General features: G+C 38.9%; 8 protein-coding genes across 10 annotated transcripts; 4 read left to right on the top strand and 4 right to left on the bottom strand.

Annotated features, from left to right (window-relative positions):
• Positions 1–19938: 19938 nt before the first annotated feature.
• On the bottom strand, positions 19939–33090 carry tbc1d10ab (TBC1 domain family, member 10Ab). The gene is made up of 9 exons (XM_079448891.1): positions 32297–33090; positions 27392–27488; positions 26853–26960; positions 26647–26753; positions 26449–26563; positions 25839–25904; positions 24578–24767; positions 22356–22510; positions 19939–21881 (listed from the first exon to the last, which is right to left on the bottom strand). Exons 1-9 carry the CDS (start codon positions 32482–32484, stop codon positions 21453–21455), a joined length of 1455 nt encoding a protein of 484 aa, XP_079305017.1. The 5' UTR covers positions 32485–33090; the 3' UTR covers positions 19939–21452.
• Positions 33091–35054: 1964 nt separating this feature from the next.
• On the bottom strand, positions 35055–45695 carry pptc7b (protein phosphatase targeting COQ7 b). Its single transcript, XM_079449024.1, has 6 exons — positions 45125–45695; positions 41584–41763; positions 40173–40371; positions 38648–38771; positions 37749–37878; positions 35055–37644 (listed from the first exon to the last, which is right to left on the bottom strand). Exons 1-6 carry the CDS (start codon positions 45324–45326, stop codon positions 37586–37588), a joined length of 894 nt encoding a protein of 297 aa, XP_079305150.1. The 5' UTR covers positions 45327–45695; the 3' UTR covers positions 35055–37585.
• Positions 45696–46054: 359 nt separating this feature from the next.
• On the top strand, positions 46055–51923 carry tctn1 (tectonic family member 1). The gene is made up of 14 exons (XM_079449023.1): positions 46055–46411; positions 46497–46614; positions 46726–46859; positions 47374–47522; positions 48794–48896; positions 48996–49108; positions 49184–49204; positions 49288–49425; positions 49496–49621; positions 49711–49799; positions 50521–50658; positions 50781–50934; positions 51120–51251; positions 51385–51923. The coding sequence occupies exons 1-14, from the start codon at positions 46093–46095 to the stop codon at positions 51529–51531; spliced, it is 1881 nt and encodes a 626-aa protein (XP_079305149.1). The 5' UTR covers positions 46055–46092; the 3' UTR covers positions 51532–51923.
• hvcn1 (hydrogen voltage-gated channel 1) lies at positions 51251–54576 on the bottom strand. Of its 2 annotated transcripts, none has more exons than XM_079449025.1 (6): positions 54425–54576; positions 53235–53458; positions 53045–53149; positions 52653–52884; positions 52453–52565; positions 51251–52378 (listed from the first exon to the last, which is right to left on the bottom strand). In XM_079449025.1, the coding sequence occupies exons 2-6, from the start codon at positions 53412–53414 to the stop codon at positions 52322–52324; spliced, it is 687 nt and encodes a 228-aa protein (XP_079305151.1). In that variant the 5' UTR covers positions 53415–53458; positions 54425–54576; the 3' UTR covers positions 51251–52321. The 2 variants fall into 2 exon arrangements, with proteins under 2 accessions (XP_079305151.1, XP_079305152.1); XM_079449026.1 differs by having other exon boundaries at positions 51636–52378; positions 53235–53483; positions 54425–54566.
• A 9893-nt stretch (positions 54577–64469) lies between these two features.
• Positions 64470–80717, top strand: csgalnact1a (chondroitin sulfate N-acetylgalactosaminyltransferase 1a). The gene is made up of 7 exons (XM_079449488.1): positions 64470–65849; positions 69707–69923; positions 71972–72073; positions 77615–77793; positions 78343–78431; positions 78640–78721; positions 79870–80717. The coding sequence occupies exons 1-7, from the start codon at positions 65081–65083 to the stop codon at positions 80157–80159; spliced, it is 1728 nt and encodes a 575-aa protein (XP_079305614.1). The 5' UTR covers positions 64470–65080; the 3' UTR covers positions 80160–80717.
• A 4765-nt stretch (positions 80718–85482) lies between these two features.
• On the top strand, positions 85483–98125 carry plpp1a (phospholipid phosphatase 1a). 2 transcript variants are annotated; one of them, XM_079449426.1, is made up of 6 exons: positions 85483–85957; positions 88871–89025; positions 93581–93861; positions 95337–95394; positions 96956–97132; positions 97619–98125. In XM_079449426.1, exons 1-6 carry the CDS (start codon positions 85900–85902, stop codon positions 97736–97738), a joined length of 849 nt encoding a protein of 282 aa, XP_079305552.1. In that variant the 5' UTR covers positions 85483–85899; the 3' UTR covers positions 97739–98125. The 2 variants fall into 2 exon arrangements, with proteins under 2 accessions (XP_079305552.1, XP_079305553.1); XM_079449427.1 differs by lacking the exon at positions 88871–89025 and adding an exon at positions 91384–91535 and having other exon boundaries at positions 85531–85957.
• Positions 97995–120010, bottom strand: mtrex (Mtr4 exosome RNA helicase). The gene is made up of 27 exons (XM_079449425.1): positions 119845–120010; positions 119224–119358; positions 118237–118303; positions 118061–118123; positions 117871–117983; positions 117593–117767; positions 116908–116998; positions 116711–116835; positions 116511–116609; positions 116147–116264; positions 115156–115287; positions 112869–112948; positions 111091–111201; positions 110865–110966; positions 109335–109460; positions 107238–107388; positions 106990–107162; positions 106195–106263; positions 105987–106115; positions 105109–105219; positions 104554–104742; positions 102336–102499; positions 101857–101962; positions 100715–100771; positions 99784–99946; positions 98656–98760; positions 97995–98255 (listed from the first exon to the last, which is right to left on the bottom strand). Exons 1-27 carry the CDS (start codon positions 119940–119942, stop codon positions 98203–98205), a joined length of 3105 nt encoding a protein of 1034 aa, XP_079305551.1. The 5' UTR covers positions 119943–120010; the 3' UTR covers positions 97995–98202.
• A 970-nt stretch (positions 120011–120980) lies between these two features.
• Positions 120981–131475, top strand: dhx29 (DEAH (Asp-Glu-Ala-His) box polypeptide 29). Its single transcript, XM_079448101.1, has 27 exons — positions 120981–121298; positions 121554–121627; positions 121765–121878; positions 121992–122121; positions 122416–122558; positions 122777–122917; positions 123001–123127; positions 123792–123953; positions 124058–124226; positions 124311–124431; positions 124505–125113; positions 125594–125737; positions 125948–126124; positions 126237–126377; positions 126609–126753; positions 127294–127414; positions 127507–127591; positions 127900–127988; positions 128103–128231; positions 128527–128602; positions 128806–129030; positions 129267–129403; positions 129501–129591; positions 130371–130688; positions 130799–130930; positions 131097–131193; positions 131304–131475. Exons 1-27 carry the CDS (start codon positions 121133–121135, stop codon positions 131357–131359), a joined length of 4119 nt encoding a protein of 1372 aa, XP_079304227.1. The 5' UTR covers positions 120981–121132; the 3' UTR covers positions 131360–131475.
• Positions 131476–133435: the final 1960 nt, after the last annotated feature.

Below are 133435 nucleotides of genomic sequence, written 5' to 3'. Positions count from 1 at the left end.
GCGTTTTTATAGTCTATATTTTATACTGTTACAATTCTTAAGACCCAATAAAAGCTGTCGTGGCAAGTCAGGACCTGTATGTTTTGCCCCATACAGATAAATTGATATTGTAATGGACGGATGTGAAAGTGCGAACAACTGTCTATTAGTTGGACGATTCAAGCGCTTTCATTTCCATCCCAATGCACCGAGATGCTGCGCTCGCGGACTTGCCCGAGCAAGACCCCAGATGATCTGGAAAAGGACACAGCACCAGCAAAACTTCTTGTCATAAAACGTGTTTTTGTGTTCAAGACTATTCTTCAGCTCCTTATAGTTTCCTGTTTCAAGAGTCTGGAAGTCGCCCGCATGTGCAGTAAAACTTATTTTTGACGGACTGCAGGAAAAAGACTATTTGAATAAACACGTTCAAATGAATTTCCAGAAAATGTGTAAAATTACAAATTCATTTTTGCGAGGATATAATGCAAATGTCATAAGCATAAAAGATCAACCATTCCTGGTGTGCATGGAATAGAGTTATCACGTTGAAAAATACATTTCAAACGAATCGGAATAAAATAGCCTACAATAAAAATATTGCTGCTTCTAGATTTTATAAGAATGAAATTGAGTTTATAATTATCTTAAGTTGGCTGTAACTTGATAAAAGTAAAACAGTGCAACGTTTTTTTACAGTGCAACAAACAAACAATAATTAAAATAAATAGCCTAATATATGTGCAGGGTACACAAAAACTATACGTTTTCAAACCTTTGGTTGGCTTTTCATTTTTTATTTTGGCATTGTTGCACGTGTTCAAATGCATACTTGTCTGTAAATGATTTAGCTGTTTTTAAATATGTTTAAATATTCAATTGATATACTTCATCCAATGTTTCTATTTTTGTCCTTTCTAAATGTAAAGTCTCCTGAATAGATCATTTCTATTGCCTTAGACTTAAAAACTCCAACCTCACACACTATAGAGGATAAATCTTAGTAGAGATATTCTTTATGTCTTCTTTAAGTCTGATTGTGTGATACAGCCCAAATATTACATTATGGGGTTTAAAAGCGCACAAGAGCTGAAAGGTAAATAGTAGGAGTTATTCAAATATGCTGCAAATAAAAGTAGGGTTTACTTTTGGCATGCTGTATGGAACAAGGCCAAATTGCAAAAACAAAAGGAGTGGGGTTGATTCCAGAGAGGAACTCTTACAGTAAGATCCCACTGTAAATGGCACATGTCATTAGAGCATTTGCTGCAGTATGAGCAGCAGTAGGACTGTATCAGAGTCAAGCAGACGGGAGGTTTCACTCGGCACCCGACTCCGTCTCTCAGCAATGAGGCGTCAGTGGCGCCGGAGACCTGACCCGCTCAGACACAACTATTCCTCCCTGACTCAGTCCCCCCCCCCACACACACATGCGCTGGCCAGGCCAGTTCAGCTTTTCGGAAGTTCAAGTGTGACATCATTGAAAAGCTTTAACAGTGTTTTGAGTTCAAATTATTTAAATGGCCCAAACTCTCTTTATCCATTAGCTCAGATCCGATGTTTATTTTAAATTATTTTAATACTAGCTTGTGCTGAAACTCATGTCGTGTTATCTCAAGCTAAATCACCTACATCACAGGTGGCACTAAACGTATCTCGACTGGCTCTTAACTGGATATGATAACAGAACAAATGGTTAAGACAGATATGCAAATGAGTGAAGCATTGGGGGTCCGACAACTGCCAAATTGTTTATTTCTCGGCAATTAAATCAAATTCCGTAAGGTCTCATGCGACCCCTATCCAAAATAAAGTATCTTATGTCCGTCTCTAAATGTGCTGTTTAAATCTGAATTGATGGGACTGAATTGCTGTAAGACACATGGCAGGGATTTGTATTCATGAATCGTACATGGAATGAATGGTAACCATATAGTGTTAGACCACACACACACACACACACATTGGAAAAGATGGAGGGAGAAAGAGTCAGGTTGACAGACCTCTCCGAGCAGCTGGAATCAGCAGTAACACTTTGATCCGTTGCTGCTTAACCTTGAATAAGTGATAAATAATCCGACTGATTCAAACGCTGCAGCGATTAAAGAAAAAGTTCATCCAAAAATGAAAATTCTTGCATCATTGACTTAACCTCAAGTCGTTCCAAGCCTGTATGACTTTCTTTCTTCTCCAAAGCACAAAAGAAGATATTTTGAAGAACGTCGGTAACCAAAGAACATTAATCTCCATTGACTTCTATACGGACTTTGTATGGGTTTTTGGGTGAATCTCTTTAAAAACAACAGATCTATATAAAGGCTTAGTGTGAGAGCCGCAGATATAGATGTGCAGAAGGTGTGTTGGACACCTGAGAAAACACACAGACACACACACACATCACCTGACAGAAGAGAACACTTGTGCTTATTTACTTTTGAACCAAATTGAATTTTCGCTATTAACCAGCAGTTGCCGACTACTGTTGTTATGTTGTATTTTAGTATAGAAAACAGGAACATTATCATTAATGCACTTGCATTGAGATGGACCAAAGCATAATATATGAGGTTAAAGGGATAGTTCACCCCAAAATGAAATTTCTGTCATCATTTACTCACCCTCTTGTCATCTCAAATCTGAATGACTTACTTTCTTCAGCAAAACACAAAATTGTTCGGTTCCAACATTAGTCAGATGTAATTTGTGTTCTGCAGAAAAAAAGAAAACTGAACAGTTTCTGGCTTTATATGAAAATATGTTATAGACAAAAGTGTTAACAATGAGTTATGTTTCGAGTAAAATACACAATAAGAATTTCCGTAGAAATTAGTGGCAGCAATTTGCCAGTAATTTACCATAGACTTACATTGATGTTATTTACTGGCAACAGTTTGTTCAAAGATAAATGATCATTTAAAACTAACAAATCTTTATCGTTACAGAAAAAATTATAAATAACAGCCTCATGCAAAGCATTCTGGGAATCAAAATTTGAAAAAAAAAGAAAACGGTTTATAAATGTTTGGTTCCCAGAATGCTTTGCATGAGGCTGTTATTTTATCGTTTTTTTCTGTAAAGATAAAGATTTGTTAATGTTGAATGTTCATTTATCTTTGAACAGACTGTTGCCAATAAATGAAATAAATCTACAGTAAGTTACAGGCAACTAGCTGCATAACTACAGCAAACACGTTTACAGTGTATTTATCAGCTAAAAGATTGAAACTAGATAACTAAATTACTTTTGACATATTCTGAGATTCAAAACTAGCATTCCTTTGTCCGAAACTTTACATTCAAACAGTTTTGCTGACTTGTTTAGCAACTAATTTGTAAAAATGTGATGTTGAAAGATGTGCCCTCATCTCCGGTGTTAATGTACACAAAAGTTTTTAATTAAACTTTTGATCTGAAGGTGTATGCTTAAACGACTGAAGTTAGTTTAGTAGACAAACATATAATTTTGCAAACATACATGTTTGTCCATGACTAAACCAACATTTCATTTAAAAGAAAATGTGTTTGAAATGGGTGACTTTGACTGAAAAAGGAAATAAGAACAGCCAATAGATGTGAACTCCTCCAGTATTGTTAAAGAAGCCGCCTGATAAAAAGTCAAGATAACATTTACACAAATTCTAGTTTAAACTGAAGATAATCATGTTTACATTTGTATTATTTTTAGCTACAACATAATTCCCATAGTTTCTTTGTTTTATTTCATAATGTGAACACATAAGTGAGAAGGTGTCCCAACACTTTTGACCGGTAGTATATTTTTTCACGGTCTCCATTTACCAGACAACTAGCACGGTAAAAGAGTGTGTGAGGGTTTTTTCCAGACTGTTTGATGTGTGAGTGTCACACACTCCACGTCCCCCTGTCCCAAGTGACAACTGCATCTCTCGGGTGTTGATATTCTCTGGCCGGCATGGCTGCCATGACCTGAAAACCTGTGAAGAACAATGAGAGCCTAATTGATTCTGCTGTTGATTCTGGATCTTAAAAGTTGGCTGATACCACATAGACGCATTTGTTAATGCATAATCTTTTCCTCCTCGCTTGGAAAGGTGTGTCAACCTTCTGAGGCTTTTATGGCACCCCACCCGTGCTTCATTGACTGATTCTAACAAGAGTTTCCGACTCATTGACACCAGGCCGTTGAGCATCAGGGCCGGGGCAATGAACGAGTTCACACCTTTGAGTTATCGCCTGGCTCTCGGTTCGCCAGCGTATTGAAGGTGTGGATGTTTGTTTTAAATAAGTTTCAGCTAGAGCGAGCTAGAGAGCAGCTTCTAGTATAAAACTGTAATACGCCGAGGTGTGATTAAGCGCAGACCGTGAGCGTTTAAAAACAGGATTGTGGGATCAACAGCGTGGACAACATCCTAAAGGTCTTCCTGACGGCATGCAAACTAATTACATAAACATCCCGGGTAACTCCAAACACCTTCCTGTCTCTCTTGACCCAAAACATTGATCCTTAGGGGACGACCCTGTCGGTTTATCTGTTTATCTGTTTTTAATAGTGTCAACAAAAGCAAAAATGCTACTCCTGTAACAAAAATCCATTTAAGTGCCCACCAAAGCATTATTCATATGTTGATGTTAGTTATACTACTAGTATCTGATTTTTCAGATGGTTTGTTTAATATACAAATGGCGATATTGTGTACAGGAATATGATCTGGTACCAACATGGACACTTGGAACCCAGCAATATTATGCTTTGTTGTTCTGGTTGGTGTGATAACTAAGAAAAAAGTAACATTGAATTGAACAGTGCGTCGTTGTTCCCAAAGCAGATTTTTTGAAGCTCTCGGTGACCAAAAAACCACAGAGAGCACCCAATGCTGAGGGTGCAATAAACATTCACTGCCTTGCCAGCTGATGCTGCAGTCCATCAAAATCCATCAGTCCAATTGCAAACAACTGAAAAAATACGCTGGCCTAAAATATGCTTCAAATTAGAACTGCAAGTCTATCCCGATGAAAATGTCAGCTAGTTTATAAGGACAGAACATGCTGAACACGTTCACCATCCAATTCACACAAATCAATCTGACCCTAAATACAACCATGCACTTTATATAATGTTGTTTTATTTTCAACCAAGTGTTGGGTCAAAAAGGGACGAACCCAACCGCTGGTTTAAGTTAACTCAGAAACTGGTTATATTTGACCCAACAATGGGCTCAAACAACCTCAGTAAATTGAGCTGAAGCAACCAAACATAGATTAATTTATAACCCAACAGTTGGGTTTGTCTTTTGTGGCCCAACTTTGGGTGGAAAATAACCCAGCGTGGGAAAAATGATACAAAATGATTTTCAGGTTTTCTGAATTTACTTTTTGTAGGTGTATGTGTTGAAGTGAAATGTAAAAGTAAACATTTTATTTCATTCTGTGAACTGTTGAGAACATTTCTCCCAAATTCAAAATAACAACATTGGTCAAAACTGGTCAACATAAAAAGATGCAGTGTTTGCTGATCTGGAATACTCCATAGAAAACATGTTAATGTTCATTTCTTTAATATAACAATACTAATGTTTTAACTTGTATTTCAGGTACAGTTAATGAACAACCTTCATGGGGATGTTTTTGTTGAAATTCAACAGATGATTTTTGCTGGTTTAAATTGGTTTGGTTGGTCTCGTAGCTGTTTTGCTGGTTTTAGACTGATGCAAACACATTTCAGCTGCCCAGTTAACCATCAAGCTGTTTTTTCAGCAGGGTTTAACTACATTTCAAAGAGTTCCCCGATGTCCCCAGGGAGCTTGAGGTCCTCATCATATTCTCTTTTGAGGAGAGCTCCCTATCGGCACCCGGTGAGAGTTTCCCCACCAAGCTCCAGGTTGAATATCTAGATAAACATTTGCCCCTCTGCTCTGCACGTTTCTATTTAATGACCTGTTGAAAACATCGGATGCTAATCAAGCAGGCGCAACCCCAACACGCTTTAGCTTCCGCTAACTTGTTTCAGGCAGCCGGCGCTTTGTTTTTTCTCCGGTAGTGCTGATTTACAAACCAGCCTGAACAGACTATAGTCTTGGCCCAATTACACGAGCTGAAAGATGGGCTCCGTATGGGTGCCGCTGTTGTTGTTAGCAATTAGCTAGCGGTTAGTAACTGGCTCTGTTTATTTTACTATGTCTTATCTCATGCCCCCAGAGAATGCAACTGTCATGGAGCTCTTAAGAAAGCTGAGTGTGCCTTTTTTTACTCCGTAGTGTATCTTCATGGTTTCCTTTCTCACTTTATAGCATTCAATGAGCAAAAGCGACGGCCTGCACAAAAGTGCGAACAGGATACGAGCACTCAGTCGGTACCCTTGAGCTTTGGTTGAATCACAGGGATTTTTTTTTACAGTAGACATATGCATGGAAATGGGTCCAAGTGTTTGGCGCCTAATATGTGTCGAATTAAAAGTCTGCAGGTTTTGTATTCTCTTTTTCCACAGATGGGCAAAACACACGCTTTGACAGGAAAGGCTATCTTGAGTACATGTGGCGCCCTTGCTGATGTAAATGTGTTCGGATGGTGTTAGCGGCCGACTCCTATTTAGGTCATTTGACCTGAGGAATCACTTGTGTTGGTCTTTTGTGATGGCCATTGTTTGGGAAAGGAGCGGCTGCTTCTGATGTAAATATTTGGCACATATCTGGAGGTATCAGGAGGGATGTCCATTGTTGCTGAGTTTGAGGGTCCTCCTTAATATGTAATTATAATACATATAACAATTCATAGCACACAAAAACATTGGGTAAAGTATTTTTATCCTATTTTTTATTTAAATGCTATTGTTTAAAATAACCCTTTCCAAGGACGTAAGTTTGATTTTGACATTGGTGGGGACATAAAATTGGTCTGCAGAACCGCATTGTCAATAAAGTTAAGCGCCGTTTACTCGACTTACTTGAACAATAAAAGGATTTAACAATGCTTACATTTTTTTTTTAAATAGTTTTCTACACTGTGTTTTATTGTTGCACTGTCTCTGTCTCTTGCTTATTAAAAATAATTCTTTTATCTAATAAAGGCATATGAAACAGTTGATTGTCATGATATTTAACTAACGTTATATTTAGTTATCCTTAAATAAAATGTTAATAAATACAGACACACACTAACGTTTAAGTTTGCAACTCATCCGGCTAATAGAGCTTGTCAATCGGCGTCATGGCACATTGCATGCTGGGGCGGCGCCGCCATCTTCGGAGGTTGTTTTTAGCGATTGTTTGGTTTTACTACGGCTCTTACCTTGCTTTTGCCAACAGTGGTGTGAAGAGGATTAGATTGGTGGAAAATTTGAAAAAATCTAATCAAATGGAACAAAAGTGAATTGAAGTACCTAGCAGAAAAGAGCTAAAACCACCTACAAATTTGGCCGTGACACCCATTATGCAACACGGCGTGACATCAGTGCCACATTCTCTACAGAACTTGGCAATCGCTGTCACGGCGCGTTGCATGCTGGCGCGGCGACGCCATCTTAGGAGGTTGTTTACTAGCAATTGATACATGATACATGATCCTCGATGTGATTTCTAAAAGTCGGAAAACTAAAAATTCTTATTCAGTTGTCTAGTTTCTGTCCTATATGACAATTGCAGTTTATACATAGCACAACCGACCCACCATGTTTATGTTTTCTCAGTCAAATGGAACAACATTGAAATGAACTCACTAGCAGAAAAGAGCCGCTACCACCTTCAAATATGGTTGCGGCACCCAGCATGCAACATAGCGTGACGTCAGCGGCGCATTCTCTTTAGGGGATTGTCATGCAATGGGGAAAACACTGTTCCCGTATCCATATGTGACGCAACTTGTTCGGAATTTTTTGTCGATAAACTCTTGGAATGTTTTCTTACCCGTTACTGTTAACCGGCATAATGTCATGCTCATCGCGCCTTGTTGACAGAGCTTTGGCGCTTACAACCGAACAGAATCGTGTGTCACACAACCGAACAGAATGTCACACGATAGCGAGAGAAGTCAAACCCAATCATAAAGTGACGTTAGCAACGTGAGCTACGGAGGCGTGACTCATTGCAGAGAACGAAACTTTACCATTTGTGTGAACCATAAACTGCATTATTTGAGCATTGCATAAACAACGCAAGGTTGTGGGTTGGATCCCAGGGGATTGGAGATACCTATGTAAAATCTATATGATAATGCAATGTAAGTCGCTTTGGATAAAAGAGTCTGCCAAATGCCTAAATGTAAATATAAATATATATGAACTGTTTGGTTGACATTATTGGTAGGGACAATTTAGTGTTCCCTGAATATTGGGGACCACCATTCCTACCAAAATCGACACCCTTGACCCTTTCATGCACAGATCATTACAGTGGACAGATACACGTATAAAATGCTATTATATAAAACTGTAAAGGTGTGTGAGGTAAAATTACATGTTGTTCATGTCTTTTTACATCTTGTTTTGCACTACATGTGCAGGCTAGTTCTGTGATATGACATTTCAGAAATAGAAAAAAAATCTGTTAAAACAAATTGACAAAAATTACATTGCAAAAATTACACCTTTTACGGTGTACAGTTTACCTTCAAACAAAAACCAAATTCTCCCCACTATGAAAATTGCTTGGAAGATATGTGTAAAAACCTTGTGTTACCACACACAGACACACAAATTATGACTGAGTTTGTTGCATGAAAGGGTTAAAGGACATTTGTTTCTGAAAGGTTATTGTTGTTGTTGTGTTTACTTAGTATTTTATTCAAAGAGATTGCAGCTAAACTTTCCATTTTCTTTCAAATCCTTTTTAAGCACGTCACACCCTAAGTTTCGGGTCATAATTACCATAGATATTGAGGGCCCCCTCCCCCAAATCCAGATAAGTGGTAATGTATGGGTTTTCAACGGCCAATTCTTACACTGTTACCCCCAAGTTTAATTATGGGGTTAGAGCCCTTCATATTCCACCATTATGGATGTGACATTTTCAGTAAAAACTTGAAAATTAAGTTCTCGTAGAATGTATTTATTGTATTACCACTATATTGAATCATCTGTTTATATTTTATATTTGAGTCCAGACATCAGAAAAATATCAGTCTATGACCGAGTAGTCTGTTTTAAAAAAGAGTAAACTCCATGTGTTATGGATGTGACAAAAAAGGACAGCTTCTAAAAAGGACAACATCGTTTGTAGAATTTCTGTGAATTAAAATGCACAGACCAGCCCTGAAATAGTAATTTTATTTTAATCTTCATGTGCCCATTTATGAAGACTACGGACTGTTATGGATGTGACAATTGTATTACCTGACTATGGAAAACTTCACATAGGTATTTGAATCACCAAAGATTGACATCTGACCTATCAGTATAGTGAAGACCTTTAGTAAAGTTTGACCTTTGCATGAAATTGTCCATTTACTCAAAACTTCAAGTCCTACATTATCATTGACACAGACTATTTGGACTATTTAACCTATATTTATGTGATTTTAATGAAGGTAACGTTTATTTTGGTAGAAATAATGGTGGTATTTTAAATGTTAATTGCTATTATAAATACAGATACAGTGAAAGCAAACACTTTCATGTATGTTCTTGAATGTGTTTTGCACACACATACAGCGCACACTATTTCCGGAGAATGGTCCTTAAAATAACTCTTGCTAACACTTGGTGCAAACACCAAGCACAATGTTGGATACACAGAAAATAAACACAGGGACAGAAATTTCCAATCCAGTTAACCTTATTTAGACACTGCACATCACAATGGCTCCCAAGATACTTATGGAATAAATCTAACCAGGGTGGTTATGCTGCCAATAAGAGAGGCACAGAGTCACAGTGAATTATGGGATATCACAGGAAAGAGTCTGCCTGGCAGGATGTGCCTTCCATTTGTGTTGCTCCGCTGAGACGTGAAGATGGTCGTGTTTGGTAAACCAGAGCTGTGAGTCCTCAGATTATTGATAAAGCCCTTCCTGAACCAATAAATTTGGAAGGCAGAAATAAGCCGATGTGACACACTGGAAAAAGAGGGAAGAAAACAGAAAGCTGGGATCTTGGCACATTACTATATTATAAAAATGATGTGACCCTGGATCACAAAACGTCTTAAGTAGCACTGGAAAAAAATAAAAGGCAAAAATACATTGTGTGGGTCAAAATGATAGATTTTTCTTTTATGCCAAAAAACATTTTGAATAAAATAAGAAATAAGTACAAAACACAAGACACACACGGACATCAGTAGTTATATAAATAAAGAAATAATGTTGGTATTTTAAATGTAAATTATAAATACATAAACAGTGAAAGCAAACACTTTCATGTATGTTCTTGAATGCGTGTGTCATTGTGTGTTTTGCGCACAGATACAGCGCACACTATTTCCGGAGAATGGCCCTTATAATAACTCTGGCAAACAACTAATGTTGTGCTTGGATACACATAAAACAGATACAAAAAATAAACACAGGGACAGAAGTTTCCAACCCAGTTAACCTTATTTAGACACTGTCATTAGTCACAATGACCCCAAGACACTTACGGAATACATCTAACCAGGGTGAGTTATGCTGCCATATATTTGTAATAAAATTAAGATTCCAGAGTTTTAAACTGTTGGACCTCCGCCATATATTGTCCTATCCTTACAAAAGATACATCAATAATCATTCAGCTTTCGGATGATTTAAAAATCTCAACCCATAAGACTGATTTTGTTGTCCAGGGTCACATATACTGTAGATAGCAACTCAATTGCTTTTATTTATACTTTTCTATGTTTGGATGAATTTTATTTACAGTTAATACATTTAAACTCTGACTTCCAGTGACCATCCAGTTCATCTTTATTGAGCAAAATACAAATCACATCATACACACCCGTGCACATATGCTGTATATAGTTTATATAATGAAGGTGGGGCTCGCAGCATCAGAGGAGCACAATAATGCGTAGTTCTGAAAAAATCTGAGCTCTTGCTTGCCATATGGTTTTGTGATCAATCTACACGAACATGTGCACTTAAGTGCCGACCTATTGTACACAACATCAGAGTCGACTCATCCATCCTACTCACTGTCAGAACACACACACACACGCAGCCTCTGAATGTCTGGACACACAGATGTATGACGTCATGAACTCATTGTTCACATCTAAACTCTGGAGGCACATGCAGAGTGCAGGGCTTTTCATTTTCAAAACAATAACAAAAATGATGTTACTAAGGAATCATTAAAGGAAATGTTAAAGCAGACTTCATGTTCTTTAAACCTGCATGCTTTTGTTAATTCTATTCAGTTTCTATATGCCTTCAAGAACAGTCTAAGAGCTTGGTTTGACCGTCAGACTACAACTGATGTCTTAACTTATTGACAACCCTTGCAAATGCTGTACTATTTTACAATGAAAACTAGAGCACATTTAAACAACCTAGGTGGACCGAGGGGCTTAACAAGGTATAAACAAACAAAATAAAACAGACAGATAAGAAAGTAAGCATAATAAAAACAAACAACAAATCATCATTCAGATGAATCAGTGAGCCCTAGCGTACTAAACAGTATACTTTTATGCAAAAAAATAAGAAAGTGTACCTTTAGTCTACTTTTTATGTACTTCTCAAAATTACATTTAAGAAAACTTATACTGACAGAAAAGTCTAAGTAAATTGAGCCTATACTTGCACACAATGATATTCAAATGTATTTCGATCAAAAGTATTCGAAGTGTACTTGCCTTAGTTTACGCTTTTGCTTTTTTCACAGCTCGAAGTAGTTGACAGAGAGTATACTTCAAAGGGTATTTTCATAAACTTAACAATGTGTATACCAAAAAAAATAAGTAGTCTCACTTTAAGCTTAATGTTGTGTAGTGTAGATGCAGTACAAACAAAAAACCTTTCGTGCACTTGAAATTTACTTTTCTTACACCTAAAGTATACTTAATGTCTAATGTCATAAATTAAATACTGTCAAAAATTATTTAGTCCCAAATAGTATTGAAATAATAATAAAATTATACACTTTACTAGTACATTGATATCAGTATTTGAAGAGTTTGGTTCCAAAATGAGATAACATAACATTTTCAAAAATCTTGTTTTTTATTATGTTATGTTTTTATTGTGTTTTATTGGATTAGTTAGCTGTATTTTTTACTTATTATGGCTTAAACAAAACAAACCCACTGCAAAAGAAATGTAAATGGGGTTTTGGAACCAAACTCTTCATTTGCACTACATTATGTGTGAATCTAAAATGATACTTGAACTTTGCTTGAGTACTAGAATAGAATCGAATAGAATATAATTTGATTGATTGACCCATACCCAGAACTGACAAATGCTGTGATGATAGAGCTGGACGAAGGACGTGGCGACTCTACAAAACTTCAGCCGCTATTAGATTATTAATGATAATCCTAAATCTAATCATTTTTTTATTTTTGCCTTGTTGTGCACGCACTGTCGAGCTTGTGCAGAGGCTGAAGCTTTTTCCAGAGGGGAACTGGAATCCCCTGGTTAGGCCTGGTTTTTTTTTCTCCTCCAATGGAGTTTTGGGTTCCTCGCCACCGTTTGCATACTGTTTTGCACTTTTTGCCTGGCCGGGGGGCTGCTAGAATTTTATAGTCTTAAATAATTAACACTGCATATAGGAATTTATAGTGTGTCTGATATTTGACCTGTATTTTGACTAGCATAACCTTTTATGGTTTGCTTATAGTCAATGGTTTCTTGTACAGCCGCTTTGTATCGATGAAAATTGAAAAAAGCGCTATATAAATTAAGATGACTTGACATAGAATGTGATTCTATAGCACTTAAAGTGGTTCCCTAACAAGCCAAGAACCACTTTAGGTGCTATATAGAATATGTTAGGACAGGACAGAATAAAAAATGAATAGGATAGGATTCTTTATTGTCATTGAACAGCGGTATAATAAAATGTATAGCGTTCTCCTTAGCAGTGCCCATGCACAAGCAGTATCGCTCGGAGGAGATCCCTCAATAAACAATCCCACAGTCTCACATACATCTCTATTAACTAACTGAACCTTGTCAATAAAGAGGAAACACCAACACTGAATCGGATCTCACGGGAGCTGCTCACTGAAACTGTCATAGACCCGCCTGTGTCCTCCTCCTTTTATCTGCAGTCCCTGTGTGTGAAGCGGTTTCTTAGCTTTCTCATGTCTTTCAGTACACCTTCACGCAGTTAAACATCATGTCTTACTCCAGACACCCGTCTTACCCCCGCCGATGAGTGTGTGTGTGTGTATCCTGTATCTGCAGCCTTGGTTTCCTCACTAAGGAGAAGGTCTCAGGGACGGGAAGATAGGAGACAGTGGAGACGTGGAGCAACAATGGCAGGAAGACAGTCAAGATCAAATAGTGATAAAGGTAAAGAAAACATTCCTCAAATAAACCCAAAACACACTCTTCTGGCACATTCGAATAGATGCGATGCACGCTGCTTCATGACGGACCTTTTGAGACTGAAAGCCAATTGAGCAAAGAGTGAGAAAGCATAAAAATGTACAATTAAAGAGAACAGTCAGTATATTTCTTATGTTTTTTTAAGGTTGTGACTGTTTTCACACAGATCTCCTAGACAAGCTTTATCTTCAACATAAACAGCTTTGTAGTCTAGTTTATTCTTTTGCTTTCTCATTTAATACTGTAAGTTGATCATCTGCAAAATGAGTCAATGTAAAAATGTCTTTCACTGGTCCAACCTAAACATATTTCTCCTACAAGCTTCAAAGTTGCTGCACAAACAAACAAAAAACATCACCGAGCTAAAAGAAAAGAACAGATTTTCATGAAAATCAACCTAAAACTGGCTCACCTATATTTGTCCATCATTATTTTAAAGGGGACATGCAATGGTGTTTCATGCATTCTGATTCATTTACAATGTTAAACGTGCAGGCTTCTCATGCTTTACGTGGTCAACCTGTTGGACGGATGACGTAGTCTTCCAGAGATACACTCTCCCAGCATTCCAACTTGTTTCTGAGCGTTTTTTATAAGACTGGATTCCTGTTTCATAACAGGGATCCTATTCCTTTCATTGGGCATAAGAAAGAGCCCTCCCACGCGCCAACCGAGACCCGCTTGTCGTCAAGATTGGCTGCGCCGTGGACCTGCAGATGCAGCTGGTTACTCTCGCGATAGTGAAGTTTAGATGTGTCTGCTTGTTCATGGCATTTCAGTGGTGATGGATGCTATGAACGGTGGATATAAAGCTGGATTTGGAGATCCAAATCGCGTGGTCCCAGCGCTAAAAGATGCCAGGCATGAACAGCATGCCGTTAGTGAAACTTAATCGTATCAGTGTATTGTTGGCAATCGGTGCGTACGTGTATAATGAAAAAACATGAATCAAATTTATCCAAGTGCAAAAAATGCGGACACAAAACCACTGCATTATTTTGGCAAACAAAATCACGGCGTCTACCGTCTCACGCCCAAAGATGTACGCGCGAAGGCGTAAACAATAAACACAGAGCGCTGAGGTCAACTGTGAAAGGTTGTTGATCACCAAGTCATCCTGCACCAGAAGTAAACAACCAAATTCCTCTTCCTGTCTTCTGTGCACAGTAAAAGCATCTGTTTGACATCTGACCCTGACCCGACAGAACCGATATCCTGACCCACACGCGCTCATACCCACTACTGGAGTTTTCCCTGACGGTGACACAGTTATACACTTTAACACACAAACCCAAAGTGATACATAAGAAGAGATGCAACGTAAAATATGTCATTTTAGGCTATTATATGATTTTTTTCATCCAGTTTGTTTATAAATTCTATAATGTGTCACTACTTTTATGTATTTTGACACTTTTAGTCGCCTTTAAGCTCTTGGCAATGTGACAAATTCACTTGTGTTTTTTATGAAAATACGTTCATGACAAAAATGTTGAAAATGCTGTTTTAAATATGTTGTCGATCGTTTATTGTTTTAGATGAACCATTAGCGTGTCACGCAAGCAGGATGTTCCTGTCACTGCTGTGAACTATAACATCATGTCTTACAAACTTATGACACATGTGACAAAATTGAGTTTGAAGCTCTTTGTTTATCAAATTTATACGTATTAGAGATGTCTCGTGGCTGTAAACATGATGTCTCTCATTGTGAACTTTATCAAAATAGCTCTGAGTGGCCGTGGGATTGCAGCTCCAGTCTTACGTTTTTTTTCTTAAAGTCTGGGGGAGGTGGGGGTTCTTAGAGGTCAAAGACCCCTGTCACTAAAGCGGTTCAGACAACTGTATTAGCTCATTACTTCAGGTTTAATCCGAGACGTCTTTCCATGTGTCTATAGTGGGATTATGCGTAAGAAAACAACATACATAAAAACACAGCTCGGGATATAAACACTTCTGTTGAACTGTATTCTGTGACACTTGTGTAAATCACAGTCGTTCAGCTTGTTCCGGTATGGGGCGTATAGCCGCCCTTTGTCTGGGTATTTCAGGTCTGGATGGGTGCTGTCCGGGTCACCTGTCTCAGATTTAATGCTGTCCAGTTACTGTACTTAAATTACTGAAGAATTGCAGTTTGAGGACGCAGGAACTAAAGGAAGAGATACTGCAAGGTGAATAGGATTTATGGATTTAACAGGATAGTTCACCCTAAAATAAAAAAAAATCTGGAAAAAAACAGAGCTTTGTATAGATTGGTAGGATATAAGAGACCTGTTTTATTGCACTTAGGCTTTTTGCTGTCCTTACTGCATGTTGTTCCAATTGCTTCCATTGTTCTCCTCATTTCTAAGTCGCTTTGGATAAAAGCGTCTGCTAAAGGACTACATTTTACATTTACATTTATTCATTTGGCAGACGCTTTTATCCAACATGACTAAATGTAAATGTAATGTTATTCACTGCCACGCTGTGCCAAAGCCATGTTATTTTTATACACAAGCGTATATTTCATGTTTAAAAAGGATTTCGGTGTGATTTCAAACCTTATGCATTTATGCTGGACTGTTTCTTTAAGATGACTTCTCACAGTGGTTTCTCGTAAAATGACAATAAGCATGACAGGAAATGAGTGTCACTAAATGGGAGAAGACGAGAAGAAAAATGTAAACTGCAGACAAAAGGGGGAAGAAATGAGAAAGCCGCACAGTTGTGCCGTACAATCTGTCTTCCGCAACACCTCACGCAGGATGGCCCATTTTTGTCTTCAGCTGCAATAAATAATGGATGTGTTTCCTACTCTATGGTTTATGAGCTTTCCCCACTGCACTATGTCATAATATCCCATTTCACTGCTAGATTATCATTGACCGAAAACTTCACCATAACAATATGATTGCAATATCTATTGAAATAAGACAATGCTATCGGTAAAATGTTTCTTTATTTAATTTTATTTAGTTTTCTCTCTTTTTTCAAATCTGAGTGTAGAGAGTTGGAGATAGGTGTCAACTGTTTCTGAGTTTCAAATACTGGCACTGAATTATGTATCGTATGGTGTATAAACATAATATCAATAATCAGTTATGAATACCATTATTATTGGCAATACCTGTATATTTTGACACCCCTAGAAAACATCTTGTTGGTGGCCGTCACACCTGTGTGTGTGTGTGTGTGTGTGTGTGTGTGTGTGTGTGTGTGTGTGTGTGTGTGCGTGCGTGCGTGCATGCGTGTGTGTGCACCTGTGATGTAAAGGGGGGTAAGTGTAATGGGTTAGTGGATGCCACACCTAAATATCTTACTGACTTAACATAGAGCTCTTTTAAGTGTCAGTAAGCAACCCCCTAACAACCATGCAAACTACCCTAGCAGCAACATAGCACTTGGTTATGTGCCCACACGAAAAGAATAATGTAGTATACCTAAATATGTCCACAATCCACATGTGTTTTGTGGATTTGGAGAAGGCATTCGACTGTGTCCCTCGTGGCATCCTGTGGAGGGTGCTTCGGGAGTATGGGGTCTGTGGTCCTTTACTAAGGGCTGTCAGGTCCCTGTACGGCCGAAGCAGGAGCTTGGTTCGCATTGCCGGCAGTAAGTCGGACTTGTTCCCAGTGCATGTCGGACTCCGGCAGGGCTGCCCTTTGTCACGGGTGTCAGGTTTGGGGACGACACGATCTCGTCTCTGCTATTTGCGGATGATGTTGTCGTGTTGGCCCCTTCAAACCAGGACCTTCAGCATGCACTGGGACGGTTTACAGCAGAGTGTGAAGCGGCTGGAATGAAAATCAGTACCTCCAAATCCGAGGCCATGGTCCTCAGTCGGAAAAGGGTGGCTTGCCCACTTCAGGTCGGTGGAGAGTTCCTTCCTCAAGGGGAGGAGTTTAAGTATCTTGGGGTCTTGTTCACGAGTGAGGGAAGGATGGAACGGGAGATTGACAGACGGATCGGTGCAGCTTCTGCAGTAATGCGGTCGATGTACCGGTCTGTCGTGGTGAAGAAAGAGCTGAGCCGCAAGGCGAAGCTCTCAATTTACCGGTCAATCTACGTTCCTACTCTCACCTATGGTCATGAGCTTTGGGTCATGACCGAAAGGACAAGATCCCGGATACAGGCGGCTGAAATGAGCTTCCTCCGCAGGGTGGCTGGGCGATCCCTTAGAGATAGGGTGAGAAGCTCGGTCACCCGGGAGGAGCTCGGAGTAGAGCCGCTGCTCCTCCACATCGAGAGGGGTCAGCTGAGGTGGCTTGGGCATCTGTTACGGATGCCTACTGGACGCCTTCCCCGGAAGGTGCTCCGGGCCCGTCCGACCGGGAGGAGACCCGGGGAAGACCTAGGACACGCTGGTGGGACTATGTCTCCCGGCTGGCCTGGGAACGCCTCGGTGTCCCCCCGGAAGAGCTGGAGGAAGTGTCTAGGGTGAGGGATGTCTGGGCATCTCTGCTTAGACTGCTGCCCCCGCGACCCGGCCCCGGATAAGCGGTAGAAAATGAATGAATGAAAATATGTATTATTGTAAACTGTATAAAATTGTAGTTTACTCAAATAAACTATAGTAATCGCTACACTTTCTTAATATATACTGTACTACTGTGGCATAGTGTTCACGACAGTCTGTTTTATACTTTAATCATTACTAGTGAACTGTAGGAAATTATAGTGAGCTGAAGTGTAGTATAATAATTACTAGACTTTGTTAAAGTACTGTATACTGTATTCTGAAGTTTTGAATATGGTAAAGTGATAAAGAGTAGTAAATACTGTTTTATACTTTAATATGTATTTACTGTAGTAAACTGTAGAAAGTTTTGGTATACTGTGGTATACTTTAATAATGACTGCACTTTGTTTGTAGTATTTTGTAGTATTTTAGCTACAAAGGGTAGTAAATACCAGTAAACTTATAGTGAACTGTATGAAATTGTGGTACACTGTAGTATATTATAAAAATAACTACACTTTGATAAAGTGTCCTCTAGTATTAACTATAGTGAAGGGATAAATGGTAGTAAATAGGCTACTGGTATACTTTAACAGTATGAAATTGTAGTAGACTGTGGTATATTGTAACAACTACTAGAAAACGGGAAAAGTATACTAGAGTATTGTGTAAGTATTAACTATAGTTAAGTGATAAATTGTAATAAAAACCAGGAATCTTTAATATTTACTAGTAAACTGTGGGAAATTGTTGTGTAATGTAGTATAGTAATAACCACACTTGGTTCATGTATACTACTGTGTAAATTATAATAAACTGTACTGAAGAATACCTACAGTAATTTTGTGCTAACTTTAAAAAAACATAAATAATTGTACCTACAGTTTGCTACGATAAATACTAACGTATACTTCACGTGCTTTAACAAGTCTGAATGGGGGAAAAAACATGATTTTGAAGACCAGATTCTTCATGGAAAAATCTAGCAACGTTGTTTTAGTACTGAGAGAATTTAATTTAGTTTGGTGAAATCATCATTTTGAAGAAGCTCAGAACTGTGGAATGATAAAAATCGAGACTTCTCGCACGTTCTTGCAGTAATTGACTTGATTTAGTGGTTCGACTAACACACTTTTCATTATACAGGGATCACTGCAACATCCGCTGGCAGGAGGGGTGGATGGGGTGGGGTGGAGGGATGTGAGGGGGTACTGGGGGGCGATGGGTCGTGATGAGGAGAGTGGAGCGCGCCAGCATCTTTGACAAATCTCTGCATTGAGCTGAAGCGGAGAGGACAACAGGTGTCCAGTCCACACGTGAGGACCACAGTGCTCTCATTCACCTCTCCTCCTCATCCTACATTCAATCTCTCTCTTCCCTTTATTCCCACCGTACCCGGCCTGACTTATAATCACACGGTTAAAGAATCAGGAGACAAACAACAGACGCTGAAATTCAGAGAGTATCAAATTTTAACATTTTTATTTTTTGTTATCAATGTAGGAGGATGCTTGGGTACAAGAGGATGGTCACTTTGGAGAAATACAAAACAACTTCAGTTCTTTTGAAAGCAACATTGATGTTTTGGCACGAAGGTTATATTAAAATAAATTCGTTGACAAATTCAATGCAAGTGTGTTAATCTTTTTACAGTGATTTACAGAAGTAAATACAATTATTACAGCGCTGCTTCAGAACTGAATCTAATCTTACAATACATTACAGTTCAGTTCATTTAAAAAAGTACGGATTGTATACAATACGAATAAATATAATCATTTATTCCCGTTGTTTCTTATTGCAAGTAAAAGATGATGCCAGATGTTAATTGGGTTAACATCTGGAAAACAGTGGACAGAGCGCACTTCCAGCTTAGAAAATCATCACATCCTCCCAAAATCCCCTATAACAACGGAAAAAGCAGACTTCATCATAAGGTCATCCCATTAAAGCAAACATCTTATAAATATACCTTTATTCATAATACCAGTACTTAAAAGAAGTCACAGCAAGAGAAGAAAATGTCTCTTTGCAACACAAAAATTGTGTTAAAATGATCTCGGATATGCCACAGAAATGATTAAAAATATATTTTCCTACAAAAGACAGCATCCCTTCAGTTTTCCCAAACAGAAAATTTGAAAGAAATGTCCAAAGGAATCTTTTGGTCAAAAACTGAAGGTGAAAATCATACATCACATATAACTCCCACATTAAATCACATTGGAGATACAAAACACGTGTCATGATAACTGGAACACACACATATGGAATGTATACAGCGGATAAATTGATATCCAACATTTTACCTTCACAAAATCTACTTTAATAAGGTAAGCCTGTAGTGTTTGCGTAATGACAATTTTGGCACGAAGTATAAATAACGTTTTTAATGTGGAAACAAATTGTTTAATTTTTAACTTTTTAAAGTAATAGTCATAGTCATAGTCAAAAACACACATTTTTGCATACGTGTTTTTGAGAAGCAAGAAAAGTGAAGGATATCAGAAATCATAAACCTGTGAAATAAGACGAAAGCAATTGATAGTCATGTGATATATTAACTGATCACTGCTCGAGCTCCCAAATCTGTGTAGTACAGCTCTACAGAGCCCCCTATTGGTCACAAAGTGAAGTGCAATTGAGTTTAAACAGGCTACAGATCTGTCAAGCATAGATGCATCTCAACTTTTACTTTCAAACTTCACACACTTAGTAATTTCCCCCCAAAACACTAAACATCCGTCATTATTGAATGAACCCCATATGAAAATTGGATGGTTGACCGGCGAGCTCCTAAAAACTTTATTAAGCCTTAATACAGATATATGATCGCTTACGGTCCACGTTTTTTAATTCCTTACAGCTCTCAGATCTCATCTGTGGCAGCTTCTTTTAATGTAACCCCGAGAAACAAATAGCATTTGGTGTCCACCTGCTGTCAAACCCGAGATATACAGATATCCATAAGCAGAGATACATCAAACGGAGATTTAAAGCTTTAGCAAACATTTCAGCTTGTTTCTCACACAAATCGTAGAGCATCTGAATCGTGATTTAACTCCGATAACCTCCTTTTCTGTTCTACAGAACACAAGATCACAGGATCAGAATGATGTGAAGGTTTTTTTTATTTTTGGGTGAACTATTCCAGTCAGGTATCAGATCAAAAAGGAATTCTTTAGAGAGACGGCTGGATGAAATGTTCTTGCATCTCACCGAATCATTAAAAGGAATCGTGAAGCATAAGAATCATTTAGATGCAATAATCACACAGTGATATTTATATTCTAAACTTGGACCCATATGACTGAACTGAAGGTCAGTCTTGGCATTCATCCTTCACTTCATTTCCACGTAAACACACCTGACAACCTCATGTTTTCTTCTGGGTGTCCTAGGTTTATTTGCTGCCGCACATATTTTGGGATAAATTATTTGGTCCGTTAATGTTACATGTGTGTGCAAAATCCTGAGACTGGGGAGGTGGGAATGACGGTTAGTAAACATTCAACAGTCTGCACAAGCACCGTCAGTCATGACTCCTGGAATCATGGTTCATCCTCCCAGGATCTTCTCCTGCGACGGGTCACAGGTAAGTGTCGTGCTCTGTGCTACTGAGACTCTGATTGGAGCCCTGCAGAACCACGTCTTTCTGCAGGTGATGACCTTCGCCAGGTGACAGGTCGTCGCTCTGTATCGGTGGTTGGCCAGGGATCGAGTATGGATTGAGGGGTGGTGATGTGTCTGTTGTCTCTTTCTTCTTTTCCCCCTTGCTCTTTTTTGTCTTCCTCTCTTTTTCCACCTGGCCGTCTGTGGCCTGTGGTACCTGGACGATGATTGTAGGGTTCTGTTTGAGGTCCTGGCGGCTGGGCGGCTCGGCGGACATGATGGCTTTGGCGCCGTGCATTCTGGGTGGTGATTTACAGTGCAGCTCACCGTGGGTCTCTTTCCAACGTCGGAGCTGAGAGAGGTGCTCTTTCTCTATGTCTTGCTCGGACACGGCCAATTCAATGACCTGAGAGAGAGGTAATATGCATTTGACTCTTCATTTTATTATACAAAGCTACCATCAGAGTTGTAATAAAATTTAATTATGCAACCAATTCTCTTATTGACAGGAAATAGATTAGTCCTAGTGCATTGATGTTACATGGCTCATATAATGCTTGTAAATAGAATTAAAGTACAACAAATGAGATGCTGTATACACACGATTATAAAAATCACTCAAAGTCCACTATACTATTTTTACATACACTTTTTAGGCAAATTTAGTGCTTGTAAAAGTTTGGATGTGCCTATTGACTTTGATGAACCAGCAGAGGGAGACATCCTACAGAGGCTGGTGTAAAGACCTCAACAGACTGTGATGTCAGTTACGCTTGGGTTAATTTCTTAAAATGCACTCACAAATAGTACACAGTCTTAAGAAGACTTAAAACTGAAGGTAAAGTCATAGAGAATAGCTGCATATGTACATGTGTGATACCTCTTGAACCAGGAAAACCTCCTGCATGTATCGTGGCTCAATGGATCTCAACAGCTCCATGGTCTCATATTGGCCCTGAAACGCCTTGAGTTTCTCCTGAGATCCCAGCATGCACTTCAGCAGCACCAGACCCACCCGGAAGATGATCTTCACTCCTGCATTACACAGAGATATGCATCTTAATGCAACTTTCTCTTCTCTAACTTTAGCGCAACATCATAATAACCATCAGTTGTCTGATGACTTTGAATATATTTAATAACCGCTTTCTGAGAAATGAATAAGCATTTTTTCGTAAACTAGAATACTAATGTAATGTCTGTTAAGATTTCCTGAGCACTCTTGCATCTTTGCCCAAACACATGCAGCGACCCACAGCATTGGCAGAGAGCTACCTATAAACATCCCGATTGGCTGACAGGTAACTGAGTTTTTGGTCATTGTAAACAGAGCCTTGGTCTGTTACCGTTTTGATTTTTAAGAAATTCAAAGAAATCCGTCAAGACTGTTGCATATTCTATGTGGGGTAAATAAGAATGTGTTGTATTCTCTCCCGCTAACCCCCCAACATAAATAAATAAGAGCGGCTTTTAATTGAAAGTATAAATTATGACATACAGTAGTGCCCAAAAGTGATATCCAACTTTGGAAAATTGACATATTCGCTCTTTATTCAAATATTTTATTAAAGATGCATTAAAAAGGTTTCCATCCTAGTAGCATTGGTGTGTTTGGAATATAAACTGAAGCTCGGCTTTGAAAAGAATTTAAGCAGGCTTGAAAATAAAATACACAAAATTATACTTTTTAATTATAAATTATAAAAGCATTCAAAGTTGGACAAAACAAACCCCAAGTCGATGAATACAATAAATTCAAAGTATTTTAATAAAATATAATTTTTTATTTTTAGGCAAAGCTATTTGGCAAAACCACACTTAAAAAGTTTTGTGTTTTATCTATTTTACCATACATCGTTCTTATTTTTTGCATGGTTAAATCGGATCTGTCATTAAAAGCAAATATTGTGCAGATGAGCATTTCCGTGAAGGTCAATCTTACTATGAATAAATAAACCAAAGGTTTTAATATGGTAACAGCACAGATATCCACATTTGACAACATTTCAAATACCCATGTGAGTTCTCTCTTCAAATTTGTAAAGCATTAGTTTTATTTTTAGTGCAAGAATTTTCATAAGTCATAAGTAAGTGCCATTTTCAGGATTGTCACATCCATATCGGTACAAATTCCTCATAAATGGACACATGAAATTAAAAATAACGTAACTATTTTATGTTCTATAAAGAGGAATTCCTTCTCCATTCATTGTGTATTATTTCTTCAGGATTGTGCAATTTATTTCAAAGAAATCCTACAAAGTTTGCCGTCTCCCAAAAAATGTGTCCTTTTATTGGTCAAATCCATAACACATGTTTATTTCCCTTTTTTAAAATAGAAAATGTGTTCATAGACTGGCATTTTTTTAAGTCAAATATAAACATATTCGTAACAAATGCATTCTCTGAGCATTTTTATGTCACAGCCATAACAAAATGTCAAGTCCATAACGCTGGAATTGCCCAAATATATTCACTGGACATACATTTTTCCCCAAACTATATATACAAAACACAAAGAACAAAAGTAATACAGTTAAATGTACTATAGACGGTTTCATCTTAACAACATAAACAAACATTACTGCACAAGAACACCTTTATGACCCCAACTGAACTTCCGGTGCACATTCACAAACAATAGAGCGCCTGTAATTATTTCTGACTACAAGCAAAAGAAACCGAGAAGTACTGTAACTTGGCTAAACTTGTCTCTCCAATATTTTTGTTTAGACTCCGATACCAAACTCACCACTAGAGGTCAATTTGCCATACGGTTTCATTAAATGCGACTAAACTACAGGACCCATTCAACAAATAGTTTATAGAATAAAATGAACATACAACAAAATTCAACAAATCGTTTATTTAATACAATTGTAATACAAAATAATAACACAAATTAATATGAACATAAATTAAATTAAATATAAATAGTTATATTATTAGACGCTAGCCAAACACAAACGGTCAACAAGTAATGTTTCTCTGCAAGTTTCGCATAACCTTTTTCCTCAAGCGAACTGTTAAAACTGATGCTGATCTGCAAAGGGGTCAAACAGCACTCAAAGCACATGCGGTATTTGAGATAGCAAGACTCACCCTCACAGAAGAACATGTCCCACACGCGCAGGACAGAGGCCCAGGGCAGCGTTCTGGAGAAGGCACACATGAACCATTCTGTCATGTAGAGAATGGGGTCGATTTTATACTTCTTCAGGTGCCTGTGAGCCACCAGAGACACGCGCTTGAGAAGAGCAAACAGGATCTCACCATCTAACTGAATGGCTTCCTGTGTAAAGACAGAGATACAAGATAATGTCCAAGCAAAAAATGATTTCATCATCACTTTAGATTGCCAGACAGATTATAACACTTTCTATAGATAAACTGGCACGTCATATTGGTCAGGAATGTATTTGAAAATGTGTTTACTGTAGACTGTGTTAAAGCGGATGTGCTATATTTATATAGAGACTCGTAACATGTGTTGAATGAACGTTTCTGTGGATATGTCCTACAAGATGTGACGCTGTTGTGTATTCAACATCATTTACATATTAAACAAATTTTGAGATGGAGATGATTTACACATTCTAAAAGGAACACGGCGAGAGGAAACGCCCCAGGCTGAAGTGAGACAAAAAGAGATAGAGAGCACATGATCCTTTTGTGGGTTTAATCTAATTCTCTCTTTATCTGATGGTTGTGGCCCTGTCGCCCTATCGCTACTCCGGGGTATTTGACTGTTTGCCCCTGAAGGTCGTACTCAAAAGATCTTGCATAACGCTGACCAATAGAATCCAGTCTGGACACAGCTAATAAATAATAAAGCTTCAATTTCTTAAAGGGTTTTCATTTGATAAAAACCTCATTCTGAGCCGTAATCATTGAATGGGTAGCCCCGCCCACAATAAAATCTCATTGGTCCAAAATGTTTGCCGTTACGTGACTCTGTTTGCGTTCTACATAGTTTTTACTTTCTCCGACGCCTAGCGTAAGAGACTGTGGCATTTTCTATTTAAACAGACTAGAGGAGGCTGTTTGTCTAAATCTTATCGTGCTACACAGGTTTTTTCGGAAAGCTGTTGGTTAAGATGCAGTTTAACAAACTGTACTCTGTAAATCAACAGGTCCGGTGGGTTAAAAAGACTATGAAGCGTTGAAGAGAAGCAACCTTTGAACCCTGATCGGTCTAAAGGAGAACATCAGCATTCCCTCAGCAGAATTTTTTTTGTGATTACAAACTAGCCAGACATAGCAAAACAACACAAGAACGTCTGTGTGTTGTAAACGCTGGATGAGTGCGTTTGGGTGATCTGAATGTGCTGTTGATATCAAACAGTGTGCCGTGTGCTCTTACCAGGCCTGCGCTGTAATATCCGGGCAGATACTTCTCACAGATCTGGACCAGACCCCAGAATGCATCCTAACAGATCATGACCATAAAAGAACACAAGACATTAGTTAAGTGTGAGGCCTGACATGAGACACGTGACATACTGTTCTGTTCTGGATTCAGTTGAAAATTAAACTAATTTATTACATGACTGATTCTAACAGACCAATCGCAGGATGACTGCTGAACAGTATAACAGAAAATTGGTCAAGGTAACTGCGGTAGTGGGCTCTAGTATTAAAATTTCCAAACTCAAAACAATTCAATGTTGCTTTGTCTATAACTTTATTCATTTATTAAGTAGATCATTCGTACATTTTCTTTTACACAAAACAAACTTAAGATTTATGCTGCCACAAGCAGATGAAAAGGTTTGTAATGTTAAAAGAAACATTTCACGTTACACTGCATATATGTAATAACACTGATGACAGGTAGGCTAATGTTATGCTAACATAAAAAACACTATATAGATTATTAGAAACATAATCTGACATTGACCCTGATATGCTTTTTGACAGTTAGTAAATACATATGACCGGGAGGAGCAGAGCCGTGATGACGGATGACTGACCTCAGCCGGCATGTGCATCAGCAGAACAGCGGCTATAGGAGCTTGAGCCTGACAGTAACCCTCCTCTGGCCTGTGCAGTGTGTACGCTTTCAGCACCCGAAACAGATCCTTCTGCCTGCACAACACAGGGTTCATATAAAGAGGTCTGTCAGGTGAGGTGAGGTGAGGTCTGTGACGTGAGGTGTGGGGAATACTCACCCGTGGCCTCCTCGAGCTACGAACATCTCATGAAATGGAAACTGTCTATGGAGGTCTTTCTCTATCACATCCAGCCATTTTGGATCTCCAGCTTGTTGGTCCAACTCCTGACACACAAACACATAAATTGCATCTATGATGCCCTAAAATGTTACCTATCTAGTCTGCGGTTTTATAGAGCGCTCAAAGGTTGAAGATGTCCTCACCTGAAACTTTCCCTGATTCTGCTCTTTCTTCACTTTTCCACCGGAGAGATAAAGCCACGCGCGTCCTCGGAGCGATGGAGGGATGCCTTTCTGACAGCGCAACCTCACCTTTAAAAAAAGCAAAAAAAACAACTATGTACAGTATTTACGTATTTATCAGACGGGATACTCATTAGAGTGGAATTCAGTACCAAAAAAGAACACTTTGTTCTTCGTCAAAGTGCAAAAACCTCATGAGCGTCATGATTTTTACGTGTTACGTTTGCGTGAATATCTCATTTAGTTTTTAACTGCATTACATTTACATGTCAAAAGCTAAAGATAAAATGTGTCCGTACAGCGTTGCATAACCAACATTTTTATCTGATCAAGCACTTTGTAACTTAGCAAGCACACAGTGGTGAAATGCGCAGTCAAATTCCCAAGATACCATCATTTGGCAATGACTGTTTTGGTTGTGGGTCAAATTAATGTTATGCTAATCTCTTAAGAATCTGAGTTTTTAAAAGCAGCAAACAAAGAGATAAACTCAGACCAACCTTCTTGTGTTTTTTGGCCATCCACTTGTCCCAGCTGTTGAGCATATCTAGCCACTTAGCTTCTCTCTGCCGGAGCACCTCTGGGGGAATGTCATCACTGCATCAAGAGGACAAAGAGAGATTAGAGCATATATCAGATAACATGCATGCAAGCACAGCTACATGAACTAATGCACGCATGCATTTATGGAGCTGAGAAGTCAATTACTCATAAAAGTCATTCAAAAACAAGTTGAAATTTTTACAAAATTTCACGTATTCCCAGATAGCATGTAGTATCTGCCCGGCACCCTCGGCATCGGCGTGTACGCTCCATGCATCCCGCACCTTTGTGTTTTGTTATGACGTATAGCACTGGCCCAATTCTTGCTCAGTGGAACTGGTGTGGATTTGGCTGTAGAGCCTGGGTCAGCTTATTACTGCCGGACCGCTTCCTGCCTGTTTACAGCAGCGTTGGGAATGTACCGGCTGCTGCTGCTGGGCCGATTGATTAGGGCCGAATCCGGGTAGTGAGCATTCAGGCATCCGGTGCGATTACAGCAAATGGAGGCTTGCCGAAGGGTAAGCAGGCAGGAATATAAACGGAACCCGCCCGAATGTCTTTTGCTAAGTGGGATTAGCACAAAACTACTTGTGGGACTTGCAAAGCTATTTAGCAAAGTTTATGGCCAATGAAAGATCATATGTAAAGAAAACAAACAGACGATACTGCATACAAGACTTGTATTGTCAACATTAACTGGCACACAGAATAAGCAGTATAGTCCAATTCATGAACTAATGTTTTCTTAAGGATCGGCCAAAAATAATCCATCGTTCTCCACTAGGGATAGCACAGATGTTTCTGTGACGATTCATCTTGAAAACGATGATCATTTGGGTCTAAAATCCATTTTTTTTAGAAATAATTATTTTCTTTCCTTCTGATTGGTTATGCTTGTATTTCGGGAGGTACACTAAGATTTGATTGGTTGCATTGCGAGAGGCAGACAGTAGTGAGACCACTTCTATCAGACAGACAAGTCAGACGAGCATTAGAGATTTTACCATCAGACAGACAGAAATGCGACAGGGCAGAGGGACTCTTCACCCGACGCTGATATTCCTTTTAAATGTTTACTGACTTATCATTTTTAACACTCTTGTAGTCCTGTTAAGATGAATTTTCACATCAGTCTGATAAATCTTGTCATTATCACCATGACGTTCATGTGAAACGGGTATCAATATTTGAAGTGTAGTATTGAGACATTGTATGGTAAGACATTTGGTCTATGTATCGTCACACCCGTTTTAAATAGTTTATACGAGGAGTAAAAACTTTGCTTATACGGGCAGAGAGAGCACTATGTGATTTTAATTTGGGATGGGTGTTTATAAGAACATTCTTCCTGCATGAATGCAGAGAAACACTGGACAGTCAAAGCGGGTGTGTGGGAGATCTATGGGTTAGGAGCGGTCTGGTTCTGATCTCTAACTTAAAACTGGGGGAAGACTCGTTTCTGGAAATCATTCTGTAGTTTGTTTTCTGTCTGTGCGTGTGACTCCTGAACATCTGCTTGAAAGGGTTATTATTACATCCATATGACAAACACACCTTTAATATAAAACAATGTAGACAACAAAAAGATTTGCTGCTATGGGATTTCTTTGCAAATTTAAGAATGTTTCATACACTCGGACATAAAAGTATTTGGCTTTTATAATCGACTTATATAAATGAATGATCTCAGACTGTACTTTTGGTTTTATTTATATAATAACAATTACAAAGCTGAACATTTGTCAAGTTTAAGAACGTTTTCTTCAAATAATTTTTTTAAATGCCGATTTGTCTAATAGCTTTAGGGAGAAAATTACATTTTACATCTTTTTTTTGCTTGCAGGACAAGACAATCTGCATAGTAACCCAGACAAAAGGTTAAACACAGATTATGTGGTTACTCAATGCCTGAAGAATATACAAATGACTGCAGTTAGAGGAACATACTGTATTAAAAGACTTTATGAAAGTCCAAAAGAGGTCCTTTAACACGTTAAAAAGAGTTTGCTGGATAAGCAGCAAAACCCAGGATGACACGAGCATGCATAGTCTTTAAAAGAAAAGCAAATACACATGCGCACAGCACGCACAATACACACAGTACACACAGTACACAGATTACGTGGGCTAGGTTAGATTATTTCCAGCGATCAGATTACAGGTGTCTGCTTTAGATCTATAAAACAGATGCATTCGCAGTCTTTGTGTGTTTGCCTTTCCCCTTTACACGTCAAGCTAATTGTATTACGCTGAACAGCACACAATGTAAGCTGAAAAGAGGTAGAATGGCTTTATGATGAGTGGAGTGGCTTTATGGAAAGGGCAGAGTAATCGCCCTTCACCCTTCAAGTGCCATAAAAGAACCCTGGCCTAGATGAGGAAGGACTGTCCTTCCGTGTCTAAAACAACAGTCCGGAGAAGCTTTCCAACAGGCTAAAGAACTTCTACCAGATAGAGAAAAAGAGGGAAATAAATAAATCACACACAAGACACTAACTAAAATGCATAGAAAAAAGTTTCTATAGCAAAAAAGAAAAAGTATGTTTGTTCTCCATAATCTGAGAACCACTGAAGCTCTGTTATGAGTTTGCCGTGCATGCGCTGGTGCACTGCAGAGATCCCCAGGGGCTTGGCGCTCATGTTCATCCCCATGACAGTAGTAAACAATTGGAGGGAAACAAAAGCATAACAGTGAAATCTCATAACTGAGTCAATGACTGGCTTCTGTATTCTCCATGGGGAAGCACAACTGTCATTCCCCCTGCGGTCCTTGTAACATAAGTAAAGCCTTCATTCTCTAACAGGCTTTAATGAAATCGAGTACTGTATAAATGACGTTTCTGTGCCATGATGGAGAAATCCCAGAACCCTCAAAGACCCCCAACAATGGACTGAGAAAGAGCAAGACTAGATTCCATTAACAAACATCCATAGCAACTGCTCAGAAGCATTAAAGCCTAAAATATTTCCCGGAAACAAAGACACGGCCGAATGAAATTTATGGATTTTCAGCGTGAACTGAAATAAAATATACAATTAGCGATGCACCAATATGTCAATTACGTACGATAATCGATATATCGGCTGATAGCATATTAATAATATACATTTTTCGGAGACAAAAGGCAAAAAGTGGACAACTGCTTTTATTTTCAAACACTGACAAGAAAACAAGGTAACATGTACCAAGCCCTTTACACTAGTTAACGATTCTTTAACTTTTTGAATTTTTAAATATAATTCCCTATTTAAAATATGTTAAATATGTCATTCCAGTGCAACCCAGAAAAATGATCTCAATAGTCACACATCTAACAGGTCTCAAGACAGAATCATTCAGACAGCTCTCTGAATACAGAATGCTTTTGTTTCAATAATTTACAAATTCATAAATATCCACATTCGGCACCTAGTGCATCAACAATGTTTGGTTAATAGCGACAAGTGAAAATAAATCATTTCTCTGAGGAACTTTATATCATTTATCGGCTTAATATATACCTGATCTAATTATTGGGCCGATACCAGTAACATTAAAAATGTACCATATATCGGCCGTAATATGCCCTTGCAAGACAAGTTCCTGTAGTACACATGATAGGTCACGGGTTTGATAAAACACAACTGATAAACTTAAAACGCTTAGGGTAAAAACATCTGCTCGACACACAAGTGCAATATATACCGGACCTGCATATACCCATCACTAACAGAGAACAAAACAGATTGAAATGTTTAGACAATAACCATCTGAGATTTTACCTTTTCAGCTATTTTAAGGACATTTGCTGACACGTTTGTTTTTCACACTGCTGCCGGCAGGAAGACCTGAATGAGTCACTAAATAGTTTAGATCAAAAGAGAAAACACTGCCAAAATAAATGAATGAGCAACTCCAAGTGCTGAAGGGACGGAGTTTATGGTAAGAGGGGAAAAGTCTTCCACGTGTCTACAGGAGAGTTCAGAAAGAAACATTCTGTTATAAAGGGAATAAGGGAAATTCTGCATGAACTGTACAGGACAGATGCGCCTCTCTGCCTTTAATTTGATCAGCATGGTTGCTTTAAACAGCTCTAACAGAACCCCATTGTCCCGTGCCATTAGAGACACTCTGACCAGTCAATGTGAAACAGACAAGTGCTGTAATACTGGATCACCCAATGGAAAAATCCAAATATGCGGTGGACACTGGTTTGTACAATAGTTTCCTATGACTTCAATGAAGTTTCACTGCATTAGTACAGACTTCTGTATGTGAGAAGCAAGTGATACCAAAGCAGATGCTTAAAGCTTATAACATTATATAACATCATCCGTTCAGTCTAGATGGACGTTAGCTGACCGAGCACTTCTCCAAGCTGTCGGCTTACATGAACTCGGCAGGAACAGAATCACTTGAGACCTAAGTCATGTGTTATAGACCCATCAGCTCATGGTCCACTTAGGAAAGCCAATAGATTCACATAGTCAGAAACAAATGTAAAGTACATTGCAATGTAGATCGCTTTGGATGAAAGCGTCTGCCAAATGCATGAAGGCAAATGTAAGGAGGAAAAATGAATGAGTGGAATACGAACAAGTAACACTTAAAATGAACAAAAAGAAGATATTTTGAAGAATGTTGATAACCAAACAACACTGTTGACTTCCATTGTATGGACACAAAACCACCGAGACGTTTCTCAAAATATCTTCTTTTGTGTTCCACAGAAGAAAGAGTCACGAACATGTTTTGAACAACATTTCATTTTGTGATCTTATGCTGTTGCCATCTGCATGGTATGAAAGATTAACGTGTGGATCCAAACAAATTTAGAAGTTAAGAAGTAACTCATGTTTAAACCCATAAAAGCAAACCTTACTTTTCTCCTTGATACTGCTGAGCTCCTCCTATGAATCCATATTTGTCAGCCTGGATCTCAGTGTTGGTAGAGCCGTTAAGCTCAGTATCCGAACCCCGAGAAGAGCTCTCGTGCTCGGCTAGACTTTCCACCGTCCCCCGTTGACTGTCTGTCCATTGAACTCCATTACCCGCTTGAAGCTTAGCCATCCTAGAAATGAGCTCAAAGCCCAATATAGTGTTTTGCGTGCGGCTCAAGCGAGAATAAAGTCTGTTCTGAGACAGATAATGGACTTCCTCCAGTCAAGCGCTTCAACTGTCAACAGACTGAGATTTAAGCCACAGCCTCCAGTCAAACTAACGATACGCCATACCTGATGACAGACACGCCAAACTAAACTTAACCCGACACTAACAAGACATCATTTCTATCAACGAAAACCATAACGTCTTACTAAGACCGAATGCGTCGAATTAGCTTAGCGTTAGCCATGTTAGTTAAATAAGACAATATGATAACACGTGACGTTCCGTGCATGTTTTTGTGACGTGTTGTAGGTGAAACAAGCCACATTTGAAGAGTTATAAGCTAGCTAACAGGCTAGCCTGAAATAAAACCTGACGCTAGTGTCCCCTTTATACAAAGAATTACAAATCAGACTCACTGCGTTTTAAAGCCACCGCTAGTATAACTTTATAAAACGGTCATGTTCATATTTTTCGTTTAATATGCGCGTATGAGCATTTCGACGTAACTGTCGTGCTCGCGATAAACTCGCAGCATCCCGCTTTAAGGAGGCGTGGCCGAATATGCGCAGTGCATGCTGTATTATTTACTTCCCATTCGTGGCCGAGTGCGCAGACTAATCGCCGTATGACGTCAAAGTACCGCGAGAGCAGGTTTGCTGCTTATGTTTTAAGTCGATCTCGCGATTCGATGTTATGCAATGTGCGCAGCTCGCCATGAAGTCGAGCGCGCCCATTTATATAATGTAAACCACACTGAAATAACTATATATATTACAACGAAGAGTTAATCATAATTAAAACATTTCTAGAAATAAAGACCTGAAAAGTTTTTAGGAATATATTTTTTCATGAACCTCAGACAGATGCAAGCCGTCACATTTTTATTTAATTTCATATGTTGTAATAAATGATGCACTCGTTAATTAAATTGTAATTCTTTATTTTTTAGCCGTCCGAGTACACTATTATGTGCGACCTGGCAGTGGCCCTCGTGGTCCATAATGATTAACTATGTCCTGCACAGACCGATGCATTTTGTTATGGCAGCGGCACGGGTAATAATCCCTCACATGACTTTCTAATGATCGTAATAAAAGTCTCGAGGAAGTCTTTACGTGTGCGCAGTTATGGATACGTATTCACTTCTCGTGCACGAGCATACACATTTTTGATGCGCTGTGTTTCCGAGATGCAGAGCCAAAACAAGCTTGGGCTGCCCTCCTGTGGCCGACTCACACATTCACTTTTTGATTACCTTTATGAAAATAAACTTTTCTATGTGGGGCAAATGGTGAACATGCTATGTTTTAACTCATGCATAATTTAAAGATAACATTTCTGTTCAGCTTGATGTGCCTGAATCTCATTGCATGCATAACAAGTATTAAGCAAAAGAAAAGCATAACTAACTACATAATCAGGTCTCAAGTGACAGATGGGTTTCACAAATTCAGAGAGAAAACAAAGGAAAATCCACATTTAAACCAAGCAAACTTTTATTAATTTTCCTCTGTGTCATTCCCTCTCAAATATCTCCTCTGCTTTTGTGTGAAGGGAAGCGTACATTACATCACTACATCACATTTTGTAGTCAGTGAGGGTGAGCATCACACCTGGGTCACCTGGTCACGTGACACCCCCACCAGCCCACGGACTACTGCTGCCAGACATCCACTCACATGTTTGTGTGTTAGGGCAGAAATGATTTAATCTAAACACAAATGAATGCCGTGTGCATGGGTCAGATTAAGTTCAGTCCTATGTGTGTGTGTGTGTGTGTGTGAAGAGAGTGATGTTCGGCAGGCTCGCCATCTTTTCTCATCTTCTGTAAGAAAAGCATTAGATAAAAGATGTTGAGGTTTATTCAAGTACTGGTTGAATTCAAAGATTTGGTTTCTATATGCGCAACATTTTGTGCAAGTTCAATTATGGGCATTGTTGATGCTTTCATTTCAAAAATGAAATTCTTTTAAACCGTTTCATCCATGCCAAATCATACCCCATTTCAACCCTCAAGCTTTTTTTCACATTGTGTGTGTTAAAAATAATACATTTAAAATGATTTAGTAATCTTTGTTTCAATCCCTTTGCTGCTCTTACTTCCTTTCCAGTGGTTTGCACCCTCCGACCACAAGAGAAGATAGCACCTTCATGCATTTTTACAAATCACTGCCAACCTTTAAATTACATTATGAGATTTACTCAAAAGCTTATCTAAAGCTGTACTGAATGTGCGATATTCTCGGTGTGCTTTCTTTTATTCTAATCCTGGAGCAAAATACTGAACCAGCATCGCTGCACTTGACAAGTTGAGTTCAAATGCAGGTCATCACACTGCGCTTTTGCTTTAAAGGTAAAGCGTGTCATTTTTTGTAAAACACTTCATCTCAGTGTAATATGCAGACCACGTTGCAGGAAAGTTTCTGCTGTATATAGTACATATACAGTATTCAGTGTAACCATAGTTATGGTTAACTAATATTTAATCTTCATGGTGTGGTGGCACAACAACACAGTCCACATCACATCTTAGTATAAATACCATATTTTTATTTAAATACTTTACAACTTGGAAAACATATTTACAGGAACTGTTGCATTGTTACACTGTACACACAAAAAGTATAGTTCTCATTCAAACATTGTCTGCTTTAGAGACGGTTTTTAGACACTCGTACAGACTGCAGAAGCACCATAGAAACCATCCAGAGGAACAGACAAAACATGCCGTAAGCGACACCCAGACGAGACACGCAAGCTTTGCCACACGAAGGCCTCTTCAAGGGACACTATGAGATTTTAAGGCGTTCATGGTGCGTTTCTGTGGATAACCATTCAGTCATTATGAGCCCATGGGAGGCAGATGCTATGAAATGATAAAAATGTAGTTTGATAGTTTTTGTTCTGAATGTGATTCGGGTAGGCAGTAACAACAGGGAACATGTGTTTTGTGTGCGACAGCGGAAAAACTCAACATACAAAACTAGTTCAGTCACGATCATATCATGCAATGTTAAAGGTGAAGCAAGTCATTTCTGCACCACCAAACAATACTGTTTTACCGAACTCACATTATTGGTTGAGCCAACATTGTTTTGTCCATTTACCCATACATGTGGTACAGAAATATAGCAGTTCATCTTTAATATATGACAGCTTAAAAAAGATTGACATAATAATATGATGATTAGTTGAATCATACAACAAGAACACAACAGTAACTCCATCACAAACTCTCGACATTTAAGGATTTGATTGCAGTCTGATAGGGCGAGACGCTCGATGAGAATAACTTGGTCATGCCGGACTTATGGCTTTCCTGCTTTGGTTTTCTTCACTCATTACACAATGTGGATCGAGACAGTGACGTCAATATGACCACAATCCACAAGACGTTACATGTGACGGGGTCGAATTATGATGCAGGCACAAACTATAGCCTGAGGTTCTGTCTACTTAGACCTAGAAGCATGGATTTATGTACAACAAAACCTTTCATCCCTCTAAAATTGAGTTCCATGTACGGTACGAGAGTTAAGGGTCGAGCAAAACAACATATTTCCAAAAATCACAGTTTTGGGCTTTTTGAAATGAAGTCTCAAAACTCTCTGGTAGCTCTTCATTAATGCCTAGTCAAGAACTGGACCAACGAGTTAACCTCACTAAGCAACTAGTTGGTAGTTAAGATTACTATTCGTGTCAATAATCCCATTTCTAGGTTCAGTAGTATACGCAATCTGAAAACCTATAAGCCATTTTTATCAATCGAATGCATGTTCGACTACGGTTTGCCATCCCGTGCATGCACAATATATACGGTAACATATGTTTTAGAAAATTCCAAGTTAAAAAAAAAGCCGTGGACAAAAACATGAGAATAGGTCCAAAAATGTAAATGGTTTACATAATTTGTGCAGCGTTATATCCATTTAACCCATTAGAAATGTGCCCATTTATTAACATTGTGGGCCGAAACCGAATATTTTGGATGTACTTGGCCGAAAACCGCTACTGAAAATTACTTGAATTTTTTTATATTTAATTGTATTGATTACAAACACTAAAACCCCCAAATGAAAGATACATTTTTTTAAGACAATACAAAATATAGAAATTTTCCTTGTTCTTTGCAACACTCAAATTTAGCTTTTTTGACCTATCATCTAAACATTGTAGTTTTAGTTTGGGAATTCTTATATGCATAACAGTAGTCAAGTTATAGTCAAACTCTGCAGCTCTTGTTATATTTATAAGATCTGCCTTTGTTATGGCGCGCTTCCACAATCGTCCTTTGACTGAAGGGTGAGGCACGGGCGCTGGATATTTCCGTTTTTCTTTCTGCCTTTTTATTTGAGCTAAAACCGATAATGCCATTTTCAGCAGCCGAAAATTCGGTGCATCACTAACACGATCACGAAAATAAAGCTCACCCATAATTATTGTACAGGTAAAACCTTCATATAAATAATGTCGTCACTCACACATTTATAATTTACAAAATCAAAGCAGCACATGAACGTGAAAGTGTTCCCTAGAACCATTCTAAAGGAACACTGAAAATAATATCGTTACATACCTTAACAAAACAAGCCACAGTCGACCCGTAAAGACCAACATTCCCAAACATCTGTATCTTTTAAATCTCGTTCAATAAAACCGAAATATTTATAAAAAAATAAAACATTTATTTATACACCTGAACTTTCATTGTCATGAAAAGCATTGCCAGATGCTAAGCCATTTGTGCATGTAGACTTCCCTGCTCAACTGTCGAGGGTGATGTTATGCAAGACAACCCACCAAATACCAAAACATACTTCATTTTCATTTGTGATAGCATATCAAACAACACAGGTTGAATAATTCCCACAATCCTTGTGGGCACAAGAGAGGTCCTCGACTGGACTGTTTGTACCCCTTGCATCACCAACCACACTCACGGCGGAAGAAACGGAAGAATGGAAAGGCTGATGGCTGCTGGGAGATCTGAGACAGGGAGCAGTGCAATATAAGAGGGGTGGAAGACACAGCGAGTAAGAGGAGCGAGCTACAACAAGCGTGCTCAGTCTGTGTATTCTGCCACAATGGACAGCAGCACTGTGATGTCATCAGGCTTCCCCCCTGGAAAGGAAACAGACCGTGACATGGTCAGTCTTGCGAATTGTAAATATGTGAAGAGGTCACAGAGATTGCGGAAACTCCTCCAGATGTTTTTGAAGACTCACCTCTTACATTCAGCCCATTGTCACAGGCAAACTGGGCGAAAGGGGACATGTAGTTGGGGTCGTAGGCCAACTCTTGAGCTTGTTCAGCGATGCTGCGAGCAGTCTGCTGGATGCTATCATAGTTGGCGTTCTGAGACGAAACACATTTGAATTAGAGTTAGAAAATAAATGAAATAGAAACAATGGCGATTCCATGTTGAAAAAGTGCACTATGATACACTTAAAGGGACAGTTCACATAAAAATGAAAATATTTTCTCACCTTCCTGTTATGGATCCAACCTACCTGTGTCACTTCTTCTACAAAACACAAAAGATATTTAGAAAAATGTTGGTATCCAAAAACCGTTTGTATGGACACAAAACCAATGCAACAGGGAGCAGCGGTTTTTGGTTTCTAACATTTTTCTAAATATCTTCTATTGCGTTCTGCAGAAGAAAGAAAGCCATACAGGTTTGAAACGACAAGAGGGCATGTAAATAATGGCTGAATTTTCATTTTTGGGTGAACTATTCCTTTATATGTACCCTTTAAATGCTTTTCTAGCACTACTTGTGTACTAATACACCTTAAAAATTAGTACTTAAGAGAAACTTCTAAAAAAATCGAACTGTTCTTAACTGTACTATTTAAAGACACCAATACATTTTTTTGTATATTAAGTAAGAAATTTATGTGTGATAACAGAGCAATTTAAGTGTACTTTTTCTACTTGGGATGTCTGGCCAGTTTGTGACTGTTGGAACTGGTCGATTAACTGGTCTAACAAAAGTGTTGCGTCAGGTACAAAATCTAACAAAAACAATTCCTTTAAAAGATTTTGGACATGAAGTGGTTGTTGGTACCAGTGATGTTTTCGAGATATCACTTTCACATTAAAAAAGCTCAAGAGTGTGTACCTTAAGTTTCTTGAGCTCTTGCAGGATCATGTAGTCTGGCATGTTGTCAAAGAGGCCGTCAGTTGCGGTCAGGATTATGTCCCCTAACTGGACATCAAAAGAGGAGCTATCCGCAGCGTCAGGACTGACAGAGATAGACAGAGAGACAGATATACAGTCAGTCCTCACCACCACAGTTAAACCAAATATAAGACTTATATATCATGCAAAAGTAATCAGATTATATGTCACACTGTATATTTTTTTTAAATCTACACTAAACAAAGAATCGTATGATTACTGTTTTGTAACCCGGATATTGTATTTCTACTGTCCACAGTCTAGTTATTGGGGAAAAGAAAAAGCTCTAGTCCATCGAATTAGAACAGGACACTAGATCAGGACCGAAACTCAATGAGAGGCATGACGTTCGACCAGGCAGAGTTCAGCACAACCTAAACCGGGAGGGTAACAGACACCCGGGGTTAAAAGAACTCCAGACCCAACACAACCTCTGGATCGAATTCAATAAGTCGGGTTTCCTTCCTGGAAACGGGACTGGGCCCTTTGGCTCCAAATCTCTTGAGACCGAATTTTGGTTTAATCGGCTTTAGTGAATTGGGTAAGTATTGGAGGACAAGGAGAGGTCAGGGAGGATAAATAAAAGGTCAGAAGTGAACTGACATTGTTGGATAGCAATGGAAATGTTTACAAATGCAGAGGACTTTAGGACGACACACTGTGTGAAGAAATCAACCAGATATCACCCAGTGCTCAGGTCAAAATTAGTTTGGATTCCCTGTCGCATGATGAAAATGAGATCAACATCTTTCCTATCATGCTCCGGACGGAAGAAAAATCTAAAGGTCCTGCGTAAATTTAGCAGCACACGATGAGCGGAAAATAATTACACCCCTTTACAGGGACTTGGGAAAAAGTGTTAACAAGTGTTTAGTACAATGCTGATTGGCTGAGGGGAAGTCGTCCTCTCTGCCACCCTCCGACTGTGATTGGAGTCTTAAGGGTATTTCTGTTTGTATGTTTGGCTGAACGCCCCTGGCAGAACTGTGACGGTGAGCAGCTAGAATCACGCGGCTCTCACAACACACACAGCGCAAAGACTTTTGCTGATCTCAGTTTAATAGGGTTCTATTTAATCAACAAATTATTAACCAGAGATTTGAACAAACCCCTGACATAGAGTATCACAGTAAAGGGATTTGTTCACCATCATGTCATTCAAAACGTGTCTGTGACTCTCTGTTCAGTGGAACACAAAAAAATACTTTTGGAGAAATCTAAACAAAATTGTTCATGGAAGTCAATGAGGGCCAAAAATATTTGGTAATCAATGTACTCCAAAATATCTTCTTTTGTGTTCTGCAGAAGAAAGGCTGCCATGACAATGTGACAAAATAATAAAATAATTCTATAAACTACTGGTAACTGGTCTCAGCGCAGACATCTGTGATGCCGATGTGTGACGTGCAGACATCTGTGACAACGGAGTGACTATATCCAGTATCAGCGAGCATGACTGACCCACCTGTCACTCAACACGACGCCCTCCGACCCCGGCGGGGCAATGGACAGCTGGAAGGGTGTGTTAAAGTAATGCTGCTGCTCGTCTGACCGATGGACGACCTCTCCGCCGCGGACAACCAAGAAGCCTGAGTCTCCCAGGTTACAGGTGTGTATCCTGTGACTCCGACGGTCCAGTACGACTATACAAGCTGTGCTACTTCCTATAGAAAAGGAAAATAAAATCGTGCATGATATAAAGGGCCAACATTGTTTGTATCTTTGTTTATTTTGCTGATGTGACACGATGTGTCACTAATCTAATAAGTACACATTTTTAAGGTGTATTAGTACACAAGTAGTGCTAGAAAAGCATTTAAAGGGTACATATAAAGGAATAGTTCACCCAAAAATGAAAATTCTGCCATTATTTACATGCCCTCTTGTGTTTTCAAACCTGTGTGGCTTTCTTTTTATTTTTGGTTGCACTGTCCCTTTAAGAAGCATTGTGAGCCGCATGAGGCCACATAAAATGTGAATTTGTAACATGTAAAGTATGTTAAGAGGTCAAACAGTCGCCTCCTGATCTGTTCCTCACCCAAAGCTATCGGATGGCTTTAGAATGTAGAATATAGCATACAAGTCATATACACTTTGCTTTATAGTCCACTGTTGTTTCATGCAGACTCATTTGAAATTCACCGTCTGTGTGCAATGAAAATAAGCAATAATTTATCACTTAACTCGTATTTATAATTTGAGAGTTACATTATATTGTATTATACTGTAGGTGAATAAATAATAACAATCTTTATTTGAGCACAATGGGGCAACTGTTAATTTGCTCTTCTTCCTGCTCTTGATTGGGGTGGGCCTTGCGGTCCAAATGACCTTGTCTTGGAACGGTCACTCAAAGACCTTTATCACATGGCATGCCATCCCAAAATAAAAGTGTGCCACTTTTAAGAGGCAAACAACTAAGACGAAGAGCACAGAGTGACATTTCTGACAGCCCTTGATGTTAAGACGAGCTCCTGCATGCCTGGTAATCCAACACTTGGTAACTACCACGGTCTCAGCATTTATATCGGTAAAAACTGCATCCAGGCTATAAGTTCACATCAAAGTCTCCTTAATAAACAACAACTTAGAATTTGCTGACTGACTAGGCTTCTAGATAAAATGTTACATAAGAAGAAACAAAAATGGAATGGAAGTTAATGGGGACCAATGTGGTTTGGTTACCACATATTTCAAAATATGTTTTTTGTTCTGCCGAAGAAAGAAAGTCCTACATGTTTGAAATGACATGAGGGTGAAATAAATGATACTCGGCCTTTTACATAATTACACAGCTGGACCACGTTTCCTTGACATCATGTTTGAGGGAAAATCTCGCCACGCGGGTCAGTATGCGCGTATGTATAAATTCTTACCCAACAGTGGCACTTTGTTCTGCAAGAGTTCATAGTAGCCGGTCGTGAGGATGCCCACGGGGTTGCTGGGAGTGAATCGGCCCTCTTTCACGAGCCGTTCACACGTCCTCATCAGAGTAGCGGAGAACTGGGACGGGTCCACGCCGTAATCCCTCCAGCCCCCAACACCGTCCGCAACACCTTATAGAAGACAGATATGATCATTAGGCGTGAAACCACTTGGTTTCATGTCTGCTTCCTTAACCCCGAGAGTGTTAACACCTAATTTTTGCACAGTAACATGAGAAGGAAGAGACAGCGGTTTTTGATGACGCAGAGTCAGATAGCAGCTGTCACAAACACCCTTCCTGACCTGCTGACTGACTGAGCATTGTGATGGTAATATAGAACTGCCTTCTGGTAGGTCAAGCCAGGTGCTTCTGTTCGACAAAGCAGCTGCCCGATATCGTTGTATGAACCCCCTGAACCGTGGCTAGTAAGTGACTGATAGTTCAAACTGGACAGGTAACCTAACAACTCTTAGCACCTCACCGAAATGTTGAAATAAGTATGCAAATATTTGGAGAAAATAATGTAATTATACAAAATAGAAAAATTTCTGGCATTTCATTAAAATTTTTGCACAATATTGTCAAGGAAATACAAAGTCATATGATGCATATGACTCCGTGTCTCAACTCCTTATTCCAAAAACGTCATATCCAGTTTTAGGCTCAAGCCAATAATCTGACACAACCACAGTTAATGCGATTAATCGCACCAGGATAAAAGTTTGTGTTTACATAATATATGTCTGTGTACTGTGCATATTTGTTTTGTATTTATAAACAGTTCCATGTACCTGTATATATTGAGAAAATACCTGCATCTATACATTTATATACAATTAGATGTAAACATTTATTCATATTTATATTCTTCTTAATTATATACACGTGTATTTATAAATACAAAAAAATATGCACGGTACACAGACATACATTTATTCAAACAGTTTTTATTCTGGATGCGATAAATGGTTTAACAGCCCTACTAACGTTTAACTTACATCTTAAGTGTGTGCACAAAGTACATTTCTTTGCCACTTTATTTGATTTATTGTTATTTTACCAACATAGTCCCATCGAGATGTAAATCTCTTCTTTCAGGGAGTCCTGGAAGAACCTCCTATGCCTGCAATTCATGTCGCATTTAAAAACAAGAATTTTGAAGCACAGTCACTCAAAGGTATAAAAGTGTCACTCATATGTAGGGTTGGGAATCGCAAAACAATTCCAATTTGGAATAGTTACATATATTTATATTTTTTTAAACAAGTCAATAAGCAGGCTAAATGACCATACAGGTTGATATCTAAATGTTTTACTTCAACTGTGGAATCGATAAGAATAAGTAGAATCGGAATTGATAAGATTCTTTCGATTCCCAAACCTACTCATATGCAATATTCTAAATTCAATAAAACAGCAACTCCACTCCACACAATCCAACCACCAAGCATGCAGACATTTTTGGTAAGACAACACATAGACTTAAGTCTACTGTTTATTAAAAAGTGCTACATAAAACAAATGGGAGGTGAGATATGTGCAGCTCTCCAGCTCAAATAACAGTTCCTGGTTGTGATCGAGCACATCTCTGAGAAAACTCCAAGAAATGTGTTTCACTGAACAACTCTCATCCAACTGTTAATGTGATTTCAATGGTTCACACCTCCTTGTCAATTACACGCAAGCCGTTGATAAACTGTGCTACTGCAGTTATAAGGATCATGATCTCGGTACCAAATGAATCCCAGCCGTTTTATCCTATTTCCCAAGGCTACATCATTAAGTTAATTGGACTGGAAAGCAGAAATCGTCTACTGACCTTAGTTTAAGGTGTGTGATACCAAATGTACACAGTTGTGCGGGCAGACACACATTTGCCAACAGTCATTACCTTATTTGTCAAATACTAAGTACAATGTAATGTCCAATCTAGAGTACATTATTTATTTTTTTGCGGTACAAAATATGTCCAAGTTTATTTTGCGATAATGAACTGCTGACTGTACATGTTCTATTATGATAATGGCTGTATTGCTGTACATTACTGTGTTTATTACATATGGAAACTAGAAGCGAGGCTAAATCAATTATCATTCATACAAATATAAATGGAACATCATTTAATGTTAAAAATAGTCTTTATAACAATACAAATTGAGATGTTTTAACTTCTTTTCATTGGACAGATCGCACGTGGGAGCAGACAAAGAACTTTTACACGCAGTTAAAAATTGAATGTTTATTAATTCGATTTAGAAAAATGTATATAAATTAATGTAATGTTTTTGTTAATGTCTACTTATTTGTCATTTTAAAACTATTGACTCCATCCAATAAACAACCACACAAACATCAGAGCATAAAAAAGACACTAGCATCCGCTTGGAGCCAAATTAAGTCAAGCACTGCTTATTTTTTAAATCTGGTTTATTACAGTTCAACAATAGCACAGGAGCTTCTTGTTGAACAACTGGCCTCCAAAACACGTGTTCAGCAGATCCGACACTCTCAACAAGCGCCGGTGGACCATTATCGAAGTTCTTGAATATACGCTGAAGTGGTGTTTTACTTAAATGTACTTTTTAATGAAAATAAATAATAAAACAAAATGTAGACAAATTCATTTTCGAACAGCTCTCCTTTATAGATGTTTTTGAAAGCGAAGGTGATACATATTTCTTCTGTGGGTCATACGGAGGACAGGACAATGAGAACGCCTGTGCGTGTCGCTGAAGCGCGTGGTTGTGAATAAACAACATGGCTGCCTCCATGCTCAACCACTCTGACCTTTAAAAAGAATCCATGCAAAATGTACTTGTGTTAAACTAAACCCCATGCATGCTGGGATCGAGTCGAACTAAATATATGACACGCATCGAGATTCCGACTGAGCGCTTATAGTTCCTTCAACATATCGATTTGCTTATACAACAGCGATACGACTGCGTAAATCTACACGATCGAGGCAATGCGCTGTATATTAAAGAGATCTATCGATATTCACCACGTTTGATTTAAACATTTTATTCATATCCATGTTTTTATGAGTTACATTGAAATGATTCTCCATCCTGCCACTAGTCGCCTTTGGGGGGGTTCAGCCTCGCATCTTTCTGGGTGAAAGGTCAACCGGGATTTGCAAGGTACTTTCAGCAATAAATGTAAGTTTGTGTAAGTGAAATGATAAATATGTTTATGGTTGATAGCCTGTGCAGCAGTTATTGAATGAGTTTAAACGAAAATCCTTTATATTTCATAATAGGGAGGTTATTTCAGGTGAAGCCTTGAGTAATCCTCTCTCACACCCCATCGTAAAATTAGAGCTGTCGTTTCCATAGTTGGAAGTCCCAAACAAGCAGGCAATGCATATTTAGAGCTGAATCAAATACAAAGAATCTAATATAATATAGGATATCTAATATGTCGAAAAATGGGATGTAGAAGGAAGTACACAATTCATGTTGGAGTCGGGTACGTGATCACTCACTCACCCAGTACATCTGCAGACTTGTGCCGGGCTATGAAGCAGGCATCGTCCCCGTAACACATCCCTTTCTTCAGGATCCCCTTGCGAAAGTCCTTTCCGAAGCCGCAGCTCGCCGTGATCAGGCTATAGTCTCTGCCGTCAGTTTGCGAGAGTCCGCCCAGGACAGCCCTGGCAACGATCCTGCCATAGGAAAGTACCGATAACATCCCCTTAAGGTATACGGCAACCGTCTACCTGCGGAGCCCGTCTCCCGTCTCTATACGCTCCGAGCCTGTGCAAAGCTTGCGCTTCTATTCACCTACATTCGGCTTCTCTCGCCAGAGGTGAACCGCACGAACCGAACCAACCCGATTTAAAAAGCGTATAAAGAGTTCGTTCTCCTTTACTGAATAGCGATCAGGTGGAATATGAGTCTCTTTTATGTTTTGGCGGAATTAATAGACAAAGTTCCACCAGCAAGCTCCATCCTATCTGACATCCTTCCCTGCACTTACATTCTCGGTCACAAGCGCCCGTGTTCCGGACTCCAGAGACGACAACATACGGGACACCGGGTCACGTGACGTCAGAGCGTAGAAGAAACCCAAGGGCGTTTCTAAGAAAGCACAAGATTACAAGCGTGACATTATTGGCTCAAAGTAACACCCGCATGGTCTTGGTTTAATTTACAAATATATAAATACAAATATATTTCTTATTATGGCATTAATAAAAAGTTTGTCAGATCGTAAACACTTTATTATAAAGTTATTATAAAGGCAAAAATAGGTCCCAAGAGTTTTCTATTTATTTTGTATAATTGTGGCGTAATATACCGTCATATAGAGAATTTTTGTGAAACGCTTGGATTGAATAATCAAAAAAATAAAGTAGATAGATAGATAGATAGATAGATCGATCCGAAGTTTTTACTCACAATCCCACAATGCATTTCACTTCCTGGATACCACTGACAACGGCATGTAACCAAGCATGGCGGCGTTGTGTTGTCTTCTTATTTTGGCATTTTCAAAAACCGATCTGTGCGTTGAACTCGCGAATACTACCGAAAGCATTAATATCACACTTCATACGAACGACACATTTTCTGACCGGGAAGACTCGCTAAATTTCACGGAGTTGGGAATCACTCCCACTCCGTCTTCTTTCCCAGATTCATCCGAATATGTGACTGCATTTCCCGATCAAACCGAGTCCGCAGACAAGTCGTTCCCCAACACGACCCCCGATGTACCGCGATTAGCACTGCCCCTGCCCGTCTCTCGTGTCCTCCCTATTCCAGTAACTGAAGGTAAGATCGCGGTTAGCAGGATATCTCTCTGAACAAAAATGTTGGTGTGTTTATTCGATTTTATTTCTATTTCCGTTTTCCTCAGTCGTCAAATTGTGTCCATGCAACTTACAAACTGGTCAGTGTGACATTAACTGTTGCTGTGATCCAGACTGCACAGAGGAAGTGTCCCTATTCACAGACTGTTCAATAAAGACAATCAGGTTAGCACTTTATAAACTAATGACACATGTGGGTTTGTGTGCTTAAAGCAAGTATGCCACAGAATACAGCATGACTTACTATATGTATTTACACCTGCTTTCTCATTACAGTAGTGACCCCAGACTGTGCCAAAAGGATACAGTTGTCTTTTCCATCAATACCACAGCAGATGGTTTGTCTCGTGTCCAGTCGTCTGTTCAGCAGGAGGTCAACCCTGATGTCTTCTGCATTCAATCTGCTAACTGTGCGTACACGTATCTTTATTTAAAAGGACAGTGTGCTGTTTGAAATACTGTTATTTTATACTTTGATGCCATGTGTTTCAAGTGGTTATGTTTCATATCGTGTTTTGTAAATAACAGCATAGGTTTGGAATTGTATGGGAGTGAGAAAATAACTACATACATTTTACTGTACTATTTCCTTAAAATAATTGATCTGTATGAGGTATCTTGAATTAAAAGTATAGTGTTGTTGTAAATGTTCATCATTTACTCACCCTCATGTCATTCCACCTGTTTGACTTTCTTCTGCAGAAAACAAAAGAAGATATTTTAAACCATGTTGGTAACCCAACAACATGAACCCCCATCGATTTCCAATGCATTGACCCAAAACCACAGAGACATTTCTCAAAATATCTTTTGTGTTTTACAAAAATAATTTGGGGTGACCTATCCCTTTAATGTTGCTTTAAACACTTGTATTGTTTTTAATAATACATTGAATAGAAACTTTTATTCTTGCTTCCCTTTAAGATGAAGAAGGAATGTCATTTGGCACTCCTGAAATTCCCACTGAGGAAACTTTTGACTCCCTTTTTGGTCAATTTGTGGGATTTTTCTTTGGCCAGACCAGGGACACCAGTGCACAGAGCTCTGCAATAGGAAATGTTCCAGGATATCTGGTAAATTGTTCTTTTTTTTAACTCACAGATATTCATATCCAATTGTAGAACTCACAGGTATTCATATCCAATTGTAGAACTCACAGATATTCATATCCAGTTGTAGAACTCACAGATATTCATATCCAATTGTAGAACTCACAGATATTCATATCCAATTGTAGAACTCACAGATACTCATATCCAATTGTAGAACTCACAGATATTCATATCCAATTGTAGAACTCACAGATATTCATATCCAGTTGTAGAACTCACAGATATTCATATCCAATTGTAGAACTCACAGATATTCATATCCAATTGTAGAACTCACAGATATTCATATCCAATTGTAGAACTCACAGATATTCATATCCAATTGTAGAACTCACAGATATTCATATCCAATTGTAGTCCTTACCTCGAACACCACAGTCAACCAGTGCTCGAATTGAATCAAGTCTTATGGGGGGTCCCCACCATAAGATTTTTTAGTGTGGGAACGGGAGTTTGTGTCGAAAATATTACATTTATTCAAAATACACAATATATTTGATCATAATATGCATAACTATATTTATTCAAAACAGGCTTACATAAAAGAACAGGCTTTTACTGTATTTTGGATCATATCAATACAGGCTTTGTGAACAGAAATGACATTTAAACGGTTGTTTGGTGTTTCAAATTTAAAGTCACATGACAACTAGCCCATAAACAAACTTAATATCAATTATTGTAAATAATTAATTCACAGAATTTACCAAATCCATTGAATGAATTTAATCACATTTGTCAATATCATTTTTACTCAAATAAAAATATCTGAGGGACCCCCCTAAGTCTATTTTTTACTTGTTGTGGGATCCCGGATCCCCGCAGCCCCCCTTCAATTCGAGCAATGCAGTCAACATTAGCATTAGGATTGAACCAGACTTAATATGGTTGCAATAAATCGATGCTTGTAATGAAATTATCCCCCCCCCTCTCTCTCTCTCTCTCTCTCTCTCTCTCTCTCTCTGTCTCTCTCTCTCTCTCTCTCTCTCTCTCTCTCTGTCTCTCTCTCTCTCTCTCTCATAACATATGGATTTCTTTTATGTCAAGATAGTTGATTTTTACATAAGTGGAAAGCATTACTTGTTTTTTTTCTTCTGTAAAAATGGACTAGAATTGGATTAGATCCTTTGTCTCTTTCCAATTGTAGTTTGTATAAATGTTCTTCACAAAATATACAATTTGAATTAATTTACTACATTTAAACAAAATTTTTATCTCTTATCCACCAACAGTATGGCGATGTCATTCAAACAGTGAATGAGGCCGGTGAGCAGGAGTCTTTCCCCTTTCCTGCCTCTGCGGGTACAACTCACTGCTTAGATGCAAACCCTGCAGGTAGGACAGAGCGAAAACTAACCTGCGATTTAAAACCGAATCTTGTGGTCAATTCGTTTGCATTGAACCTCTTACATAAACACAGATTACCTTTCACAGCTTTTCTCAAAGACCAGACGAGCAGATGTATGAGAAGCTTTGATTTGGCACAAGATTGCTCATCACTCGAGGCTATAGACCTCAGAGCCTATACCACTTTCATGATCCGTACTGTGAGTCCCGTTTTGCCTTTTAGTCTACGAAAAAGATTGGACCTTTTATGTAACAATCTCTCGTTTGCTTTTCAGGGAAAGAACAAAGAAGCTAAAGTAAGCCGTTCAACTTTTTAAACTACTGAGTATTATTCTTTATAAGAATTTAAAGTTTTCAAATGTTCCGCATCTGATTTTAGGTTATAGGCGTGGAAGTGTCAGCCATCACCCTGGAGTCTTTGGAAGGCACATGGACGTCTGTGGACCCAGCTGGAAGTGGCGTCTATTTCCCTGTGCTCCTGGAGTCTGGTGATGTCTGCAACAATGTTGTAAAACAGGTGTGTACTGTACATAACTGTATCAGAGGATTAGGGAAAGCTTGGTGATAACTACTGTCATGTTCTTTAGGTGAAATACATATTTAGGTACAGTGAAGCTGGTGAAATTCTTAGTGTAATGGCATCATTTTTACTGGGAGCCATTGAAAGCGTGATGGTGCCCATACAACAAGAGTTTAAGATTACATTCCTGCAGGTACCACACTATCCTTATCATAATGTCTTAAAAATAGTAAATTATAATATTTATTCAGTGCAGCAGGTACATTTTGTATTCTTTAACAGGAGATAACAAGCACAGCAGGGATGAGATTCAGTGGCAATCCTGGTTATGTGGTGGGACTGCCTCTTGTGGCAGGAACGAGAACAGCAGAATATCCTTTACTACAAAATTCTATATTGATTATGCATGAAGAAAATGTTGGCACTCTGTGATCTGAAATGTTTCCGTAACATGGTCCAAAAAAGGAAGGTTAATTTTTTGTTTGTGGGAAATTCCTACTGGAAATATGACATTTTCAGCACTTTATACTTGTATTTTTAAATTGCAGATCTACAATTTAGCTATCTTTATTTAAATTCAGGAATGAAACTAGAACTGGGAAAATTCTATTCATATTTATTTCTATAGCACATTTCACAATTCTGGATATTTGCCAAGTATACAGTAGCTAAGAGACCATTCCCAATGACCGTTGTACCTATACACATACCTATAAGTAGTATATTTTCTTGATTTTGAAATGGTCTCTTAATTTTTTCCTCGGCTGTATATCGAATATAACAAAAATATAGAAAACAATGCATGCTATAATAAAACATTTTAAATTCTAAACATCACAAAACTCGGTTGCACAGGAGTTTCCCTGAAGTTTCAGGGAAAAACCAGTGATACTGGTAAATACTTATCATTAGTATAAAAGTATAATTATTTTTGATCCACATAAAACAAAAACCAGGGCAGTAATCAGTGTATATCAGGTGTGGACTAGTGTTTGCATTTGCAAAAAGGGTTTGATAAATAAATACAAATTTAAAGTATACCCTGTATCGCAAAACCCATATTTGTGGTATACTCCTTGACTGCTGTTTTACTGGAATTGTTCAGAGCACTGACCCAAAAGGATCACTAACTATCCTCCAGAACTCTGGAGAGCAGGATTGTTTGCTCAGCTCATCCCGGCGGGCCCCTGTCCTATTCGGGATAGACATGGTATCGGGCTGCACTTTCAGGTAAAAGGCTAGTATAATAATGATTTGTTATTATGTACTAAATTTACTAAACTGACATTCTGTACGTGAAATTTATTACCATTATTATGGTGTCTAATGATTCTTGTACATTTGTTTCATAGGCTTTCTGATGCAGTCAATTGTTCCTTGCTATCTGAAGTAATTTTGTCAGTGCTGAAAGGACAGAACTTCCCTGACCGTGTGGCCTCCTTTGGAAATTCCCTGCCTCAAAACCCTCTGGACTGGGTGCCAATACAGATTCAAACCATAACATCGGTACCTAGCATTCTACTTGCTTCCTGCATATGTTAAGTTATGATAACTGGTGCTAGATTTCTCTTTCTGTGAAGTGTTTACATGTAAACTTGCTTGCTGGTTACCATCATGATGCAAAGCTGATTTGTAAACCACTGTTTACATTCACAACTAACGTTTGGGTTCACCGTTTATGGTTAACCAAGGGCCCGCAAACATGCAGCATCCCACAGTCTTACCAACTTGAAGTAAAGTGGACCAAGTATGGAACCTTGGTGAATCCCCAGGCTCAGATTGTAAGCGTCAAGGAAACAGTCCTTACTAATACCAGTAGTTTGGTAAGTTAATCCCATCCTTCAATTTATTTAGCAACATGAAGCAGCATGGTGAACATGGTACGACTCACGAGAAGTTAGCACATACTGGCTAGCAATATTGTCTTTACATCCGCTTGTATCTTTGTTTCTTTAGGCCCTGCTTACCAGTGCTGGTGCCCTTCTGTCTGTCACAACCTCTGTGAGCTTTGTTGACGTGTCTGCGTCAGCCAGTCAAGGATTTAAAGTTCCTCCTACGATTGATGCTAAATTACCCTTTGACTTCTTTTTTCCCTTTGTATGATTTCAAATCAAGGCATTTATCAAGCACATTTCAGTATCTGCTGACAAACAATTGAAAAGACAACCACTGGTTTTGAAACCATGTTTCAAGACATTTCAGCCTCTAGTTGTTGATGCGTTTTATGTTATTTTTAAAACAGCCATGTTAATAGCTTGAATGTATATTATTGTACAGTATATAATGAATATTTCTTGTTTTGTAATGAGTTTTGTATATAATGCAGTCATCTCATTCAGTTTTCTAAATAAAGAATACTTCTATACTGTTGTTTTTAATGGCTGATAGTAAAGCCTAAACAATAGAGAATGACAATAACAAATTTACATATGTATATGGCATATGTGACATAGCCTACACAAACCTAACTTGAGTTAAATAAATGCTTATTTCACAAAAAAAAACATGTGCTTAGTTAAATACTCACCCTAAGCCAATCATTTAAAAACAGATAACCAGTCCATCACAACTTCCTACTTTTTTGTTTTCATGTAGTGCTTACTGTATAGCCTTCATTTGGTCAACAGCTAAATATTTCAGATCAAAACTATTAAGAATAAAAATCAATCACATTTTAAACTTTTGATCTTAAAATTACACTTCATATAATAGCTTACAGAATTACCTTTTTTTGCACATGACTATATGTACACTTTTAGTAACATACCCAATGCACTGCATCATGCATTTCTTCACATTTCACATGGAATGACGTGACTCATCTTCAGCACGGTCTCAAGTTAACAGTAACAAGTTGTGTGTTTTAATGAGCATTCTGCCAGGCACAAGGGCATCAAAACTCAATGCTGTGCTGCTTTAATAGGGTCCGAAGCCTGCCGTTTTCTTGGTCCTGTTAAAATATTATAACACATTATATCAAACTAAATGGACTGTGATAGACCCTTCCAAAGAGATACTACTTACCATTTTTGTGTTCTGCTCTTTAAGTTCATTGACTTGATGAACGAGGTCTGCATTGATTGACTTTAGTTTAAGAACTTTGTGATGGGCACGATTTTTCACTGACACCATGATACCTTTGGAAGAGCAAACAAAAACAGTAAAATATATATATATATATATATATATGCATATATAGTGATCAATGATTAAAAATCATATACCATTTATGATCCTGGCCACTCTCCAAAGCCTGAGCAGGATCAGAAGGCCCATGGCGTCAAATGCATCTTCTTTTGACACATATACAATATCCAGGATGAAGGACACCGTCACCACAATCCCGTCAAACACCTCAAACTTATGCCGGAAGAACTCCAGGCGGAAGGCGAAGATTTTTCCAGACAACTCCACCATGAAAAACGTCAGAAGGGAAAGGCTGAGATAGTGGAATATCTGAAATGAATGTAGGATCAGTTGGATGAGGGATTTAACACGGAATAATCACTGACAGTGTTGTATTTATGTTGACACAAAACACATCTCATCCGTGGCGTGTTGTAAAATACGCTCTCCTGGTAATGCACAGTAGAGACTGCCTCTGAACTGAACTCACCTGCGGGGCAATTCTGTGATGATCCGCTTCAATGATAGACAAGTCAATAAGCAACTCGCACAGGACAAAAATGGCATCCAGAACAACCAGGCACACAACAACAATCTAATAAACACAAGAAAGAAACAACAGTCTTGTACTACCTGCGTGTATATATAAGGTGGGCAGCTTTGGGGGTGTTATGGTTTACCTGAAACCTCTCTGATTTGTAGAGGCGGCATAATGAGTCTCTGAAGCTGACCTGACCCAGTTCCAGACCAGTTGAAACTTCAAAGTCATCGCTTGCATGCTGCAGGTCCTCGTCCTGCCACTGCTCGGCGGTGTTTTGCACATCACCCACAGTAGTGAAATGCCTCAGAAAACGGGACATTTTGCCCGGCTAGGGGGTACATCGGGTGGGGCTGAACCCTAAACCTTGTGCATCAGAGTGAATGTGTTCCTGTAAATGTTTTTTTTATAACAAAAGCCTCACTATTAAGATAGCCCTTTCGAACAGTGGATTCTTGACCGTTTGTATAACTTGTCTCTCATGCTTTTAACTACCCCTATGACATGCTACAGTTTGTGATCTTTCATAACAATACATTTTAATCTATTGCCAAAAACAGCAGAACTCCACACATTTGCCCAAACTCTGCAATAACCAGTTCTCCTTTCTTGACGTTTTATTAATGTTCAACACAGATCAAACAAAGTTTAAAGAAGTTTCACTTTAAGGTATAACTTGTGAATCACACGTACTTGTGTGTACGTAATTTTTTCTCAAATAAAAAACAACAATTTCCAATTGTATCAATTCTATAGCCTAACTGCCCAGTTGTTACAAATACCATTGGGAATCATGAGCATTCTTAAAGATGTCCTATGCCATGTTCCAGAATGGTGTAATGCTCTCAAACCCAACCTGTTAACTATTACAATAATTCAACTAGATTATAATTCTGTGATGTTTTACATGTTTTTTCAGCAGGATAAACTAAACGTGCTTGCACATTTTAACCCATTTATGAGGACATCAAATAAAAGACAACGCATGCAAAGTTATTAAAACAGACAACAACTAAACGAGTCTTGTAGAATATGTTTTACACGCACAACCATTTTCGAAGAAGCACCTTCACGTCATAAATTACCGCTTCATAATAAAACACGGACGTTTCAGCTTAACTCGTGATATGCTGCGGGATTTTGGACCGTCAGCAGAACGGATTTACACCCACCTTGATTTGTGAATAAAATGGGAATGTAAAACAGGAATAGATTCAGATTTTCATTAGTTTGAAAGTTATGCAAAGTCGTTTGCCTGCGAGAGTTTGTGCTGTGCGCGAGTTCAAAGAGAGCGAAACGTTACAATGCAAAACGTTACAAAAAGCTGTTTACCTCTTGTGTTGATAGAAGTGTTACTAACGCAGCGTTTGGTCGTAGTTTTCTGAAAAATAAACATCCAAAGTTGACCCTCAACTCCGACACTGAAGTACGTGACTGCGGTGGAGAATGTGATCCTCTCGACAGGACGCGGTCCAGAGGAAGTGACATAAGAAGATCCCAAAATCTGGGTATACATTTTACATCATCGTGTGTTAATGGTAGATATATGATATAAGTTGTCATGGGAAGTATTTTAGCAAGTTAATTTTTATTAGAAACTATTTTATAATTCACCCCCTTTTTTCCCAATTTTTTTTAAAAGTCTTGTGTAAAAACATAGAATATTTCCCCAGGAGATTCAATAGTCCACTGAAAACATGCAAATAGCTTGTAATGTTTAATACATGATATATTTAAAAAAAACAATTAACATGCAGACATTACATCATGAAATGTTCACATTGAGAAATACACAGTTCAGATCAGGCTGTCCTAAATGTGTAATTGTGAGAGAACTGAGGACAGCAGGACAACCCGGGTCCAAGTTGAAAATGTTGTCTGTGCTCATTTTAACTAACGTTTCTCTGTTCCTGGCAGATCAGAATTGTATTCTTGTCATTTTTTCACGGTAACTAACGTCTCATGTTAAACTGTAAACCGGTTTCATTCAGATCTGGTCTTTTCACTGTGTCGCTCTGCGTCTAAGCATGCCTGTTACCAGTGGCGGCCGGCCAATAGAGGGCGCTAGGGCGCCGCCCCCCTTAAGCCACAAAAAAAAAAAAAATTAAAACAATTAAAACAAAAATAGTAATAATAATGAGAAAAACATCAGTATGTCAATATTTGTGTGTTTTAAATATGGAATGCACCTAGTAATACATGTAAAATATGATACAAAATCATATTTGCAACCTTTCCTCTGCCTGTCTGACCGCTTCATCAGCTCTGGGGCGATAGAGAAAGCGCCCCAAGGAGGCGGGTCTATGTAGCAGTTAAGCCAATTGCTAATTTAAGATATGAATGTATGACATAAAATTTAGCCAATCAGCGTTCTTAAATAGAATCCAAGAAGGGCGATCATTTTATCGCCCCAAGCCCTGATAAAATAAGGACTGGGCTCTAGGGGCGCCATTTTTACTAAACGACAATGGCGAGCGCGGACGTTACTCCTCCAAGACCCAACCCTAACTCGGTGAAATCTCTCCTCCAAGATCCGTTTGAGTGGAGAACTTTGTCGGAGAAAGTTCGGGTGAAAGAGCTGGGCCCAGATCAACCTGACCTCTCAATCAAACAGCAGGCTAGCGAAAAAGGGAAGCAGTATATGCGCGGCTTCTCCCGTAGCTTCACACACACACACGTTTCTTTGTATATAGTTGACCTTAGCATAAAAATCATTCAGTTATATATGGTACTCTAAAAAATTTTAATAGTGTGTTTGCTAATATTACTGTATATATGTTTTGTATCAATTAATTGTTGCAGTTCTGGAGCACATTAACAATTAGTTACATTTAGTTTGATCATAAAATACTTTATGCTATTCTTCCAGTCAAAGGTTTGAGTTCAGCCACTTGATATCCATTTCTATATTATACATCCTTTATACAGTGTAAGAATTCCTATAAACTTTATAATAATTTAATGTTATTGTCCACTTTCCACTCTGTTCTGACAGCATGCATATTGTGTTGCCTATTTACTACCAATGGCACCAACAGCCTTTCCAAAAGATGTTACTTATATGTAGAAATAGTCAATTGTTTACAAGTTCAGTTTAAATGCAAATAAAAGGCTTGTGTTTGTGCATCATGATGTTTATGTTTTTGTGTACGAATGCCTCAACTTTTTAATATTGGCATTAAATAATTACTGACTATTTCACTGAGCACTGCTGTCCTGCAGTTTGTGTTAAATTTTATTGCGATGGTTACGGAAACAAAAAAGTATGGCACAGCCCCACCGAGAATATTTTTCACCAGCCGCCACTGCCTGTTACCCAGCGACAGTCCTTAGAATTTATCCACCAAGTTCCCCAAAATGCCAAAGCTCATATATCTCACGTTTTGTAGCAATCACACTGGCTGTAGATCAAGTAACATAAATTAGCCAATCCTGTGGCTGACCTTTGAAACCCTTTACAGTCCGTCAGCATTTTATTCCGCTTTACTACGTGTAGTTCTCTCAGCTGTGAAATTCTTTGTGAAGTTAAACCGTACACCTTAATAGAGTATATTTAGAGGTGATAAACATCACACTTTTTACTCCAGAGAAAATATTTCACAGATTATTGTTGAAAGACATTTTTGCCTCCTTCCTAAAAAATAGATGTGTTTAACTCATTGATCTTTTGTGACAACCTGTTGTCACAGTAGGAACCTTTTCAGTAGGGCATATAGGCTTCTCAGCTCAATGTAATCTGCAAAATTGTGAAAACATGAACAATTCGTTAAACAACACAGACAAAAGCATAACATTGCAAAAAGCAAAAAAGTGTAACTACTTAATTATGTAAAATATATGACAGTATATTAAAAACTAAGTTTCACCAGTCAGTCTGAGATTTATGATCTACCTTCATTATATAGCCTGGATTTTGTCTTTTTGGGTTGATTGTTAATGAACAATTATTTAAAAATGATGTTGATATTGACATCTTAGATTACAGTAAAACAATACGGTGTGACCTTTGATGGCCAATAGGAGGCGATATTTATCTATTGCTGCTTTGCAACTTGAAAACGTTTTGTATGAAAGAACTTTTCATTGCTGTGCTGCACATTGTTTCCAGTTTACCATGAGAGGCAAAGACCAAACACAATTCCTATAAAGTTTGCTACGACCGTTTTGCTTTCATACCTATAGAGCTGCTCGAGGAAACTTTACAGTCGATCCGAATAGGGTAAAACCCAAAATATTCATGCCAACGCTTTGGGATGAATGGGGTCAACTGTTCGTTAACCGGTATGAATGGGGGGCATAGAGACCAACTCAGGGACCCCTAGACGTGATGAACTTAATGAATGTGCCACTGTGTAGTCCAGTGAAAATAAGGATGCCCCAATAACGGTCCACACTTTGTTGGGCATTCTTAAGATAACAGAAAAAGAGTGGCTGCACGCAATTCGTTTTAGGAGCGAAAGCAACGTAGAAACTGTCAAGGACGCGTGCGAGGTGATAAATTCTCTTCGGATAAAGCTTGAGGTTTGTTCGCGTGCGCGGAGACTGGCTCGTGTCCGCTTTGGCTACAGGTAACAACGCATCCTTTATGCGCGATCTGGAGGCGGAGGCGGAGGCAGTTTGGGGTGGGGTGGACCAGAAGATCCGGTTTCGCCGGGGAAGACACACGCACTCTCTCCACCGCATGCGCTCCCATCACAGTCGCGCTCTCATCATCACTCTCAACCGCTGTGCTGGAGGACACAGTTCGTCTACAGTACGCAGGTAAGATGCTATTGAAACTGTGCTTGTTCTCATAGATGTTTAGGGATCGAAAACATAGGGGTATTAAATCATGTTTACAGTCATTATTATTTACAGTTATAAACGGTCTAATTGTTAAACGTTGGCTATTTGGCTGGTTGTCACACGGGAAGTTGTCGTAACCACTTTATCTCACAAACTCAAATGTTTTTGAGTTTGAAATGAGAGTTGAAGTTCTTTTCTTTTGCAATTATTTGGCATCCAGCTTTCCAGGTTTCAGTCTTGGAATATTTGCGAGTCCTCCAAATATCATTACTGATATACATCAAACTGCTTTTACAAAGGGTGAACTGGACGAAAATACATTTATTGGGACAAGTTGTCACATAGCTGTTGTCCTTTTGTACAGTTTATTAGTTGCTATTTATTTTAACCAAAGCAATGATTTGATGTTTATGTCAATAATATAGTTTTGTGTCTAGAAAAACCTTTTATTGTACCTTCTATTGTGACAACTTCCACTTTATAGTGTGACAATATGTTCCCATTCTTTATCTGTGGCCAATAATGGTGTCAAACATATTTATACAAAATAGATATTTAAAAGTATGCCAACTATCATTGGTCTAGCCTACTATATACCTGTCCATTTCTTATTTATTTACTCAATGGCAGATGCATGTTTGGAAGCATGAAAAGGCACCGTGACAAGACGTTTGTTTGTGAACTTATAGATGAATCCGTGTTTGTGCAATACGTTTTTGAAGTTGTTGTACCATTTCAAGAAGCTTGTAACTTCTTGGCACTTCGGTTCAGATATAATTTCAGATATTCCAGGAACTAACCTTAGTGAAGTATGTACAAAGTGGCACAGTCTGTTTGCTTCAGATGGAAAGAATTCAGTTTGAGCGTTTGGGTGCCCAACTGTACAAGGCAGATTGATCATATTACAAAGTTGAGTTTTGATAATTTCATGAGTAGGATGCAACTTCTGCATCCTAGTTAAAATAGGGCTTAAATGATTAATAGACACAAGATAATGTAGCTGCGTATAACACATCTAATTTATAACTAAAGATTAAACTTTGGCTTTCGGATACTTTCATTCTTTGGCTGGCTGATGCCCTTTCTCCTCTCTCTCTCTCTCTCTCTCTCTCTCTCTCTCTCTCTCTCTCTCTCTCTCTCTCTCTGACATGAGTCCCAATGAGTCGCTGTGCATTCAGGTTTAAATCCCCACCGGGATATAAAAACAAGGACTCACACACACACGCACACAGTTTGGCTAATTTCGATAAATTACAGTTTCCTGGGGTGGAATTATCTGGAGTATCTGGGAATATCTTTAAGTAATTATTAAAAGGGTACACTTCCCTATTCCCTTAATTCCCTATGCACAATTCTGGCATTCAGTTTCAAAAGGCTTATCTAAATCTGCAAAATCTAAAGAATGGGGAACAAACATTGTTACTGCAATGAACTCCTGTATTGAGTATATCTAAAGCAGAAGTTTATTGATCCTAAACATATATATATATATATATATATATATATATATATGTATACTATGCATGTACTTATAAGTATTTAAAAGTATGTTTAGGGTTTATTGATCAGTGTCTACAGGATAGATATATATATATATACATACACACACACACACACACACACACACACACACACACACACACACACATATATATAGCTGGAGGTCATTGATCATAGACATATACTCTATATTCAGAAGTCCTCCACATGCTATCATTTCACAGAAACTGGTATCCATTTAATGTCGGACTGTCACTTTAGCTCTACCATCCTGCTGATGAAGATTGCTATGGTGACTAGGTGATCTCAATGGCAATGAGCGACCCGCTGATTTGGTTTGAAAGACACATTTGGACTCGAAGCTTTTATACAAAGAAAAATATCAAAAAAGCTTTTGCGTTGTACTGCACAGCTCATAAATATTCAATGTGGTTTAGACTCATAGCTTTTTAATGTGATAGCTTTGATGCATATTTTTAACGTTACATTGCGGCTGCACAGTATATATACTGCTTACTATTATAAGTACGTGAAACAGCATACGGTGTGCGTGTCAGGCAAAAACGCTACATTATGGTCACATAACCTCAAAATATTGCGTACTTAATTCGGCAAATATGGTAGTTTTGCACACCCATGCTAAATAATACGAGTAGCGTATTATGCTTTCCCTAACAACAGCCATTGTATGTGCTGTGGAGTGGGTCGTGGAATCCAATCCATAGGAACTGTCCTCTCGCTGAATTATGAACCACTTGTTGGACAAATAGACTGCATGTTCTCTATCCTACAGCTCCTGTTTAAACCCCATTTTAGGGTAAAGCACATTTTTATGGTTTGGAAGGTGTACACATACCCTCGAATTATGGCACAAATGTGGAAAACGTAGTGTGCGGTAAATAGTAAATCAGGACCTGTCAACAGTAATGCTAGAGCGTGTATTACTCCCTGGTCCCAATGAATCTTTCCACACACTGAATTAAAGATGCTGTTTGAAGCTTTAAAGGCATGTGGATGCCTATTATATGCTGTATTGTAACACTTGTGGCTTGTTTGGAGAGAATTTGAGAGTAACAGATTCGTCAACTGAATTAAAGTTTAGCTTTTTAAGTGAGGCTGACACTCTTGATTTAAAAGGGAAATGGGTGTTAGGAACATTAAGATGTAGGAGGTGCAGATAGTTTGACAGAGGGAGAGTCAGTGGTGTATTTCTAAGTGCTGAGTTAATCCAAGGCGTGTTTTCTTGTGTTGGTTACATTACTATGAAGAAATGTGTGTTGCAGCCTGATCTCATGGCAATTCATAACTATTTTAAATTTACAAAATGACCAAGTTATGCAAATTTGTGCTATGTTACATATTAAAGGAACAGTCTGCCCAAAAATAAAATTCTGTCTTCATTTACTCACCTGCAGTTCCAAATCAACAATTTCCAATAATGTCTTTGTTCTGATTGAACCTTGTAACCAAACACTTCCACCATTGACTACCATAGTCGGAAGAATTTCATTATACTGTAAAGGTCTTTGTTCTGTTGAACACAAAAGAAGATATTTTGAAGAATGTAGGAAAGCAAAAAGTTCTGGGGCACTTGTGACTTTTCTTATATGGTAGTCAATGAGGTTCAGTGTTGTTTGGAAGTATCCTTCCCAATATCTTTCTCTGTGTTCATCAAAACAAAGAAACAAATTCAGATAAATTCAGTAAGTAGATTACTTCAATGTACTGTCTGGCGAAAAAAGGCACGAACAAAAGAAAATACCAATGAGATTTCATTCAGATGAATAGCCACCTCGTAAACTAGTCACGAATTGCCATGAGATTGTGTTGTATCCCACAAAAGAAAGTCATAGGTGGGTGAGATTTTCATTTTTCGGTTAAACTAACGTTTTAATGACGGCCCAGATGGATGGAAGTACGATCTACGTCGGGTTCGGAGAGAACCGACTTAATTAAGGGGATTGAGAATCACCTGAGGCCCAGAAGGACATCAAAGAGCTCTTTCTCCTCCACGTTCCCTGTTTTTCCCGTCATTTTCCTTCCATCCCCTCGAACTCTCTCCCCCCGGTGTTTTCTGTGAATTGAACATGAGGAACACCTGGTATTGCTTTCTCTGCTGTGCTCCTCTAATGCAGTAGTAAAGCAGCAGGGCTTGACTTGGCTTGTGCTCTTGTGGACTCTCTCTCTTTCTATGCTCATCCGGACATCCCACCTTGTTAATTTGGACGGTTCAGGCAGTTCCTCTTCAAGGCGTCTCTCAAAACCTCAAGGGTAAGATGATGTCTTCTTTCAGCGGTGAAGAATAGGAAGACCGATACAAGAATGATGTGCGGAATAAAGATCCTGCAGTGTTGCTGGGTTACGCAATCACAACGTTGAGCATCTATTATTTAATATGCATTGACAGTTGAAAGAAAAGTGGTGGTTCTGGATTACAGATCATTCATTTATGAGCAAAAAATGTGAAGGCTTTTCTTGTTCCTCGCCAGTTTCTGTATCAGACGCGGCTTTGATGATGCAAGCTGTATTTTTACGGAGACGTGAACATGCAGCTGGTACTGTCTAAATTAGTGAGGGCCAGACAGGAAGCTATGTGCCCTGTGGACACAGGAAGTGATTTCATTAAGAGCAAAGTTGGAGAGAAAGCGTTAAGAACATATTCAGTCTTTCTGTCAGGCAGTTGAGACCCTTTAAAGTGATAGTTCACCCCAAAATACAAACTTTTATGAGATTTAAATCTTTTACTCACCCTCTCATCATTTTAAACCTGCATGACTTTCTGTCTTACGCAGAACACAAAAGAAGATATTTAGAAAAACCCCATTGGGTTTGGAGTCCATACAATAAAAGGGAATTGGGTCCAGTGCTATTTGGTTACCAACTTTCTTCAAAATTTCTTCTTTTGTGTTCACCGGAACAAAGAATTCATAAAGGTTTCAAATGACAAGAGGGTAAATAATGACAGAATTAAAATTTTAGGGTGAACCATCACTTTAAGCACACATTAGCAAAGACGTGTTTAAATGAGCATTTATTCTTATAAGCATCATATTATTATAATACTTCATAAGTCTCTCTATTAAATACTGTACACATTAACATAAAACATAAATGTTTTTTACTGTCGCCAGGCACAAGGGTCAGCAGAAGCCGCTGAAAGTGAAAACTGCAAAAGGAGGGAAACACACATAATTTCCTGACTGCACAGCCGAGCCAGATAGTATAAATGCAGCTGAGTCTGCAGATCAGAGCTCGTGAAAGTAATTGAACTAATGCAAATTTGCTTGGTTTGCAAACCGGACGATTCTTGTACACACGCAGGAGCTTTTAAACTGATTTGAGACTGTTGAGCAGGTTGACAGGAGGTAAAAGGAAGAAGGCAACCTCAACACATTACGTCATTTAGTCTTTTGGCAATCTTACTGTAACAGTTTACCCGACTGAAAATGACAAACGGTTTGATATCCACATGGTGCTTTTTGTACAACATGGCAAATTCCATGTAGGGGGACCCGCGGTGTATGCAGATAGTAATAAAAACATAACGCTTCATTATATAATACACATCTGAAGACATAGTTAAGTATTTTATATCTATATTATAGTCTGTCAATAGGTCCTTCATGAAATTCACATTGGACCTTCATAATTTCAGTTTTATTGAAACAGAATATTCCTCAAGTTCTTAAGCAAGTCCAAGCTAAAAGACAGCACACCAATGCAGCAGCGAGAGCTTAAAGCTTTTCATTCACATCAGGTCCCTACACAGACTTTCCCCACGTTCAGCCATGCGTTTGGTTCCGTGGTCTTGGCTCTTGTGTTGTATGGAACGGGCACAGCAGGCTGAATGAATTGCTGGCAGACGTGCACTGTGGTCGTCCTGGCGGCTGTGTGAGAGAGCTAGTACGGCGTAACATGGTGTGAGGCGTCTTTTCCCCACTCGTGTTTTAGCTAGATGAGAGAAGACATTTTTTATTTATCTATTTTTATTAAGTTGTATTTATGACCACTCTGAAAAAGTGATTCGTTTTATCTTATATTTAAAGCTGATTTCCAGAACAGTTTCAGTTGTTGTTGAGCCAAAGAGTTACTGCATCAGGACTTTAGATTTAATCATCTGATTCAGTGAGCGAGTGATTTAATAAACGGGTTTACGATTGGGTTAATGAGTAAATAAGTGTGCAATGAAATAGGTAACACTGATGGAATGAATGTTTAAATAAAAGTAAAAGTGGGGGGGGATGACTACATGAGTGAGTTAAAAAATTTACAAGTGAGTGATTGAATATGCATAAATTAGTGTGTGTGCATGTGTGTGTGTGTTTGTGTACGTATGCACGTTAAATAGAGATTCTCCTCCCACTGGACTGTGGCCAGCTTTCCTAGATACAGTCCTGTATTCACCACTAACATAATTAATCTTTTCATCAAACTAATCCTCCCACTAACCTATAAAAGAGCTAATTGTGTGCTAAGTCAACCCACAAGCACTTACACATATACACATATATCCTACCTCTCTCTATCTCCACAACATCTTTCCAATCTCCTAAAAGTGTTCCTGTGTCCCCCTGTGATCACATGTGTTTCTGACTGTTTGCATATGTGCGCCTTCGCGTACGCGCGTCCATGAATGCTCTGCTCTTGCGTGTTTGCTCAGACTTACAGTGAGCCTGTGTGAGTAGAAAGGCGCGTTCCCATGAGTCCGCTTTTAACACACATCTCTTATTTTCACACATCAGTGACAGCACTGTTCCCTTGCGCTGGAGCCTCCCCAGAATGCTTTGCCTGGCCATGCAGGTCTTGAATTTAGCCCTTTAGGTCACTTTAAAATAAACACGGCGTGTTTACGGACTCGATAGACTGACTTGAACCATGTCCCCTTTTCTCTACTCATCATTATGACGTATTTCACGTCATCTCGATTATGTATATTTAGTGTTTTAATGTCAAGCTATTAAATGTTACGATGTGCCGTACCTTCAAACACAATAGCTGATTAACATACAGGTGATCTTCTGATAACTTTATCTTTGACGTTCTGGTTTTGAAAACGCAATCAATCTAATCGTCTTTTCCCTGTTTTTTATAGATGTATGGTGAAGATCAGAGGCTGGAGAAGCATGCAAAAGAATCGGAATAGATTGGGAACAGAATGGCTAAACACTCAATAGCTGATAACACAAATGTGCTAATATGTGTCTTGTTGAAAAAATGAATAACAAATAAACTGCCTCCAACTGTTGGACCACGGCTATGCAGATCTAATGGCTAAACTTGATTCAATGAGTAGTAGGACATCTGGGATACTGTAGAATGGAGCATCCATTTCAGACATTCTCTCAAGGGTCTGTCACGCTACCTGCAATTATCGCCAGACTGAGATATGTGCGTGTTGCTGCTGAACTGGTCCGATGGTTCATTTGACTAGACGGAGAACTAATAGCTTCTCGAAGAGGAGGAAGTGGCCGTAACTTGACCCAGAAACAAGTATGTGAATGAGAAGCCAGGCTGCAGTTTGAAAAAAGGGCAATTTGGGAATAGACAGTAGCTCCGAACAGATGTTGCTTTGTACGACGCTGCTGGGCTATACGATACTTTAACCAACAGACTAGACGCAAACAGTTCTTTGATTTTACAGAGTTCAACTAAAGTGATCAGGCGTACAGATATCTCCTGGCTGATCTTTCGGTCTCCGTTTTAATGAGTCGCAAAGATGCCCCAACTCTTTTGAACTACGTCATCCTACCCACTTTGTTGTTGAGGTTGCCGGCTGTGATGCTGCGAAGGGGTCTGCTGGCCTGGCTCTCACGTGTGGGCATTTTGTTAGTGGTTGTGTGCTCCTGCCTTTCTCTCCTCTATGTCATCACCTGCACTCCCCACGTGGATGAACCCTTGGTGGGGCAACCCCTTCCAAGAGGTGGAGGATTGGGGATGGTGGGTGGTCCGAGCAGACCAGGTGGAGTAGGAGGTGCCCCCATTGGTCCTGTCGGACGAGAAGGGTTCCAGGCCCTACTACAAGAGCGAGAAGAACAACACCGGCAGCATATTGACAGCCTAAAGAAGCAAATCGCTCAACTCAAAGAAGCCCTCCAAGAACGTAGCGAACAGCTTAAGGGCATGCAGAACTCATTGGAGAAGACAGGCGGCAGGGTCGACGTGGTGGAAGACAACAGTCGCAGTGACCTGCAGGATTTCCTGCGTAGTCAGCTGAACCGGGCTGAGGCTCACACCGGTGTACGACTTCCGAGCGAGTACGCTGTGGTGCCCTTTGAGAGCTTTACCCTGCAGCGAGTCTACCAGCTCGAGATGGGGTTGACAAGACACCCAGAGGAGAAGGCCGTGCGAAAGGACCGCAGGGACGAGCTGGCGGAGGTGGTGGAAAGCGCGCTACATACTCTTAATGCACCAAGTGGTGCAGGAGACAAAGTAAAAGCGACCAAAGTCTATACACCGTCTGACTTTATCGAAGGTAAGAGAAGAATTGACACACTCAATGTTTTTTATCGAAAAATGTATTCCTATAAGTAGATTATGACTTTGCACCATTTTTTTTTAATTCTGGCTTATTTCAACACATGATTGGATAAAATACAGACAATTCCTAATGTTGGGTTTAAATTATCCCACAAAATGGCTAAATTTGACCCAACGATGGGTTAAAACAACCCAACACATGTTAATGTAAACCCAACGTTTGGGTTTGTGCATGTTTTGCCCAACCACTGGTTGAAACAACCCAAAATTTGATCGTGTGGACTTTTCAAAGAGTCCTTTTTAGTTTGAGTAGTAGCTCCAACTGAATCAATGCAGTATGTTTAGGGAAGTACTGCCTGTCCAAACAACGGACAAGGTTGGTCGGAGGTGTTGTGCAACCTGTTGGCAAGCGTTAAAATCTTTTGTAACTCCATTTGATGCCTAAAGGGTCGCTTAGCATATTCACCTTTTCAAAAGGCAGATTCATCTTCACGTTTAAATCGTTGCCTATGTATTAAAAAGAAAATATCTGGGCCATCAAATATAGTGTAGAGCTTGCAGTCATTCCTGTTTCGTGGAAAAACATAGTTTCAGAGCAATGTGAGTTTTTCTCACCACATCTAACATGCTCATGACCATGAGTGAAACAATAGACCATCCTGTAGCAGCATGCTAACGAGCTAAGGCCAGGATATCCTGTGATGATGGTCTTTGAGCTATGATGACTCGAGGAAATAAACACAGCTGTTTTACATTAAGAGCTGTGTCATCTCTTCCTCTAGAGAACAAGTGACGCATCTTGGTGGCTATAGACTTTACAGGAAATGTATTATTCATGTTGCTATGCATCTCGTAAAAAAGCTGTCTTCTCTGCACTTAAAATCCAGTTATGAGCAGTAAGGGTAATGGTGCAGTTTGCATAGATGCAGACTTTCAAAAGCGCATCCCGGTAGAAGAGATAAGCTAGCTGAACTGAAAACAGAAGGCCTAATTTACTCTCATTGTATTACATAACAAATTATTTAAAGCCATGCTCACCTGGCACTGTGTTTGCATGTTAAAGGAACACTTTGTAGTTTATCGACCCTTAAAATAATGTTTCTAAAAGTATTTCAGTGGCAGAACAACTCTTAACCAGACCAATTCTACTGCCCCTGCTTCCTGCGCAGGTTCATAGCAGTTCCACTCTCCATCAGTTCTGTGTTCGGGGCTGGTACACACAGCCCCGGTCATTCCCTGTCTGCGGAAGAGTGCCTCATGGTTTCCAAACAACGTTTCTGAATTCGCCTGTTCCATCAGCTGAGTAAAGAAAAATTAATGTCTATTTCACTGCCCAGGGGGAAGCTTATACAGCAAAATTATTTACAACACTGGTAACGCTTATCAACCACATTGAGGAACCGAGAGAAAAAGCTACATATTGTTGCTTTAAAGCAACATATTCCATTTAATTGAATCTCCATTGACTTTAAAAGGAAACTAATAGTTGTCTAGGACTTTTTACGAACACCTAAAGGTTTGTTTGTTTTCTGTTACATAGAGGTGCATAAAAGATGAACATAATCAATAGCTTCCAGACATAAAAGTTTAATAAAAATTTAAATTATTCAAGATTTACTCACCTTCAAATTGTTCCAAATCTGGATAATTGATAAGTGCATGTAGGAAGATATTCGGAAGAAGTTTAGAAATTTTCAGTTCTGGGACATCATTGACTATCATAGAATTACAATGGTAGTCAAAGGTCCCCTAGAACTGTTTGTTTTCCTAAATTCTATAAAATATATCATATTATGTTCAACAGAACAAAAAAATAAACATTAATTTATTCTCTACTAAAATACAATTTTTCCAAATATCTTTCTTTGTGCTCATCAGAACTAAGAAATGTATACGACTCGAGTGTGATTGTCATTTTTGGGGGAACTGTTCCAATAACTGCATGTCTGATCTGTCCAAGCAGTGTCTCAATATGCCCAGCCGTCTCACTAACACAGAGCAACACTAGATAATGAATAATGTTGTTCAGCCTTCTTAAAGATCTGATCTGGAAAAAACACAGGAAACTTACCCGTCAGTAGCAAGAATGTTTACAGAATATCTCTCCCACAAAATAATTTGTCCACCCCCATCTCTTGGAAGGTAGTTGTATCTCTCTCTCTCTCTTACATTCCTGGGCCTGTTATCTGTGTTGGATAACTGCATGTATTTCCCTTATACCCAGAACAATTTAGTTGTGCCGCCGTCTCATTTAGAGAAGGAGTGAATATGCGTCTTTATGCGTATAGGGCAAGTCTAAAATGAGCTAATGAAATTGATATTGATGTGCCTCTTATTTGTCTTAGTTTTTTTCTTGTTTTCAATGTGATGGACTCTATACAACATATTACATGGATAGATACACTATCAAAAAATTAAAAAGATATTTATGCACGTCATATAAAATACAAATTTGAGCATTGGTGTTAACTTCTTGATCTTCTTTATCTTCAGCCTAACATTTATTATTGTTCACAACATATATGATGTACAAGTAAACTCAGTACTAGCATTAGCACCGTTCACTGAGTGAAGGAACCCACAGTATGAGCTCTCCCAATAACATAAGCACAAGCAACACTCTACACAACGATGGTGACCCCGAAACTCAAAAATACAAACAGAATATCTTCTAAATCTCGAAAACAACGGAACAATAAACACTATCAAGTCTTTCATTTTATTGTAAATCACATAAAATAGCTCTTTTTCACAAAAATGACTATCCTAATGCTGTCGCATGCAACGCATGCTGGGAACTCTACATTCACTGCTCAGTTAAGTGAAATTAACTAAATTAAATAATGTAGTCCCACCACAAAATAAGTAAAGATCCTCTATACAAGTTTAAGTAGGTTCAACATGATAATATCATGGCGAATTCACTCAATACTTTGTGGATTTAGAATTCCAAATATATTTTCTGTAATTTTAACAAAAATGTTGGTTAAAAAAACAAGAACACAATCGTATTAAGTAGGTTTTCTCAATTAATTTCAGAAAATCTACTTCGATACAGAATCATTTCTACAGTGTAGATGGGTGCGAACATTTCGTGAGCTTGTTTTTCTCCATAAACGAAAGTCATTGTGCTTTTTTATAGCTCCATCAAAAGCAAAACACTGAAACGGATCTAGAACAATAGAACATTTGATGGCGTTCACATCTCTTTGATTTGATTCACTTTGTGAACGTTTCGCAGAAGCGTGAAAGTATTCGGTGAAATGCTCTCCATGCGTGACCACCTTCCAGATGTTTCATGGCCCAGTAGCTGTTAGCAGACATGTGAGCATTATCCCAGATGCCCTGCAGATGCCCCTGTTATCTCAAAATCTTAGGATTGAAGCTCAGGTGCCTTTAGGGAGATGTCAGTTGATGGTTGTGATGTTTTCTTATGTTGCATGCTTCAGATATAGACTTAATCGCTGATGTTTCCGTATCTTAATTCTGCATCTTAGCATAGCTCGAGGAGATGTGATTTGTGTTTTCTTAGGGGAAAAGTCTGAGACAGGAGATCTGAGAATCTTATTTTTCTCTTTGTTTAAGCTGATTCGTCAAACAGAGAAATAAATCAATTAAACATGACGTTTGCCAGTGTATGAACATCCCTGTTTTACTGTTAGATGATACTATCAGTGTTAACCCAAATATAGTTTAAAGACCAACAAGTTTAGATTCTATTTATGTTCCTATTAAAAAAATATGTTTTTAGTGTACTCATCCTTTTCAGTTTGTCCTTGAGCTTTAGTTTTCTTTTCTTTTTAAAAATTCTTTATTTTCTTCCCTCTTCTCAATCTTGTTTTATGGCTTCAGGGATCGCACGCACAGAGAAAGACAAGGGCACGCTGTATGAACTGACCTTCCGCGCTGAACAGAAGCAAGAGTTTCGTCGGCTGGTTCTGTTCCGGCCATTCGGCCCACTCATGAAAGTGAAGAGTGAGCTCGTGGAGACGTCAAACATGCCAATTAACATCGTGCTGCCTTTGTCCCAGAGAGCCGACAAATTCAGACAGTTTATGCACAACTTCAGGTAGCGGCTTCACCTTTTCATTCAATTCTTTATCACGCTGCGTACACTATTTTGCTTTTTGTTTTTCACCATCACAATGTACATCTTTCTGTATCTTTTCATCAAAACGGTACAAAAAAGGAATTTCTTACTAAGCATTTTTGTCTTGTTTTCGAGTATCTAAAGATTCTTAAATCAAGATATATTTACTTGACGAGGAAAGTGACCCAAGATATTTAATCTTGTTGTATTAAAGGAAATAAAAAAGTAAGTACGTTTTTGTTTAAAACAAGCAAGAAAACTATAGTCTCAATTTACAGATTGTTTTGCTTGTTTTAAACATAAACTTATTTAATTCTTATATTTTTTTAGATATGTTAACAAAACAAGAATACATTTTTCACAGTGTACAACTTCGTTTGTTTCAGAATGAATGACACAAACCCTGATTTTTATTAAAAGTGATGGTTTAGATTACGATATATCTAACATTTAAACATGAAATGTCAAAAAGTATTTAAGTATTATTAATATTATATATAACTTTTTTAAGCACTTAAAAGAACAATATGTATCCGTGCATATTTGAAAAGTAACTGCATGTCTAGGAATTTATTTATGTTTAGACACTTTCAAAATTTGGGTAGCAGACAAATATTGTATTCCATATAAACTGTATACAACATAAAATAAATAGAAAATATATTGATTCTGACTTCCTCAGGTTTGGGCTTACCTGCTTTTGACCTCTTAAAATCAGTTTTTAATGTTAAGTGCCTTCTTATTCTCTCTTTGACCTCTTAAAGTGTCATTCTTTCTTTCTTATTTCTAACCTTTAAATGAATGCCTTCAAGCAGTGTTTACACTTAATGATATTAGCCCTTGAGTGAATGTTTTGACCTCATCCATATTTCAGGACAGGAGACGGGAGACGAAAGCTAGGAAATTTTGGGATATGTTTAACTCTATACAAATTCGCAGTATTGGTTGAGCCAGCGTTTTATGCATTGCAAACAAATTGAATTGAATCTGCGGATTGTCCCTAGTGGATCAGAAATGAACTCTTCCTTTTTACGTTTGTGCTTTTGTCTCTCGGTCATGAAATGCAAGTATAAAGTGTTTAAGAACCATGGCCTAATGGTTTTCAAAAATCCTCTTTTCTGCCAGTATATTAAAAAACAGCTGTAAAAAAGATTTCATATTAAAATAATATACTGTGCCTTGTTTTACAGATTGTTGTTACCAAAAAAACACAGACAATTTGGCCCACATTGAACCTGCTTCTGTTATCTCTCCATATTAAAAAAACCATATGCCCCAAAATACCCTCCTTGTTTAATGGTCTTGTTGACAGGTCATGTCTGGGATGCGCTAAGCAGAATTCCCAATGTCTCTTTAAAATCAAAAAGTATTGGAGATAAAACACAAATCATCATTGGGCATACTGTCCGTGCTACATCTGAAACTTCACAGTAGATCTTCAGTCTCAGTGTGTTACGTTCACTTTGTGTCGTCTGAGGTGATGTTGGCTTGCAATAGTGTCATCGTCAGCGTACACTTCTCTCAAAGCTCAGATTCAGTAGTTCTGTTTAAAAACGTTGACGCCTCTTTGTAATGAAGCAAATGTATACGATATATATATATATATATATATATATATACAGTATATAATGTATTATGCAACATAGAATTTGGAACAGCCTTAATGTTTTTGAGAGTCCTTTCATGATCTAACTTATTGTGCAGGTCATTAGTTTTAAATCAGACTTTATACTGTTTGCTCTACCCATAATGCTTTGCGAGTTTTTCTGTGGTGATGCTAAATATATTATTCTTCATTCCCGGCTACTTATGATAAACTAATTGGCTTTAACGAGAAAGCAAATCTTTTGGGATAATACATTCATTATGCAATGCACTGACTGCATATTTGCCTCCCTGGTTTCCTTGTAGACAGTATTAAGTCGACAAAGATACTTCACAAATGTCCCTGTTGTGTTGGTGCAGCTGGATATGAGTGCTGACCTCAGTGTTTGTGTTTATGTGTCTGTTACTGTGTGTTTCCACAGGGAGGTGTGTGTGAAGCAGGACGGGCGCGTGCACCTTACCGTGGTTTACTTTGGAAAGGACCAGATAAATGAAGTCAAGGGGACTTTGGAGAACACATCGAGGTACAGCATCTTTGTGTGTGTGTCTGCAGAACGGAGCAGAAAGATCTAAGAGATGGGGTTGAGGTTAGCGCTGTGAAATTTACAACAGCAACAGGAACAGCAGAGAGGAACTAGAAAGGTGTCTTAACTTCCCTCCATTAATCTCCCCCCTGTTGCATTGTGGGTATTGTTTGAAATGGGCGGTCTTCAGATTCAAGATCAAGGGAGGCATGCAACTCATTAACAGGATCAGCCTCTGCTATCTGAATGTCTGTAAACACTTTGATGCATAAAGAATTCCTTTAATTTATAAACAAGCCGATGCTTGAAAGTTCATGAATATATTAAAATGCAGAACTGGTATTTTAATAAAAGATGAGGATATAGTGAGCAATAACTGGGATCCAAAGGGTCAGTACTCTGTTTTTAAACTTCTTCAATTTCTATCGAACTAAATTTGCATTTCATTTCATCATTTATTCACTGGTGTGTATGTAACACAACATACGTTGATAACCAAACAACATTGGCCCCATTGACTTTCATTGTATGGAAAAAATAACTGAGACATTTCTCAAAATATCTGTGTTCCACAAAAGAAAGCGTCACATCGTTTTTGAACCACGTGGGATGAAAAAATTATGACAGAATCATTATTTTTGGTTTAACTATCCCTTTTGCGAGAATAGCTGGATGTACTTTGTCCCACTTATTACAGCTTGCCACGCGAGGAAATATTGATACAAAACTGATACGGATAAACACAAAATATAGATTTTTTGTATTTTATTTAAAATTGTATCAGCTCATTTGTAGAAAGTGACTATACGTTACATTAGATTATATATTATGTTATATTATTAGCACTCAGGACCTAATCATATAAATACAAACTGGAGCTCAGAGAATCTCTATTATTGGACTCTGATGAGTCCGGTTACAGTTCTTTGACCTCCAGTCGGTGTGAAAGTAGCAGGTCAGTACGGACGGATGCAGCTCAGAGGTAGATGAAATCAACGGAGCAGTAGATTGCCTGGACTTCAGCCAGACTCATGCCGGAGAGCTCCCTGCATTGCAGTGGAAATATCAGATAGGCCTGTTTGTCAACTGGCAGGGATAAAATACAGCATCTGTGCCATGTTGAGCAGGAGAACAGCTTTTTGAGGGGATTTTTCGACAAAGAGAGAAGCAATCGTGGCTTTTCTACCGTTGCAGACGGGGAGGGTTGATAATCATGGCCGTTCTAGTTGCTTCCGTGGGAATTCATTCATTAGCTTCTCTGTTTTATAGAAATCAATGGAGCTTAGTTCCTTTCTGTACTTCATGCTTAGTGGATTCTCCACAGTTTCCGGTTTATTCATTCCTTCGGGAAGTCTAGAGGTAATTGTTTGTGATTCCCAGCAGTCTTGAAAGTTTGTGGATTTCATTAAGACGGTAGTAGATCTGTCTGACTGAAGTTCGAGTTGGAAACCCAGTTTTTGCGTTCAGACTGATGAATGTCACTTCAGATATCACTTTAGCCATCGTCATGGTTACGCAGGCCCTTTATCGCTCTTTCATGACTCACAAAACGGTGTGTGATGTGATTTGATGCAACAAAACTATAGCAATTCATAATCAAACCGCATGTTATTTGTCTACCAAAACATCATGCCTTCTGCAAAATATGTTTTATATAAACATTTCAATATAAATCAGTACATTGGGTCAGATGATAATGTTATGCCAGGACCCTCTTTTAGTCTTGCAAGTTCAGATAAAACATTATTTCCTGACGATAAATTGTTTGATTTATCCAACCATTCTTTTTGTTTGTTCGCTTTTTATCGATTGTCTTTTTTGTCTCTTCGTTGCCTTGTGCTCCGGGGCTGGGTCAGGAGTCGTTCCAGGCTAGCAGCAGCACACAGAGAGCACAGAGAACGTACAGTACGTTCAATACAACAGTGAGGGGGACGGATCGGGTCACTATGGGGGTCATGTCCCCCCCGTCCTTGATGGATCGCTCGCTTTGGTGTTTAGAAACTTCATATAGCTGGAGTTAACTTTAAGAATATCTGCCAGTCAATATGATTCACATGATTCAATTCTATACCTTTGATGTCTTCCCATGTCAGCAGACTTCCCATCATCCGGCACTTTCCTAAGTCTCATGACATTACATTAAATGATGCTACATACAGTACATGAAGCGCAGCCTTCTGTTGTTTTACTGTGTAACAAAGATCAGATGCCTGAGTCCTCAGTCCTAAAGTATGTTGATGTGGCACTGGATATGTGTTTGCAGGGTGAAGTGAATCGATCCACATGAATAATTTGTGCTCATTTTAGATGGGGATGAGTGTGGGTAACGCTGCATTAGCTCCAGGACAGCTGGTTGAATATTGATGCTCTGTACATACTCATAATAATATAACCACCATTACATTTCAGACAGAAACACAATGTGGTGTTTTATCACGTGTTTCTGTTCCATAAAGTGGTTCAGGAGGTTTATATTGCTTTAATTGTCATTGTTATGGAAGCTGTAAATTCGAGAGCTTGTTGGTTTTTGAAACCACTGCTCCAGGGTCAGTGAAGCTAGAGTAAATGGCATTGATGAATTGATAATACCGCTGCTGTCCTTTTTAAACAATGTACTTCCATATTTTGTTGTTTAGAGGATTTTTAAACTGGTGTTTTCCCAATGAAGGAGTTTCAGAGAGTCTATGTAAAAGTCTAGAATAAATAGCAATTTAAAAAACGAAATAATATGCCATCACAAATAAATAAATAATATAAATAAATAAGATTCAAATACAAAATGTCAAAAAAAAAAAGTGAAATAGTTAGTTGTAAATATATTAAATAGATTCCATTTAATTAAAGTAAATAATAAAAAAATGATTAATATAGAAAAAGTTACATTCATTTTAAATAAAACCATAAGGAAATATAATACATTTAGCAGTACATTACAATAATGAACTATTTTTAGTTTATAATATAACATTTTCACTGTATAAATCATGTGTAGATGCCTTTTTAAATTTTAGGATGGGGGTCCCACTCCCACGTGGTGATACCTGGGGGTCTGTGCCATGTCAAAGATTAAAAACCCAAATTGTGAGGACATTTTAGATGGTCGTAACTAAAAAGGCACCTTACTCAGTCTCATCACGTTTAGCTTTAAAGCTACTGTTAGTTCATTAGCCTGGAATGAAAACAATCGAAATCTAATACGGTAATAGCGTGTGTTTGAAATTGCACGTTGGCCCAAAGCTAAAGATAAGTGAAAAAATGCAATGACTCAACGGATGGAATGGAGATTATCCTAAACAAACCGTTATCACGAACATATTTGGAGGTCTTTTCACGGTGGAAAATGAACATGCGCAAGCCAGCGCACAGAAACGGTTCAAGTTTAATTCCAAATCAAATTGTTTGATCTTGTTTGCTTATTTGTTTTAAATTTGTTCAGACAAGCAACATATTTTACCTCTTGAGTTGATGAATTACTGGTGTAGAAGGTTCAATGTGAAACAACTTTTTTTGTGCAATGCTATTAATAAGAGAGAATGCTATTTTGTCTTGGTCAGACACCCTGGCTTATATTTTGCATACGATTTTATCGTATTTTGTAAGTGTGTGTGCTTCACAAACTCAATACAGGGAAACATGTTCTTGTTGTTGCTTCTATTGATGTGTACCATTTTATATGACTTTCTGTGTCCTTATTAAAAATTAAATAACACTGAAGTCAATATAAACTGAGGTAAATTAGGTTTCAGAGCAGTGAGCGTGAAATGCTTGTGACCTTTATCTTTTAAATGGGCTATAAACAACATTCCCTCTCAACCACCTGGAACACAAAGGCAACTTGATAGAAAAGAGCAAAAACACTCAGCAACCAGATAGAAGGCCGTACAATTGCACAATTTTCAAATCTAGATTCTTTTCAAACCTAGCAATTCTTTAAAAAAATGAATTGGCTCTTTCATAAAGAGGTGTGGTTAACACCTTGTTCCCAAATGATTCGTGATTCAGTAAGTTGCTCCCGTAATAGCAGGTATTATCTGCACATTTGTCTGTATGCTTTGGGCACTTCTACATCCTCTTGGCTCAAGCCCAGGACATGAGCTTTAGATCATCTATATATATGAGTCTCTCTTATTGTATTCACAGTCACACACCCTGCGGATGTCAGTCGTTCCCTCTATCCATGAGAATTGATGCGGGTCACGCTATGAAATCCGCACCTGCTATCAATCACAGCACATCCTCCTACCCTGTCATAAACAAGTCAATTTTTGTGCAAAAATCAGACGGCAAAACACAACACATCACCGCTGAGAAAGTGAAATCGTCATGAGATTTCCTTTGTGTGACATCTGTGCTATAACTTCATTATCACATGCATAACCCCAAAATACACCAGAGACAGATCTCTACAAAATTTGTTTTATTAAGAAACTAGTTTAAGGAAAAGGATACGTGTTAATATAAATCCGACTGCTTTATTCTTCAAGAAGAAAGTCATATTCACTTAAGATGCCTTGAGGGTGAGAAAAACATGGGGAAATTGTGATTCGTGTCTGAAGTATCACTTTAAGACACAGGGATGGGAACAACCGGGTACTATTCTATTCAATTTAACCGGCCTGAGATTGAAGGGCACATCTTATGTGTTTTTGGAGGAAGCACGTTTATTCCGCATGACAGATTCTTTTTTTTATGGTGAATTCATGCACATATTGTGATTTCGTGACAGTTCGGGCTTTGGGGAGGACCTTGGCCTCCTGTCTTCTCTTTATAGTGTTTATTGATAAAAAATGGACAATAAATAAATTGTAAAAGCAATGTCTGTCTCGTGGCCTTGAAGTTACTGCATGTCCCTCTGGGTTGCCAGATCTGCATACCAATACCATCCGAATGGCAAATAAACATTAGCACAACAACCCCTGCCTGAAAAACTAAACTCCAATTCAATATCAACACACATTTAGTTGAATTCATAACTAATAAATGAGGGGGTGTTTGAATTAGTACAATCTTATTTGTACGTTTTGGTAGGATTTGCTTTCGCACCGGTGATGTTAGGTTGATGTTAGGCCTTCTGTCTTCTCTTTGAGTGTTTGCTAGTAAAAATGGAGGATAAATAAATAAACAAAACTCCAATTCTATACCAACTCACAACACAGTTTTTAAGGGAAACTATTTTATGAACTATTTATTTAATTTGTATGAATTTGTACAATATGTTTTGTACATTTTAACCTGGGAGATCAGGTTGTCTGTTCCTACAATTTACATTTTCACAATCATTCTTATGCATTGCACACAATTTCTTCGGTTTTCATTCATAAGTGCTACAAAAACCAGAAGTCCATTAAATAAAAGTGACCTGCGGCAACACTTTAAAATTTTGGCAACCCTGATGTGCCTGGTACATTGTGCTGTGGCGCTCATTTCTCCTAAATGTTCACCGCTCTCCGACAAAAGACCAAAACATATGAATGATTCGTTTTTACTTTCCACCAGTGGTGACTAGTACATATTGTAATTTTCTAGTTTGTGTTTTTGCAGGGAGCTGAACTTCCGTAACTTCACGCTGATTCAGCTGAACGAGGAGTTTTCAAGAGGTCGAGGTCTGGACGTGGGAGCCCGAGCTTGGAAGGGAGGCAATGTCCTTCTCTTCTTCTGTGATGTGGACATTTTCTTCACAGCCGACTTCCTCAACACATGTCGTCTGAATGCCCAACCTGGTGAGTGAAACCAGTAGAACCTTCAGAGAACTTCGGCTAACGTTCTCTAAACGTTTCTTTCTTGCCGTAACGTTAGAACTTACTTTACCAACAATTGATGTCATTTCTTAACGTTCCAAAAACATTATTCTTACATCCTCATTGAAATTTTCAAGACAAAAAAAGAATAATAATAATGCTTTCATAACATTTGTTAGAAAAATGTTCCTACAACGCATTTTGTTAGTTGGGCTTATTCTGCAAACATAAACATGGAGAACACAAGTCATAAAAAGTATATGTACAGTATATGCATAACTAAAAGTTTTACTTTACTCGCTATTATGGGATTTTATTTCTTCCACAAAGTATATATAAAATAAAAGATCTTAAAATTTGACAAAAGTTTACCTAGAAAGCAGCACGAATGTTGCCTTAAAATACTAAAACGTGTACCTTAAGCTTTTAGAAAAGAAGTTTGGGAGAAATGTTGGTCGTTGTTTGTTTAAATGAAGAACTGTTATACACTGAACTGTTTTGTATCAAACTGCTTTTATTACTCTGTCATAGGAAAGAAAGTGTTTTATCCTGTTCTCTTCAGTCAATACAATCCAGCTGTAATCTACGGCAGCCACATTCCCCCTGTGGAACAGCAGCTGGTAATGAAAGTCATTTTCATAAAGAGATTAAAATGGTTCATCAAGTTTGATGTGATTAATTGCTGTATTGTGATGGAAACACAGTCATTACAAACACTTGCCATTGATATTCCGACCGTGTACAGATCGTGATAGAGTGAGCTGATAACACTTCAGACATTAGGTCGACATCTATTGTGTTTAACTCTTTTGTTTATTTTTCTTGCAGATTATCAAGAAAGACACTGGCTTTTGGAGGGACTTTGGCTTTGGGATGACCTGTCAATACAGATCAGACTTTATCAATATAGGTAAACTTTCTCTAAACATTTACACGCTTGATCAAATGAATGCACATTATGAAATCAATGCATTATTTTAGAGTGTAACTACATAATGTGTGTATAAAAATAAATAAACACTTCAAATGCATGTTGCCGCATGCAAAAAAATATTATGAATCATAAAAACACACACAGTTTCTACCTGTGGGAATCAGTTAGTTCCCACGACTTAATCTATTTCCTGTCTGGACATGTATAACAACAGTTGATACAACAACAAGGGCAGATCTTGATTCGACAGAAGTGTTTATAGTATATTATGCATTCCAGAAATACATGCAATGCAGACAGATATCAAAAAACCCTTATGCTGCATGCGGCGAGGAAAGTCAAAACATTATATTTTTACACACAGAAAAAGTACATAAGCCGTGTCATGCTATATAGATGCTGTACAATCCACAAGGAAACTGTTACAATGAAGTTCCAGAATAAACAGACAAATATACAGAAACTGCACACATATGATATATAAAGTATATATGTTTTAGACCACCTCTCATTATAAAAAGAAAACTATAAAGTTTTAGATTTTCTGTAGATTTTAAACTTGCCTGTAAAATTGTATTTAAAAGTATTTATTTAGTTTATAAGACCACCGCCCAAATGTACGGCTGTACCACAGCTGCCCGAAACTAACAGTATTGGCGTTTACCAAAATTATTCTTTATGAAAATAAAACACATTATTATTTTTTATTTAGATATACTTTTTATTCAATAGAAAACAAGTTTAATGGTAAAGATTACGCATGATTAACTTTTGAAAGAAGTTGAAAGTGCCGGCTCAAATTTTGGATTAAAAGGGTGAATAAAGAATATTAGTTTTGTATTATTTAACTAAAACATGAAAATAAAACTTTGAGTTTGAAAGATTCTTAAAATATTTGTGTTTTATGACATAATGAAATGATTTTGTTAAGCAGGTCTCTGTGAAGCTGTGAAACAAGCCGTTTAAATAAGACTTTAAATTCTTAATAACTATTATTTTAATTTTCCTGAGAAAGGCTGGAACACTATGCGGACCTGCTCCAGGCTTTATTCACCATTTGCCGTTCTGTGAAAATTTGTGTCACACCCGCTTTTGACCCTTTTGAATATCTCGTGTTCCTACAGGTGGTTTTGATGTGGACATTAAAGGCTGGGGCGGTGAGGACGTCCACCTGTACAGGAAATACCTCCACAGTAATCTACTGGTAGTGCGCGCACCATCGCGCGGCCTCTTCCATCTGTGGCACGAGAAGAGATGTGCCGATGAGTTGCCTCCAGACCAGTACAAGATGTGCATGCAGTCGAAAGCAATGAACGAGGCCTCGCATGGACAGCTCGGCATGCTGCTGTTCCGGCATGAGATCGAGGCGCACCTCCGAAGACAGAAACAGCAAAGCGGAGCCAAAAAACCTTGAAGCATGTTACCTCTCATGTTTTATTTGTAAAACACAAACTCACAGTTATGGGAAGAGTTCACCCAGAAAACCAACTTTTGCCATGGTAAACTCCCTATACTTCAGAGTAACTTTTTCACAAGCTGTACATTTCCTGGGCACGGTTTTCCGTGTTATGAACACATAGTTCTTGAAAGAATAAGAATTCTTTCATTATGAATTCACACTCGTGTCATTCAAAACCTGTATATGACTTATTGTTTAATTTTGGGGAATGTCTCTGTGGTTTTGTGTCCATACAATGGAAGTCAATGGGGACCACGATATTTCAAAATGTGTTTTGCAGAGGAAAGAAGGTCATACAGGTTTTTATAGGTGAAATGTACCTTTACATTTTTTATTTCCAAGCACAAAGCATCGGGTGAATTTAGAAAACTTGGTTTGTAAGTGCACAATTCATGCAGGCCAATATTTTGACACTTTTTTTGCCCTTTTAATCATTTTGGACTCCCCGTTCACTTTCATTCATTCAGAAATAGTGCAAATGCATCTTAAAATAAAAAAAGTCTTTAGTTTGTGATCCATGTGAGAACATAAGTGATGCAGGTTCGCTATAAGGATAAATAATGAGTAAATAATAATAGGATTTTCATTTTGGGCGAAATGTCCCTCATAGTTTTAGCATGACTGCACAAAGGCACACACGCATGCGAACCCAAATACTGCGATAATTCACAGGAACAGAGCAACAGACTAGACATTGCCTGTAGACAACATAGTCAAGCGTGGGCGTGCAGAAAATGACCTTCAAGTCTTCATAGTGTCTTTGAGTGTTTATTAAATGATCCGCAGTATTATCCAGATACAGCACATGATGTTATTCACTTGTGCTCTTCAAAGAGAAATCTCACAATGTCAGCAATGTTTTATGCTCCTAATCTATGATACATTACCGTTGGAAATGGAATGTAGGAGAGACTTGAGACGAGAGCGTTGTAACATTTAGTTTCAACAGTTTTATCTTAGTCATTTAAATTTACCTAAACATTGTTTTATTGTAATAATTTACACATGCTACCTCCCCTTTTCTTCTAAAAAATTTTAATAAAATATTTTTATTTACTACAGATTTAGCCAATAAAATTAGAAACAACAAATGCAAAAATCATAGGCAAGACCAGACTGTGTGTGTGTGTGTCACACTCATTATTGTATTGTTTACACATTTAGTTTTTTAAGTGTTACAAAACCCTGGTCTCGTCCTTTCTCAGGCTAAAATTGTGTTTTTTTCTAAAGTCCAATTATATCATGTTGGTGTGTCTTATGCTTTATACGTTTATACAGTAGCAGGTAAACATTTCCTTTACGTTTTTGGTCAAGTAACATTAAATGTGGGATTTATACATTTGGGGTGGAAAGTGCATTAGTCAAAGCGATATATATATATATATATATATATATATAAAATGGCTGATTTCTTATTGTCATGTAGCCTTATAGTTGGTTTATAGGCCTAAGTGTTTATTGATAGACCAGTGAGACATACTTAAAGGCATGAAGTGTGTATTTAGATGTGATCTAAACAGTTAATATGACGAATGGTTCGAAGAACTATTGATGATGTGGCGCCACCTAGTGGTTACATTTATTATTACAATCCTTTGTGGCCGTACGGTCTTCCAGGGACATTGAACTTAATTATAAAGTAATAATACAGTATTACTATAAAACAACACAATGTATAACTGGTTCATACATTTTTTAAACAGCCAATAACATATGTTTAATTTATTTTGTATAAACAGTTTGAATGACAAAGATACTTGTAATAGAGGTTATTTCGACTACACTTGTAAACACTCCTTTGTTCATAACATACACTCCAAATGGATCTTTTAAGGCGACCAAACACTTGAAATGCTTTCTGGTACAAGCCTGCTGTCAGATCATTCAAGCAAACACTGTTTTTCACCCTAGATCAATGTTATTGGGGTACACTTTAAGGTGTGACCTTTTTCACGCCCCAAACGTCAAGGATCTGTCTATTCATATTCCGATTAAATCATTTCAGGCAATTTAGCTTTGGTTTATTGTACATTTTAAGAATTTTGAGGATGAACAAAATAAAGTGAAACAAAAGTGTGACACTGGTGCTTGCAAGTCTGTTTATTTCCAGTGTTTAAATTGAAACTTGTTCTGTCCCTTATTCACCTGTAGATGGCAGTAATTCATCATCATTTTGTGAGGCCTCAAACGCTCATCGCATCACCAGATTCGCTCAATAAGAAGTTGTTACAATCCCCCTATTTCAGTTGAATAGCCCAATAACGTTAAAGATGTCATCTTTTTGTCTGAAAGGAAATCATTGAAATACTCTGTAATTGGTCTGTAAATAAATGAATGAAAGGAAAATCTGAATCAGTTCAACATAATGAGGTTAAGAAGTTTGGCCTCCAACCACTATTAAACAGTTGCCTATCAACAACAGGGACCCGTTTCAGAAAGCAGGGTAAGTGCAAACTCAGAGTAAGTTAACCCCAGAAAACGGGATACTCTGGGTTTTCAGTTTCAGAACGCGAGGTATATCAAACCCGTGACCGCGGGGTAAGTCAAGCCCGTTTCAGAAATCAAGGTATATTATACTTAGAGTGAGTAACCATAGTAACCTACTCTGTGAACCTAACCTGGTCGGGAGCAGGTTTTATTTCACTAACCCGAGGTTTGTTACAATCTCCGCCCCTTTTAGAAGCGCGAGTGGTGTTGAAATTGCCTTCGCCGTTTGTTTTTTCATTCGTTTTCCTTAATCGCGCACAAGTTCGTAACACAGACATTAAATGTCCGTTTATTCAGGAACCCGTAGAGAGAGTTACATTTACGTCGGGAGAGAATATATGGTGAAGCCACGTTTGGATGTTTTATCATATCCGGAGGATTCTTTATTTGAGCGGCACAGTTTTTCTTTACAGTCCATTAAATATATTCATAATCTGCTTCATCCTTACATCACAAACCTCACTCGTCGTGGCTGCGCTCTTACATCTGAGCAGATTCTCTGTATGGCTTTACGTTTCTTTACTAATGGAAGCTTTCTTTATAACACCGGGGATGCAGAACGCGTTAGCAAGGAAACTGTATGCAGAGTAAGAAAAGTGTGCATCGCTCTCAAGCACTTTATATACATGTGTGTTAAGTTTCCTGTGAGAACCATCAAAGAGGAGTTTCATAAGATTGCAGGTGAATGGTGAACGTCTTTCTGAATAAGCTGATCAAATAAATGTGCTCTTGCTGCCAACTCTAATAATTCAAATACCCTTTAGGATTTCCCAATGTGGTTAGGTGCACATTCAAAAGGTCCCACTCGCCCCGTTCTGTTCTGGCTTCGAACTGCCGTCGGTCAGAACGAGGGACCGGCGCTCTAACCACGAGCCTAACGACCGCAGTCCTTAATGCACCTGTCGCTAGAGCATCTCTAGCTGGCCTCCATTAGACATAGCTGGAGCAGGGGCAAGCATGGCCAGTTTTTTGTCTTCTACAGCCACAGTGCTCGGTTCTCATATACTCAAAACTTTCAAGGCCAGTTTATTAAATATATCAAACATTTCCCAGTCAGGCATCCTACTACCAAGAGCATTTAAACTCATCGGACTGAATGATGTTTTTATATTTTATTCTCAGCTGCTGCCATGTTCTTTTTATTGCAGAAGGATTGCACCTACATGACAAAAAATCGTAGGTATATATGTTTATATATACATATATATATATATAGTGCCTCCAATTCGACTGGCGAGAAATAAACGGAGCGCTTTTTGTCACGTGGCGTTGCCATGGTGAATCGTGTTATCTTCGCTCAATTGATGATGGCTTTTTAAAGCCGCGGTGAACACGAGTAACCTCGGGTGAACTTACTCAGAGTGGATTGAACTGATTGAAACCAGCTGTTCTGAAACAGAAAACTCAGAGTAGCGGTTATCTGAGTAAATCAACTCAGAGTTCATATTTTAACTCAGTGTTGCTTGAACCTCCTTATTGAAACGGGTCCCCGTAGTCTCTAAACAACAACAACCACAAAAGCTTATTTTGGTTGGACTGAGCATTACAAACAATAATAATAAACATGTCATATCTAAATCCAAATAAAACATTTATACACATATTTCTTAACCAGAAATTTGGTTTTGGGACTTGCCATCCACAGTGCCCTATTCATTCTTATAAATTCAGAAATTGTCATGATCCTGCCTCTCCTTGTCTTGGTTTTCGAGTCTTGTGGCAGGATCATGTCAGTCCCATGTGTTTTGTGTGGAGAAAGAGCATTGTTTTGGTTTGAGAAGCCATGCTCTCTCTCCGGTGTCACGTCCTTTAGTCCCGCCCCCTTGTTTCCCCGGTTAGCGGTCCATTAGTGTTAGTCTTGTCTCCAGCCCTGGTCCATCTTTCCCTTAGTGTTTCAGTCCCCTCACCTGCCTCGTGCAATCCTCCTGTTAGCTTTCCCTTAGTGTTTCATCCATGTCACCTGCCGCCACTCTCCCTGTGTCATCAGTCCTTGTTAGTGTTTCCCTTTATCAAGCCCCAGTTTCCCCTCTGTCCCTTGTCGGTTCATTTTGCACACTTTCCCTTCGTCTGTCTGGATTACCCGTGTTCCTGTTCCCTGGACTCAAGTTTGTTATTCTTAAGACCTTGTTTGTTTTTTCCCCCTTGTGGGAAGTTTTCAGTCTTGTTTGTGTTCATGTTTTCCCCATCGAGGGTCTTTGTTTTGAAATAAAGTCTTGTTGTTCGACACACGTCTGCCCGCGCTTGGGTTCTGCCCACAACCATAACAGAAATAGTGCTCAGGATATTGTATTTAAAAAGGCACTCGTCCATGAAGTATATCAGCTATAATGTAGGTATATTTGTATAGCTAACCGTATTATATAATTGACTCTTGCAACGAGTCCATGCAGGTGTTTTATTGTGTTCACATATTTACCCAACAATAGCCTACATTATTATCATTCTAGAGGGAGGATACAATAACCATAGGCGTTTCAAATCAATATACAAAATCAGTAAAGAAAACGACACCATTCCTCCCACTACACTGTAAAAAAGTCAAATAAATGTACGTATAATAAAATATAAATGTTTTGACACCCGACATTTTCAGTCTATTTCTGCCGGTTTCAATCGCAATTCACAAATATACGGCATATTCTGCAAAAACAAAACGAAAAAAATGATTTTTTTAACAGTGTATAAATGGACTTCTACGATATGTTTTTGAAAAACAAAGCAGAATGTGAAACTTTTCCCCACGCGATCATTCTCACTATCTTTAATCTATCTGCAGCGCATGACCAATACTGGGCGTGTCTTGTGCTTCCGTCAGCGCACGTGATTGGCTGTGTTCGGCCTCAGCTGTCGCCCGTCAAGACAGCCAGCGGCAGCTCGGCAGCGTGCGGTATAAACTCAGCCTTACACCGCGGACACACCAGAACCCACCGAACACTCGCGTATACCGGCTCGGCGTCGTTTGTTCTCTTTCTCGTTCGTTGAAATGCTCAGTTTATCTCACGAACTGCCGCGAAACAGCTCGCCCTGCCCTGCCTCCTGAACGGCTGATTATAAGTCGCCATTGCGCGGTCACGTTATTTAGCGCGTCTCGGCTCCCCGCGCGTTCCCGTACAGCAGCACTTGTCTTCGGATAGATCGCCTGGAGGCGGACGCTGTCTGATTTTGTTTACATTGTGAAGCCATTATTATCAGACACTGACGCGCGATCATGTTCGAATCCAGGGGAATTCCCTTTATATTGCTTGACATCGCGTGCCTAATACTTGGTAAGTATCGTTTCGACTCTTTGTTTATTTGTTTATTTATTCATACATACATACATACATACTGTTGCCTATTGTGTGTTTATATTATATATCAATAATGCATGACGCTTAACCTAGTTAGGACAAGCCGCAAACTCGTGTGTGGGTTAAAAAGGTTTTAAAACGACAATTGGAGTCGTCTAAAGGTGCATGTATAGTAAAGCTCACCCTCTTGGGATTTGGGGCGTATCTAGATGCGTCAATTGAGCTGAATCGTGCGGACGGATACATTGTCGCATGTTATACTTAATTGCATGGATTGAACGTCGCAACATTGTAACACGGCACGCATAGTGTGCGTCATAGTGCGTCTACTGGAGCCGTCGTGCGTTATCAGAAATGTCCGTAATAACAGGGCGTTACCTTTTGCAGATGCATACCAATGACTCAGCTGCGGAGTTACTCTTGAGGGAATACACAGCTGGAACTTCTTTACAATATCATTTTACCTTTGCCGCTATTATTTAATGTATACATGTCATGTAGATAAGGGGGTTTTAGTGTCATCCGGGACATGGGGTCTTTGAGAAACCGAAGCAAACTCGAACGGGACCGTCCTAAGCATATCTATTTGTAGCCGGGCCATGTGATGAGGTATCAATTGTTTGTCTGAAGCGATAAGATGGGGTGGCCCAATACACCCCTATATATTGCTATAGTACAGGATGAGCTAAGGATTGGTCACTATAAGGGTTTATATGATCACGGAAACCTGCAGATGTTATAAGACTATTTGATAAGTTCTATTTCTGAGAAAGTCACGAAAATGTTTAGTTCAGAAAGCAGGATCCATGTATTGATATATGCAGATGATGGAAGTTGAGATATATCTTGAGTATCCATGTTGGAATTTTCGGTGCACTAGGGGAAAACGGTGTGTTTTTTACACGGGGAACGAATGGCTTGGACTTTCCGTTAAAATCCCAGTTTGAGTCACATTCATATGAGGGACATTTGGTCTTGCTCTTCTTAGAAAGCTATGTTTAGAAGCTAAGAAACAGGTTTGTCATACAACGTGATTTTTATGTATAAAGTAATATATCATATCAACCACAGGGAGTACAATTTTCTTGGCAGAAGCAAAGCAACTGCCAGGTCATGGAGTACTGTAGTACGGTTATCACTTGTGTGTTCCCTGAGAATCAAACACACGACCTTGGTATTGTTAGTGCCTAGCTGCAAGAACACAACATGACTTTAAAACTGAAACACATGTGCTGGTCGTGGCTCTCGTATCCAAAAGCAGCTTACAGCACATCGTGATCGTCAAGGCAGAACGACTCATGCATTTCTGTTTAACTGGAAGGCTACTTAGTTTTGAATAAGCAAATGTTTATTTGCATACCACAGGTTACACCTAAATTCAACTGGGATAAAACACAGAGGAGATACGAGGAACTGATGTGTTTCAGACTTTCCCAATCATAAGGGGTTTCAAAGTCATTTTTGTTTGGCCATTTTGACATTCTTCACCAATTGCAGGGTTACGGATGTGACATTTTCAGTCTTGAAATATAAACTCTTAGAGAATGTATTTATTGTCAGTATATTGAACCATCTTTTTATATTTTACGGCGCCCCTGTTGATAGTGTCTAAATATTAGAAACAACTGGAGAAGGGATGCCTCTTCATTGAACGTAAAACAGTTACTATAATTTTATGTGCCCATTTATGAGAAATATGGATTGTTTTGGATGTGACAGGAGTATTTAAACACCAAATGTTGACGTCTGACCTACCGGTATAGTGAAAACTATGGTACAGACTTCATCTTAAAGTTAACATTTGCATGGAAATGGTCACTTCAGCCTTCAGAACAGTCAAACTGTTTGCATGACCGACTGTCTACAATGTGGCTTTAGTGAAGCATCAGATAATTTCTGTTTGAATGGTCCCATCTGTCAGACACATCTACTCTTCGACTGCGAGAGGAGCCTCAGGCTTTATGAATGTTTGTGTTGTTTCCCATGATGCTTTGGTTGAGCAACAACAATAGGTTGAGACTATAGCGGTTTCAAAGCCCTAGCGTTAGACTTCAGGCCGTCAGAGTCAATTAGGGTTATGTGGAGGGGATAAAGGCGTGGGTTAGCATCGGCAAAACATTGCTTGCATTGAGGCACAACATGTGCGGTTTTGTAGAGGGGTGACTAAGAATGAATGATAGCGTTTACACTGGAAAATAACCAACTGAAGAGTGATTATAGGCTTGATTTGTTTTTAGTAATTACAATTTGGAAGATGCCTATTTAGCAGCTTTTCTCCGTCAGTATGTGTTGACAATGGCTGCGTCCTATAGCAGAAAAACGCAGCCTTCGAAAGTCAGTAAAGGCATCACGAAAGACACATCCAAATACAATGTTTCCTTCACTTTAGTCCCCCGAAATATCTTCATCTGAACCATTTTTGAAGGTAGCAGAGCTGTATCCCTCCAGCGCAATATCCCACAATCCTGTTCATGTGTGGAACGTGATTGGTCGAGCAGATCTGAGCTTGAGAAATAAAATGGCTCCCAAAAGAGTGGTTGACAATTGTTTCATAAATTCAAGTTTATTTTCACTCACAACAACCGAGAATTTTTTAACAATAAGAGCTTTGCCAGGACATCGAGGTAACAATGACGTCAGTGGAAAATAACATCAGACAATCCCTGCTGGTAAGATGATATCACAGTGAATTAACAGAAACCCAGCCGTAAGCCAACATCTATTCAACCGTCATCCAGGTGTCCTCTGTAAACACGCTTAGTCATCATAGACCCGTGTAATTCTCATCTCAGGTGGAGCACAACGCTGGGAGTCAAGCCTCACGATTGATTGGTCGGTAAACCCTTTGACTGTGTTGTTAACCCCTTGTTAACCCTTTTTCGTTTACAGCTGGGCTCCCGCTTGCCGCGTTTAACCTGGGTAAAATCAAACCGTATCGGCGGGGCTTTTTCTGTAATGACGAGAGCATCAGCTATCCCTTCCACAACAGCACGGTCACCTCCACTGTGCTTTACACAGTGGGCTTCACACTCCCCATATGTAGTGTAAGTAATCCCAGACAGCATCCACACAAGACATGCCCAGAGTGTTACATCACTTCTTAGTAACGACAGCTCGTGCCATCAGGAAGTGGCTGGATTTGCATATGTAAGATAGTTCCCGCAGACGTTTGGATACTATGATGTTATCAGTCATTTCGAGCACCACGGGAAACAGCTCGTCGTTTTAAATGAATAAAGAGCTATATAGACACCATGAAGCAGCTGTTTCAACATGACTCCTGACCGCCGAACAGGTGCAGACTGCCGTTTGAATAGATCTTTATAGGGTGATTGAAAGCAGCTGCTTCAGTCAATGAGCCGTATAGCTTTGTGTCTACACTTGAAGCGACTAATTAAGTGTGTCTGAAGATTACAAGAAAGAAACAACGTTGCTTGGCTGAACTGAAATGCGACATACAATAAAATTCAACACATTCGTCTGTTCTGTATGTCAGTTTGCTTCTCAGATAAAGATATCTTGATTTATGAATTCTTACGCAGTGTCTATGACGGCGCGCATCCAGTGTGGATATCATTTAAAATTATAATGGGTTCTAATGCTCTTTTCTATTGTCTTTTATAATGTCGTGTCGTCCGGTGTAGACACGGTGTTGGATATGTGAAAAACAAGACATAATACAGAGAAAGAATTTCCTTTTCATGCCATTGGTGTAAAATGTCATTGGGTCGAGAAAAGTCAAATATTTGGACACGTAATGGCCTCAATCATTATTTACATATTTCTGTGAAAATACCCATTGAACTGAATGCAACCATTTGTACGTAAGGATGGTTATACATACAATTGACTAACTTAATCTAGAACCTAGATTTTAAACATTGTGTTACGTTGCACACACAATATCAAGATAAAAAAAATTCAGTTTTAGTCTCTCGATACTCTGGGCATGTATGTTTTCATTGACTCCATTTAGCAAAGGATGTCCACTAAGTACAAGAAGTAGAAGATGCTTCACGGTTTCAGTTTTGGACGGATTTGAATGCAGTCTTTTCGCTGCCAAACCTTTTGAAAGACTTCAAAAGTCTAAAGACGTAAATTGGGCAGTTTGCTTTTTTTATCATCAGAGAGCTCAGGTTTTCCCATCACACCCTGGCCACTGAATATATTTAACAAGGCTCACAGCTGGGTCACGAATCAAACAACCTTTATACTAGGTGACTGTTTGAGGAAATCTTGCCTCCAAAACAGTTTTAACACAAATGTGGGCCTTCTGTTAGGTTATCTCACAATATCTGCGATGATAGAAACGGCGTTGAATAAAGTCAAGAGTGAACCGTTTAATATCTTCTGTCAAAACAGGAATACATCTGGAGCAATTGCGTGACCCATTTGGTCTTAATGATAGAAAATCTAGCACACCGTGTTCTGTTTGTATGTGTGTGAACTTATACTTCATATTATGTGTGGTTTAAGTGACTCATTCCTCAGTTGTGTCCCCGAAGCCTCAAATCTGATGAAATCCCCAAACTGCCCATAATCTAGGATTTTTGTCTGACCTCTTAATCTAAACAACCGTCTCTCGCCAAGTCTGCGCCAGCGGCGTGAACTCAACACCACCCTGAAATTCCACACGTTGGACGGTAGATAGCACACAGTGACAATGCAGCTCTCGCTGGAGATGGCAAGATGAGACATGTAATTGAAGAAGCTGTTGAGACATCAGGATCTTCAGTGACCTTGGATAACCTTACGGTTGATACCACGGATGTTAACGTGGTGAAACCGCCTTACGTGCATGCACATACCACACTCACTGCATGTTGGATAAATGCTTTAATCCCTAGCACATGCTTTTTGCTGCCACGCTTGAGTGACTTTCATGACCCCGATAGGTTTGTAGTTCCTGGTAGTGTCTTACAACAGTCATCCATGTTTGTGTCGCACCTCTTTAATGTTTCTAACTGGTGGAGAAGCTTTTTTGAAAGCCCCCTACTTTTTTATAACATAATGGTGTGATGAGAGGGAATGTTTTTATGAATGCCAGTTGAAGGCACCAGAGCTCATGGTTTTACGCTTTGACAAGATCTTCCCCTTATCATAGCGTGCCATGAAATGATTTGAGCTATATTTGACCAGTTCCACTTTCCACGTCGACCTCAAAACCACAGAACCAAAACAAAGCAATAAACCAGTTCAACCTAAGTGCGACTTCTGGCACGACGTATCCCCGGCTGCCACACCACAAACTTGCTAACCCTCATGTGTCAAAGTGGGAACCTAATGTGTGTCTAACTCGCAGCTTTGTTTCTCCACGAGCACCTCCCGTAGGAAAACAGGAAGAATAGGGAACGGGCACCCCTTGCTAACCTCTGTTTTCTTTCACTGCTTCTCTTTGCTAGTTGGACTCCCATTTGCAATACTCACAATACAACACAAATCGTTCAAACGAGGATTTTTCTGTAACGATGACTCGATCAAGTACCCGTATAAAGAAGACACCATTTCCTATGAGTTATTAGGAGGAGTAATGATTCCTTTCACTATTGTTGCTGTAAGTGCCAGTCTGTTTCTTCAATAGCAGCTCACTTGTTTCATGTGTCTCTTGCTTTTGTCTTTAAAGTTTATTGCTTGATGATGCTGTGGGTCAGAAGGACCGTTTGCTTGAGCATCAGAAACAGAATGATGAGATGTAACCACACTTAATGGGATTCGTGGTCTGGGCATTTTAAAGGGCACCAAACAAATGACATTATGGCCTGTTCTTTACTAAAACATTTAGTTAAAAACACTTTATTGGTCAACATGAACTGATCATGAACAATGCTTTAACAGCCTTTATTAATCTTTGTTTCTGCATTTACTAAAACATTTTCTTCATGCACCATGAACTAAGATTAATAACTGTAGTGACATTAACTAACATTTAGGATTAATAAATGCAGAAAACAAAGTTTTTTGTGCTTTAACTACTGTTAACAAATGGGAACTTATTGTAAAGTGTTACTAGAATATAGTACGTGACTACAAATGTTTTGGAACAAAGTGTGAAAATCAAAGCAAACTATTTTGAGAATTTAATGGTCCTTTTTAAAGCTTCACAATACACTGTTAAAAACTGTATTTACAAACCGTTTGTTCAACTAAAACTACACGTTTTTCTTTAAAATGTGCATTATTTTTCTGTAATTTGATGGTTTTTATCCCATTTAAAAAAACTGACTTGCCTTATATTTGAAAAATCTATAAAAAATATTAGTTAATGATCTATATTAATAATAATAAATCTATATTAATAATATAGTTAATAACTGTAATTTTATAGAAATGTATTGTTATTTTTATAGATTTTTCAAATATCATGCAAGTCACTTTTTGAAATGGGATAAAAACAATCAAATAACAGAACAGTACTGCACATTTTTAAGAAAAACGTGTAGTTTTAGGTGAACAAACTGTAAATTACTGTTTTTATTTCTTGGATTTGTTCACGCTGTGGGACCATTCTTAAATATTTCTCCGGTTTTCTCCACAGAAGAACATTTATAGGTTTGAAATAAAAGCAGAATCTTTTATGTTTGGACTGTTCGCTTAAGAACGATATTCAAGCTTTAAATATTGGTTAGCAGTGACAGTTCACCCAAAAATGAAAATTCTGTTATCATCCCCCAATGTCATTTCAAACCTGAATTACTTTCTTCTGAAGGACACAAAATAAGTTATTTGTAAGAACGTTAATAACCGAACATCATTGGCCCCCCATTGACTGTATGAACACCATACCACTGAAACCTTTCCCAAAAAATCCTTTTTTGTGTTCCACAGAATCTTAGATTTCGACGGAATATCGGCTAAATAAATGAACAAAATTTTATGTTTGGTGAACTGTTCCTGATAGACAATAGCGTCTACGCCAACCAACACATTGGAAACAATGTCTCTGGTCTTCTGCCCACATAGATTTCCCCTCAAAAGGCCACATCGCGTGACACGGCTGCAGTTATGAACCCTGCGACGGTTTCACTGAGCTGTAGATTTCCCTCTGTGGTTACATCTCATAACTGTTTCTTTACTGCAGGGCGTTGATCTTGTCCTATAGCATTTACAAGACAACTCTTTCCTTTTACGGCCAATGGAAAGGGCACTGTTTATGGTTAACATTTCTTTCATATATACTGCACAACCTCTATATAACCTCACGGTGACCCATGTGAGCATAAAGCGCCAAAATGTTATTTAAACGTTTGATTTAGGTTACTGCTAATGTTTACATCAACAGTGCATACATCCACTGACGTACTTTAAATATAGACATAAAACGATCTATCAAACATTCAATTCATGAACTTAATTTTACTTAAAGAAACAATGAATATTTAAAAGGGCTACGCATGGGTTACTGTGACCAGGGTACATTAGAGGGCTACATCAGTGATGGCTGCATTGTCAAGTACTTCTATTGTTCAGTCTACTATTCTTGTACATACGGACATCCTTCTAAGATAAAAAGAAACCATTAAATATTTTCCAAACACACGTAATCATGTTAAAAGTCTACCAGAAGAAAATAATGTTTCTTCCCTTGCTCTTCCATCACAGATGATCATAGGGGAATGCCTTTCTGTATTTCTAAACCGCATCAAATCAAAATCTATCTGCAACGGTTATGTGGCCTGTGTCTATAAGGCCATCGGCACTTTTGTGTTCGGTGCCGCCATAAGTCAATCACTAACGGATATCGCCAAGTATTCCATCGGCCGGTTGAGGCCCCACTTCCTGGACATATGCAAGCCGGACTGGACGAAGGTGAACTGTACGGGAGGGGCTTACATCGAGGACTTTGTCTGCACGGGGGATGCAACCAAAGTCAATGAGGGCAGGTAGGTCACACACAGTCGCTTGTACTGCCTTTTCACTGAAGCCAAACCCAAATATGTAACTGGGCTATGCATACACGCACACAGAGCCCAGGTCCATGGAATCATAATACTGAGCCTCCAGTACGTGCCACAGTTTGAAACAAGCCATTGACTATCCGGTATTGTGAAGGAGCTTACTCAGAGTTGTAGAAGCTGTTGAGAACACCCAGGTTTAAGCCGAATCTCTGCGGTTCCGTCTCTCTCATCCTGTGGTAGGTCATGTCAAGAGCACACACTGCTGATGGTGTTTGGATTCTGAGGTTGGACTCAAGGCCAGCAGTATCTCAGGCCCCCTCAGAATGTCCTCATTTACAGCGGGTGTGGTACCAGCGTCTCTCAGAGAAGCATGTCTCTGGTGGTGGTCCAGTGTTTCCCTGGGAGACGATGGTATTAATAAAACAAATATAAAGCAGTCAAGAGTCAGAGCCCAAAATAACTCGGATCACCTTTCACACGGGAGTGTTCTCATGAGAAAAAGGGTCCTCTCAGCATGCTGGCATTTGCGAATGTGTGTAAGAGGGGAAGAATGCTTTCATCATTTACTCACTCGCAGGTCATTTCAGTCCTGTATGAGTTAATCTCTTCTGCAGAACACAAAAGAAGATATGTTGAAGAACATCGGTAACCAAACAACATTGCATGGACACAAAACCACGGAGACATTTCTCCAAATATCTTCTTTTGTATTTCGTAGAAGACTTGTATACGGATTTACATTTACAACCACATGAGGGTGAATCAATGATGACAGAATCTGTATTTTTGAGTGCACTGTCCCTCTATAGAATGTTGGTCTGCTTCGCCACCTTCACAGATAATTCACTTCAGCTCTTGTTTTGCCTCTCATGACTCAGTTTGTAATTCAATCGCAAAGCCGAAACACACATCTGACCTCATTTCAACCAGCACACAGCCTACATCAGATATATTAAGACCAACACTAAATGAGTATGTTATCAGTGTTATTACATCGTGTATCGGCCTTTTCCGGTAGTTAAAACCGTAAATGTTTTCGTCCCAAAGTGACGTCTTTATAATTCCTAAATAGCACTCTTTATGTCGGCTCCAGCGTTATTTGCTGTGAGTTGATGGGCGGATGCTTCTGGTCGACAAATGAACGGAGTTGAATGTAAACAGGAAGACACAAAAGCCTGCCGGATGGCCAGACCACCCTCTCCTGTTCCGACCCCCACCGGTTCACACATCTTTCCTATCCCCCGGAAAAGGGTGTGCGCTTTTTAAGGGACCAAATGGGACAATGCAAATCTGTTCCCGGCATGGGACTCCGTGTTATGATCCCAATAACAACTTGTCAAGTAACTCTTAGTTTGGGGTTGCAGAGTTGCGAAACAAATGTCAGCTTCCATTTATGGCCTCATACTGTTGCACAAGCATGCCTCTGTGGATATTGATTCCTTGATCTTTGTGTGTTGCAGGCTCTCGTTCTACTCGGGGCACTCATCGTTCTCCATGTACTGTATGCTGTTCCTGGCAGTAAGTGTCATTGAGCTACATTTACGTGTTGTGCATCCCCTCGTTCTGTCCTTCTTGTATCTCCATATTTCATGATTACATTTTTTTGTCATAAATCGTTAGTGTTTGTCACTGGGTATATAATCATTTAAAAAGTACAATGTTTTTCCATTTCCTGAAAAATGAGGTTTTGGAAGGACAGTGACTATATACTATAATCTATTTAGGTGTGTCAGATTGGCAACTGTAATTATTTATATTGTCTTAATACTATATAATGATATCATAAAGTATTTTAATGGCAAACAGTTTAACCTAAAACAGAGAATACAAAAGTAAAGATGAATTTGGGTCATGCAATTTTATTATTATTTCATTAGATATCATGATTATTGCCCACGATAATCGTTGAAAAATGTATTCATGTAATACAAAGAAGTGATATTATTTTTATGTAATGGTTTAATTCAACTATTAATCGCATCCAGAATCAAAGATTGTGTTTACATAACATGTCTGTGTACTGTGCATATTCATTTTGTATTTATATACACATACACATATTTAAGAAAACATTAAAACGAATGTTAATAAATAATTTCAATTATATATTCATATATGCACAAACATATTTCCTCAATATATACGTGTATGTGTTTATAAATGCAAAATTTATATGCACAGATGTATATTATGTAAACACAAACTTTTATTCTGCATTCGACCAATTAATCGTTGAACAGCCCTAAATGGTAATATCTGTTATATCTTATGTATATTTGAGAATGTTTCCTATAATTTAAAGTATTTTTATTACACTTACAAATACACTGAAAAGTAAAATCATCTTGACTGATAACAATATTGAGATATTGGAGGGTTACTTGATGTCGATGTGAAATAATGGTTTTAAAAAAAGTAATTCCTTGCATTGGCTGGACATTCAACAACAAACCAGATGACAGTCCAAACCATTCCTCTAAATACTGCTATTGGTTTTGAAGGACTTGCTGATAAACTACTGAATCAATTCACACCATCATGACATTCTGCTCAGCAGCTCCATTATCTCATCAAGAGAGTACAAGCATTAAAGATCCGCGGTTAAAGTGCACCAGACCTTAATAGTCAGCAGTGTGCTAAATGACTGAATGCAGCAAGCGTTGCACCAGTGAGGTTAAAGTTCAACAGCGACCTACATGATTTAAGTCTCTGCTGTTGTAAACTTCTAACTTCACATAGATAACTACCCACTGATACTGAACTTATCTTTATTTGAATGTGCTAAGAGACGTTTACTACATGAATCAAACCTGTGAATGATTACATTTTATAGGAAATCTTTAAATCCTTAACTTGATAGTGTGATGAGCCGAAATAACTTAACCAATAGCTACACCTCCTCGAACTTTATTATGACACGTCAGCTTTTTTTGATAATCGTGTCGGAACATGATGTCGGCATGTTTTGTACAAAACTAAAAATAAATCATCACATGCCGTTCAGGATATCTCACTACATTATGAGCATGTTTTTAATCTGTCACATACGGTAAACTCAAATCCTATCCCTTTCTCACAGCTCTATCTTCAAGCACGAATGCAGGCCGAATGGGCTCGGCTCCTGCGACCCACACTGCAGTTCTTCCTGATCGCCGCATCCCTCTACACGGCACTGTCCCGCGTCTCCGATTATAAACATCACTGGAGTGACGTCCTCACGGGTCTCATACAAGGAGCCATCGTGGCTTTATTAGTGGTGAGTGATGCTATGAGTGACATCCTCTCCGTCAGCAGGAAGTTCGTGTTAATTCAAACAAAAAGAGCCGTTCTTATTGTTTAAACCAATAGGACTTCTGTTGAATGCAAAAAGGAAGCTTTGATTTTTAGACCACCGCGCACAGTGTTTCTGTGTGAATGTAGCTCAAGTAAATTTTGAGCTTATATCATTGTATCATGATAGGTGTGTCAGGTTGGATGCTAATGACGTCATCGGTTCGGTTTCAAACATGTTTGACACTCCATGGCGGAGGAAATGACTAATGAATCATTTTCGAGCTAAACAATCCCGTAAAACATGTTCAGCGACACACATCTAGAAACATTTAAGACAATCTTCCTCAATGCATGCGTTTGCGAGCCTGCTAAATACAGAAAACAGACTGATATTTCAGGCATCGCGACGCTTTCACATTGGAAATGTTTATGCATTTGACCGTTTGAATACTTTCTCCTCCTCCTCCAGGTGTTTTGTGTGTCAGATTTCTTCAAAAAGAAAGTAGAACCGCAGAAAGAGACCGAGATCCCACACACCACCTTACAAGAGACACCTACCAATGGAAATCATTACGACAGCCCAAACTAAGCTATCTGGAATCCGTCACGAGACCCACGGAGGTTAAAGCGCACACCCACTACGAGGGCAGACCACTAAGGTGGAAACCTGTGAATGTAACTTTGCTTTGTGTTTTCTAAGCCCCCCGCTGTGGGGTTCGGTCTGTGTATGGATACTGATCCACGTTGCCTTGGCTGGATTGCTGCTGCTGCTGCTGCCACAGCTTCCTGTGTATCTCTCGAAACTAATATAAGTGTACCTCTATGAAGCCACAAAGAAACTTTTTATCTTATGAAAATCACTATACAGACTTTTTTTATTAAAAAAAATGATAAAACTGTATGTACAAGACATGTGCTTTTGATGAAAACAAACATATTATGCTTGACATGAACTCAAATAAAACAATGTTCTGTGTTCACTTTGTCTTTCAATGTCTTCATAAAACCAAACGAAATAACATTATTAACAGAAACATAACAGCAATGTGAGGATCACAGGTAGAGACTGGCTGCAAATACAATGTCCCTCTTTATCTTCGTTATACCTGTGGGGAAAACAAAGAAATGTACAAGTTTTAAAATGAACATGTCCAACATTTCACCCTCATGTCATCCCAATCCGCAAAAAGATATTTTGATGTTGCCGGTAACCAAACAAAACTGGACCCCATTCACTTCCATTGTGTTTACAAAAACCTCCAAAATATCTATTGTGTTCCACAGAAAAAAAGTGTCACGCTGGTTTTGAACCACATGAGGGTGAATAAATGATGAGAGCTTTTTTTGTATTATTCTTGCGTAAAGAATATTTCTGCTTAAAGAAAAAAGCTGATGAATAAATCAAATCCCACCCTACTAAAGTCTTAAAATCTTTCTAGAGTAAACTGGATATATTGCACGCATCTCCATTCAACAGAATGAGTCACAGTCTCAAGCTCGTCCTACCCATTGCAAATTTGTTCTCAAGCTCCGTGTTTCCAATGGCCTTTGCTGCCTGGCACATCTGCCTCAAGAGTTCTTCCAGCCTTCGCATACAGCGGATAATACTACCTAAAAGAGAGAGAGAGAAAGAGAGCGCGGTCAATTCCTCCCAGTGGACTGATAACATATCCGCTCAATCTTGCTTTCTAAATACCAACTACATTTGATCATCTTTTAGGCTTTGAATGTTCATTTCTATTAGTTTTGTTTTTTTCGATGAATCTCTTGACTTTTCCTAGCAAAACTGTTTTGGTATTGCAAGTTCTCCAGTGAGACCAATTTAATGCACAAGGTGAAATGGGGATTCAAAGAGATGACGGTTACGTTCTTTAAAATAAAACATTCCTCCCGCATTGAGTTTTATCACTACAAGTGCTTTGAGGTTTGCTAATGGTCAAAAACTGAGCCAAATTCTCACTCGGGGTCTGGAGCGAGCTCACACGGGGGATTTTTCTGATAGCAAGATTTAAGATCACGTTATGCTGCGGACACGGATAAATCTCAGAGCGAAGACCTTGGGCAGTACATGTGCTGACAGGACGTTTAGAGACCTTTAGCTTTTCAACTTGCATCATGACCAACTACAAAAACTTGTGGCCATTTTTCATATTTGTTTAATTTCTTGGAAGTCATTTGTGTGTTTTGTTTGTAGAATTGGACAGTTCAATAATATACCCGTCAGGCAGACAAGAAATCCAACATGACAAACATGTCAAAATCACTGACTGAAATATTGGTCATGATCCTATAAATCTTCATTTGGAAGACTATGCTTGAAAATAAAATTTTTTATTTCAATTATTTTTGAAAAGCTTGTCATTTTCGTCATCATTTTAACACTGTTTATTTTGTCAAATATTTCACAGGTTATGGAAAACTACACTAAAGATTCTGAAATGTAAAATTAGATTTATTTGGATATGTCTGTGAAAACCGCTCTGATTTATTCATAATTTGAAAGAAAAATCAAATAAAGAATAAACTAGTGACCCTAAACCTTTGACCAGTGATGTATGATGTAATAAATAAATACTATATAATATAAAGCAGAACCCTGCTGGTTCTTGATCATTGTTTTGATAGATCTTGTACCTTCAAACACATCCGTCATCTTGCAAATCTGTGAGAAGGAGGAGCCGTTGGCCCAGGTATAGACCACATCCATTAGATGTGGACGGAACTGCTTTAGATAAGTGTCCTCATCCACATCTAGCTTTGCTTCGGCCGATACTTTAGCGATACGCTTGGCACATTCCTAAAAACAAATCGCACCTTTGGTCAGTGGTTAATAAATGCTATTAATACATAGAGATTTTCATTGACAAATGTGTATTAGTGAGATATTATCTTCATTTAGATGACAGTTTTGCGCTTACTATTTCTGATACCATCAATAGTAATTTTATCACATGCAATCTTTTGCCTCTATGCAACACAACCTCCTTTATCTTAAAGGGGCAGAACACTCGGAAGTAAAATGACTCATTTATTTTACCTCATGTCATACCAAACCTAAACCTTTGTCTTGGGTCAAACCTGTATGACTCTTTCTTCCGCAGAACACAAAAGATTATATAAAAAAGATTTTGCTAACCATATAGCATTGGTTCCCACTGACTTCCACTGTAAGGACACAAACCCATTGAGACGTGTCTCAATATATCTTCTCTCGTGTTCCACAGAAGAGTCACATACAGATTTTTAACCAAATGAGGGTGAATAAGTCATGACAGAAATGTAATTTTCGAGTGGACTTTCCCTTTAACTTCCAAGTACACACAACTCTAAAATAAGGTGCAACCCAGTTTTGTGTCCGAGTGTTTGAACGGGTGACCAAACTGACCCCCGTGTTCCTCCGGAGGGATTCTTTCTAGGATCAGTCTGACCTATCAGCATAATCCGCGAATGTAAGCAGTGCAGGGAGTCAAGTGTTTTGTGTAAATATTGCATGCAGAGCGAGCGTGTAATGCGAAGAATTTGCGAGGCTGCTGGCCGAGTGGGTCTTCCTCCCCAAACATGTTACCTGCATCTGTCGCAGAGGGGCTGCCAGCTGCTCCGTCAGTTTGGGCATCTCGTTGGCCTGCGTAACATTAAAACGGGATATTAACCAACAAAACATGAGAAGAGCAAATATAGCAGCCGGACTGAACACGTGTATCTTGATGTGGAAACGTTGTTCAGTTAACAAGATTCTTCCAAATAACTTCTTTGTTTTGCTTATCGCTGGTGTGCTTCTGAAACCTTGTATCTCCATATTTCGTCATTTAAATGTTTTGCCATAAATCATTATTTTTAGTCTTTTTTAATGTTCGTCACTGTATTTTGCAAATACACTATAAAAACCATAAAACTTACGTTAAACCAACTTAGCTTTATAAGTACACTTTAGTTATAGTTTCACTATAGTTCACTGTTATTTGTGAAATCTAGTTTTCTAGATTAATCTAGCTCTCGATTTGTTTTTAAGTCAGTTCAATTTAATTTAGTTCAGTTGACTCGTAAAGCTAATTTTATTTAACTTTAAGTATTAAAAAGTGCTTTAGTAAAGTCTGACAACACAGTATTTAATCCTTTAAAAACTACAGTGAAAAACAGCAAATTGGACATATGAGGTTTTGGAAGGACAGTGAAGACGCTATAACTCATGTTCACAAACAGAGCCACATGATTTAGGATCCTTTTCACATTTAAAAGGACAGTGCCATTTCTGTGCCATGTTGGACTGAGCAGGATATAACGCAAGCCTTTTTGACTTCTGGTAATGAGATCCACCTAATGTAACCCACTTGAAGCTGGTTTCGTGATTACATAAATCATTCTCTAAAGTTAAAATGAACAAACAGATCTGTAAATAAACTTGAAACTTGGCTTTCAGATTTGGACGCGTTTCCCTAAACCCTTATTGAACATTTTCAATGTCACATGACATGTACAACCCCTTTTTCTCATGCAAATAATGCGAAAAAGAAAATGACAATCACAAGCAGAAGGCTTTCCTGTAAGACCATGGCACGCTCTACCCAACTGTCAAACAGAAACCAGGCATTCACACTGAATGACCCCCTTCCCAGCATTCATAGCCTCCTTAAGCCAAACAAAACAGGGCATTTAGCCCATAACAGACTTTTTTTGTTGTATGTGCATCTCAACCACATGAAGTCTTACGTTTTCCTGGAAGACGAAGCAGCTGAGAAGCGCGGTGGCCTGCTCCGCTGTAAGGTCATTGAAGAGACCGTTAAATATCATTTCGGTCAGCAGCAGCTCATCCGCACTGTAAACACACAAAAACGCCACAGGGACACTTTAGAAACAAGCATGGGTGTTAAAAACGAGTGCTGCCTGGAAGCTGCGGTTCATTAAAAGCAACTGGTGTTCGGATTGTCAAGTAACGATGACTCATCATGCACTTAAAGGTGTAACCAAAATGTTGTCCAATCAGATGCCTTCTCTACCATTTGGCTGGTTAAATCAAGCAGCAAACTGGAGTTATCCAATTGTAAAAACTGTTTGACCACCTCAAATCAAGGTCTTTCACTTGTGTATTTTTTATTCAAGGTGTTTAACAGTATAGAGATGTAAAAAAACTATAACTTCAGGAGACAGGGAAGAGGATTGTCGTATGTGCGTTTGCATTGTGTGACTACCTGCTGATCTCACACGCCACCCGTCCCTTCATCTCGATGACATCGGAGGAAGTGGCGAATCCCAGGCGCCGCAGCACACGCTTCCTGCACTTGAGCTCGTCCATCTGCAGCACGGTTCGAGCTTTCTTCAGCTCGCGCTTCGCCGCCTTGATGTCGCCTGCAATCTGACATGCACGCAAACACCACAATGAGAAAACACGTACAACACACACAACACAACATTACTGTCGTTTATCTATAAAACAGCATATAAAATATGAATATTTCTATAGCTGGACACACCAGGTTATACAGCACACACCCAACTAATGCAGCACCTTTCAGAAAAAACAATAGTGCTTTATAATGTTCTTTTATCACATCTGCTACACACCCTTGTGTTCAAAATACGCCCTTAAAGGTTTCCACAAACAAAATGAAAGAAGTGACGCATCTACATGAGCCATCGACTAATAATCACACATGTCCTCAGTGGGCACAATTGCTTCAGGGGACGCGTTCAACATCGGCAAAGGTGCTCCATCCGGACACTTTTGGAAGTTTTGTTGTATAAATCAAAGTTTTTGGATATCCAAGTTGCATAACGTGAAACTGTTATTGCAGAGAAGCCTGGTATCTTCATGTGTTATGAATAATCTTATCTTTTGGTTGACGTGAATCAAATAAAGAGAAGAATCCTTGTATGGCGTTCATATTTTTGTTTCATTTCTGTAAACATTTACGAAAAATGTCTGAAAAAAATGTTTTGTATATTGTATATTACAACATATTTGACTGTTTAGTGTATTTTAAACGTTTATATATATATATATATATATATATATATATATATATATATATATATATATATATATATATATATATAATGATACTTTATACATATATATAATACTTTATACAAAGTTATTATCATTTACATTAAACATTTCTGTTTTTGAAATATAAAAATATTGACCCTGAATATTATTTAAAAAACTTAAACAGAAATTAGAAATGCTGCCTCATAAACTGAAATACATTGATAAAGTAAATTTAATAATTAAAAGTAAATACAACTAAAAAGATAATGATAAATGCATCTTATATAGCAACATAACACAAAAAATAAATAGAGGTAAAATCACATAATAGCAAAATATTGAAATAAATTAAAAAACAAATAAACTTAAATACATTTAATGCAATTATACAAAATAATTTATAATAATAATTATAAATTACAATAGTAAAAACAATCTTTCAAAATAATACTTAACAAAATATCAATAAAACAGAAAAAGCTTCAATAACTTATTTACTTAATGCTTCTTGTAATTGGGATAGACACACTGCCGAAACTGATTTTCTATGCTTTTTTCTTTCTTGAATTCCACAAAAGATGAAATGAGGTAAAAAACCACACGGACTGAAAACAGCACATGGAGACGAGAGGAAATGTTGTGATATAAACGAAAGGGCAAGTATTTCTCACTCCTTCAGAAACCCCAGCCAACGATCGACCAACACACCTCAGCATTCAATCCCATCATGCTATATAACGTATTTGCTAATGCAAATGTGCGGTCACGGCCCACATTCACAAACACAATTGGAACACGAGCGCAACATAAATGTGACCTTACAACACCCTAAAAAATATTTGAATGTCCTCCGAGGTGAACACGATCTATTCACTTTTACCTATAGGAAGATTAATGTTCTTTTTATTATAATTTGTTTGCTATAATCTCTTGGCTACTACAAGGGGTTAAGGGTTACTCTCAAAAGAACTAGATTGGTTTTAAGGGATATCCCAAGCCACACTAAAAATCGTAACGCTTAATTCTGTAACGCACACACAAACAAACTTAATACGGGTACCCATATTAAGTCCAGACCTGCAGGGGCCGTGTTAAACAAAACATCCTTAATCCTATCGCACAATGTGAATAACAACATGGCCACATGATTGTTTTTAATCGGATCAGAGTGCCTATTCACCCTGCACTAAAGGCCAGTTTCCCGCCTTTGTTTGATTCTGTTGGACCTTTACGATTTAGGCAACAGGAAGTGACTCCCACACCCTTTCTGGAGCGCTGAACAGTATTGACGTATTTTAAGCGACATGCGACATTCTGCGCTGAACAGTCAAACGCTTGAGTCAACGAAAATAAATGACATTCTTTTGTGCACTTCACAATTCATCTATGATCTCGGTTTGTACATCGTAAAGACTCACCAGGGCTTTCTTCTCACACAGGGTGTAAACGGCCTCCAGGTTGGGGTCGCTGTGCAGGGGGTGTGTGTACATTCTGTGTTCGAATGCTTCCACCTTTTGAATGACTTTCTTCAGGCCTGGGTCCTTGATGCCCATGTCGTCTATTGGGTCTAGCAGCGGAACGCCATCTGGGAAACGCTTCTGCACCTCCTGGGAATCGGAAACCAAAGCAATCGTCTGCATTGCTATTCAAACCCATTTGAATTTTCTGTTTACATTTACTTAAGATCATTTTTTGGTGCAACTTAATTTTATGTTTCACATTTAAAATCATTACTGTCATGATGTTTCAGTGGATTTATGAAAATGACCCAAAGGAACTGTGTGAGAAGGTTTCAATGTGCAAGATTTTGATACCAAACACTGGCACGTGCCTAGCTGCATGACAGACATCATGCATTGAATTGTGGGATACTGGGTGCTCTGGTTTTCGTCCATATAATGCACAGATTTGCAGTATTATGTAGTATGTGCAGTATGCTATTCAATACATTCCAGTAGTGTGTGTTTGCTGACCTGTATGGATTTGAGCATGCTCTGTCTGTTGTCATAAGATCGCAGGTCTTTGGGAATGTAGAGACGGACGGAGCTGATGGATGTGATGAGATGCAGCATTACTGGAACAACCTGAAGAATAAACAAACTGCTTTGATTGGTGGAACATCCAAACGCTCGTTGGCATTAGGAACTTGACGTCCATGCGACCATTTACGGAGCAAAACCAGTGTGAAGCCAGAGGCTCAATCTAAACAAATTTAGCAGCACTTGAGCAGACATGAAGCAGGGTTTTAGGAGCTAGTAGCGATGGTAGAAAAAAACCAAGAGACATCAGTTAAAGTCATTCAGCCTTGACCCTCTGGAGCTCCAGGTAAATCACTTAACATCTGGAAAAGTAGATCAAACCACTGTCATAGCATTTTTATTTTAGTCAATTCTACTCAATACATTTACGAAACCGCGGTTCTAGATTGTGCTTCTTTTCTCATAATTGACTCGCCGTTGCATCTTTTTTATAAAATATTTAACACCTTCAAGGGAATGATGCTTAGAGAAGAAGGGAAATCAAAAGAAATCTGTGTGATATTGAGCTGTCAGAGTCCGAGTTTCCCAACTTTACTGAAACTTCACATCCTCTATCTGCGGACTTTGGATGAAACAAAACACAAATCCCCATGAAACAAGGGCTGTGCCTGAAAAAGCATGTAGGTTCACATAATATGACGTTCTACGGCCTTGGCCTGGGAACCCCTACTTGTGTGGTTTCCTGTAGATGAACGCTGAAGGAAGAAGTCTGGATTTGGTTTTAAAAAAGGCTGTTGTGGCTTTTGTGAAACGCTCAAGACGACAAACTGATGAAGTGACATTGGGACTGTGATGTAGCATTGGAATGTCACCTGCATCTCGCCCTTCTCTGTTGAGGCTGCTGGTTTGGCCGTCTCTGTGGCAGAGTTCTTCACGCTGTCCTTACTGCAGTGGACCAAAACCTCCAGCACATACAACGGCTCAGAATCACCAGCGGCAGCCTGCAAGAACATAACACATTACACAAATCTTGTCGCACTCATATATTATTTCAACAAAGAAAAAAAAAACAATGGGTACCTTAACATTTGCCTTCTTGGAGAAATTGACGACTACTCCCCAACCAAAATCCAAATCATTTTTTTTAACCTGTAATCGACAAATGTAATTGTTAATTCGACTTTAAAGGTCCAGTATACGTAATTTAGCCACATCTAGTGGTGGTTTCGAATTGAAACCACTGGCTCACTCCAGCCCTCCCTTTGAAAGCACTACGGTGGCTGAAATGGAACTAACGCCGTGTGCCACTCGTTATTTTCACGCGAGTGGCACAAAAAACACCGGTCCAGACTCATCAAACAGTAGGTGTCAATGAGCTCTCCTCAAATTTCTTGCTTGAGTTGAAATTTTTCAAAATGCTCAAAAGATGCTTATTCGCGTCGCTTTGCTCGAGTTTGCGTCTATTTGCATTGACTTTGTATGTACTTTTAATTTGCGTTTGGTGTGAACACAGCATATTATGTCATCACGTTTTCGCTTCTTTGCCGAAGGAGATAACATATTTAGGTAAGGCGCTCTTGTTGAGCAGTTTGTCCATTTAGGGCTACTGTAGAAACAACATGGTGAATTCCATGTTAGGTGACCCGCTGTGTATGCAGATAGAAATCACTACGCTTCATTATGTAAGGTCTTACTAAACCTCTGAACGCATAGTTATGTATAATATATTGCATTTCTGTTGATAGATCCTCCAAAAAAGAATTACGCATTGGACCTTTAAATTAGAGATTCAATTATTTAAGATTACAAAACAAAGCTTATCTGTGATGGCTACACCATAAAAAAAGTAAGTATAGAAGAGACAGAGACGTTTACCCTGACTAGTCTGCCGGGCTGCAGGAAGGGCAGACAATATCTGGGCTTGTGAATAAAGTCCTCAATCTCTTTTCCCAGTTTGACCAGCTGCTGGCGGATTTTGTAGTAGGTCACCACGCTCTCTTCATTGGGGATTTGTATGGCATTGTAATCCTCCTCCAACTTCTTCATCTCTGTGAGAAACACAGAAACAGAACATAAGGACATTTACACAAAGGCATACATAACTCTAAACAAACAGCTCTTACTCTCGACAACACCAGGAACGGCTCTGTAATGTTGGAACTGGTAAAAGGATTTCTCCAGCATGTACTCTGGGTTGATCTCTTCCACACGCAGCAGATTCAGCACCATGTTGTAGGTGAGATGAAAAGCACTGTTCAGAGGATCAGCCGAACCCTGAGAGGACACACGCCGAAGAATTAAACAAGTGACAGTCAATACAACAACACCAGCAACATACTCCACTAACATCCCATTCCAACCAGTCTGCCTCTAAAATAAGTCACAGAAATACATACATTTAATGCAGAGAGGTTTTCCTAAAGGGATAGTACACTAAAAAATAAACTTCTGACTCATTCTAACCTGAATATCTTTCTTTTTTTTGCAAAACACAACAGAAGATATTTTGAAGAATGTCGGTAACCGGACATCACTGGCCCCCATTGACTTCCTTTGCATGGACACAAAACCACCGAGACATTTCTCAAAATATCTTCTTTTGAGTACAGGTTCAAGTGACAAAAAATGATGACCGACTGTATTTTCATGTAAACTATACCCTTAAAGTCTTTCATACTTGCATATCAAACGGCACGCGTCATAAAGCTATTATACAGATGATCTTTCACTCTTTACAATCTTGCCGATTACAATGTGTCCATAACAAATTGTACTACAAAGCTTATGCAAACACCTATTTCTCTGAAGAAAAAAGACTCAAGCCCTCATCAAACATGTGGGTCAAAGACATTAAGATGTCCCCCTCAAAAGAAATGTACAAAGGTGATTTCATGTCCATATAAAGCACAAATAAAGGAATTGTCACTTTCAACAATGAACAATTCCTTTCAATGCAAGTTAAATGCCTACTTTATGGATTCAACTAAGTTTTTGGAGAATAAAATGTCAAAATGTGGTTGAAATAACATTACATTGTATATACTAAAATACATAAAAGAATAAGGGAGCATATTACATTTTATTGTGCTTTAAATTAGTAAAACATTCTTATTGACAAATGGGCAAAACCAAGGAAAGTGGCAAATACGTTTTTTTAACAAATTAACATTTGGGGTGAAAGTAATAAGTCATAATATGTCATTCATTTATTTTTGTTGTAAATATGTTTGACAAGATTTTATTGGGCGTCTTCCAGAAATGTTCTTCTGTAAAAACATTTGATTTTTTCTTTTGGCCAAAATTGAAACACAAAAATGCAATTCAACTACTGTTGTTAAAAAAAGTTTTCCTTTTAATTTAAAGCAATATTACATTTATTGTTTTCATGCTTCAACCCTTTTTCGTCTTTGACCCATGTATGAATAACTATCTTAAGAGGAAAAAATCCATGCCGTTTCCAAGCTCGCCCTATTAATCTTCATTTTACACAATACAGAGGACAACTTTGTGAAAGCCTGGTGGAAAATTAGACAATGCGAGGCGATGACAAGGCTTTCCCAGTATTTCGTTGGACACTTCAATATAAATTCAATCATAAGGGTGTTGAGCAAGACTTCATCAGACCCCTAACAGAGATGGGATACAGCAATAGGAGATTGAGGAGGAATCCATGCAGGCGTGAGGGCTTATGGATTTGACACCACACTGAAGAGTATATTTATGAATGTGGCGGCCCGCCTGGACAAGGAGCCAAAAGCTTAGTGGACGTTAAGGGGTTTAGGAGTTTTTGTGCGTCAGTGTGTTGGTCTTTAAAATAGTGCAATGTGGGACTAACTGTTTAACAACCACGTTGTGGACAAATGTGGATGTGAATCCAGTTGGAAGAAAGTATGCTTTTTGGCGTGACACTGGACCGTACCGGTGATATCGTGTTATGACATATACAGCGATATAATTTTTGTTCTTATGTAGAGCCGTTTGTCCGTTTAGGTCTACTGTAGAAACAACATGAATTCCACATAAGGTGGTCGCGGTGTATGTAGATAGAAATAGCTCATTCTAAGATCATAAAAACATAACGCCTCATCATACAAGGCCTGTATACACCCCTGAAGACATAGTTATGTATATTATATAGTATTACTTTCAATATATTCTCCATAAAATGACACATTGGACCTTCAAACCGTCAAGGTGCATTAAAATGCAGCATCGTTTACCTTTAGTAACTGTTTGCCCACCGCGGGGCTCATCTTCTCATCCACCATAAATATGACGATTCCCCTCTCGTCCATTCCTCTTCTACCAGCACGGCCTGACATCTGGATGTATTCTCCAGAAGTGATCTAAAGTGAAGGAAAGAAATGCATTTATTACCTTAGTGCAGGCACTGGCTACAAAAAGTGCTTTTGAACTTGCCAGCGTGAACTTTCAGGGAAACTTTGTACTTGCTATTAAACACCTTTGAAATGCTACATGCTGTTTTTTGTGGGTCTGAGTAAGCAGTTCGGTTACGTCTCACTTTTGGAGTGTTTGGATTCTCATTCATGTTAATAACTAAAGACTGACTTTTATGACATACTACAGCGAGAAGTCGCTTTCATAATAATGTCGTTCGACAGTAAAGAAGAAGTGTAGAATGCAGTAAGTTAACAATAAATGCCATTCACAAATCATTTTGTTCTACGTACTTTAAAATATTGCAAAAAACAATGATGAGAAAGAAAAGCAGGTTTGACTTTGGCTCATGAGCTCTTAGAGGGGAGGGGTCAAAAAATAAGATGACTGATGTCACCTTGAGCCATTGAGAGTAACAACGGAAGTTCACATTTTTCACTTGTCACGAGCCTTCAGCATGTTATGTTTTCTCTTTAAATGCTTTATTCATGAAATGACGTACGTCTTTAAACAGGTCACTTCTACCCATGGACACAAAACAAACGCAAGTGAATGAGGACCGGCTAACGATATTCTTAAAAATATCTTTTGTGTTCTGCAGAAGAAACAAACTCGTATAGGTTTGAAATCCAAAGGCGGCCAGTAAATGATGAAATAACTTATTTTTGTGTGAACTGTCTCTTTAAAGTGTCTAACCATGAACAATCAACATACGGTTCTGCATTCATTTTCATCTTTCCTTTTCAATTTCCATCGATCACGAAGCTGTATGTTCTGTTGACATTCATAACCACATAATATGTGGTCACTAACAAACACTGAAATCCTGCAGCACCGGAAAGTGCTTTCCACTCGCTTTCCTTCAAACGTTCGTACTGGCACAGCTCAGATTAATCACAACCTGGCACCAACCTCAAACAGCGAGCTTATGCTTTCAACCCATTCGTTTGCAAATATTGTTTCTGCCCGATAACCCCTCCAAATGTTCTTCTGCTACATTACTGCAACCCAGTGCTGACCCCAGATCAGTTTTTATCCCTTATTAACTGCTTCCAGTCCCGGAGAGGGGCTCGGGGCCTGCTGCGTGTTAGCCAAAACCTTCTGGCAAGCTCATGGATACCAGATGTTCCACACAGAAAGTTTTAGATGGCAGCCTCCATCGCTCACTCGAGCTGTGCCGGAGACGCCATGGGCCTCTTTGATTCGCAACAGCTTGAATCCTTGCTTCATTCACGCAAACAATACGTGGCAACTTGGACGGGGCTGCAGCACGACCCCGTGTCCTCGGTGTGTCACTGTGTCCGTTAAGTAAAGGCATTGCTGCTGGAAGATCAGAACAGTTTGTGACTCACCCAGCGAAAGTCTTTGCCGTCAAATTTACGTGCACTGGTAAAGAGAACGGTTCGAGCAGGCATGTTGATCCCCATGGCAAAAGTTTCTGTAGCAAACAAAGCCTAGAGGGAGAACAACATGTTAACACCCAAAGTGTTTCTGAGAAGTGCAATTTCATGAAAATGAATGGGGACACAGCTTTACAACATAAACACAACAACAACGAATCCCACTAAGACATCTCACCTTCAGCAGGCCCTCAGAGAAGAGAATCTCAATGGTCTCCTTTAGGATGGGAAGCAGACCTCCATGATGAATTCCAATCCCCCTCTTGAGCAACGGTAGAACATGCTCAACCTGTAAAGAGACAACATCATTTAAAGGGACAGCGCAGCCAAAAATTTATTCCGTCATCATTTATTCAGGCTCATCAAAAGTTGATATTTCAAGAAATGTTTCAGTGCTTTTGTGTTCATACAATGGAAGTCAATCGGTGCCAACGTTGTTTGGTTAAGAGTAAAAAAAGTTGATACTGCTGTGTTTTCTTTTCACTTTGTGACATTCACAGTGCTAGCTTACAAGAAAATCCTGAGACTTTCAAAACAGATAAAGAACAAACCATACTGACGGATGGCACGTCCCCTTGTAAAGGAAACATTTATATGAACCAGATCTTCTAATCACTCATCCTCCAAACGCAAGAGTTCTGATCTGGGATCAGTTTATCTGAACTTTATCTTAAAATTTGATCTGAGCACCGGACAAATTTTGCACTTCTGCAATGTGGAAACGCACAAATGAAGTGTTGAGATGTGGACGCAGAAGTAAAACAGTCAAAGGCAGAGAGGAGGACCCGAATGGAAAAATGTATGAACTTTTAGGATTGCCAAATTCTTTTGCCAATGCCTGGCATTTTCACAAGCCTTGCACGTACAGCTCTTTCTAAATTTCTTTGTTCCGTTGAAAACAAAAGATGATATTTTCAAGAATGTAGGAAAGCACACCGTTTTGGGGCCCCATTGACGACCATTGTCATTAAATCTCCATTGTCCACACTAGTGTTTAAGCGTTTCAGAAGCTTCATCCACACTAAACATCTGAAAACGCTTATATTCTTGTACTGCGCATGAGTAAACTGGGATAATCTTGAACAATGCTATCAAAGTGAAGCGCAGCCAAAACAACTGCGTCACATGACGAGAAATGCTGAATGAATATCTATGGCTAAAAACTCAAACGCAGAGACCTTGATGTCAAAGCTTGTTGTAAACAACCGAGCCAAGTAGTTGTAAATAAGAAGGTATGAACAAACTAGGCAGAGGCAGACTAAGAGAATGTGCCAAAACCTACCAAGGTGTTTGTCATCCACTACATCAAGCTACCTTTCATGTAGGTGACGCGAATAATATTATTGATAATATTTTCATAATACCGTATAGCTGACACTCTTAAATAGGTTGTGGTTCTGTTTAACAATGTGTATATTGAGTATATGGAGTGTGATTTATTAAAAAAACATACAAAATTCAAGATAATGTTGACTGGTAGCATTTTTTGTAATGATATTGCTATCGTAAATAATTTTTGGGCTACAAAAATGTAGTAAAGGTATAGTTCACTCAAAAAAAATAATAATCTGTCATTTACTAATGCTCAAGTTGTTCCAAAAAACTTGATTTAAACATTTATAACCAAACAGTTCTGGGGCACTATTCACTAGCATAGTATGAAAAACCTACAATACCAGTCAATTGTGCCCCAAAACAGTTTTGGTGTCCCACATTCTTCTAAATATTTTATTTTGTGTTAAACAGAACAGTGAAATGTTTACAGGTTTAGAAGAACCTGATGGCGAGTAATTGACAGAACTTTCATTTTGAGCGAACTCTCCCTTTAAAAGTCTGATATTGTGACGTTCTAAGGGAACATCCTCAAAAGCAACCACTTCAGAGAGCTCAACAAATATTGTAAATACAATACAGACACATCGGTCAGGTCATGTTAACACTGTCAAGCCCGGGTACCTGAGGCAGCTTCTTGTCTTCGTCCGAAAGGCAGTCTATGGCGTTGTTAAAAACTTCCTCCACCAGCTTTTTCTCCTCATCTACAGAGCAAATCATGAGGGATTAGAAAAACAGCAGCTGGAAAAAGAATAACAACTTGAACATTGATACTGCACACGTGTGAGCTCAAAGGCCTTTCAAAGAATTCAAGCGCCGTTGAAGAGGGTGTGTGTTTTAACACAGATGCTGAAGGAGTTTCCATGATCACATGAGAAACGCTACAAGCCAGAGAAACACGTAGCGGGGCTTAAAGAATGATACTGAAAAGGGAATGGAAAGACTCCATATGAGTGTGAGAGAAGGAGAAGCTGCTATGTTTTCCTACTCTGAATACAGCCTAGATACAATGGATCATCTGGGATTAGAACATCTCTTTTTCTGCACATGACACGCGGCGTTATCAGATCTCAGAGGGATTAACACATTAAAATAACACACGGTCAACTAAATATAGATCAATGGTTCTCGAATCCAACTGGTTTTACTTTAGGACAAACATTGTACACTGGACCAAAAAACACTGGTTGGTCAGCAGCCGTGTCGGGTGTAACTAGTTACTATGTAATTAGTTACTGTAATTGAATGAGTTGTGTAAAGTAAGGGATTACTCAGATTTTTGCTGTAATTTGTACAGTAATTTAATTAGTAAATAGTAATTCATTACTTTTTCAGAGTAACTTACCCAACACTGGTCACCACAACCTGTGTTAACGGTTCTTGCTACTGAACAGTTATTTAAAGGGGCCGGTCAACTAAAAATACTAATTATTTAATAATGTATTCGCCCTAATGTCACGCTTGATGCCTGTATGAACCTGTATAAAAGATGATGTGTTGAAGAATGTTGGTAACCAAACAACATCGGCCCCCATTGGCGTCCATAGTATAGACACAACCGCATGAGGGTAGAATTTAATTAAATTTTGCAGTGAACTATCCCCTTTATTTGCGCTTGCATTTTCTTTTACGATGACAGAACCCTCTCTTGAAAAACATAATAGTGTCTAAGCAGCCAAATTTGACCAGACTTGATCAATTTGTTCATGCTTTGTAGAAGACAATGCCTCTGAAAGACACTGAAAACTAACAGACCCCTAGACTTTGGAAGCTGAAAAGGTTCTGGAAAGCTTCTGCGAAATCACACTTGAGTTGGACTGCTCTTATGACGACATCTGCTCAGACAATGCCAAACAAAACAGCCTCCCTACCTAAAGCACAACCTGTAAAACAGAAACAGCTGTGTGGACCGCCAGCAGTGCGCACATACCATCAAAGACCAAAGATTAAACTAAGTACATGCTATTTCCCAACCAAAACAAGACCACGATTATGAAATGCTTCTGTGCGTGCACCACATCAAGACCCTTAAAAAATCTATTTAGTCTTGCAACAGCATCATGGGAACGACAGCACTTCCACAGCTGAAGCTGGTAAAAGCCCATGTGGCCTGCGAGGGTGTGCGTGCGTCCCTTCGCATCAAGAGAGCTCAACACGTCAACAGACACGCGTTCATGCATTTGGCTCTGTGATTGCAGCATATTCTGTTTGGAATAGATGAAAATTCCCCGGATCCAATAACGGTCCAAAACTTCAGCTCATTTTTTCTGACATTCTGGCCATAACTTGTATTTATAACATTTTTCTGTAATTAATAGGAGAAATAAATCTTCAAGCCAAAAGAGAAAGACACACCACTTTAAAACTTAAAGGAACAGTTTGCCCAAAATTTTGTCTTCATTTAGTCACCCGAGTTGTTCCAGATCTGTATACATATTTTTGTTCTAGTAGGAAAGATTGCTTTATAAATGTATTTGTTGAACACAAAAGGTGATTTTTGAAGACATTTAGGAAAGCAAACAGTTCTGGGGCCCTTTCGACTACCATTGCTATGTTTTATTGGATACAAGCATTCTTCCAAATATATTTCTCAATTTATACAGATTTGGAACAACTTTAGGGTGAATAAATTATGACAGAATTTTATGTTTTTTTCTACAATGAATGACTATATGCTGCCTCCAATATTTAAGTTTACCGTTTACTCTATTTAAGTGTGAACTGATGAAAGAGGATTGTTTAACAATGTAAGTGATGCTGGCAAAACTCAGCACCCTCATTGTAGGGTTTTGATAATATGCAAGATTGTGTCATTTGTTTTTCAACTCAACAGTCCCTGTCAGAAGTTAAGCACAGGTTATTTCACTAGCATGTGTTATAATGTTGCTTTGCCTTTCCAATAATATTATACCTGTGTTAAAATCCAGTTTGGCCACCTGTAGGGCGTAAGCCTCGCACTCCTTCTTACTGAAGCTGAAGATGATCACCGGCTGAAAGTTTCTCTCCATGATCATCTTCACAATCTTAAAGACGTTGGATGGACCTGTGATGAACACAACAGTATAATAATTCAGTATTCTGGCAAATGTGAACCCTCGATTAGTCTCGAAGACAGGGTCAAGTCAATGATTTAGATGCACAGAAAAGCAATGAAAGTCTGTTCGAGATAAGGGTAACAGGAAGTTAATGTGGTTAATTATTTATATGGCTGAATTGAAAGCTTGAGTTCCCTTATTTCACAAATTTTATTAAAAGGACCCTTTACTTTTAGAACTAACCATACAAATGCCATTTGCAACCCATGATGCTTCCCTAATCTGTGTATGAAAAAAGTACTACGGGATTTTCCTCATAGGAAAATGATTGGATCTTTTATGCTTTTAAAAGATGGGGTTAAAAATTAAGAGGACTTGGTGACATCAGCTGAAAAGGCCAGTTATTTAAAGGTGTGGATCAAGAAGCTAATGCATGCGTCACACTGCTTTTATGACACTTCAATGGCATTCATTAGTTCTTTATAGCTTGACTTGCCCAATATCTCCTTTTGTGCTCCTTCAAAGGAAAAGTTCACCCAAAAATGACAATTATGTCATGAAATACTCGCCCTCGAGTTGCTCCAACCCTGAATAAAAAGTTCTCTATTTGGTTGAACACAAAGATATTTTTAACTGAGCAATTTCTGGGTCACTGTTGACTATCATAGTAGAAAAAAATATTGTATAAACAAAACAAAAGAAACCGACCTGGGGCACCTTAGACAGTCAACGGTGCCCCAGAAATATCAGTTGCGAACATCAACAGAACAAAGAACTTTAAGCAGGTTTGAAACTACTCGAGGGCGATTAATTCATTTTTGGGTGAACTATCCCTTAAATATCATGTTGACTTTAATGCATACAAACCTTTGGTTCCACCCTTTCTACCTTTGGGGTCCCACTTGGCCCCACTGTTGCCTCCTGTTTCCCCCACGTCCCTCAAGACCTGCATAGCTGTGTTGAAGTTGTCTTCTCTGAACTCTCCCTGACATGAAAGACCAAAATATTATGATTACATAACCACAATATTTTGAGAACTTGTGGGTTTGTAGTTACGCAAAACTCTATTGAGAATCTGCATTCAATAAATTGAAGACATGGCAGTCTGGAAATGACAAATACACCCAAGGCTTGCCAGACTGGTTGGAACAAGGAGCAGCTTATTGAATTCCATATAACCGAGAGTAGCGGAGTGTGCTTTAAACCCAGATGACCGAATCAAATTGCTTACATTCTCATCCACAACAAGATGTAGTCCATCGCCCCCTGCTGGAAAGATGTAGTGCTGCAGGGGAGTGGGGCGGTAGTCTGTGTACACCACGTGACAGGGCTGTGTGTAAACACAAGGGGAATCAGAACAGTAAGTCAATGTGGACAGATCAGCTTTGTTTTAAATAATGAACTTTGTGAATCAGGACCATAGCAACCCACCTGTTTGTGTAAGTGACAGATCCACTCTGCAAACTGTCGAGCGTTGGGAATAGTGGCCGACAGAAAGACATAGTGCACGTTGTCCGGCAGCAAGATGATGGTTTCCTCCCAGACCACTCCACGTTCTGCACACAAGTAATTTATTTTAAGTCTGCGATAATCAACTGTTTGACATTTGATGATTAAACATCACAAACCTAAGTCTCTCATGTAATGGATCTCATCGAAGATGACCCACGCCACTTCCCTCATAACCTCTGATCCTCTGTAGAGCATGCTCCTCAAAATCTAAACCAACACACAAACAAACAATAAAAAAACAAATAAACATGGACCAGTCCTGAATAGGGTTGGGCCGAATGGCTGATAGAAATCACGGGCCGGCATCGTGATTCCAACAAATGTTTCACTTTCATCATGTGATGCATGCTGCTCTGTGCTGCAGGCTGCAAATCACGTTGTAAACCAATTTGAAGAAAGCTAATGGGCATATAAGCTCACATTGTACAGACCGCATTGTATAAAGATGACGTCTGTCTGCGCAGCTCAGGTTGTATAAAGACGACGGGTCTGTGCAGCTCGCGTAATAAAGATGACACGTCTGTGCAGCTTGCGTTGTATAAAGAAGACGCAGCTTGATTTATAACTTCTATAAAATATAACATCAGAATAACAGGGGAACTCGTGGAGTATAAAAAAAAGTTTGCAAATGCGTGCCTGCACAGCATGCGTTTTAAAAAGTTGTATAAAGACGCGTGCTTGCGAAGCCTGCCTTGTATAAAGAAAACGTGCGTCTGCGCAGCTCGCTGCACCTAGTCCTGATGGCGCATTTCAGGGTGTTTTCAGACATGTGTGAGTGTCAATAACAGGCTGTTGTCTCACCTCAGTAGTCATGACCAGACAAGAGGCTGTGGGGTTAATGGTGACATCACCGGTCATCAGACCCACGTCCTGAAACTCCTCATACATTTCTCTGTACTTCTGGTTGCTCAAGGCCTTAATGGGGCTGGTAAAGATCACTCGCTGTTTTTCTCTGAGCGCCAGAGCGATGGCGTACCTGCATGCAAGAGAGGACGCAAAGACTCAAAAACCTGCATCGGGTCTACGTCTGTGTCAAACATGCTTTACAATGTCACAAAAAATATCTAACGGACACGTACTCTGCACACACGGTCTTCCCAGCTGACGTGTGGGCTGACACAAGCACAGACTGGTTGTTTTCGATGCAAAGGAGGGCCTCGCGCTGGAACGGGTCCAGTACAAATGGATACTCCTGAAAGGAAACCAACAAAGTTCGAACAAATGCAACATCAATTTAGACACAGAATGTTCACGTTTAGTTCAAGTTACCTTAGCAGCTTTTCCAACCCGTGGCTTGAGCTGTTTGTATTCTTCATTGGCAGGTAAAGCCACCTGAGAACAAAAGATGAGGTCAACAACAGCTGGACATATAGCATTCGATTCAAACTCAAAAATATAAGCGCAACTTAAGTCCATAAATTAAATCTTAACCGCTTTGTCCAGACCTCATGGTTGCATCCCTCCACTGTCTCCACCTGCTCCGTTTTTACTTTAGGCATGAGCTCTGCCAAACTGAAAGACAACAAAAATAGAAACATTTCACTATATATTTAGTCGTCACGCATTCTCCTAAACGTCTTACACAACATTTACATTTTGTATTTTTTTGCACTAGTAATTAATTCCTGCATGATTAGACATTTTGCACTCAGGGGCCGTTTACACAAGACCGTTTTCAAGTGAAAGAGCAAAACATTTGATCTGATTTGGCTGTCCCTTTACACAGAAACGGCTTTCTCATTTCTGTGTAAACCCCGCAGTACGCAAGAATGAGAAAATTACATCGTACACATGTGTATAAGGTGTGGGGGTGAGGTTTACACCCAAACACAACGAAGAAACAAACAAATACAACTATGGCGGATTACATGGGGTTTTTTTGTGCCGCGCAATAGTTTGTTAACGCTTCTCCAGCAAAGTGTAGATTTACTACACTAGTGCTAGAACCACCAGCGGTAACACACAGCGCTTTTGGATCAGACCCGGGAGGACGAGAAGATGGAAGGAAAACGTTTGAATGTCCAAACTTTTCGCCATCTTGTTTGTTTGTATATGTGCGCACGCTTCTCTTAACTATAAATGGGGAGAAATGCAGTGCTCTGTTTTGTATGGTCTCTTTAGCGACGGAAGTTCGCCTTCCAATAAACCGTCAATCAATCATCAGGGACTGTTTTTACTATTACTTCTAGCGTGGCATGTGTAATACAGCGTTTTAGCGGATCTGTGTAAACGCGGATTGCTTAGATAACGTTGTCGTGTGTACGTGAAACATTTCAAAAACTCAAAAGAAAAACTTTTCCGTTTTTAAATCGCGCAAACGTGGCCTCAGTCCCCATTCACTTTCATTGTATGAAAAACATTTTGGGTTTTGGGGTAAACCATCCAGTGACGATCCACGCTGACGGCCCCTACAAAATAAGAACAATTCTTACTTGATCTCCTCAGACGACACAGTTTCCAGTTTTTGCTTTTTCCCAAGCACCATCTCATCTGGACCATCATTTTCAGCATCTCTTTTCCGGGCAGCTGGTGAACCCGTCTGTTTTTTACCTCCTTTATCAGTTTTCCTTAAATAATAACAAATTCGTATTAATAGTATTCACCAGAAATGTATTAAAGATCTTGAATCAGAGTGACATCACCAGGCCTCGAATGTGATTATCAGACATGGTTTGAATACGTTGTCAGTTCGCATTTTAACCTTGTAAAATGTAACACACATATTCTGTATGGCCAAAAGAAAGCACGTGGAGCAAACTAAAAGTGTATTAGGGTGGCACGTCGATTTGTCGAACCCCATGCGCAACTATTAGGACTCAAAGCTCATATGATATGCGTAACACACAACATTTTATCGGTTTATCGGTCAAAAAAGATATTGTTAAAAGTTACACAACACCGTATAGTTTGTATTTAATGTGTGATCCATCAGACTGGATAAGTGTGTGTGCGCGCGTCTGAACAGAGCATGCGTCCAACATGGCGTGGCGATATCCGACAATGTGAGCCGCCGGACACATTCTGATAACCCCGTTTAGTGTCCGTTCACTCACCCTGACTGAGCTTCTAACTTTGGAGTGGCTTTTTTACCAGAGCCAGGCTGATCTTCATCAAATACACTGAACAAATCATCACCGAAGGCGTCCGCCATGGCTGCAAACCCAGCTCCCACAGTGCACCGCGAACGACAAGGAAATGACGTCTACGACAAAATGTGTGAAAGCAGCGACGGTAAAAGACACAAAAGTGTGGAAGAAACTAAATGAAAGCGCCCTAAAGTTGCAACGTTTTGACTCCTGGACCAGAAAATATTGACGGAATTATTCAGAAAAAGTAGTGTGAAATGATATTTTGTCATAACATGTTTGTTTGCCTTTTAAACCATATGGGTAGTTGACAATTAAAACGACTACAAAAATGTTGAAAACAATTTACTGTAATTTATATAAATAAATATTAACATGAAATAGTAATATTAATATATATATAAGAATGTGAATAGCAGAGCGATAGTTATTTTCTAGATTTTTTCACAGCCAGCTTTGGTCACACCCATAGACTCCATACAAATTTGCTTTATTGGTCAACTATCAATATAATAGCCCTTAAAATGTTACAGGCATTATTTCATCTTAAAGCCTTTGTAACAGACCATTATATAACCGTGTATTTATTCTACATGTGTGAAGTTGATTCTGCACACAAAAATGATCTTTCTTTCAGTGTTTATTGACCTTCGAGTCGTTTCAAATCGGTATAAATGTATTTTTTCTGATGGACACAGAGAAAGATATTTGGAATAATCCTTATAATCCAACAGATCTTGGACCCCATTGACTACCATAGTAGGAAAAAAACAATGGTAGTCAAAAGTGCCCCAGAACTGTTTACGTTCATACATTCTTCAAAATATCTTCTTTTGTGTTCAACAGAATAAAATGATAAAGTTATTGTTCCTACTACGGCAGTCAATGGGTGTTGAGATCTATTTGGTTATAAGCATTATTCCAAATATATTTTCATCAAAACATATAGTTGTATACACATCTGGAACTGGAAGGCGAGTAAATGATGACACAATGTTTGGGTGAAATGTCCCTTTAATATGACATTCAGTATTCAGTATATACTGTTCATTAGCCATTTTTCCAAAATGAACTTTTATTTTGAAAGAGCATCTAAAGTCTCCGCCTTCACATATCCTCGATTAGGCTGTCGGACAGCAAAGGCATGCAAACTCGATTTCTGCGTTATTTTGCAGTCACAACGCTTTGATTTATGGAGAAGCAGGTTATATTATTGTGTTATCAGTAACATACTCTTAAACTGATCATTTTAATAATGGGTGGGAAGAAAAAGAAGTCAGCAGCAGTGCCCGCGGGTGTCCAGCCGGCGGCTCCTGCAGCAGCTGTGAATGCATCCAATGGAGCATCTGAATCTACGGGCAAAAAACAACATCAGAGACCAAATAATGAGAAATCAGCCTCGAAAGAAATGAAGCCAAAAGGTCAGACCTCATTCAAACTTATCAAAGTCGTACACACAGGCATGGAAATCTCATTCATTGCTTGAAAGACTGGAGATGTTGTATCATACTGTAAAAACTGTGATTATAAGAAAACATAACGTATAATGCTCACTATCAGTAGCCCATGCACATTCATATATACATAGATTAGATAGAATTGGGAATGTGTGCCTCTCTGAATGAATGAATTACTATTAAACAAAGTGGTCCTTAGATTTTGTTCTCTCCTCATAGGTCCCAAAACTTATAGTCTCAACACCAACACACAGACTGACACAAGTGGGGTGTCTGATAAATCAATCCTAAAGGTATGTGTGCTTTTATTTGATCGTCTCGTCTTTCGGTTATCATGCACTCACCTACATGACTTTTATTCTGTTGACACCAAAGATGTTTAAAACAATATCGCCATTCAATACCGATGTTGTGTTTGCATTTCTTGAAGGTTGTAATCCAGCCAGAACTGGAGAAAAAGGTGATCAAGTTGATCAATGATTACAGACAAGAATATGCAGATAAGGGACCAATATCTGGGAGGCTCACAACCAAAAAGTTGCTGGTAATGAATTCTTGTTACCTGTTTGTTTGGCGCTCTTTTTGTGTCAGAATTCTGGTAGACATTTTGTTTAAAAAACATTACGTTCTGCTATGATGATACGTATGTGTTGTCAGGATTTGTACAGTGCTCTTCAGAAGTTTCGGTTCAAGACAGAACACATAGAGGAGGCCATGAAGAGCAGCGTGCTGTATGGAGGAGATCTGCACTCGGCACTCGACTGGCTTTGTCTGAATCTCAGAGATGGTAAAACCAGTGTTTAGACCCTGTAAAAAGAGAAGTTTTCTTTCATGTTGTTTTTAGCCTTCATCGTGTGTGATTCACTTTGTTTTAGTAGTGGTGGGGGCGGGGCAAGATATTACACAAAACTTTGAAATGTAAGATGAGCAATGAAGATTTTTGTGACTTTGATAAGATCACTAGCATGCAGATGCATTAAAGTAGAAACAAATAAAGTTGTCTTTTATAAATTGACCTTTTATGGCTAAGTCTCAACGCTCTTCAAACGTGGTTTTGCTCTCGTTTATTCTATAAATAAAGATGAGCTACCTGAAGGATTCAGCCAAAAGATGCAGGAAGAGAAGCAGAAGACTCGGTCCACGTTCCAGCCTCCTAAAGAGGACAAAAACCCATTAGCAGCCAATATAGACGCACCTAAAGAAGAGGAGAAACCTAAGCCAAAAGTGTGTAAACCCCCTAGATCTTTGAGAAAAAAGACTTCAAATCAGATAAGGCTTTATTTCAGCATGGAGCTTTTGAAACAGTATATTGTATAAGTGAAACAGAGCTCTTGTTACTAATCCACATGAAAAGAGGGTGTTTACATATAAGCATAAAATGATTATTTTTATTCTGAATTATTCTGATGAAAGATGTCTCGTATTCCTCACATTGATACCAGAGTCAAGTAAAAGAAGACAGTGTCAGTATGAAGGAGTGGATACTACGCTATGCTGAGCAATCTGATGATCAGAGCAGTGAAGACGAGGAAAGCGATGACATGAAAAAGGATAACCCTGAGCTGGAGGAGAAGTTCGATCCTGTGAGTCACAATAGTGTTTTGCGTGTTTCACCGAATTGTGTTGTTCAATCAACTGTGTTTGAGTTCACATGTTCTCCACGCAGAATGACAGATACCTGATGCTGGTCGCACAGCTGTATGATGCTAAAGAGATGGCAGCCCAATCTAAAGCTAAGAAAGACAAAGCAGGGCAGAGGACAGCACAAGACCGCATCAGAGTCATCCAGCAAGGTATCCACACCTCGTCTCTATTGCTTATCATATTGGATTGTTTCTGTATTTCATTGTTTGCTGTTCATACTTATTATCATTACATACTTTTACTTTCAATTTATTACAAGATAAACTACGTGGACAAAAGTATCAGGACACCCCCTTCTAATGAACAGGTGTGACTACTTCGGTCATTTCCGTGAGCGCAAATCTCAATGCTGCAACATATAATGATATTCTAGAGAATTGTGTGCTTTTAATTTAATAGCAACAGTTTGTGCAAGACCCTTTTCTATTCTAAAATGAAAATGCCCCCGTGCACGAAGCAAGCTTTGAAAATAAATGATTGATTCAGTCTAGTGTGGAAGAACTTGAGTGGTCCCAGGCCTTAACCTAGCTGAACGCCTTTGAGCCAAACACCCAAACAATTTAATGAATTATACACAGGGCTACAGTCATTTCGGAACAGAAAAATGCTAATAGTTTAATATGGTATTGGATGGTATAGCATTATTAGTTTGATTGGAATCACTGGAATTATTTAATAGAATAGATACACACGTTTGCTAGAAAGGGCATCTCAATACTTTTGTCCATAAAGTTTATGTTCCTCCATCTGGTATTGTTTCTGGTATAATGACACTGTCTAGGTCCATAAATGTGTTTCTGTGTTACATTACAGAAATGAAGCCTTTGGAGTGTCATCCAATATTTAATCCTGCTATTAAAGTTAAAGACCCCCCTAAAGAGGAAAAGAAGCAAGTTGCAGTGACTGACGGAAAGGAGGAACTTAATTTTAGCTTCTTTGAGCAGACAGAAGCACCGCCAGCAACAGCAGAAAAAAGTACAAGAAATACTTAACTTTGGTTTGGTTTACATTTCTCTTCGGGCTGCACGAATAAGCACATTCTTTTAAATAATAATGCTTTGTCATTTCTGATGCTCTAGCGGAAAAGAAGAAAGAGCCCAAAGACATCCGTAACTTTGACTACACATCCAGAAGCTGGACCGGCAAGTCACCCAAACAGTTTCTGATCGACTGGTGCAGGAAGAACCTGCCGAAGAGCCCTCCACCATCATTTGACAAAAAGGCAGTCGGGCAATATTGGAAATGCAGGTATGTATAGTTTGATTATCTTTGAGGCTGATTGTGCTCTGACTATATATTTATTGAGGTTTGATTGTGTGTCATTCACGTCAGGGTTCGGATTCAGAGGCCTGTTGATGTTCTGGAGGTGTGTCCCACTATCCTAACTGAAGATGGGATGCAGGCACAGCACTTAGGAGCGACACTGGCCCTTTATAACCTTGTCAAAGGACAGGTGAGCTTTAAGCGAGCACGCATTAGCAAATCGGTCCAGTTTGGTTTATTTACTTATCAAATTCTTAATTTAGTCTGTGCATCAACTGCTCCCACCCACTTACCGTGACGTGTGGCTCGAGTGGCGTGACAGTGAGCAAAAAGAGGAGGAGCAAAGCCGCTCCGCCATCAACAAACCACGTGACCAGTTCATCGCACGTCTACTCACCCACCTCAAACAGCAACAGGGCAACCAACCACAGGGTGACCCGCAGGACTGCCACCGGGACGCTGGAGATGAACCAGAAGACTCCTGGGAGAACCTGGACGTGCAGGAGGACGTTGAGCCCCAGCGTGGACAAGGCCTCGTGGCGGAGGACGCGTCCAGGAGGCTTCTCCTCAAACTGCAAGGCTCGGCTGTGGCCCGCAGATTGCTGGCGGAGAGGCAACAGCTGCCTGTCTTTCAGCACCGCCAGAAGGTGTTGGATGCTCTGCGGCGGCACCGTGTGGTGGTTGTCGCCGGAGAGACGGGAAGCGGGAAGAGTACCCAGATACCTCAGTTTATCTTGGAGGATCTTCTGGTTGGTGGAGGTGGCGCTCAGCCATGCAATGTGGTGGTGACGCAGCCCAGGAGGATCTCAGCCATGAGTCTGGCCAGCAGGGTGTCGCAGGAGCTGGGCAGTGAGGATGGACCAGGAAGCAAGGTCAGATTACAAAATATCTTATTAAAGGTGCTGTGTGTAATTCTTTGGAGGATCTATTGACAGAAATGCAATAAAACATACATAACTATGTCTTCAGAGGTAAAGACCTTACATAATGAAACGTAGTGTTTTTATTACTTTAGAATGAGCTATTTCTATCTACATTCACCGCGGTCCCCTTACATGGAATTCGCCATGTTGTGAAGCCCTAAACGGACAGAGCGCGTTTCCTAAGTACGTTATAACCTTCGACAAAGAAGCGAAAATATGATGACATCTTAGTTTTTGAGTCAGCCACCTGTAGTGCTGCGAAAGAGAAGGGAAGGGGTGGAGTGAGTCGTTGGTTGTAATTCGCAACCTCACCGCTAGATGCCGCTAAATCTAATACACTGGACCTTTAAATAAGTCAAATTATACCTCAAGGCTGGTCTACAAATTGATGTCATGACTAAACTGTATCATAATATACTGACATTGCAGAATTCACTCTGTGGATATCAAATCCGGATGGAGAACCGCTCTGGGGAGTCAACACGACTGTTGTACTGCACTACTGGAGTTTTACTGAGAAAACTGCAACAGGATCGGCACCTTAGTTCCCTCACGCACATCATCGTGGATGAGGTAAACATCGCCACTTTACTAAATACAAATATATATGCGTATACTATTGAATACCAGAATTGCATTTAAGATCACTGTGTATGTGCTGATCTAAAGGGATGGTTTGCCCAGAAATTTAAATGATTTTATTATCCACTGCACCTCATTTCAAACCTGTGTGACCTTGTTCTAGATTTGTATTATTCAGTGTGATGTTATCGTTTTCTCTAGGTTCATGAGCGCAGTGTACAGTCAGATTTTCTCCTCACTATACTCAAAGACGTCGTCCAGAAGCGCTCCGATCTGCGGCTGATCTTGATGAGCGCTACAGTCGACTGCGAAAAGTTTGCCAACTACTTTAACCGCTGTCCAGTGGTCACCATACCAGGCAGAACATTCCCTGTGGAGGCAAGACTATACGGCTAAATATTTCCAAATATACTTCACTTACTTTGTCACAACCTTGACTAAATAAAAAAAGTGAATTGCAATAAGCCAAATTAGCAAATTGTGGTTGTAGGTGTTTCACCTGGATGATATTGTGGAGGAGACAGGCTATGTTCTGGAGAAGGACTCCGAGTACAGTCAGAAGTTTGTGGAAGAAGAAGAGGAGGTGAACATCAGCATCACACAGAAAGGAGGAAAAACTCTTCAGCACCAGGTTTGCACAGTTGACAAAACTCTTATTAATACTTATTGTCTGTAATATCTGTTATTGATGAAAGAGATGACTGCAAACCAAATTTTCTAAAGTGAACCCTGTACCGACTCGATCATTAATGGGATTCGCTCTCATATTTAGATGTAGTTGTCACTTCGTACGTTTTGTCATTTTTAATTAATACAAAATTGTAACTTTCCATCACAGTTTTCATGTAATTGTTCTGTGTAGGAGGTCATCGGGAGGGATTCTGGCTCAGGTTGGGATCTAGGACCCGAGTTTGATCACTTCAGCAGTCGGACGCGCCATGTCCTGCAGTACATGAACCCCAATAAAATCAACATGGATCTGATTCTAGACGTGCTGGCGTACCTGGGTAAAAGAACACACGTCTGCACAGATCAAAGATCAACGTTGAGTGTGCACCTCTGTATAGAAAGCATGCCCACTGGTTCGCGAATGACAGTACTGAAGTAACACAAGTGGGGCGGCACCAGATAGAGCGAGCACGCAACAAACATGGCGTTAAAAAGATTGTGCAGCGCCCGGTTGTGGAAGAACACTGTCGCTGCATAACCTTCCTTTGGATTCCGACATTAGGAAAATTTGTAGACTTCATAAGTAGACCTCAGACAACAGTATCAAATAATAAAAACAGCTAGTTCAGGACACCTTAATAGATTTATTATACAATAAAATATGAACATAAGTTAATATAAATGTTAATTGATTAAAATATGAATAGTTATATATTAGTAGCCACCAGCCAGACCGATAAACAAACACAAACCGGAAGTTAGGTGCGTGCATCCAACGAAAGCATCTAATAAAGTAAATATATAAAGATTTTAACCACCCCCCCCAAGCTTTTGTAGATTTGATGAATAAATGAAGTGCTTCTGTTTCACGACCTCAGACAAGTCGCCTCAGTTTCGTGATGTGGAAGGTGCAGTTCTGATCTTCCTCCCAGGTCTGGCTCATATTCAACAGCTGTATGATCTGCTGACCACAGACAAGCGCTTCAGCTCAAAGGACAGGTAACTTTACTTCAAAACACACTGCCTTTAATGATAGACATATCATATCAAAGACTCGTGTTGAATTATATTTAGTGTACATTTGCTTCTAGATACAAGCTGGTCGCTCTTCACTCCACACTATCGTCTCAGGACCAGTCTGCTGCGTTTACAGTGCCCCCTGCTGGAGTCAGGAAGGTACTGTAGTGTAGTGGAGTTCAGAATACCATACTACCAAAATACTGGATTATTTCTGCGTACTATATCCATTGTATGTATGCTTTTCCAAATGGGCAGTTGACAACAGGGCATATTGTACTGTAAATTGTGTCCCACAATGCAGTGTGCCACATTCGGCTCAACAACAGATTATTGCAGAAGCAGAAACATGTTTTCATTCTTTTTTATCACCAACACATTCAATTGAACAATTTTCTTTCCACAATTGTGAATAGACAAATTTCGCCAAATTAAACATAAAAAAAGTTACTAACATTCTATTAAAGATCTTGCTGTCTACCAACATCGCTGAGACAGGTATCACTATTCCGGATGTTGTGTTTGTCATCGACACAGGAAAAACGAAAGAAAATCGGTGAGCAGAGTTCAGAAGTGTTAAGTTAGATCTGCTGTATAAATTCTATGTCGATGAACCTGATGTTTTAGGTGTTTTAGTGTTGTGGTTATAATCTATTTCTGGTTGTTTTAGGTACCACGAAAGCAGTCAGATGAGCTCTCTCGTGGAGACATTTGTGAGTAAAGCTAGCGCCCTGCAGAGACAAGGGAGAGCGGGACGTGTCAGAGAGGGCTTCTGTTTTCGCCTCTATCCCAAATTTAGGTACACAATGCCCGCTCAACTCTCGGTCACTATTATAATGTGAACCGAGTTAGTAACCGTGTGCATATTTATCTTGAAATTACTTATTGATTTTGATGTTTTCAAATGTAAAAACCAAGACGACTTCATAAGTAGACCTCAGACTACAGTATAAAATAATAAAAAACGGCCAGTTCAGGACATCTTTTATACAATTATTACACAGTAAAATATTTACATAAGTTAATATAAAGGTTAATTGATTATAATTTGATACTTTGTGATGTTAGTAACCTTGTGCATATTTATTTTGCAGGTTTGATAGCTTCATAGACTACTCCATACCTGAGATCCTGAGGGTGCCTTTGGAGGAGCTTTGCCTTCATATTATGTTATGTATTTTTTATTCTCCTCAGAACAGATTTTCTCTTTATATCAACTTGTCCTGTATTTACTGTACTGTTAACACACTTTATTATTTAAAATAACTATTTACTATACTTCAAATGCAATGTACTGTAGTATTAAAGGCTTTTTTTCTCATTTCAGCTTGAACACACTTATTCTTATTTATCACTTCTCTGTGTCTTAACAGAAGTGTGAATACGGTTCTCCAGAGAGTTTCCTGTGTCAAGCTCTGGACGCCCCACAGCAGCAGGCCGTGTGCAACGCTGTCAGTCTGCTGAGGAAGATCGGTGCATGTCAGCAAGATAGCCACAGCCTCACACCGCTCGGCCATCACCTGGCAACCCTGCCTGTCAACGTCAAGATCGGGAAGATGCTCATCTTTGGTGCTATTTTTGGTTGCATTGAACCTATTGTGAGTGGAGGTTGATGTTAGCTAAAATATCATGTCATACAAAACCTACTTATGTGCAACACAAAGAAAATATTTTGAGAATTGTCTGATGCAAAGGAGTCAATGGGGACAAATTGACATTCTTCAAAATATCTTCTTTTGTGTTCTGCAGAAGAAAGAAAGTCATACAGGTTTGAAATGACATGAGGGTGAACAATAGATAAAAGAATATTCATCTTTGGGTGAACGTTTTTCAGGCCACTATAGCAGCCGCCATGTCGGAGAAGTCGCCCTTCTCTACTCCAATGAGCAGAAAGGACGAAGCCAACCTGGCTAAATTAGCTCTGGCAGTCGCCCACTCGGATCACATGACCATCTACAACGCTTACCGCGGGTAAAATGACATAACACATCCTCAACAAAATAATACTTGAGTGGTATAAACATGAATAAATCTAAATCCTCGTACGGATGCTGCCAACGGTTTACAGGTGGAAGACTGCACGAAGTGAAGGAACGCGAGCCGAGATGACCTACTGTAGGAAACACTTCCTGAACCGCACGGCCCTCATGACCATGGAGGTAAAATACTCACTTTCTTATTCCACTGAAGTGTATTGATAATCCAAAAATGTGTCTTTTAAAGTGTCAATGACAAAAGCTTTTATAAACCTTAGCAATGCAGTTTTCGTATTTATGTTGATTTGGGTTTGGCAGTATACTGCTGTTGACAATAACTGATTATTGATATCGTAATAAAACATATATGATAGTATCAGTATCCGGTTGACACTCAAATATAGCAGGTGATGGTTTGGCATCTGTTAAGCATATTGCTTTTTAGAGCTTGTATTTTTAGTGTTATTCATTGGACAAAACAAAAGAAGACACAAAATAAAAGATAAATTAAACTTATTTTATTTATTTAAAGGTTCAGATATCGAAATTATTTTGGCCATGATAATCTGTAATAACCGTAATATTGAGAAATACCACATTCTGATAAAGGGATGTAACCAGTAAACAAGTAAAAAATAAACCATTCTTTTCAATTTTTCTTAATTGACTATTTATAGGTATTTCTTAATTGACTATTTGTTAGGTCAAATGATTATTTTTGTGTTATCTGTTTATGAACTTTGAACTACTAACAAATAAAAAATATGTTCAATTTCCTTTTTTTTGCAAAACCAGAGAAACAAGTCAAAATAACAGAAAATATGCTCTGTATTTTTTCAGACCTCAAATACTGCAAAGCAATACATCAGTAATATTTTTAAAATTATGTGGTGACCTTGGTTTTATTGTCACAGATTGCCACTTTTTTGTCAATAACCATCCAGTATTAATCTTCTTATCAGGATGTTAAGCAGGAACTCATCCGGATGGTAGAGCAGGCCGGTTTCATTGCTTCTAAGACAGGCAGAGCTCCTCGTTCTAGGCCCGGCTCTGACTCTAAAGCCTCGGGTCCGCTCTCCAAGCAGGACATCTCGGTTCTTAGCGCCGTGCTCACAGCGGGTCTATACGACAACGTGGGCCGTCTTCTCTGCTCTCCCTCACCAGACGTTCAGGAGCGTGTGATGTGTGTGGTGGAGACGGGTCAGGGAAAGGCAAACGTTCACCCCTCCTCAGTTAACCGCTTCCTGCAGACTCACGGTTGGCTCCTCTTCCAGGAAAAGGTGCTTAGATTTGACTATTTTAACGGCATATTAAGTCTTTGGTTTTTATGAATTACCCCCATGAAATCAGAATAGAAGTGGCAATGATATATGTTCTGTCTTGCCCACAGGTGAAATACTCCAAAGTGTTTCTTAGAGACACAACCTTGATCTCCCCTTTATCGATGCTGCTGTTCGGAGGCGATATTGACGTACAGCACCGTGAGAGACTCATTTCTCTGGACGGATGGATCTACTTTCAGGTCAGTGAGAGCTTCTGAATGAATATATGGTTTGAGTCATCGTGGGTTATACTGTATTTACATTGATCGTCTAACTGGTACTGGTGCACTGATGCATCCAGAAATTGTTTGCTGAACAAAAAGATAACTTGCTTATCTCGCTTAATACTTTTCCATTTCCCATCAGGCTCCGGTCAGAGTTGGTGTTATATTCAAACACCTCCGCAAGCTGATCGACTCCCTCCTGGAGAGGAAGCTGGCCAACCCCAAAATGAATTTGGAAGGTATTTTATACATTTAGCTAGAAAATCTGCATGTCATTCTACAATTACTGTAAATGTCAATTTATCACTGTCAATGTTTTATTCATTATTGAATATATTTTTTCTCTTAGATGAGAAGACCATACAGATGATCATAGAGTTGATAAAGTCAGACAACAGACTCTGAGGTTGTGCTTTTTTGTTCACGATAATGAAAAGACAAACCTGTTAAATTAAGTGTCGACAAAGCTGAAAGAACCTTCGCTTGTAAATTGCCAAACCAGAATAAAAATATTTTAACACAAACAAACAAAATACTTGTGGTGATCTTTTAAGCTAACATTATGACAGGATGGGTTATTACGGTAGGCTGTGAGGAATGCAGACAAGACCAAAAATAAAACTATTTATTTTTTTGTTATTGATGTGTAAATGAGATATTAAATGAGTATTTTTTGTGTTTCTGTAAACATAACTAAGTGGTTAAGATGTGTAATTTCTATAGACACATTCAATTGAAAGTGAAGTCTATAACCATTGACTTTTAAAGTGAGATCAAATGTTTTCTTAGCACATTTAAATAAATAAGTATAAAAATAACATGATTGCAGGTTGAATTTAACATTTCACTGATGTTTACTTGGGGTATGAAATCTCACAGTGTTCTTCAGATTTACTATAATATGACGTAAATAGATACTATTTCAACTCATAAAATCCGTTTGAAGTTGTTTTAAACATGAATTAATAATGACAATTCAATAATCTGAAAGGATTCCTTAATTTATAAATTAGTACGTAAACTAGAATGATATACATGCTCCAAAAGTGTAACTTTAATATGATTTATTGGGTTTTAAAGCATCATTTAGGCCCTTAAGACTCTATTACTCTATTACAGCTCAAGACGCTATAAATCTAAATAATGAATAACTGGACATTAGTGACTTCCTGATAGGAAATCTAACATCTTATGATCCTCTACACTGATGCCACATTTATCATGATCAGATCTAGTCTTATGAACCACGATCAGATGTAGTCTTATGAACCACGGTCAGATCTAGTCTTACGAACCACGGTCGGATCTAGTCTTACGAACCACGGTCGGATCTAGTCTTACGAACCACGATCAGATCTAGTCTCACGAACCACGATCAGGACCACGGTCGGATCTAGTCTTACGAACCACGATCAGATCTAGTCTTACGAACCACGGTCAGATCTAGTCTTACGAACCACGATCAGATCTAGTCTTACGAACCACGGTCAGATCTAGTCTTACGAACCACGGTCAGATCTAGTCTTACGAACCACGGTCAGATCTAGTCTTACGAACCACGGTCAGATCTAGTCTTACGAACCACGGTCAGATCTAGTCTTACGAACCACGGTCAGATCTAGTCTTACGAACCACGGTCAGATCTAGTCTTACGAACCACGGTCAGATCTAGTCTTACGAACCACGATCAGATCTAGTCTTACGAACCACGGTCAGATCTAGTCTTACGAACCAGGATCAGATCTAGTCTTATGAACCACGGTCAGATCTAGTCTTACGAACCAGGATCAGATCTAGTCTTACGAACCACGGTCAGATCTAGTCTTACGAACCACGGTCAGATCTAGTCTTACGAACCACGGTCAGATCTAGTCTTACGAACCACGGTCAGATCTAGTCTTACGAACCACGGTCAGATCTAGTCTTACGAACCACGGTCAGATCTAGTCTTACGAACCACGATCAGATCTAGTCTTACGAACCACGGTCAGATCTAGTCTTACGAACCAGGATCAGATCTAGTCTTATGAACCACGATCAGATCTAGTCTTACAAACCAGGATCAGATCTAGTCTTACGAACCAGGATCAGATCTAGTCTTACGAACCAGGATCAGATCTAGTCTTACGAACCACGATCAGATCTAGTCTTACGAACCAGGATCAGACCTAGTCTTACGAACCAGGATCAGATCTAGTCTTACGAACCAGGATCAGACCTAGTCTTACGAACCACGATCAGATCTAGTCTTACGAACCACGATCAGATCTAGTCTTACGAACCAGGATCAGATCTAGTCTTACGAACCACGATCAGATCTAGTCTTACGAACCAGGATCAGACCTAGTCTTACGAACCACGATCAGATCTAGTCTTACGAACCACGGTCAGATCTAGTCTTACGAACCACGATCAGATCTAGTACGCACACTAATATCTTTATCTATTTCTTATTTATATTACACTAATGTATATAACTTG

This window comes from Barbatula barbatula (genome assembly GCF_947034865.1).
Source record: "Barbatula barbatula genome assembly, chromosome: 24".
NCBI classification, from domain to species: Eukaryota; Metazoa; Chordata; class Actinopteri; order Cypriniformes; family Nemacheilidae; genus Barbatula; species Barbatula barbatula.
Note: the sequence above shows the minus strand (reverse complement) of the source record. Positions and strands in the feature narration are given on the sequence as shown.

Coding starts and splice junctions, on each gene's coding strand:
- tbc1d10ab (XM_079448891.1), bottom strand. CDS start 32,484: ATGGCTAAGCTTCAAGCGGGTAATGGAGTTCAATGGACAGACAGTCAA. Junction 27,489..32,296: donor CAGCAGTATCAAGGAGAAAA/GTAAGGTTTGCT, acceptor CTCTTGATGCAG/TGATGACATTCCCCCAGAGG. Junction 22,511..24,577: donor GGACATGTTCTTCTGTGAGG/GTGAGTCTTGCT, acceptor TGTGTAATGCAG/GAGTGAAGATCATCTTCCGG.
- pptc7b (XM_079449024.1), bottom strand. CDS start 45,326: ATGTTATCGGTACTTTCCTATGGCAGGATCGTTGCCAGGGCTGTCCTG. Junction 40,372..41,583: donor GAACAAAGTGCCACTGTTGG/GTAAGAATTTAT, acceptor CCTTTTCTATAG/GAAGTAGCACAGCTTGTATA. Junction 37,879..38,647: donor AAGAGCTCAAGAAACTTAAG/GTACACACTCTT, acceptor GTTTCGTCTCAG/AACGCCAACTATGATAGCAT.
- tctn1 (XM_079449023.1), top strand. CDS start 46,093: ATGGCGGCGTTGTGTTGTCTTCTTATTTTGGCATTTTCAAAAACCGAT. Junction 46,412..46,496: donor CCCTATTCCAGTAACTGAAG/GTAAGATCGCGG, acceptor CGTTTTCCTCAG/TCGTCAAATTGTGTCCATGC. Junction 48,897..48,995: donor CTTAGATGCAAACCCTGCAG/GTAGGACAGAGC, acceptor TACCTTTCACAG/CTTTTCTCAAAGACCAGACG.
- hvcn1 (XM_079449025.1), bottom strand. CDS start 53,414: ATGTCCCGTTTTCTGAGGCATTTCACTACTGTGGGTGATGTGCAAAAC. Junction 53,150..53,234: donor ACAAATCAGAGAGGTTTCAG/GTAAACCATAAC, acceptor TGTGTTTATTAG/ATTGTTGTTGTGTGCCTGGT. Junction 52,566..52,652: donor AGTGGCCAGGATCATAAATG/GTATATGATTTT, acceptor GCTCTTCCAAAG/GTATCATGGTGTCAGTGAAA.
- csgalnact1a (XM_079449488.1), top strand. CDS start 65,081: ATGAGTCGCAAAGATGCCCCAACTCTTTTGAACTACGTCATCCTACCC. Junction 69,924..71,971: donor CAGTTTATGCACAACTTCAG/GTAGCGGCTTCA, acceptor GTGTTTCCACAG/GGAGGTGTGTGTGAAGCAGG. Junction 77,794..78,342: donor TCGTCTGAATGCCCAACCTG/GTGAGTGAAACC, acceptor ACTCTGTCATAG/GAAAGAAAGTGTTTTATCCT.
- plpp1a (XM_079449426.1), top strand. CDS start 85,900: ATGTTCGAATCCAGGGGAATTCCCTTTATATTGCTTGACATCGCGTGC. Junction 89,026..93,580: donor TCACACTCCCCATATGTAGT/GTAAGTAATCCC, acceptor CTTCCATCACAG/ATGATCATAGGGGAATGCCT. Junction 97,133..97,618: donor CCATCGTGGCTTTATTAGTG/GTGAGTGATGCT, acceptor CTCCTCCTCCAG/GTGTTTTGTGTGTCAGATTT.
- mtrex (XM_079449425.1), bottom strand. CDS start 119,942: ATGGCGGACGCCTTCGGTGATGATTTGTTCAGTGTATTTGATGAAGAT. Junction 117,984..118,060: donor GGGTTGGAAAAGCTGCTAAG/GTAACTTGAACT, acceptor GTTTCCTTTCAG/GAGTATCCATTTGTACTGGA. Junction 99,947..100,714: donor CCCCTCTGCGACAGATGCAG/GTAACATGTTTG, acceptor ATTTGTTTTTAG/GAATGTGCCAAGCGTATCGC.
- dhx29 (XM_079448101.1), top strand. CDS start 121,133: ATGGGTGGGAAGAAAAAGAAGTCAGCAGCAGTGCCCGCGGGTGTCCAG. Junction 129,592..130,370: donor CGGCCCTCATGACCATGGAG/GTAAAATACTCA, acceptor TCTTCTTATCAG/GATGTTAAGCAGGAACTCAT. Junction 131,194..131,303: donor CCCCAAAATGAATTTGGAAG/GTATTTTATACA, acceptor TTTTTCTCTTAG/ATGAGAAGACCATACAGATG.